This window comes from Malus domestica, chromosome 05 (assembly GCF_042453785.1).
Source record: "Malus domestica chromosome 05, GDT2T_hap1".
In the NCBI taxonomy this organism is placed as follows: domain Eukaryota; kingdom Viridiplantae; phylum Streptophyta; class Magnoliopsida; order Rosales; family Rosaceae; genus Malus; species Malus domestica.
This window is the reverse complement of record NC_091665.1, coordinates 35,199,077-35,341,711: the sequence shown is the minus strand read 5'-3', so window position 1 is coordinate 35,341,711 and position 142,635 is coordinate 35,199,077. Positions and strand designations below refer to the sequence as shown.

At 39.6% G+C, this 142,635-nt stretch overlaps 11 protein-coding genes, 2 long non-coding RNA genes and 4 pseudogenes across 19 annotated transcripts; 11 read left to right on the top strand and 6 right to left on the bottom strand.

The window, feature by feature from the left end:
• Positions 1-13,914: 13,914 nt before the first annotated feature.
• Positions 13,915-17,955, bottom strand: LOC103435399 (pentatricopeptide repeat-containing protein At3g20730). Its single transcript, XM_008373787.4, has 4 exons — positions 17,097-17,955; positions 15,559-16,816; positions 15,095-15,367; positions 13,915-14,970 (listed from the first exon to the last, which is right to left on the bottom strand). Exons 1-2 carry the CDS (start codon positions 17,767-17,769, stop codon positions 15,723-15,725), a joined length of 1,767 nt encoding a protein of 588 aa, XP_008372009.2. The 5' UTR covers positions 17,770-17,955; the 3' UTR covers positions 13,915-14,970; positions 15,095-15,367; positions 15,559-15,722.
• A 2,286-nt stretch (positions 17,956-20,241) lies between these two features.
• LOC114824951 (G-type lectin S-receptor-like serine/threonine-protein kinase At1g67520) lies at positions 20,242-21,537 on the top strand. Its single transcript, XM_029102814.2, has one exon. It carries the CDS (start codon positions 20,242-20,244, stop codon positions 21,535-21,537), a length of 1,296 nt encoding a protein of 431 aa, XP_028958647.1.
• Positions 21,538-22,204: 667 nt separating this feature from the next.
• On the top strand, positions 22,205-24,551 carry LOC103435547 (cysteine-rich receptor-like protein kinase 34). The gene is made up of 6 exons (XM_029102815.2): positions 22,205-22,404; positions 22,493-22,677; positions 23,028-23,238; positions 23,344-23,578; positions 23,701-23,851; positions 24,066-24,551. The coding sequence occupies exons 1-6, from the start codon at positions 22,347-22,349 to the stop codon at positions 24,288-24,290; spliced, it is 1,065 nt and encodes a 354-aa protein (XP_028958648.1). The 5' UTR covers positions 22,205-22,346; the 3' UTR covers positions 24,291-24,551.
• Positions 24,552-29,755: 5,204 nt separating this feature from the next.
• LOC103403865 (G-type lectin S-receptor-like serine/threonine-protein kinase At1g67520) lies at positions 29,756-32,621 on the top strand (annotated as a pseudogene).
• Positions 32,622-34,787: 2,166 nt separating this feature from the next.
• LOC108172278 (uncharacterized) lies at positions 34,788-36,002 on the bottom strand (annotated as a pseudogene).
• LOC114825156 (uncharacterized) lies at positions 35,939-37,648 on the bottom strand. Its single transcript, XM_029103533.1, has 3 exons — positions 37,590-37,648; positions 37,332-37,482; positions 35,939-36,163 (listed from the first exon to the last, which is right to left on the bottom strand). The coding sequence occupies exons 1-3, from the start codon at positions 37,646-37,648 to the stop codon at positions 35,939-35,941; spliced, it is 435 nt and encodes a 144-aa protein (XP_028959366.1).
• A 24,499-nt stretch (positions 37,649-62,147) lies between these two features.
• Positions 62,148-65,489, top strand: LOC103435550 (G-type lectin S-receptor-like serine/threonine-protein kinase At1g67520; annotated as a pseudogene).
• Positions 65,490-68,297: 2,808 nt separating this feature from the next.
• LOC103427970 (G-type lectin S-receptor-like serine/threonine-protein kinase At1g67520) lies at positions 68,298-71,623 on the top strand. 2 transcript variants are annotated; one of them, XM_070822643.1, is made up of 7 exons: positions 68,298-69,616; positions 69,717-69,815; positions 69,916-70,088; positions 70,169-70,379; positions 70,488-70,725; positions 70,848-70,995; positions 71,175-71,623. In XM_070822643.1, the coding sequence occupies exons 1-7, from the start codon at positions 68,386-68,388 to the stop codon at positions 71,481-71,483; spliced, it is 2,409 nt and encodes an 802-aa protein (XP_070678744.1). In that variant the 5' UTR covers positions 68,298-68,385; the 3' UTR covers positions 71,484-71,623. The 2 variants fall into 2 exon arrangements, with proteins under 2 accessions (XP_070678744.1, XP_028959365.2); XM_029103532.2 differs by having other exon boundaries at positions 69,708-69,815.
• A 1,165-nt stretch (positions 71,624-72,788) lies between these two features.
• On the bottom strand, positions 72,789-73,820 carry LOC108173348 (uncharacterized mitochondrial protein AtMg00810-like). The gene is made up of 2 exons (XM_017332239.2): positions 73,734-73,820; positions 72,789-73,613 (listed from the first exon to the last, which is right to left on the bottom strand). Exons 1-2 carry the CDS (start codon positions 73,818-73,820, stop codon positions 72,789-72,791), a joined length of 912 nt encoding a protein of 303 aa, XP_017187728.2.
• Positions 73,821-76,966: 3,146 nt separating this feature from the next.
• Positions 76,967-78,330, top strand: LOC139196235 (G-type lectin S-receptor-like serine/threonine-protein kinase CES101). Its single transcript, XM_070821908.1, has 2 exons — positions 76,967-76,978; positions 77,455-78,330. The coding sequence occupies exons 1-2, from the start codon at positions 76,967-76,969 to the stop codon at positions 78,328-78,330; spliced, it is 888 nt and encodes a 295-aa protein (XP_070678009.1).
• Positions 78,331-78,991: 661 nt separating this feature from the next.
• Positions 78,992-88,598, top strand: LOC103447893 (G-type lectin S-receptor-like serine/threonine-protein kinase CES101). Of its 2 annotated transcripts, none has more exons than XM_070822641.1 (8): positions 78,992-79,204; positions 79,292-79,389; positions 86,732-86,819; positions 87,090-87,188; positions 87,502-87,713; positions 87,779-87,989; positions 88,099-88,333; positions 88,540-88,598. In XM_070822641.1, exons 3-8 carry the CDS (start codon positions 86,762-86,764, stop codon positions 88,565-88,567), a joined length of 843 nt encoding a protein of 280 aa, XP_070678742.1. In that variant the 5' UTR covers positions 78,992-79,204; positions 79,292-79,389; positions 86,732-86,761; the 3' UTR covers positions 88,568-88,598. The 2 variants fall into 2 exon arrangements, with proteins under 2 accessions (XP_070678742.1, XP_070678743.1); XM_070822642.1 differs by having other exon boundaries at positions 88,448-88,593.
• On the bottom strand, positions 83,392-86,724 carry LOC139196234 (uncharacterized; annotated as a pseudogene).
• Positions 88,599-88,609: 11 nt separating the features above from the next.
• Positions 88,610-89,959, top strand: LOC114824947 (uncharacterized). Its single transcript, XR_011581534.1, has 2 exons — positions 88,610-88,995; positions 89,096-89,959. It is a non-coding gene; the product is annotated as an uncharacterized lncRNA (long non-coding RNA).
• Positions 89,960-90,463: 504 nt separating this feature from the next.
• LOC114824949 (uncharacterized) lies at positions 90,464-91,167 on the bottom strand. The gene is made up of 2 exons (XR_003773567.2): positions 90,944-91,167; positions 90,464-90,788 (listed from the first exon to the last, which is right to left on the bottom strand). It is a non-coding gene; the product is annotated as an uncharacterized lncRNA (long non-coding RNA).
• A 1,343-nt stretch (positions 91,168-92,510) lies between these two features.
• LOC108169710 (phosphoenolpyruvate carboxylase, housekeeping isozyme) lies at positions 92,511-95,119 on the top strand. Its single transcript, XM_029103531.1, has 2 exons — positions 92,511-92,652; positions 95,022-95,119. Exons 1-2 carry the CDS (start codon positions 92,511-92,513, stop codon positions 95,117-95,119), a joined length of 240 nt encoding a protein of 79 aa, XP_028959364.1.
• Positions 95,120-96,553: 1,434 nt separating this feature from the next.
• LOC139196526 (G-type lectin S-receptor-like serine/threonine-protein kinase CES101) lies at positions 96,554-99,370 on the top strand. Its single transcript, XM_070822640.1, has 4 exons — positions 96,554-97,712; positions 97,820-98,025; positions 98,150-98,360; positions 98,486-99,370. Exon 1 carries the CDS (start codon positions 96,567-96,569, stop codon positions 97,509-97,511), a length of 945 nt encoding a protein of 314 aa, XP_070678741.1. The 5' UTR covers positions 96,554-96,566; the 3' UTR covers positions 97,512-97,712; positions 97,820-98,025; positions 98,150-98,360; positions 98,486-99,370.
• A 32,287-nt stretch (positions 99,371-131,657) lies between these two features.
• LOC103453262 (receptor-like serine/threonine-protein kinase SD1-7) lies at positions 131,658-137,928 on the top strand. 5 transcript variants are annotated; one of them, XM_070822635.1, is made up of 13 exons: positions 131,658-131,899; positions 132,001-132,069; positions 132,693-132,752; positions 133,431-133,500; positions 134,286-134,366; positions 134,553-135,614; positions 135,793-135,894; positions 136,002-136,162; positions 136,282-136,492; positions 136,618-136,855; positions 136,961-137,108; positions 137,189-137,509; positions 137,677-137,928. In XM_070822635.1, the coding sequence occupies exons 5-12, from the start codon at positions 134,351-134,353 to the stop codon at positions 137,501-137,503; spliced, it is 2,253 nt and encodes a 750-aa protein (XP_070678736.1). In that variant the 5' UTR covers positions 131,658-131,899; positions 132,001-132,069; positions 132,693-132,752; positions 133,431-133,500; positions 134,286-134,350; the 3' UTR covers positions 137,504-137,509; positions 137,677-137,928. The 5 variants fall into 5 exon arrangements, with proteins under 5 accessions (XP_070678736.1, XP_070678737.1, XP_070678738.1 ...); XM_070822637.1 differs by having other exon boundaries at positions 131,659-131,899; positions 135,796-135,894; XM_070822636.1 differs by lacking the exon at positions 133,431-133,500.
• Positions 137,929-142,635: the final 4,707 nt, after the last annotated feature.

Here is a 142,635-nt window from a genome sequence, read left to right as displayed (position 1 = left end):
TCTAAAATTCACCAATTTTTGTAGAAATGTACAACTTAATGAGCGAAACATTTTTCATACCTGAGCTGAAGCCTAGTTTGGGCGGGAAATGGCTGGAAAATCCCTCGAAGCATCATAAACCCCGAAAATAGTGAACCTCGATCCAACGGCAAAACGACCTCCAACACCTTGATCTTGGCTTAGGTTTTGTTCCTGGGGTTTAGAGAAGTTGTTTAATGGTGGTAGTTGACGTCATAACTCACAGAAATGGCGAATCACTGCCGTGGTGCTCCGAAGAAGATGAAGTTCGTTCGTAAAAAAATCACGATTAACATCCGTCAAGTTTGTGTGGAAATTAAAGAAGGAAGGTTGGTGAGTCTAGTGGTGGTGGTGGGTGACTCCAACTCACCAGAAAACAGACAGAAACGGTGACAGAAGAAGCCGCTAGAAACCGGGTCAAAGGGATTTGGCCCTTGTTGGCTATTTCTCCCATTCTCTCATTTCCCTCATTTCTTTTTTTTTCCTAATTTGGCCGTTTTCCCCTTCCTTTCTCTCCTTTATCTTTTCTCATTTCCATCACAGCCACACACGTGGCTTCATCCCAGCCGTTCCTGCTTCAACAAATCTGGAGCCTTCTAGATTTAGTAGTTAAATGACCATTTTGCCCTTGTCTTTGTTCGTTAATAACTCATTTGTTATAACTCCAAATTACGTTCCATTTGCGCCCACGCATTCGTATTGATACATACTATCCAAATATGCAAATAAATCTAGAAATTTATGGAAAGATCAAATACGTCCCTGAAAAATTCCGTTTAGTTCATTAAGGGCATTTCCATCATTTTACTTGTTGGAAAATATATACGCCACAAATACAAACGCATCAAAACTACGAATAAGAATACAAAATATGAGATACGTAATTTTAAATTGTGAAATCCGGGGACGGGATTGCATAGAGCATCTCCAATGGGAGTCCTTACTTAGGGACTCCCACCACCACCTTTGAGGACTCATTGTTGAGTTTTAGAGGAATATTCGAGTCACTAAAATAATATTGTCTACAATAAGAATTCCTTATAGTATAATCCCAAAATATAGGGACTAAAATATTAAAAAATTATTATTCATTTCATTGAAATATTGTAACCATTGATAAAAATAAAAAATTATCTCTACCTTTGATTTTTCAGGAATTAAAAAAAAAAAAAAAGAAAGGCAAATGAGAAGTTACCCCACTTTAATGGGTTTAAAAAACAAGGGAATAAAACATATAGAGCAGCATCATTCCCACTCAAAATTAATATGAAGTCCACTATTTAGGTCCTTATATATAGTCCTCATATTTGAGAATTCTTTTGAGGTATCCGGCAAGTCCCTATGTATTGAGATACTTTGAGGACTTAAATTCCGGAGCAACATCGTAGGCCTTGCATTGCCATGAAAGCCATAAGAGTTGCATGGTGGTGAATTGAGGGAGAAACAGAGAGAGTTGTGGGGAAATGATGTCGATGGAGGGCAAAGGGAAAATAAGTGGTGGGTGTGAGAGAGAAAGAGGGTGGGGTGTGGGCAAGCCCAACCAAGCCTCGAAGCCCAATTGCCACAAGAGTCCCAAATCAAACCCAAACACATGCCAGGGTACGAGTTCAAGGAAGGAATATGTTCATGACCATGTCATGCTATAGTAATTAAGTCGGATATTTATATAAATCACGCTATGCCCATGCCTATTTGTCATGCTAAGACAAGCCTAAGTCACATGCTCGGGGCTTGTCAAGTGAATTGTGGTGTCAATGGTTATGGGAGTTTATTAAGCCTATGTGGAGTCAAGATTATGGAGGACTTTGGGTTGCTTAAGTGCCTAAAGATCCAAGCATGTAACCCTTGTAGCCCACATAGGCAAAGCATTGAGAGATAACATGCTTAGTTCACCCATTTTCCTAGTAAGCTAACCAATCCAATTAGAAAGGAACCCAAGTCTAACCCTAGACTCACGTGAAATCCCCAACAAAGTAGGCATTTAATGAAGAGAGAGGCTGACTTTGCCTTCCTAGCTCATGCAGAAGTTCAACGCGCGAAAACCATGAGAGACGCTACCAAAAGTGGTGTATGTGGAAAGTTGACATGGGAAAGCAGCACCTTGGGAAACAGACATGATGTTGGGTTTACAAGTTAGCAGCAATTAGCCATCTTGCACCAAAATAGAGGGTATCAAAAGAACTAGGGAGAAAAAGGATAAAGAAACAAGCCATAACTAGAGATTCCTTGGGAATGAATCATTCAACTACAAGTATAGGTTAAGAACTTTAGAGAGAGGATCCCAATCCCCCATCATAACATAGACAACCAAAGAAACCGATAAGGCATCACTCTACAACCTTAGTATTTTCCTTGACCTACTTCTTAGTATTCCAGCCATCGTAAGTCTTGTACCACTCTAGGAAGCCCATATTATCCAACAGAAAACACCATACAATCACCCAAGCTATCTCTTTTTAATGCTAAACTGATGAACTTCAAGCTTCCACACCACGCTTCTCTTGATCAAGTCATTATTTTGCCTAATTATGTTATCTAGCCGGAATATTTCCTAAGATGAGCTAATTCTTTTGAGATATTCTAGGACTTGGTACAAAATCGAACCAAGGGAGACAAAAGGACGTTTTCAAAGCCTAAGTCCACCTTGACCTAAAAGTCCCCCAACACAAGGATGCCTTGGAGTCGCATATAGGCAAAGGATATGTTACAATATCACTAGGAGAAGCACTGTAGAGGTTATGTGGATATAACATAAACAAGTTAATAGCAGGAACTGAACTGGATGAATTGTCGTTGGAAGATATCATGCTACATACAATAAGGGGGATCTCCCACTTTATCACGATTTTGAATTGTTTAGGTCGATAATATTCTGGGATGTGTGGGGAAGTATCTCTCAGTCTGGAATTATACATTTGTGTTGAGGTATTATACACAAATTTTTTGACTTTCAATCCCTGCTCGAGCATTCCTTGCTTGTCTTTCCCTAAACTTAATTGTTTTCAATGTTGAATAAGAAATTAAATTATTTTCTCTCTATATATTTGACACTCTATAGTGATTAATTGACAAGGATATCCCCATAAATAAATTGTCATGCAAGGCACGAATCAATAAACGAGCCTTAACATATTGCACATTCTCAATGAATTTAGAAGAACTTTTTATTGGGCCACAATCTTTGTCCCTTTTTTTTTATAATCAAAGGTGAAAGGTAACATTCATTTCTTACCAACACAACAAAATACAACCAAAGGCTCATTTACAAGGAAAATACAAAGCAAAATATGAACCTCCAAAACAGTACAAGAAAAAGGTCAATCCAACAGCAGGATTGGAGCCCAAAACAGCAAAACACACAACTAAAAAACCTAGCAGCCACCGATATCCTATTTCACCGCCAGAGCACCAGTCATCCAGCATGAACCAGCACCTCATGAATTCACCAGAGATCAAGGCACATAAAGCCCCCAAAGTGAAGATAGAGAAAGCTCCATCATCCTCCAACACCCACAAAAAAAATCTAACAGGTTCGAGATCGACAAACGCCTATACGAAACTAAGGAAGCACTCACGAGCAACATCGCCGACATGAGCGAGCAGGGGCCATCAAAGGTGGTGGTGTGAACACCCCAGCCGAAACTCTACACACCCTCCCTTAGATTCGCGATAAAACGTGGCGCATGTGGGTCAAGAGGTATGGATCCAATGGAAGAAGGGGAAAATGATGTAGGATGGAGGACACGGAGGGAAGGGAAATCCAAAAAGGAAACGAAGAAAATGAATTGCACATGGAAGTGAACAAACAACGTGGAGAATGGGAGAGGCAAAGTTGGAATTGGGTGCTTTCTAATCTAGAACGAAGGGGTTGAGGTTTGGGATCGGAGAAACTTTGGCAGAAGAATAGGAGGAAAATCGGGTTAACAAGCACAAAAAGAAAAGAAACCGAAAGGGGACCGGGGTTGCCACCAACTCTCAGAAGGAGAGAGACTCTCAGTAGGAGAGAAGGCCAAGCTTTATTTTGTCCGTTTATTAATCTGGCCATCCATGCATGCATCACATAATGGGACACATAGTAATCAAATTCGCAACTACAATTGCAGCCTCTAATCCTTGAAATGTTTGACGCAATCTGTTCTGCAAAACCTAAACAAACAACAGTTAATACCTCATTGGCCTAATTAGAAGATTCAAAGCTAGAGAACTTGCTTCTGTACCGTGTGAAAAACAAAGGGAAACTTTATTCCCCTTAATTATAGCTTAACAAAGGTAACATTTTCAGCTGCATTATAAAATTATCATATATACTAAAAAAGCCGTGAACTTGAAATTTATAATTTCACAAGCATATAAACCAAATTAAATTGAAAGAAAGGGAAAAAAGAAAGAAAGATATACCATTCCATGTGCATTGGGAGGGTGTGCTGGAACGATAACATGTATTAACAATTTAGATCCGTTAATCGTGAATTAGATCAGTTAGTCTAACTTGGAATTATAAAATTTTCAGCCGCGGTATAAAGTTATCATATATAATGAAAAAACTATACCCCTGCATGTCCAACTGTTGCTACAGCGGCAACATGTATTAACAATTTAGATCCGTTAATCGTGAATTAGATCAGTTAGTCGAACTTGGAATTATAAACTTTTCAGCCACACTATAAAATTATCATATATAATGAAAAAGTCGTGAACTTGGAGTTTATAATTTCACAAGTATATAAACCAAATTAAATTGAAGAAAAGGCAGAAATAGATATACCCTTGCATGTTCTGCATGTTCAGCAGGAATGCTAATCTGTATCAATGATTTAGATCCGTTAGCCGTCAGTTAGATCAATTAGTCGAACTTGAAATTATAAAATTTTCAGTCGTAGTATAAAATTATCATATATAATGAAAAGGCCATGAACTAAGAAATTATAATTTCACAAGTATATAAACCACATTAAATTGAAGAAAAGGTAGAAAATAGATATACTCTTGTAAGTAAAGAACTGGGGCGGTGTGTTGGAGCGATAAACTGTGTCAATGATTTAAATTTGTTAGTCATGAGTTAAATCAGTTAGTCGAATTTGAAATATAAAATTTCCAACTGTGGTATAGAATTACTATATATGATGAAAAAGTAGTGAACTTGGAATTTATGTTTTCACAAGTACATCAACCAAATTAAATTGAAGAAAGGGCAGAAATAGATATACCCTTGCATATTATGCATGTTCAGCATGAGTGCTAATCTTTATCAATGATTTAGATTCGTTAGTTAGTCGAACTTGAAATTATAAAATTTTCAGCCGCAATGTAAAATTATCATGTATAATGAAAAGGCCGTGAACTAAGAAATCATAGTTTCACAAGTATATAAACAAAATTAAATTGAAGAAAAGGTAGAAAATGGATATACTCTTGCAAGTAAAGAGCTGGGTAGGTGTGTTTGAGCGATAACCTGTATCAACGATTTAGATTTGTTAGTCATGAGTTAAATCAGTTAGTCGAATTTGAAATATAAAATTTCCGATTGTGGTATATAATATATATATGATGAAAAAGCCGTGAACTTGGAATTTGTATTTTCACAAGTACATCAACCAAATTAAATTGAAGAAAAGGCAGAAATAGATATACCTTTTCATGTTCAGCATGTTCAGCATAAGTGCTAATCTGTATCAATGATTTAGATTCGTTAGTCATCAGTTAGATCAGTTAGTCGAACTTGAAATTATAAAATTTTCAGCCATAGTGTAAAATTTTCATTTATAATGAATAGGTCGTGAACTAAGAAATTATAATTTCACAAGTATATAAACCAAATTAAATGGAAGAAAGGGTAGAAAATAAATATACTCTTGTAAGTAAAGAACTGGGGCGATGTGTTGGAGCGATAACATGTATCAATGATTTAGATCTATTAGTCATGAGTTAAATCAGTTAGTTGAACTTGAAAGTATAAAATTTCCAACTGCGGTATAGAATTACTATATATGATGAAAAAGCCGTGAACTTGGAATTTATATTTTCACAAGTACATCAACCAAATTAAATTGAAGAAAAGGTAGAAATAGAGATACCCTTGCATGTTTTGCATGTTTAGCACGAGTGCTAATTTGTATCAATGATTTAGATTCGGTAGTCATCAGTTAGATCAGTTAGTCGAACTTGAAATTATAAAATTTTCAGCTGCAGTGTAAAAGTATCATGTATAATGAAAAGGCTGTGAACTAAGAAATTATAATTTCACAAGTATATAAACCAAATTAAATGGAAGAAAAGGTAGAAAATAAATATACTCCTGTAAGTAAAGAACTGGGGCGATGTGTTGGAGTGATAACCTGTATCAATGATTTAGATATATTAGTCATGAGTTAAATCAGTTAGTTGAACTTGAAAGTATAAAATTTCCAACCGCGGTATAGAATTACTATATATGATGAAAAAGCCGTGAACTTGGAATTTATATTTTCACAAGTACATCAACCAAATTAAATTGAAGAAAAGGTAGAAATAGATATACCATTGCATGTTCTGCATGTTCAACATGAGTGCTAATCTGTATCAATGATTTGGATTCGTTAGTCATCAGTTAGATCAGTTAGTCGAACTTGAAATTATAAAATTTTCAACCACAGTGTAAAATTACCATGTATAATGACAATGCTGTGAACTAAGAAATTATAATTTCACAAGTATATAAACCAAATTAAATGGAAGAAAAGGTAGAAAATAAATATACTCTTGTAAGTAAAGAACTGGGGCGATGTGTTGGAGCGATAACCTATATCAATGATTTAGATCTATTAGTCATGAGTTAAATCAGTTAGTCGAACTTGAAAGTATAAAATTTCTAACCGCGGTATAGAATTACTGTATATGATGAAAAAGCCGTGAACTTGGAATTTGTATTTTCACAAGTATATCAACCAAATTAAATTGAAGAAAAGGCAGAAATAGATATACCCTTGCATGTTCTGCATGTTTAGCAAGAGTGCTAATTTGTATCAATGATTTAGATTCGTTAGTCATCAGTTAGATTAGTTAGTCGAACTTGAAATTATAAAATTTTCAACCGCAGTGTAAAATTATCATGTATAATGAAAAGGTCGTGAACTAAGAAATTATAATTTCACAAGTATATAAACCAAATTAAATGGAAGAAAAGGTAGAAAATAAATATACTCTTGTAAGTAAAGAACTGGGGCGATGTGTTGGAGTGACAACCTGTATCAATGATTTAGATCTATTAGTCATGAATTAAATCAGTTAGTCGACCATGAAAGTATAAAATTTCTAACCGCGGTATAGAATTACTGTATATGATGAAAAAGCCGTGAACTTGGAATTTGTATTTTCACAAGTATATCAACCAAATTAAATTGAAGAAAAGGCAGAAATAGATATACCCTTGCATGTTCTGCATGTTCAGCAGGAGTGCTAATTTGTATCAATGATTTAGATTCATTAGTCATCAGTTAGATTAGTTAGTCGAACTTGAAATTATAAAATTTTCAATCGCAGTGTAAAATTATCATGTATAATGAAAAGGCCGTGAACTAAGAAATTATGAGTGAGGACTAAGATCATCTCCAACCGAATGAAGGCTAGAGGGCTCGTTTTAGCCCTTTGGCCGTCCAAAATATTAATATTTTAATGAACAGTACAAGACCATATTTGCCTCCATCTCTAACCGAGGGCTAAAGGGCCATAGACTCGTTTTAGCCCTGTCACAAAGAACAGTTTCCAACCGAGGGCCAAAGGACCATAGGGCGAAACATAATTTATTATTTAAATTTAAAAACTACAACAACTTAACTTTAAAAAGGGTGAAAATTATGTGAGAAATGGTGTAGGAATGACTTAGGTATTTATAGGAAAAAAAAAGGGAAATTTGTTTTTAAATTTTTTAAAAAAAATTTGGCCATAAAAAAAGGACAATATTGTCGGTTATATCGGACAGTAAAGAGGACAATACTGTCGGATATATTCGACCGAAAAGATATAAATAATGATAAATCCAGCACGGCCTGGGGCTGGCTGGATAGGTGGATTGGGCCAGCCGGTTGGCCCTTTGGCCTTTTTTTGTCTAGTGACGCCCACAAGCCATTTGGCATAGCCCTCGATTGGAGACAATTTTCGGCCCTCTGGCCCACTGGACCCTTCGGTTAGAGATGGTCTAAGCTACACAAAGGCTTGACAACTAGCACGGGTGGCCTTCTGCAAACTTCTTTTATCGGTGAATGTATTAATAAACTTCTTGTTAAGCCAAGCACACCATCTTATTAGAGCAAGTCCATCTTATTAGAGCAAGTCCAGCGAGGGTGATGGCCCAATGGATCAGGGACCATTTAATTGCAATTGCCTCCCTCCCTTGCTCTAGCCCATGTGGGCGAATGGGCTCGGGGGAGGCGAGAATCCACAGCTTGAGAACCTGAGGCGACCTGATGCAAGGCTGACGTCATCCACATTATAAAATTAATAAAAAATGTAAAATATTAATAAAAATGTAAAAAATTAATAAAAAAATGTAAAAAAAAAAAAAGTAAATTTTTTTAAAATGTAAAAAATAAATAAAAATTCTGAAAAAATTAAAAATTAAAAAAAAAAAGATTTAATTTTTCTATAAATATGTTATCATTATCTTTCAACTTCCACCACAATTTTATATTTTCTCAAATACTTTGGGTTGTAATTTCTTATTTAATGACACGTGGTACAACGAGACCGATTAAAAAACCTATCCGAAATTACAAATAAAAATATTTTTTATTATTTTATAAAATAAAAAATACTAATATTTTATTGCCTATTGCCATGGCTATTCAGTTAGATCATCTCCAACTGAAGGCTGGCCAGATGGCTAGTTTTAGCTCTCTGACCATCCAAAAAATTAATATTTTAATGAACAGTACATGGCCATATTTGCCTCAATCTCCAACCGAGGGCCAAAGGGCCATAGGGTTCGTTTTAACCATGTCACAAAAAACCGTCTATAATCGAGGGTCAAACATAATTTATTATTTTAAAACTACAACTTAAATTCAAATACAATGGCTAAGTGACGTCAGCTAGCCGTTGGATTTGAATTTTTTTTGCTATAAATAGGGTGGATATTGGGCTATAATTCACACAACTTTGAATTCAATCTATTTAAAAAATGTTGTTAATTTTTTTTTAAAAATGTTGTTTAAGTTTCATGTTGTTAAATGTTTTTTTATGTTGGTTAATGTTATTTAATGTTGTTTCATGTTACTTAATTTAATTTAATGTTGTATAATGGCTTAGGAAGTTATAGGAGAAAAATAGAATTTAGAAAAATATGAAACAAATTTTGTAAAATAGAAGTTATTGGAAAAAAATGGAATTTAAAAAAAATATGAAACAAATTTTGTAAAATAGAAGTTATAGGAACAAAAATAGAATTTTAAAAAAATATATGAAACAAATTTTGTAAAATAGAAGTCATAGAAAAAAATAGAATTTAAAAATAGAAGTTATAGGAAAAAAAAATTGTAAATAAAAAAAATATAAAAAAACTGTAAAAAAAAAAAATTCAAAAATAACGACTAGTTGATGTTAGCTAGCCGTTGCATTTGAAAATTTGGCTTAGCAATCTTGTCGGTTATATTCGACAGGAATGCTCACATTTTTTGCCAACCCAGGGTTGGTTGGTTGGTTGGATTGGGCTAGCCCTTTGGCCCTTTCAGATTTCGTAGGGCCCACTAGCCATTTGGCCTAGCCCTCTGTTAGAGACGGTTTTCGGCCCTTTGGACCCTTCAGTTGGAGATGGCCTTAAAAGTGGAGATGCAAAAGACAATTATTATTCATTAAAGGCAGTTGTTGTTCACTGGAGGTTATTCAATAGGAAGTTGCCCTAAGGGGCCTTGATACGCTGGACTTGCTCTTAGCATGCCACCTGACGCTTTGAGCCATTATTTTGGCACAAAAATAGCCAAATAATTCACAGGACTGATTAAAATGAAATTGTCAACCACAAAAGTAGCCCACCAAATGTACAATTGAATTATGTGGCCTGAATGCAATGATTAAATCGACAACTAAGAAACCATGGATGGCAATGTATGATCTTCATGAGCTGAGGTGTTGTAATGCCCAAAAACCACTTAGAACATTTAGAGCTCGTTTAGATGTGCTTTTAAAATGTCTGAAAGCACTTTTGGTGAAAAAGTTTTTATAACCAATCCTTATTAAAAATGTAAGTAAATCCTGGAAAAACACTTATGGTGCATTTGTTGCACCGGACTATCTCGGACTGGACTAGCTTCAGGGGCTAAGCTGGACTGGCTTAGAATAGACTAAGCTAGACTGGCTTAGAATAGACTAAGCTGGACTGATTTAGTGAAGCGTTTGGTGTTGTGTCGGATTAAAAAGCAGGACTCATATATTATATTATTAAATTTTATATTTACAATATTTTATCATTAATTTAATCTATATATACTAATATTTTATTATTAAATTATCATTTTCCTTTCTAAAACCATTTATTTTGGTCAAGCTTTTAATCATCTTCCTCTCTCATTTTTTTGGTCCGTCCACTGCATCCCTCCCTTCTCCATTTTCCGTCCAAATCCCTCTCTCTTCCCTCTGCCTCTTTTCCTATCCAACTCCCTGGGTGATAATCTGATTTTGGATGGTCTCGGATTCGAAGATTTTGCAAATCTCTCTTCCTCTTCACTGCAAATCTTTCTCTGCCTCTTTTATTCCTCTCACAAAATCCTTTGCAAATCTTAAAATCAAACCAAAGAGCAAGAATGAAAATGAAAATTTAGGAGTTGGAGGTGGGTTGCATGCATGGCTCGAAGGTGGGAGATGGGGTTGAATCTGCTTTCGATTTTTTTTGGGTTTTTGGCTTTTTTGGCTTTTCTGGGTCTCTGACTTGGAGATCTTATGGACAGACGAGAGGGAGGTGGGGAGAAAGACAGTGGGAGGGTAAGTTCTCAGGCGTGGGGTGAGGCAAAGTGAGGGGAAACGGGGAAACAGGACTAGCAATCCCCTCATTTTCGGGGGCTCTCGCTAAGCCCAGCTAACGAAGGATTTAGTCGGCACGAGTCCAACTTAATCCCACTAAACTCAATCCCGACTTGCACCAAACACAAAATAATAATCTTACCCAAATAGTACAGTCCAGTCCAGTGAAACTTAAGGTGGCCAAACAAACACGCCTTTAAAGTGCTTTTGGAATCTAAAAACATTTTCTCTACAAGTGCTTTCAGTCATTTTAAAAGCACATCCAAACGAGTCCTTAGTTTGGACTAAAGATGGTTAAGGTCAGTACTCTGCAAAGCAAGGCGTTGCATGGACATCTTGGATATGTCAGTGTCACTACAACCCCAGTTCTTCAGAACTTCTGCAGTTGGGTTGGTCCTCAATGCCTTCTCCTACACTTCCTTCCTGAGCTTGGCAAATAGTCGAATAAGCGTCTGGTGCAAAAAGTGAACGACTTGTTGGGTAAGAACTTTCGGAAAAATGATGAAATAATTCGGAGCTTAAATTGCTTAACTAAAGAACCAAATCTAGATTGCATGTCAATAGAGGTACAATATTGGATTTCAATTCACTGAGACTGTACTCTATGAACTCTAGACAAAAACTAACATATTGTATTCGCAGAAAGACCTGTTAGGGGACTTTTAGGTTAAGGTAGACTTGGATTTTAATAAGTCTTCTTGTCTCCCTTGGTTCAGTTTCATACCAAGTCTTGGAATATCTCGAAAGAAGTAGCACGTCTTAGGAAATATCCTAGTTGGATCAATGACTCAAAGATAACATGATTAAGGCAAATAATGGCTTGATCAAGAGAAGCGTGATGTGAAAGCTAGAAGTTTATCAGTTTAGCATGTTGAGAGAGAGCATGGTTGCACAAAGTTCTCTGTTGGATAATCTGAGTTTCCTAGGGTGGAAGCAAGGCTTACGATGGCTGGAATACTTAAAGGGAGGTGAGAATGCTAAGGTTGCGGAATGATGTTTGTGGGTTTCTTTGGTTCTCTGTGTGAAGTTGGAAGATTGGGGCTCTTTTTTGAAAGTTCTTGGCCTATATTTGTAGTTGAATGGTTCATTCCCAATGAATATCTAGTTAGGGCTTGTTTCTCCATTCCCTTTCTCCCTAGTTCTCATGTTACCCTTTATTTTGGTGTAAGAAGGCTAGATCGTAGAACCTGCACCGTGTCTTTTTCCTGAGGTGCGGGTTTCCCGGGTTAGCTTTCCATATGCGTTACTTTTGGTAACTAGCCTCATGGATTTCGTGTGTTGGACTTCTGCATCAGCTAGGAAGGGAAAGTCTGCTTCTCGCTTCATTAAATGCATGTCTGTTTGCGCTTTCACGTGACTCTAAGGGTCAGGGCTTGGTTCTTCCCTAACTAAGTTGGTTAGCTTACTAGTGAGATGAGGAACTAGTCTGGTTCTCTCTCAAACTTACCTACATGGAATACAAATGTTATGTGCTTGAAATTTTTAGCTCCCAAGCAATCCAAAGACTTCCATAATCTTGACTCCATGTAGGCCTAATGAACTTCTATAACCATCCATACTACAATTCACTTGATAAGCCTCATGCATGTGACTTGGGCTTATCTTAGCATGAATAGTGATTGGCGTGATAAAACTTGGCATGATAAACATGCACGAGTTCTCACGAGCATGGTGTGATTTACACAAATATGTGGCTTGATTAACGAAGCATGGCATGATTACGAACATACCTCCTTCTTGATTCCGCACCTTTTGCATTTATTTGAGCTTGACTTGAGGCTTGTATGACAATTGGGCTTCGAGACTTGATTGGGCTTGCACGTGACATTTTTTAGCCTCAACATTAGCCCACTTGATTATTTGGGCTGTGAATGACCTTGAGCGGGCTAAACAATCAAACCCATACCCAAGGCATTTTCGAACGTGGCCTTCCTAATGGGGCTTTTCCCTTTCCCGCGTGATTGCTGGTGACATTGTGATGATGCACTTCCTTATGATTTTCTTCTTGCTTTTCACGTGCATCATGGGATTGGCTCATAGCCCGGCTTGATTGCTTGTTGGTGCATGTTTGAGTAAGATTAGTTTTGATACATCGTTTGGTTTGGAAATCGTAATTGTTAATTTGTTAATTTTTATGTGAAGATCATCCATACACAAAATCATTTTAATTGAAAATCGTTTAATCATCTATACGTATAAAATAAATCAACTGTATAAGTATCAAATAACATATCCATGAACAACCATCTATTTATTTGACACACTTGGGTTGCTAAGGGATTTCAATTCAAATGATTTTTTTTAGCATAGATGATCTTCAAATTAAGGATAAGGATTTGGACGATTTCAATTATAAAATTTATACGATGAAGATACGTTATTAACAAAGAGTGGGATAATGTGCATTCCCCCAAAGAGATGCAAGTATTGTCCTTTATTTCTTATTTTATCCTACGAATTAGTTTGAGAAAGTAATTTTTCCCCTCCACTGGCAGAGCACACAGGGGCGAGTGTATACGATTGGCCTAGAGTAGACTCACTACTGTTACACACGATATTGGTCACGACTCACGGTTGTCATTCGAGTAAGATGCTTGACAAAATACCTCGTGACAGTCACGTTAGGTCTCCAAATCAATTGGCAAAAGTGGTGTGTGAGTTTTATCTTACCGCCTAATGAAAAACTCAATACCGTCCCCCCCTCCTTCGCTGGCGAAATGATTTTCATGATCAAGAGAGTGAGATCATTTATCTTCACATTCAATTGAGTTTAGATGAAAGGAAATCTTTCGTAACGTCGTACTGATAATTTGACATTGTCCATGTGAATCAGATACCCCGAAACTCTGCCTCAAACTATATGTAGTGAACGTGACTTTTCGGTAATTCGTAGAAAGAAATATGATAGAACAACAGAACCTAGCACAAAATTATAGAAGAGGTTCATCAATATTTAACAGTAGAACTGAAATCTACACGATCGAAGTCTCTTTCCCTTCCTATCTTCTCCCACAGATAAGAAATTGAAAGATCGAAAAAGCAACGATGCTATAAGACTAGTCACACTCATATCAGTTTTATGTAAAGAAGAAAGCTGCATTTTCTCCTTGCAGCTTCACCTGCCACCCTTTGGTGAGTAGCATGGATAGCAAAGCCGCCTTGTGCTTTTCGCTTAGAAATCCCCTCTTCGAGCCTCTCCTGCGTCTGTTTGTTTGAGACAAGTAGTGATTCCTAACCACATTGGGGGGTTGAACCACCCTTCTCAATCTTCCAACCAAGAACCGCCCTTCTTTATTATCGAGTTCATTACTGTTGTGTTCTCTCTTCACTGCGGCAGTAGAGGTCAGTACCAGCCCCAAGAATGCAAACTGCAACCATTGACCCTAAACAACCAGAAGAAAGCAGCAGACACTCATAGAACAACGCAGTAGACACAAATCTTTTAATTTAGAACGACAATCAACTCATGTGTTATAATAGACTCGTGTCTGGGTTGTATTTCTTTTGAAACTGTAATAGATGGACTGAGACTAACTCAACTTCTTCAGTAAATGTTACATTTGAGCCGACACGCATCTTACAAGCTAGGAGAAATGCTAAGGACAGTCACTCACGTTTACGTGAAAGACTCCCAACCGTTGATGCCTTGTAGACTACAAATGAATCCAAGACTAAGCTAGATATCAAATCCAGATCCTCTTATTTTTTGTATAGCCATACTTGTCTTTCATTCTTCATACAATAATGATTCAATTGCCAAATATGGTAGCAAATTAAAGAAAAAGAATTATATATTTGCATGAGGAAGTATTTTCATTTTTCAACTTCCACTCTTTTCTCAAGTTTAGAAAGTTGAGACACTATGAGATACCACTGTGATTCCGAGACATTGTTTTAGCAGTTGGAATATTTTTACAGCAGCAAACTTATCTCTTCTAGTCTATTAATCCAGGTAACTCTTCCCTGCAACAAAAACTCTTACTCGTAAGTTCTTCAGTTCTATGTATGCGTCAAATTTTGAAGATTCAATATTCAGAAGACAACATAAAAACACGAATGTGAAGTTAAGAAGGGTGGGATTGCTTACCAGAAAGGTATGAATCGCATGATGCCACAGGTTATAATGAGATTATAGCAAGCAATTCCTCCCACTGCTTTGTGGCGCAACAAAAGATGAATTTTCTGAGCATAGCATTCTGAAAAGGCTTAGTTCCTCTTAAGATAATGGACTAATAATAGTACATTAACCTGGGGAAGCCATCCTATTGGGCTATCTCCACTCTGACCATATCGACTGGAACCTTGATTTCACTTATTATTGTTTCGTGGATTAAACTTTACCCCAATGACTCCTCTATGCCTGTCAAATATTTTCCAAAAGCAAAGTGACACTTCAAGAATTAATGTATATATTAACATGTCAAATCTCATTCTTCATGGATGTAGGTGAGGTGAGGCTCTACTATATTAATATTTTAAATTGTTTTGAACACAAAACCAAGAAGAAAGGCACAAATATAAAAGTACACAATTTTTAGGAAGGTAAAATACCTGAGTGTTCAGAAGCAATATGTGAAACAGGTCTGCATCCCGAAAGTAGAACGAGATGAATTAGATACTCTTGGAGCATAAACAAAAACATCTGCATGAGCAAGATGGTAATGGTATTTGCTCCTCTCCAAGGATGAACAACGAATTTAGCTAGTTCTACTGTCTTAAGTTGGCTGCAAAAGCACAGTTTTATTTGTTGTGGAAACTAAAACGCTCTGTGCTGGTTCTTTTTTCAAACTTCTCCTCTCTATCAAATTTCGCGTTTCCAAAGCATTGTCCCATGCACCAGATGCAGCATATATGCTTCCTAGGACAACAAAGTTAACTGAATTCTTTGGATCCATATCACGAAGATGCATTGCCGCCACTTCTCCAAGTGAGCTATTACCATGGACGCTACACCCCCCAAGAATGGCTCCCCAGAGTGAGGAATTAGGCTTTATGTTCATGTCACACATCAACTTGTAAGCTTCGTCTAACAAACCTGCGCGTGCATAAAGGTCTACCATGCAAGAAAAATGCTCAACTCGAGGCAAGATGTTGTACTTTTTAAGCATAGTATTAAAGCATTCCCATCCTTCAACTGTCAGTCCAGCATGGCTACAAGCAAAGAGAAGAGACAGGAACGTGATATCATTAGGTTCCAATCCCTCATATTCCATCATTTTATATAAAGCAATCGCCTTATGTCCCAAGCCATTCCTTCCATATCCAGAAATCAGCGATGTCCATGAAATAACATTCTTTTCCTTCATCTCATCAAAAGCATGGTTAGCATCTTCAATTTCTCCGCATTTTGCATACATGTCAACAAGAGCATTTCCCACGGCCACATCATGACAAGGTTGGTGTTTAAAAGTAAGGACATGAATTTGTCTTCCCAAGATCAATGAAGAAATATTCGCGCATATATTAAGCATGGAGCATAATATCATACCATCCAGTGCCATGCGCATAAGATTCACTTCTTTAAGGAGAGCTAGCACATCTCTGCTGTAGTTACCTTCTCGTGCATATCCACTTATCAATGCCGTGCATGATATAATGTCCTTTTTTATCATGCTCTTGTATATCTGATGAGCTCTCTTTACCCTTCCACATTTTGCATATGCATTGATTAGCGATCCACTTATAGCCTCGTGTGATCCAAAATCCAGTTGCATGATGAATCCATGTATTTGACTCACCTTCATGCTACCACTATCTCCAGTTAAGGCTCTCAACACACTTACAAAGCTGAAGCAATCAGGGATCATGCCTGAGTTAAATGATTGCATACGAAAATTAGACATAAATATTAAGAGGAAAAGTAAAGGTATTGATACATATATGGTACAAAAATCTTAAGATACGATGACAGAAGATACAAAGACTTTAGTTTGACATTGCTTCTCAATCAGAAACCTCCAGCCGGAAACCAATTTTGCCTTTGTGGCAAGTAAACATTACTCAAAAATATGAAACAAACAAAAAGAAAAGAACACAACTAATAAGAATAGAAAAAAACTGTAACTTTAATCACAAAAATAAACATTCACCTTCCTTCATCATCGAATGAAACATACGCAATGAGTCATCAGCAAAACCCTGAACACCATAGCCGCCAATCATAGCATTCCACGAAACCAAGTCCCTCACCTTCATTTCCTCAAACAAATAACGTGCATCCTCTATCTTCCCACACTTAGAATAAAAATCAACCAACGCACTCTGCACAAACAAGTTCTCAGCAAACCTCCCTTTCACAATACACCCTTGTATCTGCTGCCCTACTTCCAAACACCTCAAACCCGTACACGCCCTCAACGCGCTCCCATACCCAAACTGATTAGCTCTAAAACCTGCCTGACGCATACTCAGAAACACCATTAAACCATCCTTATAACACCCACCTTTAACATACCCAGAAATCATAGCAGTCCAAGACACGACATTTCTCTCACGCATTCTATCAAACACATTGCGGGCACTAACCATGCGACCAAAGTTGCAGTAAAAGATTATCAGCTTAGTATATAAATTCAAATTTGAACCAAACCCATTTGTAATTACATGGCTGTGAACCAAAAGACCGGCCCTTTCTGCTCGTTCGTCGATGCACAGCTGCAAGATATTCATATACAGTGAATAATAAGAGTTTATTTGGGTTGGGTTGGAGAGGAGTCTGAGAGCTTGTTGAAGTTGGCCCCTTTTGCACAAGGCTTGCATCATGTGTGACAGTGTGAGCTTGTGGAGTACTATGGAGTGGGGTGCGTCATTATTTGAAAGTTCGTTTTGTACGGAATTATGATCAGAATTTTTGGCGCTACTTTTAACGGATTTATGAACAGATATTTTTGCCGCTTCTTTTAACGGGGTTATTCAGAAAGTACCAGCCCTTAGTTTCTAGTGTAGTTCAGATAAATGGACTTTTAATTCCAAATTTAAAATAAAATTAGCATATCTTCCAGGGATGGTTGACCGATGTCTTAGACTATAGTCTTATTAGTTTGAATATTTTGATTGAAGGACAAATTTTTTTTATGTATTATTTAAGAACTTTATTAATTTCCAGCATAGTAAAATAGTGTAGAAATTCGACGATAATCAATTAGAATTTTAAACCAATTCATAAAAATACATGTGTATTTACTTAATATTTGATTTTGAAGTATTTAAAAAGTAGGATTTTGATGAATTTGGAAGGTTTTTTTAGTGTATTTTAGGTTTTAGGAAATTAGACATCATCTCTAAGATTTGAACCAATTCACCCAAATGTGGTGAGTCCTTCCAAAGCTATAGAACTCCATTAAAACTCCAAGGATTTATAACTTGTATAAAATCCTTTGAAATATCAATTTAATATACCCTCTAAATATTTAGGCGAAATCTCACATAAATTATTATTGGATAATATGGATAATGCACATATCTCATCTTTTATGAATATTGTATATTCACCGAATAAATTCCTTAACGAAATCTTCAATTTATTAATTAATCTTTATTTGAAGATCATTTCTCAAATAAGTATTTGAATCATGTACTGTTTAGTCATCAAAGCATATCAAATAAATGAACGGTTCTTTCATGAATATGTTACTTGGTACTTGCACTGTCGATTATTTTATACATTTAGATGACTAAATGATAGCCGATTCGAATGATTTTTTGTAGACATAATCTTCAAATAATGATTAAGAAATTTAACGATTTTGGTCCACTATAAAATTTACAATAAATATATATTATTTATAAATGGTGGGATATGTCCATTTCCCCACAGGGGAATACGAGTATTTATCCATTAATTATTACTCATTAACATATTAATATGGCTAAAGCTAATTGTTTGTTGCTCACTCCTCACTGCAAGACAGGGCAGTTAACAATGTAGATACAAACAAGCAGACAATAAAAATCCTGCAGCTTGAGCTACGCTTAGTCCGTATATATCATGGCACGTACTAGGCTGCATGTGATGTTGTTTCTCTTGGCATCTATGGACGGGTAGTTGACTTGGTCCCGTCCTAGCCGGCTCTTGGTTTTCATCGGTAATATTGGAGTAAACTGCGTACAAGGTGACTTTGCGCGCAGAATATTAATGCCAAAAAGTCATCCATATTAATTCCCTTCGACCCCCTTCTTCATCTGTTTCCCTTAGCCTTCATCTGTTTATCCAGTTTCCAATTTAGAGCATTTAGTTTCCAGCTTGAGGATTTTTGGTAAATTTTCATATATTTAATCTGCATGTCAAAACGATAGGTTTATTCTTCCCGGCCCTTTGATTTTCTTTGTATTTCACATTATTCATTGATTGCTGCAGTCTATTCATGCCAGCAGCTTTGGACTTATGTACTCATCATGCTGCAAGACGGCAGGGGCACACGCAAACCAGGTAAATCTGCATATTACTCAAGCTACTTATTAGTTAATTAACGGTCTGCAAACCGGAAGTTCAGCTTCGGTTTCAGAAAAAGCTGCACACTCGATGCCTGCATTACCAACCCAAATACACCTATATCTTAAAAATTTACAGTTACAGGCCTAGTTGCAATTCGGCACAAGAAAAAAAAAATCAACTAAATTATGTTATTTATGCGTGCAACATATAATCATTCACTTTTTTTTCTCGTGAAACGGTTGCAATTTCTTGACCTTCTTAAATATTATGTAAGGACTTTTCAGACGTCGAAATATATCTGTCCAGAGTTTGGTGGCATATTGCAACAGAATATGAATTGATGTGGAAATGCGATTCAATTTTCTTTTGACGCTGCCATCTTTGACATCATCTATATTGGATAACAAGGTATTGCATAATAAAACAATGAAAATTGCCCGGAAAGTATCCATTTGTTTCTAAGAAGCGGACGAGTGCGAGTGCGTATGAAGAAAGAAACCAATTGACTAAGGAATGAATTGAAAAACAAATTAAGACCCATGACACGGATGGGTGTATTGTGTATTGATAAATATAAATGAGTCAAAGTCTTTCTCTTTCTGTAATATTTAAACAAAAGAGAGAATTCTCCATGTAATTGCAAGAAGTTCATTTATTTCTCAAGCATTGCCGGCCTCTTATTGTTAATTTGTTTATTTTTGTGAACAGAAAACTACTAAAAAGAGAGGCAGCCACAGAGGGAGAAATACAAGTTTTCAAGATCATCCGAATAAATTAAAGTAACCTTGTGGTCATTATTCATGGCTACAGGTTCACTGATCAAGTACGCAATTATCTTGGTTTGTTTTGCATCCTTGTGGACTTGTCATGATGCAATAGACACGCTGAAACCAGGGGACACTCTCAACTCCACAAGTTCTCTACTTTCGGCATCTGGGACTTTCACTTTGAATTTCATTGAAAAGGTTATCGGTGGTTCCGATAACAGCTTCATTGCCATCCTCCGTGTTAAAAGCGGTGCAAACAAAGCATGGATTGCCAACCGAGACACACCTATTTTATCCTCTTCATCTCCACTTCTTACCTTGGACTCCAATAACACATTGAAAATTACTCATCAAAATGGAGACCCTTTCGTTCTTTTCTCCGCTCCCCAAACTAATGACCCTAATACTAGTGTCGCGGCTACCCTTTTGGATTCCGGCAATTTTGTCCTACAAGAGGTCAATTCTGTTAGCGGATCAACGATCCGTGTTTTCTGGCAAAGCTTTGATCATCCAGTAGACACATTCTTACCAGGCATGAAATTGGGCATTGACCGTAGAAATGGGTACAATTGGTCACTTTTGTCATGGGGAACTCGTGACAACCCTGTGTCGTCAGGGCCTTACAGCCTTGAATGGGACACCGATGCACACCAATTGAAGATCAAGCGAAGCGGGACTGTTTATTGGACTAGTGGCGTGTTTGCAGATGGCAGATTCGAATTTATTTTGCCTGATGTATCCAAAAAAAGGTACAATTTTAGCATTGTTTCGAATCAAGACGAAGACTACCTCACGTATGCTAGTCTAGACGATCCTACTGATCCTGAGCCAGAATGGGTGCTATACACCAGGGGGGCACTTTATGAGTACGGTGCATCAGTTGACATCATACAAGCACAGAACTGTGACGGCTATAACATAGTCGGAGGGTGCGTGAGAAGGGACCGGTGTATTGGGGAAGTTGGTGATGATTTTCAGCAGAAAAAGGGTTACTTCAATATCGTTAACTCTAGCGCTTCGAGACCCCCCAACTGGCCTGGTACTGGTAGTGAGGATTGTAAGGTTACTTGTTGGCAAAATTGTGACTGCCTTGGATTCGACTTTCCATCTGGTAGTCCGACTACTGGTGCAGGATGCCGATTTTGGAGCGTGGACTGTGAATTCCTTGAAGACTTCACTGCAAATACTAGTTTTGTTTTGCCAGCAACGCAACCACACCCACCAGATTCACCACCTCCGGGAAAGAATCGTAAGTCTAGCTATGTTCTAATCTTACTATATATTGAAAATAACAAACATCAACTAGAGAGAAATCAAACGATCCCCTAATTCACCTCAATGAATTGCGGGCCAAATGTTTTACTTAGTGCCAAAATCTTGCCTGACCCTTGTCCTATGACATTGTTCCGTCTCATAAAGATTTTGAGTAAATCCTAAAATGTTGACCAAATTTGCCCCATGAATTGGTCATTTCGTAGGGTAAACGACTGTTAGCCAACTAATTTGTTTCCGTCGGGCAATTTCGTTCGGTAACCCCAATTTTCTGGTAGTGGTGTATATAAAAAAAAAGGTAAATTAGATAAAAGTGCTCAACTATTGGTTGAACCATAATCTCATACTTTATGTTTTAAACATTGTAATATCATACCTTAATTTATAAATTCGTTGCAATATCAAACCACTAATAAATTTTCTATCAATTTAATTGTTCAAACAGGCAATGAGCCCACACACTCATCCAACTAGATTGATAAATTAATTAAATATTAAAAAAATTAGCAATTTTATTAAAAAATTGAGAATTTTTTGGTAACAACAAAATTAAAATAACGAAGAGGATCCCACCACTAAGCTTAGCAACTTCTTCTCCATCACCACCGTGCATTCTCCTTCTCCCACACCAGACGCCACCTCACCTTCATAACTCCGGTGAAGGCCTTTTCTTCTCTGGGAAACGGATTGTCTCTGCTGGCAATTGACTATTTCTGAAATTTGTCTCCCTCTACCGATGAAGCTAAGCAATCTTCTTTGAATTTTGTCAGTTAAGTAGCTAATTATTAAATTAATTGTTACTATCATTAGATGCAACACAGAAGTGGTTCTGGATTGGTATTTCCATTGCTGCTGCTTTACTGGTAATGGGGTTTTGCATCTTGGGCTATCGCCTGAGAAGAACGGGATTTATGGTTTTAGCAGGTAATTTTGAGCATAATGTGCATTTATTGGACAGTATTTCACAATCATTCTCCTCAGTTTGAAATTTTTACTTAACTAATTTAAATAGGCGAGAAGGCGACAAAGATTCAAAGACGATTGGGTAGATTCATCAAAGCTACGAGACCTACCGATCAGGCAATTATACTAAACCCTGATTTGCATGCATTTACCCATGAATCGGTCTTGGCTGCCACAAGCAACTTCTCTGAAGCAAACAAGCTCGGACAAGGAGGCTTTGGAACAGTTTATAAGGTAATATTTCAAATAATAATAATATTATTATAGGGGAGTAGTTTTCATAAACAGTCAGGAGTAATGAACTCCATTCCTTCTTCTTCTTGAGATTTTTTTTTTTTTAATTTTTCATTACAAATTAGAACAATTAGATCATTATTCAAACAACAACAGACACTCCTCCCTTCCATTTTTTTTGTCTCTTTATATTTTTTTATTCATTCAACCCAAGGGATGCTGAAAGAGAGTGCAAAAATCATTTCCCAATATGAAGTGTGCATGTTTGAGCAGCCGGCACACAAATGTCCTAGTTCTTTTTTTTTTTCTTTTAGGACTATGTGAAAAATATTTGTGGGTTATGATTTCAGGGAAAATTGGCGACGGGACAAGAAGTAGCCGTGAAGAGGCTTTCAAAGTTTTCTGGACAAGGCACAGATGAGTTTAAGAATGAATTAATACTCATCTATCAACTCCAACATACAAACCTTGTTCAGCTCTTTGGATTTTGCATTCACGAAGAGGAGAGGATGCTGATATACGAGTACATGCCCAACAAAAGCTTGGACTACTTTTTATTTGGTGGGAAATTAACACTAATTTATAATGTTAGCTCTTGATGATTTCATCATCTGTTCAGTATAAAGCATAAAAAAACATTCTCACTTGACTCCCTATGTTGGACAGATTCCACCAGAGATCGGCAACTAGATTGGAAAGAGCGCTTCACCATAATTGAAGGAATCACTCAAGGAATGGTTTACTTGCACAAATACTCGAGGAAGACAGTGATTCATAGAGATTTGAAAGCCGGTAATATACTACTTGACCAAAATATGAACCCCAAAATTTCAGATTTTGGTATGGCAAAGATTTTCACGGAGGATCTGGGAGCTAATACTATGAGGATTGCTGGGACACGGTGAGTATTTAAACAATACACGTACACTTCATTTCACACAATTTTCTTTCAATTGAGAAACATGCATGTACGTATACGGAGATTTACTAACCATATATATTCTCCTTTCCCATTCGTTACAGTGGTTATATGCCCCCCGAGTACGTCATGGGAGGAAACTTCTCTGTAAAATCTGATGTCTACAGCTACGGAGTGTTACTGCTTGAAATTATAAGCGGCAGGAAAAACAATAGCTTGTACAATGAAGATCGTGCGCTCAACTTAGTAGGACATGTATGTCAAACAAATCACTGCAGTTACGGTCATTTGAGTAACGTTATTTAGTACACAAAATTAACACTCTAATACATGCAGGTCTCATATACAAGGGCAAGGCCCACCTCTAGTAGAGGATTTATCAGCGTGTCTAAATAGAATTATTTTTAAGTTTTTTTTCATTTTCTACGGTTTGATCGATATTCAAGGATTTTAATGTTTGCTTCATCAGGCATGGGAGTTATGGAGAGCAGGTAGAGGGGAAGAACTACGGGACCCAACACTAGTCGAAACATCCATTAGAGGTCAATTGTTAAGATGTATCCAAGTCGGTCTACTATGCGTGGAGGAAAACGCAGCCCATCGGCCGTACATGTCAGAGGTGATACAAATGTTAACAAATCAAAGCATGGAGTTACGTGAACCAAAAAAACCAGCATTTTATTACACAGATTGATATAGCTTGAAGGGGACCGCCGTTGGTATCAATGAATGGGTTGGCGGATTCTGATTTTGGTCACGTTGAAGCCTGAAGGTGTTTGGTCATGTTTGTTCCTCACCAATACTGCAACAAAACTTTGTGTTGGATGGGAAGAAAAAATTAAGCTGTAATTCTATGGGTGGTTTTCTTTTTTCTCTAAAAGAGACCAAATACTGTAATAAATCTTATATGGCATGTGATTTCGATGTTTCATATATTCAAGTGGTGCTTTTTCTAGTTTTTGCAATTTTGTTTTTGAAGAAAAGTCGATAATCTGTAGTATGAATATCTTGATTAGCATTGCCAATTTCTTTTGATTCTTTTAAGTTCACCAATATATCAACCAAATATGCGTTCTCCTTCGTTACAGATATGCAATACATGCACATTGATCCATATCACATTCCAAAAGAAACATGCACATCTAGGCGTAGCATATATAAGGTTAACTGAATCAACTATCAAATCATCAAACCTTGAGCTAACCTGGTTGCACAGCTCAAAAAATGAGAATAGAACCAGTAATAGCATTATGGGTGTGTGAACACGGAAATTCTTGCGACCAACGAGACAAGAACACGTGTACAAAATAATATTTTTGTATTGATTTTAGGGTTACAATCTCTTTTACAATTTGATCATCTGATTCGATCTTCGTAAGGTGTAGATTTGTGGATGTACTGTTGATCCAAGGGTCGTCGAGGCTTGATCTTAGATGAACGGTTGGAAGTTTCTTCAAGGACCGTTGGGGTTTGATCTTGAAGTGAACTCTACATACTTCATTCTACATACTTCTCAAGCACATTGAAGTGAACTCTACACAGTTCAACCGTAAATCACTCTATTTTTTCAAAGAAACTAACTTAAGCATTGAAGGTTCATTGGCTAAATACCCCCCTCCCCCCTTCTTGGCACGTGGTTTTGACCTTTAAAAAAAAAATATTTTATTTTATAGGTACAATTTCAAAAACGGCGATATTTTGCTACCACATGGATCATATTTGTTGTGCCTCACCACTACTACAACAAAGCTTGTTTTTGGATGGCAAGAAAATACAACTGTAATTTTATGGGTGGTTTTCTTTTTCTTATAATAAATCTTATATCTTATGTAATTTCGAAGTTTTATATGAAATTAGCGACAATATATTGTGTACAAATAAGTCGTAGAAATAACAATGCTGGAGTGAGGTCAATTTTATGTTTTCAACGGAAAAAAAACTTAATTTCTCTTAGTATGAGCAAGAGAATAGGAAAACAAAGTTTTCAAGCACTTGAATTTAGCCCCGCCGGGGGGGGGGGGGGGAATAGTCAATATTGCTACCATTCATGCTGGCCTTTTGCATCATGTGGGAGTTTTTGACTGTCTCCCTACCTCAGTCACATTTGTTGCAGATGATTAGTGGTGAAACAGCATTGGTGCTGAGCAGAATCGGTAGACTTGATGAATATGACGCAAAAATGTCAAGAACTGAAAAGACTACATCTTGCCAAGATTTTGATTCCTACAGAATTATAAGAGATGTTTTTAATATTTATAAAGATCTAATCTTAATCAATCTTTTGATTACAAGCGATCTTCTTCTCTAATATACACGAGGAGAAGGCGAAAGATTTGCATCCGAAACATAATGAATTGAAGAAGAATGCCCAAACAACCAAGACAATTCACTACTTGTTAACCTTAATCATATCATCTTAAACCTTAATTATAAATAAATAAAGTAATCAAAGTCCTTATCCTGCTCTAAAAACCCTAACACAAATGTCAAGAACGCTATATCATGAAAAAGACTACATCTTGCCAAAATTTTAATTCCTCCAAATTATAAGAGATGTTTTTAATATTTATAAAGATCTAATTGACACGGCTTGATCTCGATGTCCTCGGGACATCGGGTTGGTCACATGCTGGCCAACACCCGAAGGGTGACGAAAGCCATTTAATCAATGTCAATGCTAAGAACATGTAAAACATACATACAAATTGGGACTATTCGTGCACTAGAAAGTAAAACACAAAACTAAAGTTCAACTGCCAACAATGAATTAACAAGATAATGCAGGACACATTCAGAACATACATCTAATACAGAGTACAAGCGAAAATTTAAGATAGAGAAGTACTATTATAGTAGATGCCGAAGCAAAGAGAATATAGCACAATATCACTGGTAGGGAAATGCCTCGTAACTCGGATCGTATTCCTTGTTCCTATGTCCTAAAGGGGGTGCAAAACAAAAATGAGTAGACCAAGTTGATATAGATATAATAAAAAAGTTATCAACATACTAACCCCCAAGTTTTATTAAAACTCAAATAACATGATAAAAAAAATAGGGTTTCTGAAACCTAGCATGTCATGCAATGTCTCAAAACATATCCCATATATAGTAATCGCTAGTGAATGTCCAATCTCACTCCAGGCCCCATGCCAGCTCCCCGTCCCTATGCCAATTGCCAGAGGAAAATCACATTCAGGTCCCGTGCCAGCTTCCTATGTCTCTCAGCCCGTAGCTAGAGATTATTTCTTCAGGCCCTATGCCAACATCGTAACCTCGCCTGTGACGGAATCTATCCCTCGCCCCATAGCGGAATAGGGACTACTAGATAAGTACAAAACCATTGAACATACATATATTTGAAAAACAACTTCATAGTATAAAATCATCCATCATTTATACTATAAAGAGGTGTTTGAAAAATGTTCTAAATATTATATCGTCATCCATCAGATATTCTATAAAGAACACGAGTTATAAAAAAAATAGTAATAATTCAAACCAGCCTCAATAAGCATGTTATCTCATAAAACATAATCATTAAATCTTTCTTTTCTTGTATGCAATACTACTGTTAAAACATGTATTTTTAGAAAGGGTTCACTCACCGTACACCAATAGTGCTAAGTTGTGCCTAAAGGAATAATGGAACTGCCACTATTAATTGCACCTAAGCACATAAAGAGTACAATTAATAAAACTATACTCAAACGATTAAATTTGGGAAAACAAACTTAAAAAGGGATCCAGGACATCGATATTAGCCTAGGAAGGGTCATGAACGAAACCCGAAAAAGTCAACGTTAACCGGGTCAACGATCATACCGAGTTCGGGTCAACGGGTCAAATCAGGTCAACTTGGTCAGACCGGTTTAGGGTTGGATTCGGGTTGGGCTTAGGTTTTAGGGTTTTGGGTCTTGGGCCCAATAGGTTGAGCTGGTCCTCTATGGGTTAGGGTTTTAAAGGGTAACGGGCCGGAGGCCCAATTTGGATGGCTCTAAGGCCTGCCTTTCTCTGGATTCTAAAGGGCTGAAAGCCCTGGGTTGCACACACACGGGCCTGGGTTTGAAAGTCTGGCCCAACAAAGGTTTTGGGTTTTTAGAAAATAAATAAATAAATAAAAAGAAAAGGGTTTGGGGTTTATGGCTCACGGGCCCAAACCCAAGTTCCACACACGGCCCGAAGGCCTGAAAGGCAAGGGTTTGGGCTTGGGTGTAGGCCCCAAAGGCTTGGGTTCTTGTTCCTTGCCGGAGAAGGAGGCCGGAGCTTCCTAGCTCCGGTCGACGCCACAATTAACGTGCGATCTAGGTATGAAAACAAAGTACAAGACGGAAGGAAGGGGTTTATACCTATGATTCGCCGTGAAGAGGATCGGGGGTGACCAGAAACTGGGCTCAAGCATCACGACTCGCCAAGGGTTCTCTATGCTCCAGTGCTTCACCGAGTTTCACTGAGAGGTGAGGGAGAGTGAGAGGGAGACAACGAGAGTGGTGGTGATGCTGCGCCGTCGCCGGGGGGTTCGATTGGGTCTCGGGTGTGCGTGGGTGGGTGGCGTGGGTTCAATCGGGAAAGGAGAGTCCAAGAGAGAGAGTTAAAGAGAGAGAAGAGTGAACTGAGAGACTGAGAGAGAGGGAGAGAGAGAGAGCTAATCATGGTGGTGTTGCCGTCGTTATCGTCCTGTGGGTGATTGCATGGGTGTGTGGATGTGTAAGCTACCCTCGCTCGGGGAGGGTTGGGTGCAGCTAGAGGAAGAAGGAAAGAACTGTGAGGGAGAGAGAGATGAGTCTACAGGAAAAAGGGAATAGGGAACACAAATTAGGGGGTGGGCTCTTGGCTCACCAAGATCCAAAAACAATATTTTTTTTTTAAATAAAAACCCAAAATTTGGTAAAATTACAAGCCAAAATTGGAGTTTTACACTAATTCTAATTAGTCTTTTGATTATAAGCGACCTTCTACACTAATATACATGAAGGAAAAGATTTGCATTCGTAGTGCAATGAATTGAAAAAAAGTTCTAAATACCAGAATGATCCACTACTTCTTACCCAAATAATCTTAAACCTTAATAATAAATAAATAAAGTAATCATAATCCTTCTTTATCCTACCAAACAAACCCTAACACACAAAATATCACAAATAGCCTAACACAATAATATAACAGTCAACTAATCTCGTCTAATCCGTCTCTACAAAAAAAAATAAATAAATAAATAATTTGGTCAAACTTTCATTGTCCCCTCAAGCTTTCAGGCGATGCTTGTTTGTGCTATTTTCTATTTACATACAATATTTGACATTGTTTTCACGTAGGAAGGTGTTACGCAGTTTTCAGTCGTTTGATTTGATTTATACATTGGACTTGTGTGTGGGTTGGACTAAAGATTGAATAACGATGCAGTCTTAAGTCATCTTATGATTAAAAATAATATTTTTTATTACTCGACGTCAATTATGTGAAGAAAAAGAAAAGGACGTATGATTTTATTATGTATGATTAAGAAATGCTATATCTTTTATTAGAAACTTGACTAGGTTTTCATTTAATATTTCAGAAATTTGGATTTTCCCCCTAAATGAAGTAACGAACCTCGTAAGCATTGTATAGGTAGTTTCATTTGTGACTCGTTAGTCATTACCTACCATTACCCAGTACCAGGAAACAACAATGTTTTATTTTTCTAATCTTCCCGTCTTTTCAAACAATGTCACTATATCCTACGGCCGTCCTGGTGAATTGAGTTTGACATACTTTTGACTTCTTCATTAGTGTAAACTTTTTATACATGGTACTTTATTAGCACCAGGCAAATTTGAGTGCAAAAGATTTAGACTCGTAACTACGTACATGCCTTAGCTATTTGATACTAGATATTTCTCTTTTTCCAATGTCTGCATCTTAAAAATTGATATGCTCTATTATTAATGCTATTTTGTATCCTACGCTACTTTAATTAATAACTAATTCAAAAATTATTTTTGTAACAGTGAGTAATAACCTCCTTATAATAATAAAATTGATTTGGTCCAAAATTACCATAAAAAGGTTTTATTGTACCTTGTCAGATGTCACCAACATTGACACACCCAACTCCTATTTCTTTCACCTAAATCAGGTCGTTTTCTAGTTACTGTACTGATGTACTTGTGGTCATCCATGGCAGCTACAGGTTTGACGATCAACTCAATATTCTTGATCATTTTTGCATGCTCGTGTAGTTGTCATGATGCAAGGGACACACTGAAACCAGGGGACACTCTCAATTCCTCAAGTTTGTTAGTGTCTGCATCTGGGAAGTTCAGTTTGGGTTTCTATGTGTATAACAACGGGTCGACAAACACCAGCTATCTAGCAGTCCAGGGCAGCAGCAATCAAGGTCTAAACAGAGCGTGGATTGGCAACAGAGACACACCTATTCCATACGCTTCATCCCCAGTTCCCACCGTAGACACCAATAACACTTTGAAAATTACTTACCAAGGTGGAGACCCTATTGTTCTTTACTCCCCTACCAGTAGTACTAGTTCTGTTGAGGCTACCATTTTGGATTCTGGCAATTTTGTACTACAAGAAGTGAGTTCGGTCAATGGATCAACCAACGGGGTTTTGTGGCAGAGTTTTGATCATCCTACGGACACGTTTATACCAGGCATGAAATTGGGTGTTGATCTTACAAATGGGAAAAATTGGTCTCTTTTATCTTGGGCTACAAGCTACAATCCTGCACCAGGGCTTTTCAGCCTCGATTGGGACCCAAAGGAACACGAATTGAGAATCAAGCAAGGTGGAGTGGTTTATTGGACTAGTGGGGTGTTTGAAGATGGGAAATTTAATTTATTTTCCCTGATGTGTCCAAGCAGAGGTACAATTTTAGCATAGTTTCAAACGCAAACGAAGACTACCTCACTTACACTGCTGCAGGTGATCCAAGTGATCTAGCACCAGAATGGGTCCTATATGGCAGGGGAGCACTTTATGAGTATGGTGCAAAGGTTGATATTGCAGAAGCACAAACTGTGATGGCTATAACATGGTTGGAGGGTGCGGGAGAAGACCAAGGAATTATACGGCAAAACTTGGTGATGAGTTTGTTGACAGAAGCGGTCACTTCAACATTAGCCATTCGAGTAATACTTCAGAACCCCCCAACTGGTTTGGTACTGGTACTGAGGATTGTAAGGCCACTTGTTGGCAAAATTGTGAGTGCCTTGGTTTCGACCTTCCATATGGTAACCAGACTACTGGTGCGGGATGTCGATTTTGGCGTGTAGGCACTCAGTTCATTGATGACCCTATCGGATTCACTCCTGCAAGAAGTGGTTTTGTTTTGTCAGGATCTACACCATGAAAAACCCAAAAAAAATGGCAAGTCTAGTTATATACTAATATCTTAGCTTACAAAGAAATTCACTACAAATTTCTTTCGCCTTATATAAAACTAAATATGTACTTAATTAATTGTTACATTGTACATGCAGGACGTAAGTGGTTATGGATTAGCATTGCTATTGCTGCTGCTCTACTGGTAATGGTGTTTTGCATCTTGACCTATCTAAGAACAACAAAAATATTTTCGGGTATGTTCTTTAATCCTAAAGTGCACTTGTTAGACAGAATTTCAGATGCTTGACAACTCCCAGATTGAAATTTGACTTCCAACACTAAACTAAATAAGTGGGATACAGAACCAATCGTTTAGTTTCACGGAAAACATGATTTAAGCGTATTTACTTATGAAACCGTCTTGGCTGCCACTTCCAACTTCTCAGAAGAAAACAAGCTCGGACAAGGGGATTTGGACCTGTTTATAAGGTAAGGCATTGGAATAATGAATTGTGGAGTGTCTTCTATTCTTTATGAAACATTTGAGAATATTATGGAAAACCAATTCAGGGAAAATTGGAAACGGAAGAAGACATAGCTGTGAAGAAACTTCAAAGTGTTCCGGACAAGGAACTTCAGAGTTTAAGAATGAATTGATACTCATACATGAACTCCGACATACAAACCTTGTTAAGCTCTTCGGATTTTGCATTCATGAGGTAGAGAGGATGTTGATATATGAGTACATGCCAAACAAAAGCTTGGACCACTTTTTATATGGTTGGGAATCAACATTACTTTACGTACTTTATTTTATTTGTTCAGTTTGTAATTTGTGTGTCAAAATATTCTTACTTAACTTTCTCTATACTGCACAGATCCAATCAGAGGTGCGCTCCTAGATTGGAAGAAGCGTCTCAATATAATTGAAGGAATCACTCAAGGATTGCTTTACTTGCACAAATATGCGGGAACGAAAGTGATCCATAGAGATTTGAAAGCTAGTAACATACTGCTTGACAAAAATTTTAACCCCAAAATTGAGGATTTTGGGATGGCAAGGATTTTCACGCAGGAACTGGAAGCAAATACTAGTAAGATTGTCGGAACATTGTAAGAAAAATTTCATATAAACATACAAATACTCTTATCACATGTTTCTTTCGGTTAAGGAACACACGCATTTACATAAATGAAATGTGCTAAAGAATTTTCTTTCCTCTTTTGGTACAGTGGTTATATGCCCCCCGAGTATGTCATGGCAGGACTCTTTTCTGTAAAATCTGATGTATACGGTTATGGAGTGTTAATGCTTGAAATTATAAGCGGAAGGAAAAACAACAGCTTACACAATGAAGATCGCGTGCTAAACTTAGTAGGACATGTATGTCAAACAAATCACTGCAGTTACCAATAAGTTTCTCTCATCTTTCGACGTATGATATTCATTGACTTTAATCAATGTTTTCTTCAGGCATGGGAGCTATGGAAAGAAGGAAGAGGGATAGAGCTAATGGATCCAACCCTAGCCGAAACATGTATTAGTGATCAATTGTTAAGATGCGTCCAAATCGGTCTACTATGCGTAGAGGAAAATGCAGCCCATCGACCAACCATGTCAGAGGTGATATCCATGTTGACAAATGAAAGCATGAAGTTACCTGTACCAACAAAGCCAGCATTTTATTACACAGAGTGAAATGCGGTCTCTACTGATATAGCAGTAAAAGGGGACGTTGAATGTATTGATCATTTTCAGTTATGGCTGACCATCAAATTGGATTTAAATAATTGCTAAGCTTGTTGTTATGAATAAATACAAAAATAGTTCAGATATAACCAAGGGAAGAACAAAAAAAATATTTTCCTTACAGGTTTATTCCTTTCATCGCATATGATCCCTTAAACATGATGTTTGAATTAGACGGAATTTCACAATGTCTATGTCAAGTGTTGTTCGGGCTCTTATTTTGCAGTTTTGTTTTTTTCTAAAAAAAAAGCAATATTAGGAGAAGGGGAAATCAAACTCAGGACATGGGGAACAAGAATAAATGCTCTTAGTTGTGACTCATATAGGCGAATCCGTGGAAGGTCACCTTAACTGTATATATTGGATAGATTAACCATCAACCTGTTTTATTAAGACATCTCCGACATAGTTGTCTCACCATCCAAATCTGTTTTATTAAGATTGATCTAATTCAGTTTCAAAGTTTACCTTAGGGCGATCCTTGCTTATTTTCATGCCCTATTTTTTTAAACAGAAAAAGGGAATTGTTAGTACATATGTTAACATTCAGCGTCTGAATATAAAAAAACAAAAAAGAAAAAAAAAAGATAAGGTTACACTAGTCCAAAAGGTTATAGTTAATCACACAAGTGACATTGTATTACTGTCACAAAGTTAATGTTTACGTTGTGGACGTGATTACTTTACCAAATCCCTACTATTATTAAGCAAAGGGGTTGAGTTTGGTGAAACAAGACTTCGATACTTTGAATTGTCCGCTAAATCCAAAGTCATACACGGAAACCACAAGAAGAAATAGAGTTTCCGCTCTTTCAGCTGAGCGAATGGAACAAAGTCCCAACTACCGAACTCTTCCCGCTGAGCCCCCTCCTTGGTTAAGGGCACGGTGGAGAGGTTTAAGAATATATAGCAATCAACAATTTATTATACGTCTTTTTTTTATACAAGCTTGACAACCCTCCTCGCAACAATGAATTGGATTGAGAGACATGGTCAACTGGTACTTCTTCAAACATTGCCATCAATCTCATTGCCTTCAACCAATAGGCTTTCAGATGATTCTCTTTAACTTTGAAACTTTCTTCAATCTAAGACTGCACTAGAAGTGAATCACCCAACCACTTACAACATGGGGAGCTTTCGTATCCCTTATTGCGAATTTGAGACCTATCAATAGTGCTGAATACTAGGCCATAGTACCTGCTGTTGTGTCAGGTGCTGGTTTGCTTGCGCACCTGAACCAACCCTACAAACAAGGACGAATACCTCTCATCTGTTTTTTGTAGAGAGGGCCATAGGTTCAATTCTTGTCATCTTGTGTGGTGATAGAAAAAAAATGTCCAAGAAATTACACAATGTATTAAAAGCGTGAGGCGTGGGCGAGGCGTCCGAGGCGAAGCCCAGCCTAGGCGTGAGGCGAAGCCTCACGGGATTTAATTTTTATTTTATATATATGTTTTATATATTATACATATGATTGTATAAAAATAATAGTATGTAAAATAAACATCCATTCTCAATTTTTCATTCAAATCCATAGTCATTCAAAAGATAATATCATCCAAATTCACCATTCAAAGGTAATATCATCCAAATTCATCATTCAAAAGGTAATACAAACAAAGAAAATAATCATTCATCCAAATCCTCTTCATAGAAATCAAAATACAAACAAAGATATCAATCAATCATCCAAATCCTCTTCATCTAAATAAAAGGCATCATCCTCTTCATTGCCAACTCTAGATGACCTTGTAGGGTATGTCATCAATTCATCAAAAGATTCTTCCGAATCATACTCCACATTTCTTCGACTTGAGGATTCTTCATTACCTTGTTTTCTTTTATATGTAATAGGATCCCGAGGTTGAGTAGGCTCACGAGGAGGAGTAGGCTCACGAGGAGGAGGAGGAGGAGGAGAAGACTCTCTAGGCTCTCGAATGTATGGGCCACCTTCATAAACCGGGGGTGGCACATTCCTTATGGCCTCAACATTATACAATAACTTATCCTCAAGCCATGTAGGATCTTCGGAAAGAACGGGATCTTCTATCTCCGTTATCCATTCATCATCGGAGGTAATTTCTTCTACAACAATAGGATCATACTTCTCCCTCATTTTCTTACTTCTCTGTTGTACCTCATTTTCTTACTTCTCTGTTGTAAAGCCAAATTATACTTGACATAGGCTAAAGCATTAAGCCTTTTGTGTTCAAGCCTATTCCTTCTTTTTGTATGAATCTACAAATAAATCAATTCTATTACTCAAGTTTAATCGTTTTAAGTAAAAATGACACTTAAGATACTAATAATATATTTACTTACCATTGAAAATGTGCTCCAATTCCTCTCACATCCCGACGCACTACAAGTAAGGCTTAGAACTCGAACAACAAACTTCTTTAACTCTGGTGTTTTATGCCCAAAGCACTCCCACCAAGCCGCTAAAAAAATAATATTAGTAAGGTAAGTAATTTAAGGGTTAATGATAAAAAGATATTAACAATTGACTAATTAAATCTTACTTGGTGTTCGCTTTTTCCTAGTTTGCATAGCCATAGAATCCGCAAATGGACCACGCTTATCATTATATAAATCCAATTGACAATCGGCCTCTTCACGTTCTTTCCCTTTCCCAAGCATCCGATCCATGCAAGCAAACAACCCATTTACCACTTCATCAGTAGCTAAGAAACCATCCTCATATCGAAATTGTGGGTTCAAGTAATAGCCTGCCGTATGTAGTGGTTGATGAAGTTGTTCGTCCCATCCACGATCTATTTTTCTCCAAATAGGCATATATTTTTTCTCCACTTTGTTAAGATTGCTCGCAATTTTCTCTTTTGCAGCATCCATCAACTCATATATAAAACCCATGGGAGGTCTCTCCTCCGAATCAACCTCTCTCAAAACACAAACAAGAGGAAGAACACCCTTAATGCAATAGGAAACTCGACCCCAAAACTCACGATCATGTAACACATGATGCTTAGCCAACTTTGCTTCATGGGATTTTGCATAGGTACTTTCCGACCATTCTTAAGAGGCAAACAAAGCAACAAGATTGTCTTTTTGCTTTTGTAAGCTTTGTAGTGTAAGGAAAGAAGTGGAAAACCTAGTGACCGCCAGACGAAGAATTTCCGAATTGTTGGTGTATTTTCTCATCAAAGCTAGTACCCATTGATGCCCATATAGATACTTTGAAATACACCTAGCACGTTTGAGTGTGTCATCAAACCATGTCATCTTAGAAATATCTTCTAGCATTAATCAATGCAATGAGCCGCACATGGAGTCCACCACACATTCTCTTTCCTCTCCATAAGTTTTGACCCGGCATTCTTGTAGTTTGAAGCATTGTCGGATATAACTTGAACCACATTATCCTCCCCAACTTCTTGAATAACATCATCCAAATAGGCATACAACAAATCTCCATTCTTAATAGAGGCCGATGCATCAATTGATTTCAAGAACAAGTACCTTGCGGGCTATTGACAAGAAAGTTGATTAAACACCTACTTTTGCCATCCGACCATCCATCCGACATAATAGTGCATCCATATCTCTTCCAAGCCTTTTGATGTTCTTTCATCAGAGTTTGTACATCCTCAACTTCTTCTTTGAGCATCCAAGTTCTATATTCATGGCTTGTAGGAGCATTAAAGCCGGGGCCAAAATTGGATACCAATTTTATTGCATTAACATAATGTTCATTGTTTGCCACATTGAATGGAATGACACTAGTGTAGAACCATCTCGCAAGTGCTCGGGATGCCTGTCGTTTTTCCTCTTTTTTGAAAGGTGTATTCAATGTGGCTTGACAAGCTTTCGATGTAACATACCTATCAAATGGTCCTCTTGACCTAGGTGGTAGAAAAGAACCAGTTTGTTGTGAATATGTGGCACTCCCACTCCCACTACTTACATATGTTGTCCCTCTTGTACCCATATCGACACTTTCACTTTCTTCTCCCCCACCACGACACAACTCATGGCTAGCTTTCCTCTTTTCTTTAATTGCCATAACATTAGCATAACATTCTTCCTTCACATTGGGTGGGACTTTTTTACAATTTATCATTCCTCCCGAACTTACACCACCCAAGTGATGTTTGAATCTAAAAATTGAACTCGTGCATTTGTGGTTACAAAAAACACAATAGAAGTGCTTGGTGACAGGATCCAAATCTTTTGTCCATTGCCAAGCAAAATCTTTCTTAGAAGAAGAAGCCATATTCTTCAATGCCCTAAACAATAAACATACGATGCATGCATACAGTTAATGAACCAACAATTTATGTATTTATAATTTTATATACCATGGGCCATGGCAGATTATCACATAAACACACATGGCAGATTATCACATAAACAACACAGATTACCAAATAAAAAACAAAAACAAAAAAAGGCAGCACATGGGTGCATTGCACGCAGAGACTTCCCAAAAAAGAAAGCAGAGGCAGAGACTTCCCAGAAAACAGAAAACAGAGGCAGAGACTTCCCAGAAAATAGAGGCAAAGACTTCACCAAAAAACTAAATCCCTAAACAGAGGCAGAGACTTCCCCAGGAAACTAAATCCCTAAATCCCTAAATCCCTAAATCCCCAATTTTTATGCTTCTGTGACTTCAATTTCAAAAACCCAAACCCTAACCTTTGCGATCTTGCTGACGGCGCTGGGGTGACGGCGGCTGGATGATGGCAGTGTCGGTGCTGCTCCAAGTGGCAGCGTGGCGACGTTGCTGCTCCTAGCGGCGGGCGGCGTGGTTCTGGTGCCCGGGAGAAGAAGAAGAATGCGAAGAAGACTAAAGAAAATTGAAGGTATGTATGAATAACAGGTATAAAGCTAAAAATCCTTACCCAAACGGCATCGTTTTGGGTTTGGATGGCTTTTTAAAAAAAAAAAAAAAACCAGGGCGCCTGGACGCCTTGAGGCGCGCCTTCGCCGCCTCGGTGTCTCCGGCAAAGCATTTCGCCTACTCTATCAAAACTGAGGCGTTTGTCTCGCCGCCCAGCCTCAAGGGCGCCATAGGCGCGCCCTGAGGCGAGTTCTTTAAAACATTGAAATTACATGGTTAAGGTATTGGGCCGAATGTCCTTTTTCAGATTAATAAGGTGTTTTATGACACGCTCTGATCCCGATGTCCTCGGGACATCGGGATGGTCACGTGCTGGCCGACACCCGAAGGGTGACGAAAACCATTTAATTTAAGTAAAAGCTCATAAATAAGCTAAAACAGGCAGCAGGAACTAGCAACACAATACTAAAGTTCACTCCTAATTTATAAAATTATGGTCAAACACATAATGTCAGAGCATACGTCTATTACAGAGTACAAACATAATTTAAGATAGAGATGTGCTATATTACAATAGATGTCGAAGCAGAGAAAATATAACACTGAATCACTGGTAGGGAAATGGCTCGTAGCTTAAATCATAATCCTCATTTGTAGGTCCTAAAGGGGGCGCAAAACAAACATGAGTGGACCAAGTTGATATAGATATAATAAAACAGTTATCAACATTCTAAACCTTAGTTTTATGAAAACACATATATAATGAAAAACATAGGTTTTCCGAAACCTAGCATGATGTGCAGTGTCTCAAATTCATAACTTGTATAAGTAATAACACTAGTGAATTGTCCGATAACCCCCAGGCCCCATGCCGGCTCCCCATCTCTGAGCAGACAGTCAGAGGAAAATACACTTCAGGCCCCATGTCGGCTCCTCGTCCTTGTGCTAAATAGCCAGAGGAAATACACTCCAGGCCCTATGCCAACACCAAACCGTCACCTGGGATGGACCGGAATCTATCCCTACGTCCCGTCGCGGAAAGGACCACTAGGTAAGTACAAAACCATTGAACATATATATATTGAAAAGCAATTTCATAGATAAAGTCATCTATCATCTATACTATAAAGAGGTGTTTGAAACATGTTCTAAATATCATATCGTCATCCATCGGATATTCTATAAGAACACGGGTTATAGGAAAAATAGTAATAATTCAAACTAGCCTCACTAAGCATATTATCTCATAAAGTACTTCATAAAATGTAAGTATTAAATCATGCTTTTTATGTACGCATTTCTATTATTAAAATATGTTTTTGAAAGGGTCCACTCACCGTACACCGATGGTGCAAAGCTGTACCAAAAAGGTATAACGTAATCATCGTTAATAATTGCACCTATTCACATAAAGGAGTACATTTAGTCAAACTCTATTCAAACGATTGAATTTAGGAAAACGAACTTAAAAAACGGGTCCAGGACGTCAAAATTAGCCTAGGAGAGGTCCTAGACGAAACCTCGAAAAGTCAACTCAAAAAGTCAACGTTGACCGGTCAAAATCAAAGTCAACTCTGACAGTTGACCGAGTCAACACTAACATTGACCGAGTCAACAGTTAGAGTCAACTGGTTAAAGGTCAAAGTCAGACTTGGGCTTGAATTGGGTTGGGCCGAAAGGGCCTTAAGGGTTTTGGGTTTAGACTAAGGCTAATGGGATTTGGGAAAGGGCTGAAAGCCCATTTCTAATTGGCCCTAAGGCCTTACTTCCTAAAACAGAAAATAATAAAACCTAGAAAGGTTTTGGGTTGGGTCAACGGACCTCAAGCCCTAAACTTAACGGCCCGAAGGCCTTTGGTCCTAAAACAATTAAAACTAAAAACAAAAGAAAATCAATTGGGTTAGGGGGATTGGGCTAGGCTCACCACACGAGCCTAAGGCCCGCTTGCCTTGGAACTGGCCTGCACGGCCTGGTCTCGCTGGGAATGAACATCGGAGCTTCTACAACTCCGGCCGACTGCAAACAGGGGTTTTAGACCTCGATCTAGGTACCAAACGAAAGCATAAGACGATGAGAGTGTTTTTATACCTTCCTTTTGCCTTGAACCAGTTGGAGATGGCCGGAACTTCCCTCAATACTCCCGAGGTTGCCGGAGATGGGTGTAATTACCCCCGCGTTGATTTCGTCCTAAAACCTCCACAATCACGCATAAAACTCAATTAAAACTCAATCTCACAAGATTCAAGGACGAAAAAGGGAAGATTTGAGACTTACCTAACTGGGAAATAGAAAAATTCCCTAGAGTTCCTTTCCAGGTTTCGCCGAGTTGCAGAAACAAGAGGGAGAGAGAACAGGACGAGGTTGATGATGGTGATGGGTGTCTTCCTTGAGCAGGTGCGATGGTGTACGTGTGTGTGTGGGTTCACATTGCAAAGAAGAGAGAGAGAGAGTGAGGGTTTCGAGAGAGAAGGGGAGACAGGAAAGACATAAAAAAAGAAGAAGAAGATGGGTTCAGGAGGGGACAGAGAGAGAAGAATGAGAAATTGCTTGGGGTGCTGCCACGTGGCAGCATGAGGAAGAAAAGAATCCAATGCTTAGATCCTGATAGGGTAGTCAAAATATGACCAAAAAGATATATTCATAACATTTTGGGGTAATTACATAGATATATTTTATAAATGGGGGTGGGTGTTACATTTTATGGGTCCTAAAAAAACAAAACTTCTAGTAGGCCAACTCCCTTTCAAGCTTTAATCGACCTGAATCAAATCTAGATGCCTCCCTAGATGGTTCTCCTTTTATCTGTCCGATCAGGCAGCCAATTCGATGCCACTAAAACTTCATGCCATTGAAGAATGGTCCGAAAGCAATTAGAAAGCAGGCTAGACAAACATCATCAGCCTAGCCTTGGAGAAATTTTTCATTTTGCCTAGAAAACGGGAGGTACACGGTACACCACGTGTCATTATATAAGTGGAGGAAAGTTTTTTTTTTTTAAGTTGTTAAGTTTTTAAGATAAGTATCTTAGGACTTATATAGTGACATGTGGTGTACCATTTCGTGTTCTAGGTACACTGAAAAACTCTCATAGCTCTAATGCATTGGTTCTGTCTCATTCATTCAGCAACATTGACCTCATTTGTGGCTTGATTCTCATAGTTTTTTGACAGGAAGGGAAAGTCCCACTGACATCTTGAGCTTTATAACTACCAGTATGGACTTTTTAGGTTCTAAATACTAGGATCTACAAGATTCAACTTTGATCTGCCCATGAACCTTGGTTCACGCTCTACGTACCTTATTCTTTCAAACTTTCTCGAGTCACCCTAGCATAACGGCTAAGAGACTTGGTTAACTTCGATTAATTCCATGACTTTCCATCATTCTTGTGTTGTGGGATATAAGTCATCAGTTCTTTCCTCTGCTTGATAGTTTATTATCGAGGATCACTGAACTTGGCTTACTTCTTACTGAATGTTGTACTTGGGGGCTACTTAAGGCACTTTAGGGCACACCAGATTGAGGTTGTTAGATGTTGCTTAGTGCTGCTATAACCTAAAAACTAAAAAGCTTTGCCTCGAACTTTAGCCCATTTGAGTTGGCCATGAAGTAATAGCCTCTAACACCTTACACCATTGTGGTAGGAGGGGCTTGCCTATTAATGTACTATGCCAAGAGGTGGCAAGAGATCAACGATCTAGCTCAAACCTACTTCGATGAAGCAGCAAAGCGTATGAAGCGAGCGATGACCCTTGTTGGAGATAACTCCAAATGCCAAATCATGTTTCAACAGTAGTTAGTATATTGTTCCATGGAGCTAAGGTAAAAAATATGGAAGAAACATGTGTTTTCATGTTTCACGACTATCGCCTAGTCAATTCTATTCCACTTAATCCCTGTTTCATGGCCACATGTCTTTCCGACTAAGAAATGGGAAACCTTTCTCTGTTTTCTTATTACATAAATTCAATTTTCATTTCATCCGGGAAAGGCTTTCATCTTTTTCTCAACAATATCTTTGTCATTTGATCCAATAACGTTATGTTATATAGGAACAACTTTGATAAATACAGATAATCTCGAGCAGATTTTACTTTAGTAGAGACTTGGTTTGGTATCTTTAATGGCGGGGGATAGATTATGTTTCAGAAGAAAGGGGATTTTCACATAATGACGGTCAAGTACCAGTCGAGGAATATAGATATAAGAAAAAATTTGGCCAATCCGCAGGTAAGTTGGAGAAAGAGCTTGATGAGCCCCTCCAAAAGTATAGTTTCGGTGCAACCACATATATCCTACAGATAAGTTTTATTTTTTTAATAAGTCGATACCCGATGTTTCGACCAAGGAACAAACATCCTTTCCTTTCCCTGGTTTGTTAAACATATTAGGGGGATCTAGCTTTATCTTGAAGAGGAAACGAGTCCTCATTTTGATCTGTGCGAGGGGTTGTTTCAATCAGTTATAGGGGTGGTCAGTGACAGTAGGTAATTCCAGTTTTAGCTCCTAGCTCTAGAAAAGCAAACTTCAATGTTTTGGGTATCCTCTTGTAAGTCCTCAAACACCCAAAATGATCACCAGCAGGCACTGAAAGTGTGCAACTCGTCCAATAATTTCTTTCTCCAATCGTTTTATTTTTCCTTCAGAAATTTGGGCTATAAGAGCACAATGCAAAGCTTCCTGTAAAGTTGTAAGAATCTGAAGAAATCGTGAGTGTGTTTGGGATAAAACTTGAACTTTGGGTTAAGAAGAGGTTAGCTCAAAAGGAGGTTTAGAAGAAGGAAAAGTCCAAAGCCCAGCCGAAGTCCAGAAGCAAGAAGGGGCTTGTTTCCCGACCAAGTGTAGCTCATTTAAACTACTTGCTCACCTACCTAGGGGTCAAGTGGTGTAGACCAGCCAACTAATCAGCCCAAAAGTACTTTACAATGGCAGTACAAGTAAAAAGTTGATGAGTCAGTGCCTTTCAGATGCATTCGGGCAAAATCAACACTGCAGACAGCCAAGCCAAATTGTCTATAAAAGGAGGAAGAAAAATCAGAGACAAGGACACTCAATCAAACAAACAAATACAAGCACAAACTCTGCTCAAACCAGATTTGCCCTCACGAAGCTTTAGTCAGCCCCCAATCTTCATCCTTTTCGGGATCAACTTTCACCAGAAATCCTTTGTAAAAGCTTTACTACCTTGTTTAAATCTTGTTGTAGTATCGATCACCTCATATAGATTCATCTTCCAATCTCCCCTTCTAGCATTCGAACACTTTGTAAATCACAAAGATAGGAAGTTGCAAGACGATCAGCCTTGCCTGACAAGGTGAAACCTTGCCCGACCTCCTTTGTTGTTGTCTTTCATTCATAGATCTAGTACTATGATGTATGTTTCCAATCTGCATCCAAGTTATTGCTAGCCAGTTTATGATTAAAAGACTTCGAAGTTCTAACCATTCGGGCAGACAAGATTGACCAATTAAAAGTCCTTGGTCTCAAGGCATAAAAAGAACTTTATGTGGACTTAACCCATCCACGACAATCTTTGATCACTAGAAGTCCAAAGTTACTTGGGGTGCAAGTAATTGGCTTATTCTCTAGTTTTACTTCTGTTATATCATAATTCCCACAGAACGCTTGAGTATAGAATTAACTCTGATAGGAAGCCTCAAGGCCTATACCTAAGGCCCAACAAAGGCACCTATTTGACTTCATTCTGCTCTGCGGGCTAGGGTAATTAACGTATAACGGGAATGATACGTATGCAATAATGAAACAACCAAGATGTGTTCAAGTATTCGGTTAGTTTTGACGGAAAGCCTCAAGGCCTACACCTAAGGCCTCACAAAGGCACATTTCATAACTAATTGGGTCGCTCGGGCATATATATATATACACCATAAAACTTGACATCGGTTTTACATCTGTCATGCTAAAGATGACAGTGGCACGCCTGGATTCTTAAAGTTAATTTTGATTGTGAGCCTCAAAGCCTACACCTAAGGCCCCACAAAGGCATCTTTTAGAATTAACTCTGTCATTCTCTTACAGCCCGCCAATAAGCAGAAGCCCGATAGACGATATCAACCGGCTCCAACCTCTTGGGGAGCTGTGTGCTCATTGGCCAGGGAACCTCCTCAATGGATATTCCTCCAGACGAACATAGTTTTGGCACGCCCAGTGGGACGCAGTTGTGTTAATCTTGCATGTCAAAGAAGAAAAGCCATAAACCTTGCAGAAAGAGTACGAATGACAATTCATCTCAACCTTTGCTACAAATGATAGAGCAATCAGGAAATTCTTCTCAACCTTCTCCATCAGGACATGTGGTCCTGGAAAACCTAACTTCATCTGGAAGAGCTGAAGGAAAAGGAACTAATGAAGAATTGTAGGCTACTATGATACAAGTGTTGAAGAGCATGGAAAAAATCTCTTTAGAAACTAAGGGGGAAGTAAGTAGACTGTGTACCTTAACAGGGAATCTACAGAGAAGACTAGATCTGGAGTTTTCTACTCCAAAATGTGCTCAAGGAAGTGGGATGAGCCAGGTTACCATCAGAAGTGAACCAGTTATTCCTCTATTTCCGTTATTGGAAGAAGAAAAAGATAAGGGAAAGGAAAAAGAAGTACCTAAAGAAAGCCAGCCCATGATTGAACCGGTTCTAGAAAAAGCCTCAGCTTTCCATTATTATCATTTAATAATAGGAAGCAGAATGAACAAGAAATGACGAGGTATGTGATGCCTATAATAACCGAAGAACTCAGCGGAAAAGAAGGCTTTGTCACCTCAGATAAGCATCTTCCTTATAGGCCACCTCATTTGGCTAATAAGGGAGGATGAGCTAACTGGAGAAAGCCCGAGTCAAAAAAGGGAGCAGGAGCGGGAAATGACCAAAGCCCAAAGAATGAAGCTACTCTTATCTTCCATAATAATAATATAGCTACTTAACAACTGAATGAAGAGTTGGCTGAGTTGAGGAGGACAGTGGCTCAAAATTTTCAACCACAAGCTCGTCCTATATTCAGGGTTACCTATCAAAAACCTTATCCTGAATATATCGATGAGCAGAACCCATTTCCTATCAACTTCAAAATGCCTACATTCCCAATATTCACGAGAGAAGATGGAAGTGTGTCCTTTAGAGATCATATTTTCAAATTCTCCAATCATTGTGTGGCATATGAAGACAACCCGAACTACAAATTGAGGTTGTTTGGAAATTCATTGGCGGGGCTAGCATCTCAATGGTACTCTCTATTACCCCTTAACTCTATTGCCAATTGGGGGCAGATGGAGATAGCCTTCCATGAACAGTTTTACAAAATAGAACCATAAATGATTATCAATGACCTAGTTGAAGTTAAGCAATACGACCATGAGACCATAGAAGATTTCATGATGAGGTTCAGAAAAACAAGAATGAGATGCCAATTCCCTGTCAACCCAGCTCAGCTTATATCAATTACTCAGAGGGCTTTAAGATTACCTTTGAGCAAAAAGGTTCTATGATACACAATTTAATGAGTTACATGAGTTGGTAATCGCCGCCACAAAGTATGAAAGGTTGCTGTTAGAAGAACAACAGGTGAAGCACAATTCCAAGACTCCTCATTTTTACAAAAACAAAGCTGCAATTCATCATGTGAAAGTGGAAAAAGCAGGGCCAGAACATGAAGATAGTCATGATAGAGAGGAGATTGATGTTTGTGCTGTTGAAATGACTACACCTTCTAAACCATTAATGGTGAAAGGGTTGGTCCAACCTATCAAAGATAAAAAAATCGTGATGAATGATTGAGGATTTGTCCCTATGAAACCGCCCAAATACCATAGTTATTCATTTGACTTGGCAAAAGCTCTGGAGATCTACGAAGAGTTGGTGCGGGCAAGAATAATTTTGCCCGACAGTACTAAGAAGATGCCTAAGCCAGAAGAATTAAGAGGGAATAAGTATTGCAAGTTGCATTATACCTTTAACCATTCTATAACCAATTGTGTCCAGTTCAGAGATTGGATACAATACCTTATAGTGAAGGGCAAGCTGTTGCTTGACAAGCCCCAAACTAGTATGTATGTTGATACAAACCCATTCCCAGAAGCCCCTATCAATATGATCAACCTGGGTTGGATAGAAAAGCTAAGATCATCATTTGTTAAGAAAGAAGAGGGAAATAGATCCTATGTTCCCCCAACACTTCTATGTCAATAATATCAGAAAGAGGACTAGTTGATCAAGATTAGGTTTTGAAATTGGTATTGGTAAGGGAAGTAGAAAAGAAACAAAAAAGAAAATAAAAGGGGGGGGGGGGGGCAGGGAGCTGCCCGAAGATATAACATAGGACATGTCCCTGAGCAAGACAAGCAGATGCAAAACACATGTTCATTCGAGTCTAACAAGTTTACATCTTTACTCAGAGTAATTATTCGGGAATGATAAGTCTGCATGATTGTAAAAATTCTACCAGGTTAGGCTAGAACAATGTTGCTATTAGCAAGTTGAGATTTAGTATATTCGAGCTCTACATTTGACTTCTTCACTTCTTCAATCTGATGTTTAAGGGTGCCAAGAAGGGTTGTTTGCTCAGCCTTGAGAACGCTAAGTTGTTCTTCCAACTTCTGGATTTTAGAAGTTACCACGCCAATCCTTTTTTTTGTCAGCAAGCCCTCATCCATTAACCGCTCGACTTGTGCAGAAGTACTTGATTCCTTCTCCTTGAAGCATTTTACATGATTGGCTTGTCTTTCAGCTCTCTGATGTTGATCCTTGAGAGCCCTCAATTTCTCAAAGAAAGAAAAAAAAGGAATCATGTTGAGTTTTGGATAATCGGCCAGCCTTGAAAAGCTCTATCGTAACCTTCTCTATAGCATGAAGAGCCTTAAGGTTGAATGAAGATGAGAAGTCTTTCTTCACCCAATCTTGGAAAGCTCTACGTTGTTCTTGAAAGCCAGAAGGTTCAGAAGAACGCTTTGAAGATTTTAGCCTTGTTTCAACTTGCCCGAATTCTTTAAAAAGTTCGGGCAAATCAGCAGTTGTTGAAAATAAAGGGGGAGGGGTTCATACTCCAGTATCTTCTAAGGGAGTAGTAATCGCTGATAAGGCGACTTCAGTCCCGGTCCTCTCAATTCCAGGAAGGGAAATCCATGTATCTCCAGAAGTTGAAGAAGGCCAGGGGAACTCCGTTTTATACACCACACGTGGAGGAAACTTGCCCGAAGATTCTCCTATGGCCTACTGCGAGAACCAAAGAAGACTAGATTAAGGCAAGAAAAATAGTTAAACAGTTTAAAGTAGAAATGAACTATGGGAAGAAGCAACATGCCTGAATGGGCCCTGGGGTTTTAAAAGAAAGAGTATCAGCTCCTGTTTGAGGGGGAGAATCACTATCACCAACAGGGGAAGAAAAAGCTGTGCCTGAACCTTCACCCATGACCTAAGAGCATCCAGGAAATATGGCAATTATTAATAAACATGTATGAAAAGAGAACAGAAAGAAAATATATCCATACCTGAGTGAGGGGAGAAGAATGAAGTTCATCGGTGGTATCTATTGGGCAAGGTGACACTTGCACAATAGCTACCCTTGGGGCATAGGGATTTCAGGGGCTACGGGTTCTTCAAGTGTTACCATTGGTGGTTGTCGTGCTTCGTGTATTAGAGATGGCTGGAGGAATTGTAAATGGAAATTTAGTACGGGCATAGTGTTTGGAAATTCAATGTTCAAATAAGTGCTCACCAAATTGCTGTCTTCATTTATAAAATGCAACATAACTCATATTGCTGGATCAAATTGAGAAGATGAAGTTACATCCAGAACAGAATGAGAAATAGAAGACTTTGGAGGCGAACCTTGGCTGGGCAAGGGGCAGATACACCAACCTGGATAAAAAAAGGAAGAAAGAAGTTCGGTCATTTGTTTCAGAGACCTTAAGCAGAAGAATCTTTTATTCACTTACGGCCTGATTAAGCAAATACCTCACTCTCCTTGAGGATGGCCTTCTGTAGATCTTCAGCTTTTTGGTGCATTTCAGTTCCCAGTGGATCCTCCCTGGGTGTGATAGTTGGTTTTTCAGAAATATGAGGCCTTGATTTCAAAGAGAGAAGTATGAAGATAATCAGTTAAGCAAGGGGGCAGTCTAATTGAAGAAAAGCAAAAACTTACTTGAAGACTTCTGCTTTGTTATGCCTGCCTTAGAAACTGGAGCTGAGGAAGCTAAAGACTTAGAAGCTTGAACAGTCCTTGCTCTCTTACTCCTTCTGGTGAGAGTTGGCCGTTTAGGTTTGTGTGGTGATACAAGTTCAAATTATGAGGTCTCGACCACAATTACTTTTCTCTGCTTAGACGCTTTGATGTTTACTTCGGGTACTTCTTCAGCATCTGAATCTCTAAATGATTTTGAAACATCTTCGCCTACTCCAGCTTCTCGCCTTTGAGCTTCTACTGCAGTTCCATGAAGAACTGCTGCATCAGCTGAATCCTCTTCTGATTTAATGGATGCCGTTTCAACATTTACTTAAGCTGCATGATCAAGGAAAATAAGACTAAATAACTTTAACCTCAAAGGAAGGCATGATCAGGACAGGGAGAGAAATACCTATAAGAAGTAACCGGTTCTTCTGCTGAATCATTTCCTTCCAGTTTTCAAGCTCACCCGAACTTGGGTATGACTTAAGACAAAGTTGACAAAAGAAACGGTCGTGAATTTCTCGCAAATCTCCTCTATATTTCTTGGTCCATTTGGCTTCCTACCAGGTGGAGAAGAGTGAAGTATATTCGAAGTTAAGAACTATGGACTTTTGGGCAGCCTAATTCATAATTTCAAGACTTCGTCGGGCAGCTCGAAAGGTCACCTCTGAAGGGGATGGTAACCGGAAAGAAGTACCACAATGGACATAGTAAAAAAAGGGGATAGGAATGGCTTGCCTAAAGCCTAATTGCCTACTACAAAAATTAGAGTGATACATTTCCAATCCTCGATCATAACGGTTACCACGAACTTCCCAGGCTATGTTTCTTTGTTGAATACAACTGATGAATTTCTCCCTACAAAATGAGGTGGCATCTACTCTGGAGCATCTTGGAATGCTTGATCAGAGAACCAGGGATATCTCCTCAAAACTGAAGCGCCTCATTCCAGGTATGATCGGGTTCTGTAAATCTTGAAGAAATAAAAACAGGCAAAAGTAGAGTGATCTGTGGGAGTAGCTTCAACTAGGATTCGGGCAGGAGCTACACCTTCTGGGAATTCTAAATTACTGGCCCGAAATTCTGGGAAATACCATTGGAGCCATATTTGGATCATTCATATGGGTCCGTTCAGATTAGTTTCAAATGGTTCACCTTGAGTCATTTCAAAAAGGAGATGATAAAGATGAGAAAGAAGAAATGGACCTGTGGCTACATCATCAAAGTTATGAAGGGCTTCTACTAAGGGGATCCATTCAACCTTCACCCCTTTAGATTTATTTGGGAAGACATGCTTGTTGAGCCAGTATAGGAGGAAATACATATGTTCCTGGTCTTTGTTAGCAGAAGATGAATCATCACCTGAATTCTCCTTGACAAAAGGGATAAATCCCTTGAAGGAAGTCCCGTAAGTCTTAAAAGTTGCAGAGTTATATTCCAATTGAAGAAAAGAGGCGGATGAACTAGAGCTTTCATCGATTGAAGAAGAAGAGGGAACCCAGTCTTGGGTGACATCTACAATCCTGCCCGATGGTTTTAGCCTGAAAACTTGGGCCATATGTAGAATAGTCAGAGATATGGGACCCATGAGAAAATCAAAAGTATTCGTGCCCAAATTCCAGAAAAAAAAAGAAGTAGCAAGTTGTTCGGGCTTGGGAACAATGGTAGTTTTTGAAAGCATTAGTAGTTTGTAAATACCATTGTTCATCCATTTTTTCTTGAAAATTGGCTCTAGTTCATCAATCCACTGAGTCCAAGATGGGTCGTTCATTAGGGGAAAACCATGACGGTATGATGACCACTTAGCTGAAGAGATGCCTGACTTAGCCAAGAAAGGGTTAGGGGTAAACCAGTTACTCCTAGGCATATTATTTATAATCACAGTAGGGATGTGAGAAATCCATGCAGGACCCAACGATTATACCTCATGAGCTTCAAAGAAAAGTTCAAAACATAAACCTGCCTGAGGGCGATGCAATCCGTTGAGTAAATGGCGTAACGTAGCGATGCCTTCACCAGATTCGTATGATAGCTAGGCTTGACCGGATCCTGAAGCCATTTAATAAGTTCGAAAGAAACATGATGAGAAGATGACAAGGGTAGAAGCTATGGAACAAAGAGCCAACGAGAGTTTGAAGTTTGAAAAAATAGAGTATCTGGACGAAGGGATACAAGTTCCGAGAGCAGGTGTATAGGCATGTGGCTATTCAATCAATATTGGCGCCTGGAATTCCAGCCTGAATATTAATTGAAGGGGGCACTGTTTGGGATAAAACTTGAACTTTGGGTTAAGAAGAGGTTAGCCCAAAAGAAAGCCCAAAAGGAGGTTCAGAGGAAGGAAAAGTCCAAGGCCCAGCCGAAGTCCAGAAGCAAGAAGGGGCTTGTTTCCCGACCAGGTGCAACTCATTTAAACTACCTGCTCACCTACCTAGGGGTCAAGTGGTGTAGACCAGCCAGCTAATCAACCCAAAAGTACTTTACAATGGCAGTACAAGTAAAAAGTTGATGAGTCAGTGCCCTTCAGATGCATTCGGGCAAAATCAACACTACAGACAGCCAAGCTAAATCGTCTATAAAAGGAGGAAGAAAAATCAGAGACAAAGACACTTAATCAAACAAACAAATACAAGCATAAACTCTGCTCAAACCAGATTTTCTCTCATGAAGCTTTAGTCAGCCCCCAGTCTTCATCCCTTTCGGGATCAACTTTCACCAGAAATCCTTTGTAAAAGCTCAGCTACCTTGTTTAAATCTTGCTGTAGTATCGATCACCTAATATAGATTCATCTTCCAATCTCCCCTTCTAGCATTCGAACACTCTGTAAATCACAAAGAGAGGAAGTTGCAAGACGATCAGCCTTACCCGACAAAGTGAAACCTTGCCCGACCTCCTTTGTTGTTGTCTTTCATTCATAGATCTAGTACTATGATGTATGTTTCCATCTGCATCCAAGTTATTGCTAGCTAGTTTATGATTAAAAGACTTCGAAGTTCTAACCATTCGGGCAGACAAGATTGACCAATTAAAAGTCCTTGGTCTCAAGGCATAAAAATAACTTTATGTGGACTTAACCCATCAATGACAATCTTTGATCACTAGAAGTCTGAAGTTACTTGGGGCGCAAGTAATTGGCTTATTCTCTAGTTTTACTTCGGTTATATCATAATTCCCACAGAACGCTTGAGTATAGAATTAACTCTGATAGGAAGCCTTAATGCCCATACCTAAGGCCCGACAAAGGCACCTATTTGACTTCATTCTGCTCTGCGGGTTCGGGTAATTAACGTATAACGGGAGTGATACGTATGCAATAATGAAACAACCAAGATGTGTTCAAGTATTTGGTTAGTTTTGACGGAAAGCCTCAAGGCCTACACCTAAGGCCCCACAAAGGCACCTTTCATAACTAACTGGGTTGCTCGGGCATATATATATATATATACACCATAAAACTTAACATCGGTTTTACATCTGTCATGCTAAAGATGACAGTGGCACGCTTAGATTCTTAAAGTTAATTTTGATTGTGAGCCTCAAGGCCTACACCTAAGGCTCTACAAAGGCACCTTTTAGAATTAACTTTGTCCTTCTCTTACAGCCCGCCAATAAGCAGAAGCCTGACAGACGATATCAACCGGCGCCAACCTCTCGGGGAACTGTGTGCTCGTTGGCCAGGGAACCTCCTCACTGGATATTCCTCCAGACGAACAGAGTGATCTATCAATTAACGGAATATTTTCTACTTCTGATTTTGCTTTCAGTTTTTTTTTTTTTCTTTTAATGAAGTTTCTCGTCTTCCTTTAACCCTGAGTACCCTATCGATTTCCCTTTCTGTTTTTTATCTGCCATTTTCTCTAATTTTGTTGATCAAGATGTGCTCTATAGTTTCTCTATTTTCCGGTGTATTTAAAATTCACTAAATCCAACCTCAAATGTTTGTCGTATTCATTTCAAAAATAGACGCCAAGTGCAGAGCTTCGATTGAAGAGTTTGACAACCAATGCCGTACATGATGAATAAGTAGGTCCACGTCGGGGAATTTCTTCTACTTTTGGTTCCTTTTTTTTTTTTACCGCGTTTCATAAGTGGAATTTGTTCTCTTCATTTTCTAGTTCTGTTGAATTTATATTCTATTCATGTATTTCTTTTCTTTCGCAAGTTGATGTGCCAAACAATTAGAGGGCTCCCATTTTCGTTGTCAGTAATTGGCAGATTGGATCATTTGGTTTCTATTTCTGTTGGGTTCTTAATGTGGATGACTTGGTTTTGCTTATAACATATTCGTCATGTCAATGGTATATGACCATATGGAGTTACAGTGGTTTTGCCACTCTTTAATTCCCTCGACTTCCTTACCTAACAGTTCAATTGTTTGGCGTTAATTTTAATTACACTGCACAAGGTTTTTTCTTAGACAACGTTTGCTTGATTTTGATTGGGTTTTCTGTTTGATTTTTTTAATAGAAACCAAATGATTTCTTAAAAAAAAATTAGCTTTTCTGTTTGTACGTCACATTAGGGTTGATCAAGTGCAACAATGTTTTCTTAGACAACCTCGTTGCTTATTTGAATTTTTTATGGACAGATGATTCAAATAAACAAGGAGGTTGATAGCTTTATATTGTAACATACTACTCTTTATCATTTGGATTAAGGTGTAAATATATGTTGTACTATGATCAAAGTATAGAATACTGTTTGTTAAATGATGGTAAGTGTCCCATCTTCTTACAGCTTATGTGGTATTGTTGGAAATTTGAGTAGTTTGAGTAGAAATTTCTTTGTCTCACATTGGCCATTCCCAAAAGATTTTATCACTTTATAAGACTTTGTCCTTTATAGAAAGTGATTGGAATAATAGGCCTGGAGATTAAAATTGGGCTCACCCTTGGGTTGGGCTTTGGGGTATACTAATTAATATATAATTAAATTAATTAATTATTTTCTGAATTAATTAATTAATTTTAATTTCGAATTTAAATTAATTAATTATTTTTACCAACAGACTCATCTTTTCAGATGAAGTCTGAAGTGTGAAAATGCAGAAACAAAAACACGCTTTTCAGCAGATGCATCCCTTTCTTATACCTGTTGCAAACAGGTATAATCACATTATTTATACATCCATCTGCATGGCATTTAGAACACAGAAAAAATCATAAATCTTCTCCTGCAATCATAAACATCCTTTCTAAGAGAACCACATTAATATTCGCCAGAAGTCAATTTTCCGGTGCTGGAATTTCTGACTTAGATCGTTAAATCCTGGTGAAGCAGACGTCCGTAGAACTACAAGCACTGAGTAGGGGCGAAATTTCCGTTTCAAGGACATTGCGGTACGCAAGCCTCGATCTTTTGTTACTCTGCTTAATTAATATTTCATCTTGTTGAGTCTCTGGAATATATTTATTCGTATTTATTATTAGCATATTTATTTTATTGCGGATTGTAGACATATATCCAACAGCTATGACTTCTTACATTTTTCTATATACTTTGACATATAGGGACTTACCCACAAAAGAATTAGGTTATACTGTTTACAATTTACAACATTGTTATTGAAATATTGTGTGCTCTGACTATTGATGTTGCACTTTTTGTGGTGGGACGTGAATATTGTAAGTTGCGGTAAAATACAACATTACAAAATCACAGAGGAGATATTCTAGTAAAACGTTTTTTAAAATCATCAAAGAAGAACAACGAATGAAGTATGGTCTTCCATCGTTTAATTAGAAATTAAGGTATCGATTACAACTGGGAATGACTGGATGTTTACTAGTAAATTTGAAATGATTGGATAATTAGTCAACATGAATTGAAAATAAAAAATGGACGCGTGGTGCGATTATATACAATCAAGAGCTAATTTTTTTATCAGAAAGTTGACCTTGCATTTCATTAGGTATTTAAAAAAAAAAAAAAAAGCAGCACAGCATTGTCTCAGACTTACAGGTGGCAAGTCTATGAGAAATGTAATCCCGTAAATGTTTAATTAATTGAATGAATCTTACATTTGAGTTATATATAAATTTGCCAATAAATGATTAATAACAAACCAAGCCTATCTAATCACACATAGGACAACAATTAGTTACAAGCAGATAACGATAGAATAGTAACTAGACTATGACAAGGCCGACTGTGTTGCTGAGTTGGACTGATAAGTATTAGTTGTTTTTAAAATCACCTATTAGATTGGTAATGAGTACCTATTAAAATCTATTTAATTTGATTTCACTCTACACTATCATCATCATTACCAATCTCACATATTATAGTGATATCAAATTAAACGTGTTTTAACGAAAAACTCATTAACAACTCAATGAGTTGATTTGTCACCTCTCTCAGATTCATCACCTACAAGTATGATTTTTCCCTTCTAGTGTCTCCTTTCCCTTATAACAATACCCTATCATATTAGCCGTCCAGGCGTTTTACTCGTTCATTTTAGTACTACAGTCTAGTGATATTCCTTTTCACTTGTAAATAAGAAGTTTTAGGTTCGATTATTGCCAAAAATAAATTTGAACCACATTATTGTTAGCTCATTGTGAGGCTAAGCACACATTCACTCGTTTAATGTAGATAATATCATTTGTTAAAAAAAATATACATTAATTTCACAATTCATTTTGATAAAAGTCATGCTTGTATTTAGAGATTGAGTTTGTTCTTAACATTGATATGAGAAAACTCCCCCAAAATAAAAATAAAATAAGAAATTTCAAAAATTGTCTCAAATCTTAAAACGCTTATTTGACGCATAAAACATCGTTATCTGGCTAAAAATACCTCATATGGAAGCTCAAAGTTGTTTGGGAGCATATGCTCATATCAACTTTACACGGGACACACAAAAGAAGTACTTTGATCCTATTAGACGGGGGAGGGTGAAGAAGCTAGGACAGAAGGGTAGAGTTCAAGAGAGCAAAATGCGTTTAGGAATGTGGAATATAGGAACCTTAATGGGAAAATCTATGGAAGTAGTGGAAGTTATGGTGAGGAGAAGGATAAATATTATGTGCCTACAAGAAACTAAGTGGGTTGGTCGTAAGGCAAAGGATCTAGAAAACTCAGGGTTTAAACTTTGGTATTCGAGCACAAATAGAACGAGAAACGGTGTTGGCATCATCGTGGACAAGACCTTGACACAAGATGTTGTAGATGTCAAGAGGGTAGGAGATAGAATCATGGCAATCAAGATTGTAATAGGACAAGAACTTATCAATGTGATTAGTGCGTACGCACCTCAGGTAGGGTTGGATACGAGTTCGAAGGAGAAATTTTGGGAAGACCTTGGAGACTTGGTGCAAGGAATTGCTCAGACGGAGAAGATATTTATATGAGGAGATTTAAATGGACACGTGGGCAGGGAGACAGGCAACTATGGAGGTTTTCATGGTGGCCATGGTTTTGGGGAGAGAAACGAGGATGGGGAAGCTATCTTGGATTTTGCAATGGCATATGATCTCTTCTTAGCCAACACATTCTTTAAGAAGAGAGAAGAACATGTGATCACCTACAAGAGTGGGTCGTCAAAAACACAAATAGATTTTCTTCTAATGAGGAAAGGGGATCGTATAACTTGTAAGGATTGCAAAGTTATACCAGGAGAGAGCGTGGCTAATCAACATCACTTGTTGGTGATGGATGTACATATCAAAAGAGTGAGAAAAAAGAACAAGACTTGGAAGTGCCCAAGGACTAGATGGTGGAATCTAAAAGAAGAAAAACAAGCCATTTTCAAAGAGAAAGTAATCACCCAGTGTGTGTGGGATAGAGAGGGGGAAGCTAGCCAAATGTGGGATTCCATGGCTAGTTGTATCCGAAAAGTAGCAAAAGAGGTATTAGGAGAGTCCAAGGGCTTTGCCCCACACCAAAAGGAATCTTGGTGGTGGAATGAGGAGGTACAAACAAAGGTGAAGGCTAAGAAGGAATGTTGTAAAGCCTTATACAAGGATAGGACCGATGAAAATGGTGAAAGGTATAGAAAAGCGAAGCAAGAGGCGAAGAAAGCTGTGAGAGAAGCTAAGTTAGTGGCTTATGACGATATGTATAAGCGACTAGATACCAAAGAAGGAGAGTTGGATATCTATAAACTAGCTAAAGCAAGGGAAAAGAAGACAAGTGACCTAAACCAAGTGAGGTGCATCAAGGATGAGGATGGAAAGGTTCTTGCTACAGAGAACGCGGTTAAAGACAGATGGAGAGGTTATTTTCATAATCTTTTCAATGAAGGACATGAAAGGAATGCTTCTTTAGGGGAGTTGAGTAACTCAGAATAGTGTAGAAACTACTCTTTTTATCGTCGAATCCGGAAGGAAGAAGTGGTTGTAGTTTTGAAGAAGATGAAGCATAGAAAAGCAGTAGGCCCAGACGATATACCAATCGAAGTGTGGAAAGTTTTGGGAGAGACAGGTATAACATGGCTCACTGACCTTTTCAATAGGATTTTGAAAACGAAGAAGATGCCAAATGAGTGGCGAACGAGCACTTTGGTGCCTATCTACAAGAATAAGGGCGACGTACAAAATTGCATGAACTATAGGGGTATTAAACTAATGAGTCATACAATGAAGCTCTGGGAGAGAGTCATTGAGCATAGATTGAGGCAAGAGACACGGGTTTCGGACAACCAATTCGGGTTCATGCCAGGGCGCTCAACCATGGAGGCAATCTATCTCTTACGAAGATTGATGGAAAGATATAGAGATGGGAAAAAGGATTTACACATGGTCTTTATAGATTTGGAAAAAAGCGTATAATAGGGTCCTAAGAGACATTATTTGGAGGATTCTAGAGAAGAAAGGAGTACGAGTAGCATATATCCAACCTATAAAGGATATGTATGTAGGAGCAAAGACTGCCGTAAGAACTCATGAAGGACAAACCAAAAGCTTTCCCATAACTGTAGGATTACATCAAGGCTCATCCTTAAGTCTTTACCTTTTTGCGTTGGTAATGGATGAGTTAACAGGACATATTCAAGATGATATTCCTTGGTGTATGCTTTTCGCAGATGATATAGTGTTGATAGATGAAACTCAGGAAGGGGTAAATGCAAAGCTTAACCTTTGGAGAAAAGTGTTGGAATCTAAAGGTCTTCGCCTAAGCCGATCAAAGACAGAATATATGGAGTGCAAGTTCAGTGCAAATGGAGGCCAAAACGAGTTAGGGGTGAGGATCGGAGATCAAGAAATACCAAAGAACGACCATTTTCGTTACCTAGGATCTATCTTGCAAAATAACGGAGAATTAGATGGAGATCTCAACCATAGAATACAAGCTGGATGGATGAAGTGGAAGAGTGCATCCGGCGTGTTGTGTGACCGCCGTATGCCACTGAAGCTCAAGGAAAATTTTTATAGGACGGTAATAAGGCTGGCAATGCTGTATGGCACATAATGTTGGGCGGTGAAGCATCAACACGTACACAAAATGGGTGTAGCGGAGATGAGGATGCTTCGTTGGATGTGTGGGCACACGAGAAAGGATAAGATTAGGAATGAGGATATCCGGGGTAAAGTAGGAGTAACGGAAATTGAAGGAAAGATGAGAGAAAATCGGTTACGGTGGTTTGGACATGTGCAAAGAAGGCCTACTGACGCTCCGATTAGAAGATGCGACTATGGGACAGAGGTTTAGGGCCGAAGGGGTAGAGAAAGACCTAGGAAAACTTTGGAAGAGACTCTAAGAAAAGACTTAGAGTACTTGGATCTAACGGAGGACATGACACATGACCGAGCACAATGGCACTCTAAGATTCATATAGCCGATCCTACTTAGTGACTTGGATTTTCTAAGTCTTCAACCGAGAAGTTTTCCTCCCTCGGGAAATTAAGGGAACACTACCTTAACCTACATGCTCCACTCACAAAGCTTCAACATACAAGCTTCAACAAAAGAAAATTCAAAGAACTTAGCGAAGAAGGCTTTGGTGTATTTACCACAATACATTGAAATGAAGGAAAGCTTATTTATTGATATCCCCGATAAGTTACAAATATGTACATATACATGAGTCAAAATAAACAAACATGAGGGAGCCTTCACAAAGGTTGCTTAGGAGAAGTCTCAGCAGTCGGTTAAGCCCCAGAAAGAGAAGGCACCGGAGGGGGATCATTTAGAGCCTCAGTACTGGACAGAACCTTAGAAGGAGGAGGCATCAAAGGTTGATCATTTAAAACTTCATTACGCGGTACAGCCCCAGAAGACGAAGGCAATAAATGCCTTTGGAACAAACCCACAAATCTCTGATAATCAAGTAAAACCTGACCATCAGATTCCTTTATCTGGTCAAGCTTCCTCTTCATGTTTGTAGCATAGTCATGTGCGAGCCGGTGCAACTGTTTATTCTCATGCTTGAGCCCTCTAATCTCCTGTTTGAGACTCATCACTTCAGCCGCCAATGATTCAACTTGGCGGGTTCGAGCAAATAGGCGTTGGGCCATATTAGACACAGAACCTGCACACTGAACACTGAACACTGAGAGCCAGAGAATCCTTAACAGCCAACTCATCAGACCGTTTGGAAAGTAGTCTGTTATCTTTGGGAGTGAGAAGGTTCCTGGCCACCATCGCAGCGGTCATATCATTCTTCATCACGGAATCCCCAACGGTAAGAGGACCAGTAGGGGAGACGAAGGATGGGCGCCATATGTTGTCTGGAGAAGGCGTGGCTGCCTCTTCAACAAGGTTCAAGTCAAAACGACGGTCGGAGGGGCCAGACATTTTCAAAGGTGTTGAAGAGAGAAGAGGTCGGACAAATCAAGATCTTAGAAGTGCAAGAATGGAGCTTCTACTGGTGGAGATTCAAGTGTGCTTTGGAACTTAATGCCAGCCTCTATAAAAATCTACACTCGACGAAGCTTCAAAAATCGAAGAGGCGCCTGCTCAGAAATCGAAGAGCGTTTGCTTTCTCAAAAGCTGGGCTGCTCAGAGACCACGAGGGTCGATCTCAGAAATCGAAGAGGCGTTTGCTTTCTCAAAAGCTGGGCTGCTCAAAGACAACGAAGGCCGATCTCAAAAATCGAAGAGGCGCTTGCTTTCTCAAAAGCTGGGCTGCTCAGAGACCACGAGGGCCGATCTCAGAAATCGAAGAGGCACCTACTTTCCCAGCTTTGTCAGCACCTGTCACACGCACACTCAGCTTTGCAGAAATTATGGGCATTCTGTCGAAGATTTCTAGTGAAGTAGAAAGCACATGAATCTTACTGTTCAATCACCCACTTCCCACACACAACATTAGCTCATGGGTACCACATATAACTTTGCCAAAGTTCTCTGACAAAGTTGAGACACGTGAAGTTTGCAGCTCCCACTACATCGCTCTGACCAAGAAGGGTAAAAGAATAGCAAAGAAACAGCACTAACAAAGTTTAGACACATAAAATTTGAAGGTCTAGATACCATATTATTACCCACAAGGGTAAAGGAACAGTACCACTGCTGGATAATTGGAAAGTCCCTGTGTGTCAATCTCTGTGCTTCGTGGCAAGGTAGACTAGCAAACATGCCCAACCTTTACTCACATTCGAGAAAACTCCCAACAAGATTGCTTGCTCCAAAATCGAAGAGGCACTGCCCTCCGAATCTCGAGAGCCAGACTCCCAACATGATTACTTTCTCAAAAATCGAAAAGACACCGCTATCCGAATCTCGAGAGCCAGACCCCCAGCAGGATTGCTTTCTTAAAAATTGAAGAGGCATCGTTCTCCGAATCTCGAGAGCCAGATCCTCGACAGGATTGCTTGTTCGAAAACCGAAGAGGCACCACTTTCCCAACTTCAAAAGCCGGATCTCTTTGGATAAAGCTTGTCTGTAATCTTCACACGCAACATCAGCTTTCCAGATACCACAGACCACTTTTTCAAAGTGCTCTGACAGAGTTAAAACATGTGAAGCTGGCAGCTCCCACTACCATGCTATAACCAAGCAGGGTAAAGGAATAACATTACTACTTGTTGTTAGGGAGACTCCTATTTATGTCGACTTCTATCCCCAACGGACAGGCAGACCTGCAAAAATGCTCAACCCTTCCTCATATCTGAGAGGGCACTCCCAACGAAGCCTTTCGAAATATTCAGCTTTCTTTCCCCTGATAATACCTCTGCAAACAAGCTATACTAGAGCAAGAATATCTCATATCATCAGGGTTAAAAGCAAGAGTATCCCATATCATGCTTTTTCCCTGTCTTTTCCTTTGGCCTTGTTCTTACCTGCAAGACAAGGAGAAAGAGAGCAATCAGTCAGCACTTGGAATCAAGCTTCCAGTCAGGAACTGACTGCCTGGAACCCCTTACCTGATTACTTACCTGGCATTGCTATCGAGTACTCATCTTCAACATCTTATGCTTCCAGGGAAGATACCGCATCTGCCTGAGGAACAGATAGGGCAAGTGAGAAGGATACAAGGAAGCATGTGGAGACAAGCGTAACAGCACACGTGCTGATACATCCACTACTCTGTCAAAAGCAAAAGTATCTCATATCAGCAGGGTCGAACGTACTCTAGATTTGATAGACTTGTTTTGACCCTCAAATTCTTCAGTCGGCCTTATACTCTGGAGGAAACCAGAAAACCTTCTAGCCCAGTTCAAGAATAAGCCTGTGGAAAGTTACTTCTTCAAAAGCAAAAGTATCCCATATCATCTCTTCTCATTTTTCTTCTCTTTATCCTTCATGCTGCCTGCAAGATAGGGAGAATGTGAACAATCAGCTGGAACTCGAAATCAAAGTTCTGATCTGGGACTGATTGCTTGGAGCTCTGATAGCTTACCTTGTCTGTCACCTCTTTCAGCAGATCCCTTAGCTCGGCGACTTAGGGGACTCCTACTACATGGTTTGTATCGCGCTTGACCAAGCCTGAAACTACAAGTAAGCTTCAAGTGAAATTGATACATTACCTTGTGCATCTCCACCAATTAAAGATACCACCCCTGGATGGAGGAAGAGTACTTCTAGAGGAGATGCCACATCTACCTATGAGACAGATAAGGCAAGTCAAGACGATACCACACTCTAGTACTTAGAAGTTTCGTGACTACGAGATCATTCTCCCACAATATTTCCTAATGTCATTTGTACTAAATCATTCACTTGTACTCACTAAAGGAGAGTTTGAACCTATGTACTTGTGTAAACCCTTCACAATTAATGAGAACTCCTCTATTCCGTGGACGTAGCCAATCTGGGTGAACCACGTACATCTTGTGTTTGCTTTCCTATCTCTATCCATTTATATACTTATCCACACTAATGACCGGAACAATCTAGCGAAGATCACAAAAAACGATCGTTTTCGCTACCTAGGATCTATCTTGCAAGAGAACGGAGAATTAGATGGAGATCTCAACCATAGAATACAAGCTGGATGGATGAAGTGTAAGAGTGAATCCAGCGTGTTGTGTGACCGTCGTAGGCCACTGAAGCTTAAGGGAAAATTTTATAGGACGGCAATAAGGCCAGCGATGTTGTATGGCACAGAATGTTGGGCGGTGAAGCATCAACATGTACACAAAATGGGTGTAGCGGAGATGAGGATGCTTCGTGGGATGTGTGGGCACACGAGAAATGATAAGATTGGGAATGAGGATATCCGAGGTAAAGTAGGAGTAGCCGAAATTGAAGGAAAGATAAGAGAATATCGGTTACGGTGGTTTGGACATGTGCAAAGAAGGCCTAGGGGTAGAGGTTCAGGGCCGAAGGGGTAGAGGAAGACCTAGGAAAATTTTGGAAGAGACCCTAAGAAAAGACTTAGAGTACTTGGATCTAACGGAGGACATGACACAAAACCAAGCGCAATGGCGTTCTATGATTCATATAGCCGACCCCACTTAGTGGGAAAAGGCTTTGTTGTTGTTGTTGTTGTTGGTGACTCGAGCTAGGATCAAGCAAATTGGAAAATAGAGAGTGAACTTTGTAAGCTATAAAAGTAGTTGTCTTCAGCGAGAAAATTAGTGCAAGACTAAAGAGCAATGAGAGCCCATGCACACATTTTAAATCCTTGGAATAATCCTACCTTCAAGAAGTGGCGTTGCACCTCTTCACCAGAAAATTCTTATTCTCCAACATTATTAAGTACAAATTAATTGTTTATTTCTTTATATTTAAATAACCCTTAATCAAGGTACGAGGAAATTGAATTTATTAGCATTTCGAATCAGAGTTTTCCCACAGTTACGCCTCAAATCAGGTGCTAAAAACATATATTATGAAGAAAGAAAAGCAACCGAGAGATGAAGGAAAGAGACAGTCAGATTCTTCCATGTGCAAACAAATAAACTTTCTCCCCAAGAAACACAGATGGAAGAGATATATGGTGTATCCAGACATATAAAAACAGTTAGTCGAACTCTATCTCTAATTTTTAAATAAAATAAATGAAAAAAAGTCTTCCTGTATAGTTGTCACAACTTTGTTTAACTTGTAATTAATCTACCCCCTACCCTTGATCAAGTATAATGTATTAATATCCGCCAAGTTTTCGTGTTCATCAGCCAAAAGTTTGAGCAAGTTCTGCCTTGTGATCACTCATGGCTACAAGTTTGATGATCAGAAACTCAATTTTCTTCATCATTTTTGCATGCTTGTGGAGTCTTCATGATGCAAAGGACACACTGAAGCCTGGGGACACTCTCAACTCCTCGAGCACCTTAGTGTCTGCGTCCGGGAAGTTTGTTTTGAAATTCGTGGTACAAACCATCGATGGTTCGAACACCAGCTATATAGCAATCCTGCGCGACAAGCAAGGTGCAAACAAAGCATGGATTGGGAACAGAAACTCTCCTATTCCGTACCCTTCTTCTCCACTTCTCACCTTTGACTTGAGCAACACGTTGAGAATTACAAACCAAGGTGGAAACCCTATTGTGATTTACTCTCCTCCGAAAAATATTAGTACTAATGCTTTTGAGGCTATCCTTCTGGATTCCGGCAATTTTGTGATACGGGAAGCAAGCTCAGTCAACGGATCAACCAACGGGGTTTTGTGGCAGAGTTTTGATTATCCCACAGACACATTTTTACCAGGCATGAAATTGGGGGTTGACCGCAGAAGTGGCAAGAATTGGTCACTTTGGTCTTGGGCAACAAGCTACAATCCTGCACCAGGGCTTTTGAGCCTCGATTGGGACCCAAATGGGAAACAGTTGAGAATCAAGCAGGGTGGGGTGGTTAATTGGACTAGCGGGGTCTTTGATGATGGTTCCATTTATTTTTCCTGATGTGTCCAAGCAGAGGTACAATTTTAGCATCATTTCGAACGAAGACGAAGACTACCTCACTTACAATGCTGTAGGTGACCCAAGTGATCCAGAGCCGGAATGGGTGCTATACAGCAGGGGGACACTTTTTGAATATGGTGCACAAGTTGCGATCACAAAGGCACAGGACTGTGACAGATATAACACAGTTGGAGGGTGCGTTAGAACGGACCAGCCAAGCAACTGTACGGGGAAATTTGGTGATGAATTCGTGCAAAAGAATGGATACTTCAAGATCAAAGACTCTAGTAATACTTCAAGAGCCACCAGCTGGTACGTTGTCAGTAGTGTTGATTGTAAGGTTCTTTGTTGGCAAAATTGTGTCTGCCTTGGTTTCGACACTCCAGCAGATAATCAGTCTAGTGGACCTGGATGCCGATTTTGGAGTGTAGATTGTGAGTTTATTGCAAATAGCACTGGATCAGGTAATACAAGTGGTGTTTTTGTTTTGTCAAGCCTAACAACGCCTGCAAATTCACCACCTGCTAAGAAAAATGGTACGTCCAATTTGATATCTAAACTTCACACAAGGCAATTAGCTAACTAATCGTATTATATATAACTGAATTCGTAGCTAATTAATTGTAGTTAATTCAGGACGTAAGTGGTTGTGGGTTGTCATTGCAATCCCTACTGCACTACTATTAACGATGTTTTGCATATTCGGTTATCTACTAAGAAGACGAATGCTTTCAGGTATGTTCTTTAAGCCTAATCTACACTTGTTAGACAGAATTTCAGATGTTTGATTGTTGTACTAAATTGAAAGTTTGACTTTCTACACTAATTTAAATAGGTGGGGACAGAGCACGGAAACAGAACACATGGCTTTGCTTCTTGAAATTTGATAAACTTACCGATGAACCTGATCAAGAAAACATGGGAAAACATGATTTAAGCGTGTTTACGTATGAATCTGTTCTGGCTGCCACTTCCAACTTCTCGGAGGAAAACAAGCTCGGAGAAGGGGGATTTGGACCTGTTTATAAGGTAAGGCCTTCAATGACTAGATTGTAGTGTCTTCGATTTCTTTTGGAAACAACTGAGAAAATTATGGATAATCAATTCAGGGAAAACTGGTGACGGGACGAGAAATAGCTGTGAAGAGGCTTTCAAAAAGTTCTGGACAAGGAAATTCGGAGTTTAAGAATGAATTGATACTCATACATGAACTCCAACACACAAACCTTGTTCAGCTCTTTGGATTTTGCATTCATGAAGACGAAAGGATGTTGATATACGAATACATGCCAAACAAAAGCTTAGACTACTTTATTTTTGGTTTGGAATCAATACTACTTTAGTCTTAGTACTTGATTTTTTTTGTTTAATTTGTGAGTATAAAAATATATTGAGTATTGTTACTTAACTCTCTTTACATTGTGACAGATTCAATCAGAGGTATGCTACTTGATTGGAAGAAGCGTTTCGGTATAATAGAAGGAATCACTCAAGGATTGCTTTACTTGCACAGATACTCGAGAACGAGAGTAATTCATAGAGATTTGAAAGCTAGTAATATACTACTCGACGAAAACATGAACCCTAAAATTGCAGATTTTGGCTTGGCAAGGATATTTATCCACACTGAATTGGAAGCAAATACTAGTAGGATTGTCGGGACACTGTAAGTAAATGTGTATAAATTCTTAGTTGTCATGGCTTCTGCTTTTGGTTGTTAAGCATGTATTTTTGTAGATGTGTAGTTCTGTACTAATTGATGACTTTTTTCTTTTCCATTTTTTCCAGTGGTTATATGCCTCCTGAGACCATTGAAGGAATAGTTTCTGTAAAAACCGATGTCTACAGTTTCGGGGTGTTAATACTGGAAATCATAAGCGGCAGGAAAAACAACCGCTTCTGCAATGATGATGGCTTACTCAATTTAGTAGGATATGTAAGTAACCTTTTCTATATTCTTGTTTTTAAGGTTGAGCTGTGCTAGGGATGGCCACCCAAGCGCGTCGTTGATGGTTCGTGGGACCTCACTTCCATCAACGGTGGTTGTGAATGACTGTCAGTAGCATTTCATTATTGTGATATCCTAGCTAAATGATCATGTTAACATTTTTTCAGGCCTGGGAGTTATGGAAAGAAAATAAAGAGCTAGAACTAATGGATCCAACTCTAGGCGACTCCTGTAACGGGAATCAACTGTTAAGATGCATCCATGTCGGTCTACTGTGCGTGGATGAAAACGCAGCCGATCGACCCACCATGTCGGATGTGATATCGATGTTGACAAACGAAAGCATGGAGTTGCCTAAACCAAAAAAGCCGGCATATTACGCACAAGGAAATGTGGACTTCACTGGTATACGTGAAACGGGAGAGCAAACTGGATCGATAAATGTTTTATCTAATTCCGACATTGGTGGACGTTGAGAAATCAATCAACAATCCTGTAATAAAACATAGTTCCCATTGATAAAGTAGTTCTGGTAACGAAAACAAAAATCATCGATTATAATATATTTTGCTGAGTTCTAGTTGAAACTAGATTTTGTACCTGCACGTTGTTGCGGGATTGAAAACTATACGAAAGATTATGCAATTTCAATCTTCAGAAATAATGTTTGAGTAAAAAGTTGAGTTCCCAATGCCAATGCAAATTATACACAACCTCATCATGAGTGAAACAAATTGAAATATCAAAAGTGAAACCTATTTCGTCTATTAAAAATATTACGAAGTTCTTTGGATACGAAAAAACACAAATTGCTTCCTATCCAAAAACATTAATGGGAAATGTTTACTGCAACACTAAAAGTTGTCCTCTGCTATGTTGGTCATTAAGGATGCATCCCGGGCAAGGGAAAAAAAATTGAAATAAATTTATAGACAGTAAAATTACATCATGAACAAAATAAGGATAATGTGTGTTTACCTAGTGTTTTTGTGTGCATAAAGAAGTTGATTATGTGTGAAATGGAGATGACCTTCTCTAACAATTCTATAGGACACGATCAAACTTTTGTGCGTTTCTAACTTGCCTTGCAACCAAGTTTCTACAAAAATAGATTGAATTCAAGAAAGTAATTAAATTTTTTTTTTATGACGAAAAAATAAGTTACACCTAGTCAGAGGGGACATAAATCTTACCCCTAAAAAAGAAGAGCCAATAAAAAGGAATACACGAAAAAGAAGGGGGGACATAAACCTTACCTTTCTAGAAACAAAAAACGAGAATGATACAAAGAAAAGAGGGGGGGGGGGAACATGAAACCTAACCCCTCTAAAACCAAACCTAAAGGTCTAAACCTGCAAAACAAGTAAACCAACCCCATAAAGTTAGGAGAAAAAAAAAAAAGTGGGTCAAACCTGGATGCCAACATGCACATTAATTTGAGAAGTTGTAACCAGGCAAGCCAACATAGTCTGAAAAGAGAGTAGCACGAACTGCCATCGGAGGAGAATCATGTCAAGTTAAAGATGAAGAAGACAATCCCATGTTAGCAAAATTGTCTGCAACAAGATTTCCTTCGCAATATATGTGAGATGCGTAAAAAGTCATTTTCTGAATGTGATCCAAACAAATAGACCATTGCGTATGAAGAGGCTAAGGAGAATCAAAATCAGACGATTGAAAAGTAGAAAAATATTAAAAAATTAAGAGTGGAGGAAGTAATTTTTTTGTTTGTTTTCAAAGTGAAAAAAGTAATTTAAGATATATGAATATAATCTTTTTTATTTGGGTAAATCACCAAAATTGTCCCTGAGATTTGCATAACTCATCACTTTGGTCTCTAAGATTCCAAATCGATAAAAGTAGTCCTTGAGATTATCCACCATCCATCATTTGGTCATTCCGTTAAAAACTCCGTTAAGTGTCGCAGAGCTTTTGGATGGAAGTTTGGGCAATTTTCAAAGCTTCATAACTCAATCGTTGTTTAACTAAATCGACCCATAATATATCAAAATGAAGATAGAAAAGTGTAGAATAAGATTATACTTATTTCGAAGCTCAATGGTTGCAGGAGATGGCCAGAAAATAGCCTCAAAGTTGACTGGTCCAAATGAAAACTTGAAAACTCGCCGGAAACTGGGTAAACTTTAAACGTTCATAACTTCTTCAATACTCAACAAAATCTAGTGATTCAAACACTACAATCATACTTCTCGATGAAACAAAGAGAATGGTACCTTTTTCGACGGCTAAATCACCGTTTGTTGGCCGAAAAATGGCTCGAAAGTGGCTAACTCGAGACCAAGACAGCCACTTTCGAGCCATTTTCCGGCCAAAATACGGTGATTTATCCATCTAAAAACGTACCATTCTCTTTGTCTCGTCGAGAAGTATGATTTTCGTTTTTGAATCACGTGATTTCGTTGAGTATTGAAGAAGTTATGAACGTTTAAAGTTTACCCAATTTCCGGCGAGTTTTCAAGTTTTCACTCGGATCAGTCAACTTTGAGGCTATTTTCCGGCCACCTCCGGTAACCATTGGGCTTCTAAATAGGTATATTCTTATTCTACACTTTCCTATCTTCATTTTGATATATTATGGGTCGAATTTGGTTGAGAAACGATTGAGTTATGAAGTTTTGAAAATTGCCTAAACTTCCGGCCAAGAGCTCCGGGACACTTAACGGAGTTTTTAACATAATGACCAAAATGATGGATGTTGGCCAATCTCAGGGACCACTTTTATTGATTTGGAATTTTAGAGACTAAAGTGATGAGTTATGCAAATCTCAGATACCATTTTGGCGATTTAGCCTTTTTATTTTTAGGTCTGGCAACAATTTTATTGGGCATGGTGCTCCTTTATCTTGGGAAAATTAATAGTTTGATTTGGTGACTCGAGCTAGGATCAAGCAAATTGGAAAATAGAGAGTGAACTTTGTAAGCTATAAAAGTAGTTGACTTCAGCGAGAAAATTAGTGCAAGACTAAAGAGCAATGAGCCCATGCACACATTTTAAATCCTTGGAATAATCCTACCTTCAAGAAGTGGCGTTGCACCTCTTCACCAGAAAATTCTTATTCTCCAACATTATTAAGTACAAATTATGTATTTATTTCTTTATATTTAAATAACCCTTAATCTGGTACGAGGAAATTGAATTTATTAGCATTTCGAATCAGAGTTTTCCCACAGTTACGCCTCAAATCAGGTGCTAAAAACATATAATATGAAGAAAGAAAAAAGCAACCGAGAGATGAAGGAAAGAGACTGAGTCCGATTCTTCCATGTGCAAACAAATAAACTTTCTCCCCAAGAAACACAGATGGAAGGGATATATGGTGTGTGTGCAGACATATAAAAACAGTTAGTCAAACTCTATCTCTAATTTTAAATAAAATAAATGGAAAAAAAGTCTTCCTGTGAAGTTGTCACAACTTTGTTTAACTTATAATTAATCTACTCCCTACCCTTGATCAAGTATAATGTAATAATATCAGCCAAGTTTTCGTGTTCGTCAGCCAAAAGTTTGAGCAAGTTCTGCCTTGTGATCACTCATGGTGACAAGTTTGATGATCAGAAACTCAATTTTCTTCCTCATTTTTGCATGCTTGTGGAGTCTTCATGATGGAAAGGACACGATGAAGCCTGGGGACACTCTCAACTCCTCGAGCTCCTTAGTGTCTGCGTCCGGGAAGTTTAATTTGAGCTTCGTTGTACAAACCATGGATTCGAACACCAGCTATATAGCGATCCTACGCAACAACCAACTCCCAAACAAAGCATGGATTGGGAACAGAAACTCTCCTATTCCGTACCCTTCTTCTCCACTTCTCACCTTTGACTTGAGCAACACTTTGAGAATTACATACCAAGGTGGAAACCCTATTGTGATTTACTCTCCTCCGAAAAATATTAGTAGTACTAATGCTTTTGAGGCTATCCTTTTGGATTCTGGCAATTTTGTGATACGGGAAGCGAGCTCAGTCAACGGATCAACCAACGGAGTTTTGTGGCAGAGTTTTGATTATCCCACAGACACATTTTTACCAGGCATGAAATTGGGGGTTGACCGCAGAAGTGGCAAGAATTGGTCACTTTTATCTTGGGCAACAAGCTTCAACCCTGCACCAGGGCCTTTGACCCTCGATTGGGACCCAAATGGGAAACAATTGAGAATCAAGCAGGGTGGGGTGGTTTATTGGACTAGCGGGGTCTTTGATGGTGGAAAATTTCCATTTATTTTTCCTGAAGTGTCCGAGCAGAGGTACAATTTTAGCATCATTTCGAACGAATATGAAGACTACCTCACTTACAGTTCTGTAGGTGACCCAAGTGATCCAGAGCCGGAATGGGTGCTATATAGCAGGGGGACACTTTTTGAATATGGAGCACAAGTTGCGATCACAAATGCACAGTACTGTGACGGATATAATGCAGTTGGAGGGTGCGTGAGAAGGGACCGGCCAAGCAATTGTACGGGAAAATTTGGTGATGAATTTGTGCAAAAGAATGGATACTTGAAGATCAAAGACTCTAGTAATACTTCAAGAGCCACCAGCTGGCACGTTGTGAGTAGTGTTGATTGTAAAGTTCTTTGCTGGCAAAATTGCAGCTGCCTTGGTTTCGACACTCCAGCAGATAATCAGTCTAGTGGTCCTGGATGCCGATTTTGGAGTGTAGATTGTGAGTTCGTTGAAAATCGTACTGGATCAGGTAATACAAGTAGTGTTTTTGTTTTGTCAAGCCTAACAACGCTTGCAAATTCACCACCTGCTAAGAAAAATGGTACGTCCAATTTGATACCTAAACTTCATACAGGACAATTAGCTAACTAATCCTATTATATATAACTGAATTCGAAGCTAATTAATTGCAGTTAATTCAGGACGTAAGTGGTTATGGGTTGTCATTGCAATCCCTACTGCACTACTATTGACGATGTTTTGCATATTCGGTTATCTACTAAGAAGACGAATGCTTTCAGGTATGTTCTTTAAGCCTAATCTACACTTGTTAGACAGAATTTCAGATGTTTGATTGTTGTACTAAATTGAAAGTTTGACTTTCTACACTAATTTAAATAGGTGGGGACAGAGCAGGGAAGCAGAACACATGGCTTTTCTTTGATGAACCTCATCAAGAAAACATGGGAAAACATGATTTAAGCATATTTACGTATGAATCTATTCTGACTGCCACTTCCAACTTCTCGGAGGAAAACAAGCTCGGAGAAGGGGGATTTGGACCTGTTTATAAGGTAAGGCCTTCAATGACTAGATTGTAGTGTCTTCTATTTCTTTTGGAAACAACTGAGAAAATTATGGATAACCAATTCAGGGAAAATTGGAGACGGGACGAGAAATAGCTGTGAAGAGGCTTTCAAAAAGTTCGGGACAAGGAAATATGGGGTTTAAGAATGAATTGATACTCATACATGAACTCCAACACACAAACCTTGTTCAGCTCTTTGGATTTTGCAGTCATGAAGACGAGAGGATGTTGATATACGAATACATGCCAAACAAAAGCTTAGACTACTTTATTTTTGGTTTGGAATCAATACTAATTTAGTCTTAGTACTTGATTTTATTTGTTTAATTTGTGAGTGTAAAAACATATTGAGTATTGTTACTTAACTCTCTTTACATTGTGACAGATTCAATCAGAGGTAGGCTACTCGATTGGAAGAAGCGTTTCGGTATAATAGAAGGAATCACTCAAGGATTGCTTTACTTGCACAGATACTCGAGAACGAGAGTAATTCATAGAGATTTGAAAGCTAGTAATATACTACTCGACGAAAACATGAACCCTAAAATTGCAGATTTTGGCTTGGCAAGTATATTTACCCACACTGAATTGGAAGCAAATACTAGTAGGATTGTCGGGACACTGTAAGTAAATGTGTATAAATTCTTAGTTGTCATGGCTTCTGCTTTTGGTTGTTAAGCATGTATTTTTGTAGATGTGTAGTTCTGTACTAATTGATGACTTTTTTCTTTTCCATTTTTTCCAGTGGTTATATGCCTCCTGAGACCATTGAAGGAATAGTTTCTGTAAAAACCGATGTCTACAGTTTCGGGGTGTTAATACTGGAAATCATAAGCGGCAGGAAAAACAACCGCTTCTGCAATGATGATGGCTTACTCAATTTAGTAGGATATGTAAGTAACCTTTTCTATATTCTTGTTTTTAAGGTTGAGCTGTGCTAGGGATGGCCACCCAAGCGCGTCGTTGATGGTTCGTGGGACCTCACTTCCATCAACGGTGGTTGTGAATGACTGTCAGTAGCATTTCATTATTGTGATATCCTAGCTAAATGATCATGTTAACATTTTTTCAGGCCTGGGAGTTATGGAAAGAAAATAAAGAGCTAGAACTAATGGATCCAACTCTAGGCGACTCCTATAACGGGAATCAACTGTTAAGATGCATCCATGTCGGTCTACTGTGCGTGGATGAAAACGCAGCCGATCGACCCACCATGTCGGATGTGATATCGATGTTGACAAACGAAAGCATGGAGTTGCCGAAACCAAAAAAGCCGGCATATTACGCACAAGGAAATGTGGACTTTACTGGTATACGTGAAACGGGAGAGCAAACTGGATCGATAAATGTTTTGTCTCATTCCGACATTGGTGGGCGTTGAGAAATCAATCAACAATCCTGTAATAAAACATTGTTCCCATTGATAAAGTAGATATGGTAACGAAAACAAAAATCATCGATTAAGTGGAATATTGTATAATATATTTTGCTGATTTCTAGTTGAAATGTTATGCCCATAAATTTGGCTGATTTTTTTAACTCAATTGTCATGCATGTTAGCTATCCCACCTCGGGGGAAGAAAAAATAATGAGATTAAATGTGATTATCTCATTATAATTAGTATCGAAGTCTTTGTAATAAAACTTCACACCTGATAAATAAGACAAATGGTAATTATTAAGTTGAAGACACTATTGGTATCGTTAGCTAGAAAGGGGGCCCCCGCCCGTCGACCTTAAAAATTCAACTATGCACGCCATGTCAATTTCTGCCAAGTTTCCATGATCATCATCTGCAGAAATTGAATTAGGACCGCTGGCTGTTGGAATTTTGACAAGGAGGAGAAGAAGAAAAACTATAAATTTTGAAACTAAGAGGTTGGCGTCAAAGAGTTCACCGTAAAACCAATGGCAATATGAGAGTATATCAACTTACTTATAAGTTTATACAAAGTCTTTCCTCCCATCATTGTCGGATTCATTCTCAACATTAGGAACAAAACCTTTTGCTTTGCACGTATACATTCTTTCTCTTTTACTTTGTAATGTCCATTGTCCCATCAATGTGTTGAGATATATCTTCAACCTTATCTTGCACGGTTCTTTTCCGTGGTGGAGATTAGTCTTCTCTTTTAGTCGGTGAATATTGTAAAACTTAGAGCACTAGGGTTTTCAGCTTTTGATTGCACACCCATATAACGATGGGTCACAGTGTATTTATACAATACTTTCAGATTACAAGTAGGGTTTTGAATACCCTATTTACACGGATAACTTTGAATTCAAAAATACAAAATCACAACAGCTTATCTTTGAATTATTCAAAACTGAAACCGGACCTAGCAATCTTATCCTATGAAGAGTTTGTTGCAGAGCTTAGTTTGGGATAAGATTGACTCGGTCTAACATCCCCCCACAAGCTGATAGGTCGAGCAACGACGGGAAGCTTGGAAACTAACAAGTTGAAGCGTGAAGAGGAAAGACCCTTGGTGAACAAATCGGCAATCTGGTCTTGGGAGCAAATAAAATGAACCAAAAGCTATCCACGGACCACCTTTTCGCGTACATAATGGTAGTCCACTTCCAAGTGTTTCGTCCGTGCATGGAAAACTGGATTGGAAGCCAAAGCAATGGACGAAACATTATCACACCATATCTGCGGCCGTGGAAGATAGAGATGGAGATCTCAAAATAAACTTCCTAACCATGACAACTCAGCGGCAGTATAAGCAAGCTGCCTATACTCAGCCTCTGTGCTAGATCTTGAGACAGTCTTCTGTTTCTTTGAACTCCAGGAAATCAAATTCGTGCCCAAATAGATACAGAAGCCACCAGTTGAATGACGTGTGTCCGGATTTCCCGCATAATCAGCATCAGAGAAAGCATTTAATCGAACATCACCAGGTTTGTAGACAAGACCGTGATCATGTGTGGCCTTTAAATACCGCAAAATCCTCTTAACCGCCGTCCAATGTGTAGTTCGAGGCATATGCATGAACTGGCAAACCTGGTTCACAGCATAAGAAAGATCGGGTATGGTGATTGTCAAGTATTGTAACGCTCCAATAACCGTTCGATATTGTTCGGGATTAGAATAAGGTTCAACAACATACTGACTAAGCTTTTGTCCCGCAGGTACATGAGTGGATACTGGTTTGACAGCAGTAAACTTGGTGCGCTCCAGCAGATCCAACGCATACTTGGACTGTGTAAGATGCATATTCTCCCCAGAATAAGTAACCTCGACACCCAAAAAATAACTTAAAGGACCTAAGTCCTTCATAGAAAACAAAGTGCCAAGCTTCTCTATCAACCATTGCATTTGTTTATCATTATTGCCTGTAAGAAGAATGTCATCCACATAGATAAGTAAGATCAAGTAAACGCCTCGTTGATTAAACACGAACAATGAATAATCACATAATGATTCTTCAAACCCAAGTTGAAGCAGATAATCCGAGAATCTTCGAAACAAGGCTCTGGGAGCCTGTTTTAATCCATACAAACTTCTCTGCAATTTACACACATAATTGGGATACTGCTGATCAAGAAAACCTAGCAGTTGTTTCATGTACACATCCTCATCCAAATAGCCATGCAAGAATGCATTCTGTACATCCAACTGTCACACCGTCCACTTTTTCGACACTGCAAGACTCAAAACAAGCCGAATGGTGCTGTGTTTCACGACTGGACTAAATGTTTCATTATAATCCATTTCGAATTGCTGATGGTAACCATTAGCCACAAGTCGAGCCTTGTGACATTCGAGAGAACCATCTGCACGTCTCTTTATTTTAAACACCTATTTGTTTGGCAGCAGGTTCATTCAATGACAATAAGGAACAAGCACGTTCCACACCTTTGCAAAGCACTGAACTCTTGTGCCATTGCTGCCCTCCATTCTGGATATTTAATAGCCTGACTAAAACAAGACGGCTCAACAAACTTGGAGTCAGCGATTGCATGCAAAGCGTATTTTGGATTTGGCTTTTGAATCCCAGATTTTGACCTTGTTGTTATTGAGTGGGGGAGAGTAGTCTCTCGTATGGAAGATGATGTGGTAGATAAATTTGATGAATGAGAAGGATTCTGAGAACTTTGCACGGATGGAATGTGAACCAAGTCTTGCTCATTGGTGGGACCTAATGTTGAACTAGGTTGAGGTGTCCTATTTAAACAAGGGATGGTAATGATAGGTGGAGGAGGAGTAAGGTCCAAATTTGAAACAGTTTGCTGGGGAGTAAAAGTTGGCGTGATATGTGGCTGATCACTAGACACCAAGTTTGACTCAGGCTGGTGGTTGAGGCTAGGGTGAGATTCGACAAGATTTGGTGAAGATATGGAAGGTACCAAGATTGATGAGGGTGTTGTGGTTAAAATCAAGTCAGGGGTCAAAGGTGTACCTGTGATAGTGACGTCGTCATTGGGAGATGCAAGTTCCTTGAATGGAAAGGAATCCTCATCAAATAAAACATGGCGAGACACGTAAATGCGTCTCGTGGATAAGTCCAAGCACTTGTATCCTTCATGATTCAGTGAATATCCAAAGAAAACACATGGTTTGGACTTTGGTTGAAGTTTATGCCGTGTATAAGGAGTCAACAGTGGAAAACATTTTGAACCAAACACTTTAAATGCCTCATATTTTGGATTCTTTTGAAACAATTTTTCATAGGGAGACACGTTAGATAAAACCTTTGTTGGAAGCCTGTTTATAATATAAACAGTTGTGGAACATGCATTGAACCAAAATTTTTAAGGCATATGAGCATGAGAAAGCATTGTAACACTTGTTTCAACTATATGACGATGCTTTCGTTCGGCAATTCCATTTTGTTCAGGATGTTTTGGACACGAAAAACGTTGGGAAATCCCATGTGTAGCAAGAAAAGTTTTGAAATCGCGACTCATGTATTCACCACCTTCATCACATTGAAGAGCTTTAATAGATTTGTTAAACATTTTTTCAACATGTGTTTTAAATGGCACAAAAATTCCAAACACTTCAGATTTATTTTTCATGGGAAAGATCCACAAATATCGTGAGTAGTCATCCACAAACAACAAGTAATAACGAAAACCTTCATTAGAAATAATAGGTGAACTCCAAACATCAGAATGCAAAATTTCTAATGGACAATAAGACACGGACACAAACTTGCTAAAGGGAAGTTTAGTGCTTTTGCCTAATGGACAAGAGTCACAAAACGTTACAGTACTTGTACCAGATAATGGTACTTGGTTATTTGTAATAAAAAATTTAATAATTGACTAAGCAGGATGACCAAGACATAAATGCCATTTCTGAGGTGAGACTCTAACACCGACACACACTGAAATAGGATAGTTGGACAATCCACCACCACCAGGAAATGGATACAATCCATTCTCACATCTCCCGCGGAAAAGTGTCTTCCGGGTTTTGAGGTCCTTAACAAGGAAGAAATAAGGAAATATTAGTATGTAGCAATGGTTATCTAGGGTGAATCTGTGTGCCGAAATGATATTAGTGGATGCGGATGGACAATGTAAAATGTCATGGAGGTTAAATGAGCAAGACTTAGTTGAAATTTGATTCGAACCAGAATGTGCAATGGAAAGTTGAGAACCATTACCTACTCCACCAATGTTGTCATTACCAGTGTATTCTTTTGGATTTGCAAGATTCTGAAGGTCTGGGGTGACATGAGCATTGGCACCCGTGTCAAGAAGCCAATTTCCATTATTAGGCATCACTTGAGAATACGCCATGGCAGCAAGACGATTGGTGGGGATGCGTCCTTCATAAGCTGTATTCATCCGCTGGTAACAGTCCAGAGCCGGATGGCCAGGTTTGCCACAAATTTGGCATTTGATGCGTTCTCCAGAAAGGTTGCACCGGTCACCAGTACTTGCAGATGCACCACCACATTGATTGTTGTTGTTGCGAGGAATACCAACTCGTTGATTGCCATTGTTGATGGCACCACCACGATTGAACGGAGAGCCTCCATGTCCATTGCCACGAGAGCGACCACCATGGCCTCGTGACGCTACAAAAGCATTGATCGGAGCAGTTTCAGTCAACACAGCTTGCTCCGTCATCCGTCTCTCCGTTGTCAGCAGAAGAGCTTCAAGTGTTGGATAAGTGATTGGAGTATCACAAGCTTGTGCTGCATTCACAGTCATCTCGAATGCAGGACCAAGATTATTTAAAATAATTTGAACCAGTTCATCATCACTTACTGGTTGTCCGGCCAGAGCAAGGTTGTCGGCGATCGCATTCATACGATCCAAGTAGTCAGCTACAGAGAGGTCACCTTTCTTCGTCTACAGCAGTTCTGTACGCAGAAACAATATACGATTCTGGGAAGTTGATGCATACTACTGTTCCAATGCTTCCCAGGTTGCACGGCACGTGCGTTTGCTTGCTACTGTCGACAAAACAGAAGCAGTGAGAGAGCTGTTGATCCAACTGAGAATCATCTGATCATGTTGAATCCAAGTCATGTAGGCTGGGTTAACGTCAGTGGTGCCAGCCAGAGTCTTAGGAGGACACACAATGGAGCCATCAACGTAACCCATCAGGTCACGGCTCTTGAGAACATGCAAAATCTGAGCGAGCCAAAGCGGATAATTCGAGCGGTCAAGTTTGATATTAACCACACTAGTCATAGAGGTGATGGAGGAATGAGCAGTGGGTAGGGGGAAGGATTGATGTGAGTGGTGGAGTTAGTGTTGTTGGTGTTGTTGGTGGCAGCCATGGAAGCGACAATGGGTGGAAAAAAAATTGGATCGTTTGTCATTAGACTGTAGGGCTCAATACCATGTAAAACTTAGAGCACTAGGGTTTTCAGCTTTTGATTGCACACCCATATAACGATGGGTCGCAGTGTATTTATACAATACTTTCAGATTACAAGTAGGGTTTTGAATACCCTATTTACACGGATAACTTTGAATTCAAAAATACAAAATCACAACAACTTATCTTTGAATTATTCAAAACTGAAACCGGACCTAGCAATCTTATCCTATGAAGAGTTTGTTGCAGAGCTTAGTTTGGGATAAGATTGACTCGGTCTAACAAATATTACTTGCACAGCCATGCTTTGACGAATGTGGCTTTATCATAAAACCCCAACAACATTAATACATCAATATATTTTAACACCAGCCTCGTGCTCGTTGATCATGGCTATCATCAACTTAGTTTTCCTGATCATTTTTGCATGCCTGTGGAGTTCCCATGATGGAAGAGACACGCTGAAACAAGGTGATACTCTCAATTCCTCAAGTTCCTTGGTCTCTGCATGGGGCAATTTCACTTTGTCTTTTATTGTAAATAACATAGATGGTTCCAACTGTAGCTTTCTAGCTATCATCACGGAGATTCTGCAACTGCAAATGGAGCATGGATTGGCAACCGAGACTCGCCTGTTTTATACCCTTCATCCCCACTACTTACATTGGACTTCAACAATACATTGAAGATTTCCCAAACAGATGAAGATCAAGATCCTATTGTGGTTTGTTCGGCTCCACATACTAGTAATAGTAATACTAGTGTTGTGGCTACCCTTTTGGATTCTGGCAATCTTGTCGTACTACAACAGGTGAATTCTGTGGACGGATCGATGAACCGGGTATTTCTGCGGCAAAGTTTTGATTATCCCATTGATACCTTTCTTCCTGGTATGAAATTAGGTGTGAACCATAGGAACGGCCACATTTGGTCTCTTTCATCATGGTTGGGTATCTTCATCCCAGCTCCTGGGCCTTTCACCCTTGATTGGGACCCCAACCAAGGGCATCTGAAACTGAGGCGAAAAGGGGTTATTTTTTGGACTAGCGGAGTCTTAAAATCAGATGGGAGATTTGAATATATATTATCCGATGATTCCATGATGAAATATAGATTTAGCTTTGTTTCAAATGAAAATGAAGACTACGTTACTTACACTGCTGCAGAAGGTGGCTCTCCACAAGAGTTGGTGTTGTACCCCTTTGGGTCACTGTATGAGTATCGTGTACAACTTGATGTTGCACAAGCAGAAAAATGTGATGGCTATAACACTGAGGGAGGGTGCGTGAAAAAGGACCGCCCGAGTGAATGTATGAAAGAATTTGGTGGTGAATTTGAGCTCAAAAATGGTTCTTTTGAACCAAGCAATATCACTAATACATCACGAGACCCCTACTGGTTTGGTAGTAGTAATACTGATTGTAAGGCTACTTGTTGGTAAAACTGTGACTGCCTTGGATTCGACTTCCCAATATCTGATAATCACACTGGATGCCGATTTTGGATTGTAGACTGTCAGTTCGTTGAAAACATCACCGGCTCGGGTACTACAAATGGTAGTTTTGTTTTGCCAAGAAAATCAAGCACGCCAATAAAACCTTCATCACAAAATTTTATCCGTGACTCTAAACTCTAGCTACGCACATATGTTCATTCTTCTCAACATACATGTCATGTAGAAAAAAATGAAAAACTTCAACTACAAATTTAACGACTCCTTCTGTTTAAGATGCCGGTTGTTCGGTAATCATATTCGTTTGTTTGTAGTTTTTTGTTTTCATTTTTTTTTTTGCTAGTAATTTATTTGTTTAATTCAATTAGCTAGACTTGTTTAACTTACAAATCAACAAGCTGATGTATGTGTATGTATTATTATTAGGTTTTTTTTTATATTTGAGCTCATACTATGTAACACCCAACCCCATTTATTAAAATATATTTATGTAATTACCCCAAAATGTTATGAATCTATCTATTTGGTCCTATTTTGACTACCAATCCGGATCTAAAACTTTGGATTCCTTTTCTTTCTCAAGCTGCCACATGGCAGCACCCCAATTATCCCCTCACTTCTCTCTGTCCTCCCCCCCCCCCCCCCGAGCGGGAGACCCCCTCTCTTTCTTCTCTATATCTCTGCACTCTCCCTTCTCTCTCGAAACCCTCACTCCCTCATATCTCTCTCCTTCTCTTCACCGAATTCGCCCAGTGACACCACGCACAGAGACACACTCGTGCTCGAGGAAGACCATCGTCATCATTCCTCATCCTTCTCTCTCTCCCTCTTTCCGGTGCTGCGAACACAGAAAACCAGAAAGGTAAGCCTCAATTCTTCCCTTTTTCATCCTAGAATCTTGTGAGATGTGGTTTAATTGAGTTTATTTCGTGATTTTGGGAGGTTTTAGGATGAAATCAAGGCGGGTGTAGGCACACCCATTTCTGGCAAACCGTGGGCGTCGAGGGACTTTCTGGCCATCTCTGGTCGTTCCAAGGCGAAAGGAAGGTATAAAAACACTCCCCTCGTATTGTACTTCGTTTTGGTACCTAGATCGGAGTCTAGGGTTGTGGTTGGTGGTCGGCCGGAGCTCTAGAAGCTCCGGTGTTCTCTGGTGCGCCAGGCCGTGCAAGCCGGTTCCAAGTCAAGCGGTCCTTAGGCCCGTGTGGTGAGGCTAGCCCAAAACCTTAACCCATTTCCTTTTTAATTTTAGTTTTATTTGTTTTAGGACCCAAAAGGCCTTCGGGCCATTATGTTTAGGGCTTGAGGCCCGTGACCCAACCCAAAACCTTTTTAGGTTTTAATAAATTTCTGTTTTAGGAATTAAGGCCTTAGGGCCAATTAGAAAGTGGGCTTTCAACCCTTTCCCAAACCCTTTAGCCTTAGTTTAAACCCAAAACCCTTAAGGCCCATTCGGCACAACCCAATCCAAGCCTAGTCCAACTTTAACCAGTTGACTCTAACTGTTGACTAGGTCAACAGTCAGCATTGACTTGGTCAACTGTCAGAGTTGACTTTGATTTTGACCAGTCAACGGTCAACGTTGACTTTTTGAGTTGACTTTTCGGGGTTTCGTCCAGAACCTCTCTCAGGCTAATTTCGATGTCCTGAACCCGTTTTTGAAGTCCGTTTTCCCAAATTCAATTGTTGAATAGAGTTTGACTAAAGGTACTCCTTTATGTGAATAGGTACAATTATTAACGGTGATTCCGTTATACCTTTTTGGTACAACTTTACACCATCAGTGTACGGTGAGTGGACCCCTTCAAAAGCATGTTTTAATCATAGAAATACATAAATGAAAAGCATGATTTAACAAGGGGTGTGATATCCACACATCCCATTTTACTTCTCACACACCTTTTTAATTTTCGGTCGTCGGATCGGATGAATTGAAGAAGATCAACAGACAGAAATTATCAAAGGGTGTGTGAGAAGTAAAATGGGGTGTGTGGATAACACACCCTGTTGGAGCGGAAAAATTCGGTTCCTCAAATCCTCCAATCCTCCAACAAGTAATCTTGAACACATCTTGAACACGTTGAGAAGCCTTGGACACTATCTTCGCTTGTCAACAATGAGAGTGAGGGGACCTGCAAGGAAACACTCCGACGCTCAAGTCAGTCGTTGTTCAAAATAATTACAAGACATTGTAAAGCCATCTAATCCCCCATTCCTCAGATTCTAGTTCCTTTATAGGCATAAAATACTTGGGCTCCAAGTCCCACTTTCCTTCTATTTCTCCATGTTCCATCTTCCATGATCAAGCCCCTTTATTCTAGCTCCACTCCCCCAAATTTAGGAAGTGGCTGCTTGCTTTAGCCTTATTTTTTGCACCCACAGATGCCCCCTTTTTTCTCTGCAAATGTATGTCATCTTAGTTTGTAGAGGAAAAATACTCCTTTTGCAAAAAATCATGTGACTTGAAATTTCATTACGAGTTTAGCCTTCGGCTACAATCATAGTTTAGCCTTTAGTTGCTATTACAAAGTCATATATTATCCTTCAGATGCGATCAATTGGTCATAATTTAGCCTTCGGTTACGATCCCATGATCATAATTTAACCTTCGTTCTTGGATTTCAATTTAAATTCGGTCTTAACCCATTTGATCTTGGTTTATCGATCTTAGTTCGGTCTTAACCCATTCGATCTTGGGCTTTTGATCTTAATTCTGTCTTAATCCATTTGATATTGGGTTCTCGATCTTAATTCGGTCTTAACCCATTTGATATTGGGTTCTCGATCTTAACTCGGTCTTAACCCATTCGATCTTGGGTTCTCGATCTTAATTCGTCTTAATCCATTTGATATTAAGTTCCCGATCTTAATTTGGTCTTAACCCATTTGATATTGGGTTCTCGATCTTAGTTCGGTCTTAACCCATTTGATATTGGGTTTTCGATCTTAGTTCGGTCTTAACCCATTTGATATTGGGTTTTCAATCTTAATTCGGTCTTAACCCACTTGGTTTTGGGTTTTCGATCTTAGTTCGGTCTTAACCCATTTGATATTGGGTTTTCAATCTTAATTCGGTCTTAAATCTTAATTCGGTCTTAAATCTTAATTCGGTCTTAACCCATTCAGTTTTGGGTTTTCGATCTTAGTTCGGTCTTAACCCATTAATTCAATCTTGGGTTTTCGATCTTAATTCGGTCTTAACCCATTCGATCTTGGGTTTCGATCTTAATTCTGGTAGTACACTCATGCCCCCAGAATTGTTCAAATGCATTGGTTTTCGCTCTCTGACAACAACTAAGCAAAATTTCAAGAGTAGCATTGCCTAGTTTGACACACCATATAAAAGTTGATGAACATCCAATCATAGGAAAAAAAAGAAAAATTCTAAACTTTCTTACTTGTTTTCGCTGGAGTAATAGCTAACCCCAATCTTCATTTTACCCTTAATGAAATTAAGTGGTTCTCGTTTCCGATAGAGGTCGAAGTCTGAACATGCTCCTGGCCTGGAAGCCCTTATCGCCACAAAACCTGCCATTATCATGATACGAACATCTTCATCTAATCGGTTCGTTCATGCTCTGATGAGTTCACTTATCTAGACAATGAATAGCATGAATTTCAAATCTTGATCCGCAACCAAGTGATGTTCAAATACTGTATCGCCATCGCACATGGCTTTCCTAGTAGCGTGGAACGCACACCTACATAGGTGTTTACTTCCTTGGTGGGCACAATACAAACACTCGTATCTGCTAAGAGCTCCTGATCACGTTAAAATCTTTATGGGTAAGTCTTTATCCAACATGTACAAAATCAAGAACACACAAGGCTCTGATCGAGATCAAACAATTAAACATATATTCACGGTGACCAAAGTATTTAGATAATGAGTGAAACATGACTCTTTAACTTTCTACTAAATCACAATCTGATTTTGATGTAGATTGGGAAATCAACATGTAGTTTGAATGAATCACTTCCTTGTAATACGTGATGTCTTCCCTTGATTATACAGGGCCTGTAGCAATTCCTTTTAGGTGCCCATATGTGTATTAGCAATATACCATGGTAACAAATGCCCTGTTCAACTAGACAAAAAGAGTCAAATATTTTGGTGATAAATGCATTAAGGCTGAACACTTTATGTATTTGATAGGTGGTGCTTCCACGCCCCCAACCCAATTTAATTGGTGCGCTGTCTAATTTTCCTCTTCCTTTCAGTTTCTCTTTCGGCCATTCTGGCTTCTTTGTTCTCTTTATAAATCAAAACATTTCATGATTAATACAGTTGCAGCAATATTTAGATAAACCTTTATGAAAGTTTTAAGCCATGCATGTCCCCAATTCTCCAGGACCTTCACCAATTTAAAGATTTAAAACTCAATAAATGAATTTTCAACTGAACCTAATATCTCTGCACATATTCCATATGTTACTATTGGATAAACTTCCGATTTAATGATTTTTCAACCGAAATTTTCTTAAAATTTCAAAACGTGAATGATTTATGATTCTAACAAATTAACAACTGCTTATCATACTGCACTACGGCAATAAAATATACGATGATTATACCATTTTGCTATATCATATGTATTACGCTAAAAATGCATTTCATGCAATAATTCGTAGAATAATAAAAACAGAAAGAATAGAAATCTTCCCCTTTTGGGTTTAGCTCATGCTTCCTGCACCAATTAGTGTTCAATGGCCTAGCCTCCTTATTTGCCCATGTACATTTTTGGTATGCAGCAAAACTTCGTTCTCCTTCTTTTCCTTCCAAATAGTGACTGTGAATTGCATTGATCTTAATTTATAATTGAAAAGAGTGAAGGAATTCTTATCTTTTAGGCAATTTCTTTGCCTTTGTTGCCGACGCCATAGAAAAGTTAAGAGTGTGTTAAAGCCCTTCAATATTTTCCAAAACTTTTTCATCTTGCATGCATTCTTTGTCCTCGTGGTGTTAGGAGTTTTTTGGAAATCGTAGATTCATCAGCAGCTGCTAAGTTTCAAATAAGAACCCAATCACCACTCTACAACAATATATAGTTAGACTGCTTCCAGAATCAGTTTTTTTGTGACTTCTTTAGGCAATCCCATAACGTTGTCAACCCTATCAGTATCACTGCTTCTACAAATAGAAAAATCAATGGATGTTGCAGCATCAAACCGCCAGCAACATTGAGCGTAATTTTCTCCTCTATTAGGCAATCGATCACCTCATCTGGTATGACATAAAGACAAACCTCTGCTCTGCGCCAACCACTGTTTCTTTTTCAGGTTTTTAAGGTTGGTTACCAGTACAGATCCTATAACTGCTGCTTGACCACTAGAATATCCTTGATAAAATTCCATGCTTCTTCCTTGCAAGATGGTTTCTCACTTATTATCCCTGCATGCACCACCACCGTGTCTGCAGTAATCAACAGTGTAGCAGGAGCATCCCCATTCAATTGGTCTCTCACTTTTGGAGCCTTGAAATAATAGCATCTGCTTTGGCCTCAGCTAGAACCATGACCAATGCTTTAGGCTTATCCATCCTTATACTTTTTTTTCATCAGTATCTGCAGTCATGACAGTGAAATGGTATCCCATCTCCGCCAGTATTGTCCGGCGCGCCGCCAATGTCGATCCGAGTATTATCTGAAATGACATCTCCTTTGAGTTTCTCATTTGTAGGTATTTGACGATCAGGTCTGATCGCTTCATCGTAAGACAACGTGTGTAAAGCTGGTTGGTCCAACGTTGAACCCTGAATCACTTCTTTTTCGAACGGTACACGATGTGCCCCAAATTCTCGGTCGGTTAGTCTCACTTCCAACAGCCACATGCATTTCCTCTTTTTCCTTCACTTTCATTCCCAATATAGCCGTTAAAAGCATCATGGTACATAGTTCAGTTCAGCCAAATAAGAACTCGACGCAAATGAAAAGAGTTAGGAAATTGCATAATAAACATTTAAATCTGAATGCACAAAAACCCAACGAAATCATGTATGCATGTAAACATTGTGAATAATCTATTATATATCCTGCGAAAATCATTATGGATCAGATGAGAGGATTCTTATCTTGCTCTTGAGAGAAGCGAGAGTGTGGCCACTAGTTTTTAGTGAACGTTTTACTTAATAATTCGCAACTGAATGTCTTTCCTTTGCTTCATTTTCTACCATTCCTGCTAATTAGATCGTGCCCCCCACTTTGACTGTTTCCATTGAATGCCTTTCGAAGCCTTGGAATCATGCCACACCGTAGCTTAAACAACATCTGTGGAGCAGCCGTTGAATAAGGACACTCGTACCCTCCCGAAGTTGGTTGGTGGCTGCCTCAAGACATACCCCATATGTCCACTAGTAGAGGTATATATGAGAAAAAGTAGGAGTGCTTCTCTGCTTGATGTCTCAGCCCGTGCCCCCAAGGTATATAGCTGGGATGGATAATATTTCGTTAGCTTCTCAATTTGACTTTTCGTTCAATTCCCAGAGACGGCGCCAACTGTTGGAGCGGAAAAATTCGGTTCCTCCAATCCTCCAACAAGTAATGTTGAACACATCTTGAACATGTTGAGAAGCCTTGGACACTATCTTCGCTTGTCAACAATGAGAGCGAGGGGACCTGCAAGGAAACACTCCGACGCTCAAGTCAGTCGTTGTTCAAAATAATTGCAAGACATTGTAAAGCCATCTAATCCCCCCTTCCTTAGATTCTAGTTCCTTTATAGGCATAAAATACTTGGGCTCCAAGTCCCACTTTCCTTCTATTTCTCCATGTTCCATCTTCCATGATCAAGCCCCTTTATTCTAGCTCCACTCCCCCAAATTTAGGAAGTTGCTGCTTGCTTCAGCCTTATTTTTTGCACCCACAGATGCCCCATTTTTTCTCTGCAAATGTATGTCATCTTAGTTTAAAAAAGGTCGTACCCAGTGCACAAGGCTCCTGCTTTACGCAGGGTCTGGGAGAGGTGAATGTCGGCTAGCCTTACCCTCATGTATGTCATCTTAGTTTGTAGAGGAAAAATACTCCTTTTGCAAAAAATCATGTGACTTGAAATTTCATTACAAGTTTAGCCTCATAGTTTAGCCTTTGGTTGCGATCACAAAGTCATATATTATCCTTCAGATGCGATCAATTGGTCATAATTTAGCCTTGGTTACGATCCCATGATCATAATTTAACCTTCGTTCTTGGATTTTGATTTAAATTCGGTCTTAACCCATTTGATCTTGGTTTCTCGATCTTAGTTCGGTCTTAACCCATTCGATCTTGGGCTTTCGATCTTAATTCGGTCTTAATCCATTTGATATTGGGTTCTCGATCTTAATTCGGTCTTAACCTATTTGATATTGGGTTCTCGATCTTAACTCGGTCTTAACCCATTCGATCTTGGGTTCTCGATCTTAATTCGACGTCCTGAACCCGTTTTTGAAGTTCGTTTTCCCAAATTCAATCGTTTGAATAGAGTTTGACTAAAGGTACTCCTTTATGTGAATAGGTGCAATTATTAACGGTGATTCCGTTATACTTTTTTGGTACAGCTTTGCACCATTAGTGTACGGTGAGTGGACCCCTTCAAAAGCATGTTTTAATAATAGAAATGCATACATGAAAAGCATGATTTAACAAGGGGTGTGATATCCACACATCCCATTTTACTTGTCATACACCTTTTTAATTTTCAGCCGTCGGACCGGATGAATTGAAGAAGATCAACGGACAGAAATTATCAAGGGATGTGTGAGAAGTAAAATGGGGTGTTTGGATAGCACACCCCTTTAACAATTATGTTTTATGAAGTACTTTGTGAAATAACATGCTTACTGAGGCTAGATTAAATTACTATTATTTTTTATATAACCCATGTTCTTGTAGAATATCCGATGGATGATGATATGATATTTAGAATATGTTTAGAACACCTCTTTATAGTATAGATGATGGATGACTTTATAATATGAAGTTGTTTTTCAATATAGATATATTCAATGGTTCTGTACTTACCTAGTGGTCCTTTCTGCTACGGGACGTAGGGATAGATTCTGGTCCGTCCCGGGCTACGGTTTGGTGTTGGCATAGGGCCTGGAGGGTGTTTCCTCTGGCTATTTAGCACAGAGACGGGGAGCTGGCATGGGGCCTCAAGTGTATTTTCCTCTGACTGTCTACTCAGAAATGGGGAGCTGGCATGGGGCCTGGAGGTTATCGGATAAATCACTAGTGTTTATTACTTATACAAGTTATGAATTTGAGATACTACACATCATGTTAGGTTTCGGAAAACCTATGTTTTTCACTATATTTGTGTTTTCATAAACTTGGGGGTTAATATGTTGATAATTGTTTTATTATACTTATATCAAATTGGTCCACTCATTTTTGTTTTGCACCCCCTTCAGGACCTACGAACGAGGATTACGATTTAAGTTATGAGACATTTCCCTACCAATGATTCAGTGCTATATTTCCTGTGCTTCGACATCTATTGTAATATAGCACATCTCTATCTTAAATTCTGTTTGTACTCTGTAATAGACGTATGCTCTGAACTTATGTGTATGACCATAATTTTATTAATTAGCAGTTTTAGCTTATTTATGAGCTTTTACTTAATTAAATGGCTTTTGTCATCCTTCGGGTGTCGGCCAGTACGTGACCATCCCGATGTCCCGAGGACATCGAGATCGGGGCGTGTAATACTAGATTCAAGAATATGTATATATGGAGGAACATGGCTAATTAATATTCTGCATGCAGCACGTAAGCTATGGATTGTCATTGCTATTCCCACTGCTCTACTTGTAGCGTTGAGTTGCATCTTGTATCAACTAAAAAGAAGAAAATTTTCACTTTCAGGTAATTAAATTCTGAAGCGTAATAACACGTTCTTGTTTGACAGAGTTTCACATATCTGCAAGAAAAATTGACGATGGCCACTGACATTAGTTGTACAGAATTTGGTTGGTAAAAGTTCTATCAGTTTCTAATGCGGTTGGTAAAAGGCCTATGACTGGCTAAGAGATTGTTAGTCACTGATATGTCATTTACCCCGTTGTTCTGTACAACTATAGAGTCGATGACTATTGTTAAGTTTTCTTGTAGTGCCTTTAACGAGCATTTTCCTAAATTGAAATGTTAACTTAATTTCTACCCTAAACTAAACATGTAGATGATAACGGGAGAAAGATTCAGAATGAATCAGAATCGCTTTACTTCATGAGATCTAACAGACGTGGTGATCATGGTGGTGGGTTTCGAAATTATGGAAAGATGGGGAATTCTGAATTAAGTGTATTTTGCTACGCATCTGTCTTGGCTGCCACTTGCAACTTCTCTGAAGAAAACAAGCTCGGGCAAGGGGGCTTTGCGCCTGTTTATAAGGTAACACTTTAACTAGTACAAAGTGTATTTTCGGTTTATATCAACTGATAAATATATTGTTTCAGGGAAAATTGGTGACGGGAAGAGAGATGGCAGTAAAGAGGCTTTCAAAATGTTCAGGACAAGGAACATTGGAGTTTAAAAATGAATTAATGCTCATATCTGAACTCCAACATACGAACCTTGTTCAGCTCTTGGGATTTTGCATTCATGGTGAAGAGAGGATGCTGATATATGAGTACATGCCAAACAAAAGTTTGGACAACTTTTTATTTGGTAACTGGGAACTAATTAGAACTACATTAATTTAGCATTTGATTTCCTTTGCTTGAACTGTTTATTTATTGATATATTCTTAGTTAGCGTACTCTATATTAATGGACAGATTCTACCAGAGCTCTACTAGATTGGAAGAAGCGTTTCAGTATAATTGAAGGAATTGCTCAAGGATTGCTTTACTTGCACGAATACTCGAGATTGAGAGTAATTCATAGAGATTTGAAAACTAGTAACATACTGCTCGATGAAAATATTAACCCCAAAATATCAGATTTTGGTATAGCCAGGATATTCACCGATAATGAATTGGAAGCAAATACTGGTAGGATTGTTGGGACGCGGTAAGGATGCAATGCTTGCATTCATTTTATCACATGTTTGCTTTTGGATACATGTAATGCAATTTTATAGATGTGTACAATATATATACACCTTTCCTTCTTCACTTGGTGCAGTGATTACATGTCTCCAGAATAGGCCACGAAGGGAATATTTTCAATAAAATCTGATGTCTTCAGTTTTGGGGTGTTAATGCTCGAAATCACAGGTGGCAGGAAAAACAACAGCTTCTATAGTGATGAGCGTGTGCTAAATTTAGTAGAATATGGCTGGTTGTCTGTGTTGATAAGAACTTCAGTGCGGACTTTGCTGACATATGGCTGGTTGAGTAGCATGTATCCAGTACCAGCTTTCAAAGCCATTAACCATGGGTGTGCATGCTGGAGCATTTAACCACAAGGTTAGGAAAAAAGCCGGTCCGCCGCCATCATCTGATGTTCATAACTAAAGGGATCGGAGTCGTCGAACGCCGTCGCGCCATACCCTCCCCCTCCTACTCCCCCAAGCCCACCCTCCAATTCCCCTTCAACCCCCAAAAGCCTTCCCTCACCCACCGCGACACCCGCATATGCCCCCTCGCCGCCGTCGAAGCCCCAGAAAATATCGAAAACCTCCGCCTCAAGAGGACGGTCATCTCCGACGAAAGCCTCGAGCTTCTTTTCAGGTAATTGCCCAATTTCAAGTCTCTGCCAAATTCTTGTGATGGACCTAATTTTATGAATCGAATTCGAAAATTTTGGATTTTGAATTTGATTATGATTTAGGATTTTGGAGATTTGACGAAGGGAAGGGGTAGGCCTGCGATTCGACGGGAAGGGATGGGCCTACGAACAGACGGGGACGGAGGAGTCGTTGCATCAATGAGGATGGGTCTCTCGACAAGAGAGATAGCGCCGATGGATCTAATCTGGAAGAAGAGGTGGTCGGCGGGAGTTCGTGCTTGCGTTCGAGACGGCAATGTGGAGAGGGAAGGGATGATGGGTTTTGGCCGTGCGGTAGAGGTGGGTCGAATTGGGAGGTGGGTTCTGGTCGGCGATTGAAATGGAACCCGGCCGGGATCTGTACTGGTCCGCCGAAATGACACGGTTGAAGACGGAGGAGTTGGAGGGTGAGCTGCAGTTGATGAGCTAGTTGTCTGAGGGAGTGAAGGAGGCTGTGAAGTGGAGGAGAGAGAGGAGGGTCAGAGAGAGAGAGTGTAGATTAATAGCGTTGACGGTTGGGAGAGGGAATTGAGGGTGGGTGTGAGGAGAGGGTGTGCAGAAGAGCAATTCGACCGGATTGGGCAAAATGCCCAGCACTCAGTCCAAAAAACAGCCCAGCACCCCGTCCATTATCTCCAGCCCGCCCGCACAACAGCCTGGGGCACAGCCCATGCTGGTCTCTACGCCAGCTCAAAACTGACTGACCAAGAAGCTGGGCAAGTGGCCACGTGCCAACTCTTTGACTCTTGGATTTGAATATTTTTCAAATCCAATGGTCCAGATTAATTAATTATATTAAAAATTATTAAAAATTATAAAAAATACAGAAAAATTATTAAAAAATACATAAAATTAAAAAAAATACATAAAATTTTTAAAAATGTTATTTTTTTCTATAAATAATAAAGTTTGTGGTTGAAGAATAAAGTGTATTTGATGAGTTTATGTAATTTCATTTTAGTGTGTTTTTTTATACAGTTTATTTGATGAGTTTATTTAATTTTATTTTAGTGTGTTTTTTTTAAAGTTTATTTGATGAGTATGTAATTTTATTTTAGTGTGTATTTTTTTTAAGTGTATTTGAAATTTTATCCGAAATAAACTTAAAAAAAAAACACCAAATAAATGCGTCTGGGTGCCAGCGCATTTTTTTTAGGGATGGAGATGCTTTGGCCTATTACTGTTCACTCCAGTCTATTACTGTTTACTTGAGTGAATAAATGCGTTGTGTGCTAGCGCAAAATCCTTAGAGGTGGACTTACTTAAAGAGAGAAGGGAAGGAGGGGGTTGGAGGTTGTGGTAGGGGACAGCCCATAAACTTTTTTTTTTTTTTAACTTTAAATTTATTTATTTTTAAATATTTTTGTAGGGCTCTATGACATGTGGTTCTTAGTCACTGTCTATGTAACTGTCACGTCTCTAGTTAACGGCTGATTTAATAACAAGTTTAACATATATATGAAAGTGTTCTTAAATTAAGATTTTATGTATCATTCTAGGATAAAAAAAACTTTATATATTAAATGTTGAAAATATTTTTTTTTTAATTAACTGAAATTAACTCAAATTAAAATAATGAAGAGGGTCGCACCACTGAGCACCCATTCCCATCACCAATTTGCATTCTCACTCCCACACCAGACGCCACCCTCACGTCCATAACCCCGGCGATGTCCTCTTCATCTCTGGCCATCGAATCCGCCGGCGATTGATTATTACAGAAACTTTTTTCTCCCTCTAGAGCCCGGAAATTTCACTGATCCAAATAAACCGAAACCACCTTCATTCCCAACTCAAAGAAAACCCATTCATATGGCATTTGAAAAATTCAGCAGGAAAAACCCTAATCGACGAACGAAATCCCAAAATTTGAAGCTACCACGAATCGGAATCAGGAATAGAGAGACTCACCAGGCCGCCACAGCCGCCGAGGGAGATGTTGAAGTATTGGTCGTCCGTCATGGTTTCTCACAGTCGAGGCCTAGATACTTTCTATATATAATCACTCCCACCCTTTCATTTGGATCTCACACCTTTCTCTCTCTGTGGTTTCACTTATCCCACTTTTCGTCTTCATCTTCTTGCTGAAAATCCAAACATCCCCAGATTCAGGTAGCCCATATTATTTGTTTATTATCAACAACAAAATACTCCATCATTCTTATCTGGGTCATCTCCACATTACACGTGGTTTTTGCCCACAATGACCGAGCTAGAAATTTTTTACCGGGTGGGTTAGCTTAAAGATTTAAATATTTATAAACAAAGAAAAATTTTCACCGTATCAGCTAGCTTAAGAAAATTTTCATAAGTAAGCCAAAAATTTTCGTTATTCAAACAAATTCAAACTTGTATATGTACAAGAAGCGATGAAAACAAGATGTGAGAAAAAAAACAGATGGTTTGTAAACTGTATTATATAATTAAACCGAGAGAATTCGAATTAATAACTAAATATATGATGGGCTACATTAAAAAATCAGTAAAAATTACATGTAAAATTTTATTCTCTACCGAAAGCTACCTGGGCTACAGCCCAGGGTAGCCCTTAATGTGGCTCATTCCACCATTTTTCAGGCTCTAGTTTTGTGGGTCCTGATCAGAATCTTGCGCCATTGTGTTTTGATTCAATCCGAGATTTCAAGCTCATATGTTCAAATTTTCATTTTTTGGGTTTTTATTATTTTTTAAGTTTTGAATTTTTTTTATATGGAAAACTTTGGGTGCGATCCTTAACTATGAATATTGTTTTATTGAAACCTTATTGATTTTTAATTTTTGATCAAAGTCTCTGAAATTAATGTGATAATTTATTTCTATGTACGTTACTATATTTTTTAAATTAAAAATTAGAAATTTTAGTTGTTTATATAAATGAGATTTTAAATAAAAAATCATAATTTGTGGGATTAAAAATATTAAAATATAAATATATTATTGTGTTTGTGTGTGTGTGTGTGTATAAACATGGGTACATTTATCAAAATTAACCAAAAAAATAATTGTATCAAAACATGGGTATAATCTTCAGAATCACCAAAAAAGAAAGAAAAAAAAAGATATATGTTTAATAACATTAGTAAATTTCTTTGATTAAACTTGATATGGATACATTTTAAAATCAAAGAAAAAAGAATGTACCCATATAAGTTTAAAAATGGATTAGAAAAAAATTGAATAGATTTTATATAAAAAAAAAATGGTACATTTCACATATAACAAATTGGTATATTTAAGAATGAGTACATTTTAAGATTAAAAAGTTTTGCATGAATGGGTACATATAATTAGCATGGGTACATATAATTATTATTAAAATAATTAATGATGTTATTAATACAAGGACCTTGATCAAAAATTGAAAATGAATAAGATTTTAATCAATGGAATAACAAAATGGAGGATGAGAACCTAATTTCTCATTTTATAATTTTTGTGGTGGGTTAGTTGTCCATAGAGTGAGGATCTGTGGGGAGTAATGGCTAACAGGAGTTTGGAGATGGCGTCCATTGAGGTGCAACTTCGGCTTCTGCTTCCAGCCAAAGTGAACGAGGATGACAAGTTGGTCGAATACGATGCTTTGCTTTTGGATCGGTTTTTGGATATTCTCCAAGATTTATATTGTTACACACACCCCTAATTTAAATTGTATTTTCACTAAGTTTGAGGTTATCTTGCTTTTAAAATGGTTTTTAGGTCTTAAATGGTGTGCCCAAAGGGCCCACCCCCTGTTTTGTCCCCTGGTTCCCTTTCCCTTTCTTTTATTTTTTTTCTTCTTTCTTCTGAAAAGTCTTCCTCTCTCTCTCTTCTCCTTCACTCTCCCTTACACTCTCTCGGCTCTCTCTATCTCAGCCCCTCCGAGGGCTTTTCTTACCAACAAACCACACCACCACAACAACAAAACATCATCAACATCACCCTTGTGTTCTAAAAAACGAAGAAATGACACCCCAAACCCCTCTCTTCCATTCAGGCGGTACTGTTCATCATCTTCCCCGACGAGTTTCTTGATTTTTCAACGTTGGTAAGCTTCTAAAAACCCTGGGGATGTGTTTTAGGGTTAGATTGAAGCTTGTTTTAAGTTGTGTATACGTTTGAATCACAGAAAATAGTTCGGGAAAGCTTTTCCAAATTTTCCAGCGAGCACCGCCACTTTCCAGGCAATTTTAGGCCAAAATACGGTAAGTTGGCCGGTTTACAAGGCATCAATATCTTCGTCTCGCTGAGTACTACAACTTTCCTTTTTGTTTCACCAATTTCGTCGAGTATTGAAGAAGTTATACTCATTTGAATCTTACCTAGTTTCTGGCGACCTCCGAGGCTTTCAAGGCATTTTTTGGTCAAACCACGGCTAGTTAGACGTCATGTGAGGTACCATTTTCTTCTTCTCTTTGAGAACTACAACTTTTGTTTTGAATCACTCGATTTCGTTGATTTTTGACAAAGTTATGGCTGTTTAAGGTTGTTGTAGTTTTCTGGCCGAATCTGGCCTTCTCTTTCTTTTGAATTCTGCAACCCAAAAATCCCAAGGCCTTTGGGCCTTTCCTGCCGAGCCCACCCAAAACCCATTTCAGTTTTTATTATTTATTTTATTTATTGTTTTAATGTTAAAGGCCCTTTGGGCCATTCCTTAAGTCTTAGGCCCTTGGCATTAAGCCCACTCTTTAAAACCCCAACCTATTTATGTTAAAGTCCTAAACCTTTTTAGTTTAAAAACCTAAACTCAACCCACCTAAAAGTTTAAGCCTCAACCCTTTAACCATTCCAACCCTAAACCCTACCCGGGTCAAACCTTTTTATGGAATATTCCATCAGAGAATATTCCGTCAGGGAATATCATCTGGAGTATTCTGTTGACTTTTATGAAATTTATTCGGGACCCTTCTTAAAGTAATTCGACGTTTTGAATCTGTTTCCGACATCCGTTTTCCCAAATTCAATTGCTATTATATAGTTTTATTAATTGGACCCTTTATGTGCTTAAGGGTAATATTTGTGACGTTTTCGTGGTAGCTAGTTTGCGTGGCTTTTCGGCGGCTAAGTATCTGTGAGTGGACCCTTTCTAATATGCATGTTTTGATAGTAGAAATGCATACATGAAAAGCATGATTTAACAATTATGTTTTATGAGATGCTTTGAGATAATATGCTTACTGAGGTTAGTTTGAATTATTACTATTTTTCCTGTAACCCATGTTCTTATAGAATATCCGATGGATGACGATATGATATTTAGAACATGTTTCAAACACCTCTTTATAGTATAGATGATGGATGACTTTATACTATGAAGTTGCTTTACAATATATATATATATATTCAGTGGTTTTGTACTTACCTAGTGGTCATTTCCACTACGGGATGTAGGGATAGATTCCGGTCCGTCCTAGTCGACGGTTTGGTGTTGGCATAGGGCCTGAAATGTATTTTCCTCTGAATGTTTGCTCAGAGACGGGGAGCCGGCATGGGGCTTGGGGATTATCGGACAATTCACTAGTGATTATTATATATATAAGTTATGATTTTGGGACATTGCACGACATGCTAGGTTTCGGAAAACCTATGTTTATCATGATATATGTGTTTTCATAAAACTTGAGGGTTAGTACGTTGATAACTGTTTTATTATATATATATATATATCAACTTGGTCCACTCATGTTTGTTTTGCGCCCCTTTCAGGACTTAGAATCGAGGCATACAATCCCGACGTCCAGGCACTTCCGCATCGGCATCTTCGAGTCCTCTCGGTGTAGGATTCATCCTTTGTTTCATTCAATTTTATATTATTTTTTTAGTGTTCTAGTTAATTGTATGCTCTAAACACGTTCCTTAAATGCACTTTATTTATTCTCTTATATTTATAAGTCTTATCTATCCCTTGTTTTCAGCTTTTGCACTCAATAAATGGCTTTCGTCACCCTCGGGTGTCGGCCAACACGTGCCCATCCTGGTATTCGGGGAATATCAGGATCGGGGCGTGTCGTACATTGGGAGGATCTCAGGGAAACGGTGAGGGTGGCAGGAGATGAAGAGGACTTTGCCGGAGTTATGAAGGTGAGGGCAGGGCCGGCCCTAAGTATTTAGGGGCTTGTGCAAAATTTAGAGGGAGACCCTTCATTTTTTTTAATGCTATATTTTTTTTCAATTTTTTCATCTATAAACCTAAAATATTACAAGTTACTACAATAAAAATAAGTTGTTTGATTGGTTAGGTGTTTTTCCTTACCTTCAAAGGCAAAAACTTTTGGATGCGTTTTTGTTATCTCCTTTTTAAGTTTACAAATTTGCAAAAATTTATAATAGCAAAACAATATCACAGGGATTCGAAGCACAAGGTATATAAGGAAAAAGAGCTAAACCGCTAGCGCTAGAACCACATATATGATTGTCTTTTGCATCTAATCTATTTATATGTATAAGTATACATGTAATGAAAATTTGGGGCCTTCTGAATCGGGGGCCTTGTGCGGTGACACCTATTGCACGCCCTCAAGGCCAGCTCTGGATGAGGGTGGCGTCTTGTGTGGAAGTGAGAATGCACGATGGTGATGGGAATGGGTGTTTAGTGGTGGGACCCTCTTAATTATTTTAATTTTTCTGTTACAAGAAAAAATCTTAATTTTTTAATTTTTAATTAATTTATCAACCCAATTGTATGAGTTAGTGGGCTCGCTGTCTGTTATATGAGCATTTAAAAGTCAAATTGATAGAGTATTTAATGAAGGTTTGACATTGCAGCGAATTAATAAGTTAAGGTATGACATTGCAATGTTTAAAACATGAGGTGTGAGATTGTGGTTCGACTCATAGTTGAAGTAGTTTTATGTAATTTATCCAAAAAAATATTAGGAAGATCATGTTCTTAATGATTTAAAGAAAGAATCCAATCAAGAACAATCGGTCTACAAAATATGGTTTAAATAGGTAGTTTCTCGAATATCACCCTTACATGTAGCCAAAACCTCGAAGAAATAATACAATAAAAGTTTAACAACTTAATTGAAATTATTTCAGTAGATGGTGCCTTGTCGAATTCGGACCTTGGTGCGCGTTAGGGGTATCAATCATGCTTGGTGTGACCCGGCTAAATATACCTGTCAAGTACAGTACTCTGGTTTATTTATGACTACCTGATATTATTGTTTTTTCATTCTTCCACAAATGTGTTAATTCCATCTCTTTCAAAGAAGAGATCAACCCGTGTACTGATGAAGAAAGAAACCAACGAGAAAGTAGAGAGGCACAAGTAGGTGGGTATTGTGACTTGCGCAGAAAGAAAGGAGAAGGTCATTGTTCTAAATGCAAGTTATATTCTAACCAAAATTAATAGAAAATCATTGCCGTCCGAAATATTAAATCAGTAAGTCAAAAGTCTTTCTTTGAATTTTGAATGAAAACGGGAAGTCTTCCGGTAATTGTAAAAAAAAATTATGTAGTTCCAAAGTGTTTACTAAACTCACACACCTCTTAATTGTGTTTTTTTGAAGCCAAGTTTTTCATTGTCTTTTGGTCATTCATGGCTACATGTGTGATGATGAAGAACTCAATTTTCTTGATCATTTTTGCATGCTTGTGGACTTGTCATGATGCAAGGGACACATTGGCACCGGGGGACACTCTTGATTCCTCGAGTTCCTTAGAATCTGCATCGGCAAAGTTCACCTTGTCTTTCGTTGATCAACGGAATTCCAACTTCAAATATTTAGCCATCCGTCGCAATAAATACAACCCAAACAAAGCTTGGATTGGCAACAGAAACAGACCTATTTCATCATCTTCATCTCCACTTCTTACCTTGGATTCTAATTACACATTGAAGATTACTCAAACGGGTGAAGACCCAATTGTCATTTGCTCTGCTCCACAAACTAGTAATAGTACTAGTAGCGGTGTTGTGGCTACCCTTTTGGATTCCGGCAATCTTGAATTACAAGAAATGAATGGATCGAGGGTTTTTTGGCAAAGTTTTGATTATCCAGGAGACACATTTTTACCGGGTATGAAGTTAGGTGTCAACCATAGTGATGGCCACATCTGGTCACTTGTATCATATGTAGATACCTACAACCCGGCTCTGGGGCCTTTCAGTCTTGTTTGGGACCCGAATGAACATGAACTAAAAATCAATAAAAGCGGGGTGGTTTATTGGACTAGTGGAGTCTTGAGATCAGATGGAACATTTGAATTTATTTTGCCTAATGTGTCCAAGCAGAGGTACAATTTTAGCATTGTATCTAACGAAAATTATGGCTACCTCACTTACACTGCTGTAGGTGATCAGAGTCTTCAACCAGAATGGGTGCTATACAGCAGTGGGATACTTCAGGAATATGAAGGACAGATGAATATTGTACAAGCACAGAACTGTGATGGCTATGACACCGATGGAGGGTGCGTCCGAAGGTTCCAATCAACGAAATCCTCTGGCACAAAAATTGGTAATCATACAAGTCCAATTTCATACCACCTGATATAGATTCATCCAAAAATTGAAGACAATTAATGCATACATGCATACATGTGCGTGTGTGTTACACTGATTGCATATGTTGGTAGCTAATTGTTTATGATGCAGCAGATAAATGGGTTTGGATTGGCACTTCTATAGCTGCTGCTCTAGTGCTTTGCACCGCGTACTATCTACTCCGACGAAGAAGATCAGCCCTTCCATCAGCTGGTATATTTCTTTAAATCATGTGCACCAGTAAGACAGGATTATTATTCACATCTTTGACTATTGTTGTCTCCATTGAAACTTTAATTTCTGATAATTGATCTGTAAAGGTGAGAACCGGACAGAGATTGAGAACGAAATGCTTATCTTCATGAAATCTAATTGACCTACTGATGATGTTAATGGTCTCCGAAATGATGGAAATATAGGACATCATGATTTAAGCGTTTTTAGCTATTCATCCATCTTGGCTGCCACAAGCAACTTTGCTGAAGAAAACAAGCTAGGAGAAGGAGGGTTTGGACCGGTTTATAAGGTAACATTTAAAAAAAACAAAAATTTCTGTTTCTAATTCAAATGCTGTAGGAAAAAAAAAAAAAGGAATTAGCTTCATTTGCCTAAAGATGACAGCAAAAACATGATATGGATTATCAATTCAGGGGAAATTGGCGATGGGACAAGAAATAGCTGTGAAGAGGCTTTCGAAATGTTCAGGGCAAGGAACATCAGAATTCAAGAATGAACTGATACTTATATATGAACTCCAACATACAAACCTGGTTCAGCTTTTCGGATTTTGCATTCATGGCGAAGAGATGATGTTGATATATGAGTATCTGCAGAACAAAAGTTTGGACCACTTTTTATTTGGTGAGGAACCAAGATACTTGATTTCATTTGTTAAATTTGATATCTGTCTTTTATTTTACTGTCAAAGTTCATAGATTACTACTATTAATTAATATTAGTCCTACTTAACTCTACATATTGGACAGATCCAATCAGAGGTCTACTACTAGATTGGAAGAAGCGTTTTAGCATTCTCGAAGGAATTGCTTAAGGGTTGCTTTACCTGCACAAATACTCAAGAAAGAAAGTAATTCATAGAGATTTAAAAGCTAGTAACATACTGTTTGGATTAAAACTTGATTTTTGGCCCAAGGATGGAGTCGACCCAAAAGGAGGCCTGGAGGAATAGAAGATCAAGGCCCGGCTGAAACTTAGGAAAGCAGGAAAGGGCATTTTCTGACTTGATACAATTCATAAGGGCCACTTGCCTACCTACCCAAGGACCAAGTGGTGTAGACTGATCAGACTGCACAGCCCATAAAGTACTTTATGGTGGCATTACATGTAATAAAGCTGATGAGTCATCACCCTCAGACCGCATTCGGGCAAAGCTGTCGCTACAGGAGCCAAACCGAGTCGTCTATAAAAGGAGGAAGAGAAGACAGGAATAAAGACACTCAATCAAACAAACAAAAGCACAAACTCTGCTCAAAAAGCCAGATTTGCCTTTCAAAACGAAGCTGTAGTCAGCCCAAGCCTTCATCCCATTCGGAACAAGCCTTCATCCCTCGCGGGATAATCTTTTCTCCCAACCTCTGTAATAGCTCTGCTACCTTGTTCGAACTTGTTGTAGTATCGATTCACCTTTTGTATTCTCCTTTCCCCCTCTCCCCCTCTAAGCTTTCAGACCTTTGACAAAACTACAAAGATAGGGACCTGCAAGACGATCAGCCTTAATTGATAAGGTTTAATCTTGCCCGACCTGCTTTGCTCTGTCTTTGTCTTGTCTTTCTTTAAAATCTAGCAATATGTTGTATACTTCCAGTTATATGCAAGTTGTTTCTAGCAAAATCACGATGACAAAGCTTTCTCAGTACTTGGATCCGATTTGAATATATCTTCAGTGTTTAAATCAGATCCAAGTCCTAAGCCCTCGGGCATGTAAATCTGATTAGTTTAAAAGTCCTTGGCCTCAAGGCATAAAAAAGAACTTTATGTGGACTCAACCCATCCACGACAATCCTTGATAAACGAGAAGTCCGAAGTTACTTGGGGCGCAAGTAATCGACCTACCTCTTGGTTTTGTTTCTATTATATCATGATTTCCATAGAACGCTTGAGCATGAAATGGATTCTGATGGAAAGCCTCAAGGCCTACACCTAAGGCCCCACAAAGGCATCCATTTGGATTCATTCCGTTCTGCGATCTAAAGAGTCTAAGTATAAGAATGAACTCTGATGGGAAGCCTCAAGGCCTACACCTAAGGCCCCACAAAGGCACCTATTTGGGTTCATTCTACTTCTTGGATTCGGGTAATCAGAAGTATAATAGTTAGAAAACTCCTACAATCGCAAGAATAAATATGATGTGTTCGAGCACTGGTTTAGTTATTTATGGGAAGCCTCAAGGCCTAAACCTAAGGCCCCACAAAGGCACCTGTTATAACTAACACGGTTTCTTGGATACATACATATATACAACTAAAGCACGACAACCATTCTACATCTGCCATGCTAAAGATGGCAGTGGCACGCCTGAGCACTTAAATGTTAACCTTGATTGTGAGCCTCAAAGCCTACACCTAAGGCCCCACAAAGGCACCTCTCAAAGTTAATGCTGTCCTTCTCTTTCAGCCTTGCCCGAAGAGCCTTGCCTGAAGAGTCTTGCCCGACGAGACTTGCCCGACAAGTCTTGCCCGACAAAGCCCGACCGCGAAGTAGAAGCCCGACAGCAGGCTCAACCGGTGCCGACCTCCCAGGGGAGCTGTGTGCTCGTTGGCCAGGAAAGCATCCCCGACGGAAATTCCTGCCACGAACATAGTTTTGGCACTCCCGGTGGGATCTCTAATCAGAAGATAGAGAAACAGATATGCCAGAAGACTTATAGACCACGTTGTTTCAAATGCTGCAACGATTGGAGAAAGCCTCCACAGGCTCTAGAAGTGATATAGATGTGGTTCCTCCCAAAGGAAAAAGACGTAAAAACAGCCAGCCAGACGAGATGGTCGTAATCAACCCTGCATTTCCCTTCTTAGAGGCCCCTATAAATATGCTCAATATGACATGGGCGGAGAAAGGAAAAGGGAAGATTACAAGGGAAGAAGAAGAAAGACTGGCCGAAAAACCTACAGAGAGAATAATCAAACTGCCTGAGTATCCAAAGGCTGCCATAATCAAGGGGATGGTTATGTGTAGTAAATGCCAGTGTGAATGTGAGCTCGAGATTCCCTCGGCTGGAGTCCTCATTGATCACGAGTTAATCAGGAGGAAAGAAGAAGATACAAGAAGAGAAGCCCGCGAAAAGATTAAGCAGGCAACAAAGAAGGATACTTCCCGAAGTGTTTTTCAACGCTTAGGAGGTGATTCCCAACCCAAGGCTTTGTCAGAAGTGTTTCGAAACCATGAAGCTTCTGACGAGGCAGAAAAAATGGAGGCTAAAATCCAGAGAGGTGCAGATCATCTTCAGAATGGCCAGATGGGGGGGGAAGTCAAGAGAACTGATGGGATAGCTAATCCCGGCAGAAAAGGGAATCCTGCACATCTTGGGCGAAAATGGTATATAGTCGGAAAGGATGGACAACCCACCAAACCGATGGGAGCCTCAATGGTCAGGAGGGTTCAAAGGCAGCACAAAGCCTACATGAATTCTTTGAAGACCCCCACTACCTCTGAAGCCTCAAAAAATCAAAAGTTGGAAAGAGCAACATCTGGAGGTAGTAGCCAGCTCCGTTGGCGAAGTAAAAAGGAGGTAGAGAAAGCCAATAGCAAAGCAGAGGGTGTGGGGGATCATGTGCCGCAGAGCCAACATCCTGGGAAGTATAGGATATTGAGAAGAGCTCAAGAAGATCTGATCATGGTATCAACTCCTGGGTGGAAGCCGGAGCCTATTCACATGGGAACTGTTGCATCTGAAAGAAGACCACTTTCTCTGCCATTCGTGGATCCCTTTGGTGAAGTTCCAAAACAAACACTGTACGAGGGCATGGATCAACCACAACAGGAAGGGATACCAGAACCACTACTTCCAGCCGATGCGATGGCCTGGTTAGATGAATTCATGGACCAAATTGGGAGCAAGAAGGAGGATGTACTCGAGCCCAGTAATTTCCACATCAACATGGCGTATGTATTATCCGCCACGTTTGGTGCCAGACCTGATCAGCCTGCTACTATGGAGGGTGATTACTTAACAACGGAGCCAATGATGGCACAAGTCAATGTGGAGATAGCTGAAGAACAAGTCTCGGGCAAGGCTGAACCCTCAGAAGTATCCAAGGGTGGTCTTCTAAGGATTTACACAGACGAGATGGTGTTCAGCCGCCCGAGTATTTCGTTGGCCAACCATCTGAAGCCTATATATGTTTCAGCTCACTTGGAAGGTGTACCCTTCAAAAGAATTTTAATTGATGGAGGAGCAGCTGTTAACGTGTTACCGGCCAAGCAGATGAGAAAGATTGGGAGAGGTACGGAAGATCTTATTCCCACGGACCTTACGGTCTCTAGCTTCTCAGGTGCTATCACTAAGACTCATGGGATATTACCTTTGGAGGTGGACTTGGGATCCAAAAAGATAATGCTGGCATTCTTTGTGGTGGACTGCACCTCCACTTACGGAGCCTTACTCGGAAGAGATTGGATCCACCAAAGTTTAGCCATACATTCCACTCTTCATCAACAAGTAGCTGTATATCATGAGGCAGGTACTGAAGGACCAAGCTTTTGGGAAATAGTAGAGGCCGAATCACGGCCGTTCCTCCCCTCAGCCAATGTTGCGGAAGCAAGTTTCTACAATCCCAACGTAGGAATCTTGAAATGTTCAGGAGCTGATAAGAACGGCCGCCCTACCAAGGTGACGGCCCAAAAGCTTTTGGAACAAGGAATGCTCCTTACTAAGGAGGAGTGGGATAAACCTTGTCTCATACCAAATTCCCTACACCATCAATGACTGAACAAAAGAAGAAAGATCAGGTCATGGCAGTTAGATCCCTGATTAAAAGACTGCTGGTATATGGGAAGGGAAGAAGACAAGAAAGGGAGCAGGAATAGCAAGAATGGCAGGAAGAAGCTTCAACCAGCCAGCATGGAAATTGAGAGGAATCTTGCAAAGAGGAATTGGATAGGGCCATTCAAATGGCTGAATGCATATATGATCTAGACGAGCCAGACAACTTGCCCGAGAGCCAGAGTTGGTCGAATTTTTATGTGCAGAACCTGATAAGCCATCACCAGAAGTTCAGGATCCTTTGGAAGTTATTGATCTAGGCACGGAGGAGGATCCAAGACCAATACAAATCAGTGGTTTATTGGGAATTGTTGATCGGGCAATGATCATTTGTCTTTTGCAAGAATTCAAAGATTGTTTTGCTTGGCATTATGCCGAGATGCCAGGGTTAGATCCAGCCTTGGTGGAACATAGAATGCCCATCAAGGAAGGATATAAGCCTGTTAAGCAAGCACCACGGAGGATGTCGAAGGAGATAGAAGAAAAGGTCAAAGAAGAGATCGAAAGGCTGGTAAAAGCTGGCTTTATCAGACCGGCCAAATACGTGGAATGGCTAGCCAACATTGTACCCGTTTTAAAAGCTATAACAAAAGCAGTACGATGTTGTGTTGACTATAGAAACATTAATAGTGCTACGCCAAAAGATGAATATCCCATGCCCATGGCTAATTTATCCATAGATGCAGTAGCAAAGCATAAAGTTTTATCTTTTATGGATGGAAATGCCAGATATAATTAGATAAAGATGGCTCCAGATGATATTCATAAAACAGCTTTTAGGTGTCCTGGTCATGTGAGGGCATATGAGTATCTGGTCATGCCCTTCGGGCTCAAGAATGCTGGCGCAACATATCAAAGGGCAATGAATGCCATTTTTCATGATCTAATTGGCCAGAGCATAGAGGTATATATCGACGACATCGTGGTGAAATCTAAAACAGAAGAGCAGCATCTAGTAGATCTCAGGCAAGCATTGATAAGGATGCGGATCCACAAATTGAAGATGAATCCAAAGAAGTGCGTATTTGGAGTAAGAGCGGGCCACTTCTTGGGATTCTTGGTGCATCAGAGAGGTGTGGAAGTGGACAAGAACAAGTCTCGGGCAATATTGGAGTCACCTCCACCCACCAACAAAGTACAGCTTCAAAGGCTACTAGGCAAAATCAACTTCTTGAGGAGATTCATTGCCAATTTAGCGGGCAAAATCCAACCGCTAACTCCTCTACTAAGATTGAAAGATAAAGAGAATTTCGAGTGGGGGCCGACCCACCAGCAGGCATTTGACAGCATCAAGGCCTACCTAACTTCTCCACCAGTGTTGGTACCACCTCAAAGGGGAAAGCCATTGAAGCTGTATATTTCTGCTTCGGAAAAATCAATTGGGAGTTTGCTAGCCCAAAATAATGAAGGTGGAAATGAGCAGGCCGTATACTACCTCAGCAGAATTTTGACCGAGGTAGAAACAAGATATTTTCCGGTGGAGAGATTGTGTTTGGCTCTATATTTTACTGCCAACAAGCTAAGGCATTATATGTTACCTTGTCACGTGCACATCATCGCCAAAATAGATGTGATAAAGTATATGTTGTCAAAGCCTATGCTAGCAGGAAGAATTGGGAAGTGGATTCTAGCACTATCAAAATTCAGTTTTCAATATGTACCCCAAAGGGCAGTCAAAGGCCAGGCAATTGCTGACTTGCTGACCGAACATCAGGAACCTCAAAGTGAGGTAATCAATATCCCGGGAAGTTTGGAGGTTACTAGCGTTTGGATCCCACCAAGAAGTGATGTTTCGGGCAAAGAAGATTGGATCCAGCAAGAGATAAGAAGAGTAACGGGCCTCTGGATTACTCATTGGAAGTTGTATTTCGATGGATCCCACACTCAGAAGGCTGCATGGGCTGGGATTGTGATTATAAATCCTCAAGGGGTTTATCATTATTACTCATTCCTGCTCGATTACCAAGAAAATACTAATAATCGGGCAGAGTATGAGGCCTTGATTATTGGTCTAGAAATCCTGTTGGATTTGGGGGCAGCAGAAGTAGAAGTCTTTGGTGATTCAGAGTTGGTAATAAACCAGCTAAATGGCAAGTTCAAGTGCAGACATATCACTATGGCGGGGTACTATATGGCAGCAACACAATTGTTGAGTTTCTGTGAGTCTGAGATATCAGTTAATCATATTCCTAGGGGGTCTAACTTAGCAGCCAATGAAATGGCGCAACTAGCCTCAGGAGTGCCAATACAGGAAAGAAAGTATGGAATAGATGTCGAGATCCAAACAAGAAACCTTCCTTCCATCTTAGACAGGGGATTTAGTTTGGATGTAATGGTTCTAGAAACCAAGATGGAAGATTGGAGGGCACCCATCATTCATCATTTGAAGGATCCCTCTTCACCTACAAGTAAGAAGAATAGGCAGCAAGCAACCAAATATGTCTTATGGGCGAAGAACCTGCTAAGAAAAACCCCAGATGGATTACTACTAAAATGCTTAGGCCAAGAAGAATCCATGAGAGTGATGGCCGAAGTACATGAGGGAATATGTGGAGCACATTAAGCAGGGACAAAGATGAGATGGCTACTCAGAAGGTACGGTTATTTCTGGCCCGATATGGAAAAGGATTACAAGTCTTATGCCCGCGGTTGTGAAGAATGTCAGAGGCATGGACCTCTCCAACACGTGCCTTCAGTGCCTTTGAATCCAGTGGTCAAGCCTTGGCCGTTCCGAGGATGGGCGATGGACTTCATCAGGCAAATTTATCCAGCTTCTAGTAAAGGGCATACTTTTATAATTGTAGCAACGGATTACTTCACCAAGTGGGTGGAAGCATCAGCAGTAAAATCCATAACTTCCGCCGTAGTCAAGAATTTTATCGAGACCAAGATCCTGCACAGATATGGGGTGCCCGAGACTATAGTAACAGACCATGGGCCATCTTTTATTTCAAAAGAAGTCGAGGAGTTTGCAAGCAAGTACAAGATAAAGATGATCCAATCCAGTCCGTACTACCTTCAGTCAAATGGGCAGGCCGAAGCTAGCAACAAGATCCTGGTCAACATTATTAAAAGAATGGTGATAGATAGTCCAGAAAAATGGGACGAGATGCTGGGGAATACGTTGTAGGCATACAGGACTTCCAAAAGAGCGGGAACAGGCACAACTCCTTATGCCTTGACGTTCGGGCAAGATGCAGTGCTCCCCATGGAGATCAACGTTAGTTCCGTAAGAATTCAAAACCAATTTGGGTTACATAGTGCAGAATATATCGAAGCCATGTGTCAAGGTATTGAAGACCTGGATGCAGCCCGAATTGAAGCCTTGAACCAGATCAAGAAGGAAAGATAGCTGTTGCCCGAGCTTATAACAAGAAGGTGAAGGTAAAGTCTTTCAAAGAGGGAGATGTAGTATGGAAAACAGTCCTCCCGCTGGGAGCTCAGCTTCGGGGTTTTGGAAAGTGGAGCCCGACATGGGAAGGTCCTTTCATTATTAGTCGAGTTTTGAATAAAGGAGGATACTACCTAGCGGACCTCGAAGGAAATGGGCAGAAACATCCCATTAATGTTAGATTCTTAAAAAAATATTGTCCTACATTATGGGATGTTAGGGATTGTTACATTGAAGAGGGGGCAGAGTGAAACAGGCTTCGGGAGTCTCATATGCAGTGTTTTTGTTCATCAAACATTCAAAGAAGGCAGAAAGACAGAAATTGCTAAAATAGTATTTATTTCATGTCGACAAATTGATGAAATTTACAGAATTTCAATCCTATGTATTACATTTGATTCTCTCTGAATATGGTGGTGTCTTCAGCTGGTTTCCCGATGTCTTCAGGGATGGAACCCAATCGGGTGATCGGGTTGTGCGGCCAACATGCGCTTGGTAGAGGATCCTCCGACGGGGCTGTCACCATATGTGATGGTGAAGCCCGACTTATCGCCGCAGCTTGCGGGAAGACAAACCATCAAGAGGAAGCCGCCTAACCAAGGGTGTTGGAGATAGAGGGGTGGTTGACCAAGGGTGTTGGAGATAGCAGTCATCAGGTGAAACCTCATTTTCTCGCGAAAGGGGAGTTTTAGGAAACTCCACTCAAAACCTGAGGAACCCATTTCTCAGTTTCTAAGAGGAGACAAGAACGCTCAAGATGGATGGAAGTTGAAGGCCAGAGCTAAAGGGGATTTGGTAGTTTGATAGGAGAAGTCCCGAGCTAGATTTTATAGGGCCCAAAGGACAGTTCAAGGGTCGTGAGAAGAGCAAAGGGCACCGGAAGCATAAATTCCCAAGGACGGATATGCATGCATGCGGGTATTCAATCAATGTCGACGCCTGGGATTCCAACCTTCACATTAATTGAAGGGGGCACTGTTTGGATTAAAACTTGATTTTTGGCCCAAGGATGGAGTCGGCCCAAAAGGAGGCCTGGAGGAATAGAAGATCAAGGCCCGGCCGAAACTTAGGAAAACAGGAAAGGGCTTTTTCTGACTTGATACAATTCATAAGGGCCACTTGCCTACCTACCCAAGGACCAAGTGGTGTAGACTGATCAGACTGCACAGCCCATAAAGTACTTTATGGTGGCATTACATGTAATAAAGCTGATGAGTCATCACCCTCAGACCGCATTCAGGCAAAGCTGTCGCTACAGGAGCCAAACCGAGTCGTCTATAAAAGGAGGAAGAGAAGACAGGAATAAAGACACTCAATCAAACAAACAAAAGCACAAACTCTGCTAAAAAAGCCAGATTTGCCTTTCAAAACGAAGCTGTAGTCAGCCCAAGCCTTCATCCCATTCGGGACAAGCCTTCATCCCCCGCGGGATAATCTTTTCTCCCAACCTCTGTAATAGCTCTGCTACCTTGTTCGAACTTGTTGTAGTATTGATTCACCTTTTATATTCTCCTTTCCCCCTCTCCCCCTCTAAGCTTTCAGACCTTTGACAAAACTACAAAGATAGGGACCTGCAAGACGATCAGCCTTAATTGATAAGGTTTAATCTTGCCCGACCTGCTTTGCTCTGTCTTTGTCTTGTCTTTCTTTAAAATCTAGCAATATGTTGTATACTTCCAGTTATATGCAAGTTGTTTCTAGCAAAATCACGATGACAAAGTTTTCTCAGTACTTGGATCCGATTTGAATATATCTTCAGTATTTAAATCAGATCCAAGTCCTAAGCCTTCGGGCATGTAAAAAATGATTAGTTTAAAAGTCCTTGGCCTCAAGGCATAAAAAAGAACTTTATGTGGACTCAACCCATCCACGACAATCCTTGATAAACGAGAAGTCCGAAGTTACTTGGGGCGCAAGTAATCGACCTACCTCTTGGTTTTGTTTCTATTATATCATGATTTCCATAGAACGCTTGAGCATGGAATGGATTCTGATGGAAAGCCTCAAGGCCTACACCTAAGGCCCCACAAAGGCATCCATTTGGATTCATTCCGTTCTGCGATCTAAAGAGTCTAAGTATAAGAATGAACTCTGATGGGAAGCCTCAAGGCCTACACCTAAGGCCCCACAAAGGCACCTATTTGGGTTCATTCTACTTCTTGGATTCGGGTAATCAGAAGTATAATAGTTAGAAAACTCCTACAATCGCAAGAATAAATATGATGTGTTCGAGCACTGGTTTAGTTATTTATGGGAAGCCTCAAGGCCTAAACCTAAGGCCCCACAAAGGCACTTGTTATAACTAACACGGTTTCTTGGATACATACATATATACAACTAAAGCACGACAACCATTCTACATCTGCCATGCTAAAGATGGCAGTGGCACGCCTGAGCACTTAAATGTTAACCTTGATTGTGAGCCTCAAGGCCTACACCTAAGGCCCCACAAAGGCACCTCTCAAAGTTAATGTTGTCCTTCTCTTTCAGCCTTGCCCGAAGAGCCTTACCCGAAGAGTCTTGCCCGACGAGACTTGCCCGACAAGTCTTGCCCGAGAAAGCCCGACCGCGAAGTAGAAGCCTGACAGCAGCCTCAACCGGCGCCGACCTCCCAGGGGAGCTGTGTGCTCGTTGGCCAGGAAAGCATCCCCGGCGGAAATTCCTGCCACGAACACATACTACTTGATGAAAACATGAACCCAAAAATTTCAGATTTTGGTCTGGCAAGGATTTGCACCCAAAATGAATTGGAAGCAAACACTAGCAAGATTGTCGGGACACGGTAAGTATTTCGGCATCACATTGACATGGTCTTCCCCTTTTGATTGCTAAACACGCATTTTTGCAGATAAGTATACTTACTATTTTTTCTTTTTCCATTTGGTGCAGTGGTTACATGCCTCCAGAGTCCATGGAGGGAATGTGTTCAGAGCATACAACTAATTAGAAATAATAGGGAAGAATCACTATAAAAAGATATGAATAAGGGAATGATACCTACAATGAGAAGATTCAAGGATACCTATATCAACACGCCATGATGCCAGGATCATGTGCCTCGATCCTAACTCCTGAGGAGGCGCAAAAATTGAAAATGTGAGTGGACCAAAGTTTATATTAATAATACTAATAATAGGAAAACATTTTATTTATGAACATAATAACCCCTTGTTTTGAAAACATATATAATACTACATATAAATTTTATGAAAAACCCTAGCATGCCATGAAAATCCATTTAGAAGGTAGATATGTAAAATCCAATATTTGATAATGAAAATGTTGTCGCCCGAAGGCAAATCTGTAAATCTTGTCAGTGAAACTAAGGCTATCATAGTTGCCCGAAGGTAGTACTTGTCCATCACCCGAAGGTGAAGCTAAATAACTTGTCTATCACCCGAAGGTGAAGCTGTATGAAATAGCATAACATCCATACCGACACTAGCCATGGCTAGTGAAGTTATCTGACACTGCTTTTGACAGTGAACTGGGGGTATATAATATATCTCTTACTCCTCCTCATCATCTGTGACCTATGGCCATACACATCTATACCCGTGGTGTGCGGATGTGCCGTATGATAACCCACTAGATAAGTACCAAAAACATATCTCAAAACTCATATCAAACCCGGAGCTCACTAGCTCAAAGTCTCATCTCATAAATCCAAGATAAATTGTATTAATGAAATCCATAAAATAATTCATGTTCGTAAAACCGTAATATAAATCGTATTCGAAAACCATAGAAATCCATATATGCAAATCCAATAATTCAATACCTAATAAAACATAATTTCGATAAATCAAACTATTTCGTAAACCATAATTATAAAAGTCCATAAAGCATATTATAAATCATATTCAAATCATGAAATATGGAATGCATGCTAGGCTAATATTTTATAACAATATATAAGTTTAGAAGGGGTCCACTCACAAGTTTTCCATTGCCCGAAAGCTGCTCGAACCAACAAGCATGAGGTCAATTCCACCAATGCACCTAAACACAATTAAAGGTCGTTTAATAAAACTCTATGAAAATGTTAGAATTTTGGAAAAAGGACGGCGGATTCGGGTTTGGTACGTCGAAAAACCTAAGGAGGAACCTCAGGTTTTCCTGCATACATCGCCGCACGAGCCGCCACAGGACGGCGGCCAAAGGGCCATGCGCCGAAGCACGAGGTGGTCGGCAGGCCTGACTCGCCGAAGAATTCAACAATTCTAAAATTCCCAAATTTTACATGAATGAAGATCTCGATAAGAGAAACAACTTTCATACTTGGGTCGAAGTCCAATTTAGCTGGAAAACATCTCAAATCACCCTCGATCTGCCGAAGTGATTATCCTGGAGACACATTTTTACCGGGTATGAAGTTAGGTGTCAACCGCAGTGATGGCCACATCTGGGCACTTGTATCATATGTAGATACCTACAACCCGGCTCCGGGGCCGTTCAGTCTTGTTTGGGACCCGAATGAACATGAATTGAAAATCAATAAAGCAGAGCGTTTTATTGGACTAGTACTGGTGTTTAAGGACCAGTACCTCGAGATATCCACCCGACTGCCGAAAGACTCCTCCCTGTACGGCCTCGGAGAGAACTCTCAGCCGCACGGGATCAAGCTCTACCCGAACGATCCATACATCCTCTTCACCACTGACGTCTCGGCGATCAATCTCAACACTGATTTGTATGGGTCCCACCCAGTTTACATGGATCTCTGGAATGTGGGCAACGAGGCTTACGCGCACTCCGTTCTGCTGCTCAACAACAATGGCATGGATGTGTTCTACAGAGGGAATTCTCTCACCTACAAGGTCATTGGGGGTGGTTTCGACTTTTACTTCTTTGCTGCGCCGACTCCGTTGGGCGTTGTCGACCAGTACACGGCATTTATCGGCAGACCGGCCCCGATGGCCTAGTGGTCTCTTGGTATGTTCTGCTTCCTACCCTCTGCTTTGCCTTCATTAACTTACTCAGTTATTCCTAATTCTAGCTTTAGACTAAAAGCATTGGATGTGTATATTTTTTTAATTTTATTTAAGCGATATACTATATTTAGATGCAAAATAGCGCACCGTTTTAGTCAAACTGACCAAACCCAGATTAGCGGTTGTGTATTTGTTTAGAAAATAAATGTTTTTGTTAGCGTCCCAACTCCCAAATCTTTTGTGAATCTTTTTGTTCTATTTTGTTGTGAGTTTGTGAATGATTTTTTATGTCGTTTTAGTATATAATATGATGTGGTTAGTTCACCCATGAAAAAAGAATGTGGATGTTGTCTCTGGAATCCTGTCGTCATCTTCCTCGCATGCATGGCTCTGGCCTTTTCAATTGAAACCAAAACGTGTTTCAGGTGCCTAACACAACCTCTCACTACTCACTCACATCATTTGGTTTTTGTAATTTGAACTTTTCTTTCTGATAAATTTGTATGCTTTCTGGATTTTTTTTATGGCAGTTTTGGACATTTTCTTTTCTGAATTCGTGTGCTTCTCTGGGGTTTTTATGGCAGTTCTGAGGAAGAGCAAGAAAAAGGAAGAACCAATAATAGAAGATCTTCCCAAAGAGTAATACGATGATGTGAGTGCCTTTATCCTTTAACTTGGCCAAATGGGTGCTTAAGTTTCATGTTTTTCCGTGATTATGAGTAAATTTTTGCAATTTTGTTTTTGGGTTTTGCCAAATTCAATGTGGTATTTATGGGTTTGGTATTGATTTTCAGTTAACAATGACTTTGGGGAAATTGATCGAGTCTGCATTCAAAGTAACTTTTCATGCAGTTACATACTGATGAAATAGAATTCAATTTTTCCATTCCCTTCTTTTTTTAAATGCAGTTACATTTATATGATGATTTACGGCATATATTCATCTTTTAGTTTCTAATTCTTCATGCAGTCTAAGCCATGAAGGATTTGATCAACCCACAATTGATAACAAAGTGCGGTGGCACCAACGGTTTTGGACAAGGAACAAGTAAGTACCATTTTACTTCATTGTTCCAAAGTATTATGTAGATATTGCTTTAATATCTTGGCTTCTTGGCTGTATGTGGGGTGTCAAAGATAGGATTTAGGAGATTTGGTTTAGGGTTTGCAGAGAGAAAGAGGGGGGTGTCCGAGAGAAATGTGGGAGGATTTAGGCGAGGGATTTCAGGGATTTGTTTAGGGTTTCTTTTCTGCGATTTGCAGACAGGAGATGGGACAGAGGTGAGAGAGAGAGAGAGATGGGAGGAAAGCATTTCGTTTTCTATTTGCTTCCTTAAACCCGAGGGATTTCTGCGATTGCAGAGAGGGATTTTCTTATTATGAATGTTGTCTGTTCTTTTACAGGAAACTCTAGAAGCTGACATTAGGATGTTCATGAAGAAACTAACTTTGAAAACGACTCCAATGCCAATCTTCTATCAAGAGCCTCCACCTCCTAAGCTATCTCTCTCTTGTAGGGTAGAATAAATTGCTCTCCAAAGTTGATTTAATAACTCACTTAAGGTGGAGTTAAATAGGCTTTGAGAGAAATTTATTTCCCTTTCCTAGAAGGATCTAATTTCCTATTAAAGAGAGAATCAACATCAAAATAGGAAGCAGTCTTAAGTTTCCTAAAGCAAGAAGATCTCTACACCTGCTGCCCTTTTTTGCGAGCAGCCCAACAGGTGTGGGGGCATTTGTGGAGCCAAAAATATTCACTAGGCGACACGTGGACTTTTGGACAAAAGAGGACAAAAATACCCTCGAGGCATACCGGGTTTCCTACACGCGAGCAGTAGAGAATCATTTTTTCAACCAAGTCAAAAGTGCCCAAAATAGGTATAAACTTAAAACCTAATTTATTCATATATTTCCCATTTCATTATTTAGCTAATCAATTAGCTAAATAATATACTTATTCCTTTCATATTTCATAAAATCATAATAATTGACTAATTAAGGGATTAATTACCTAATCAATCCCTTAATTGTCAATTTGAAACATCCACTCAAACCTAAAAACACAAGAGGGCTGGCTATCCCATTGAAAAACCTAATCCATTACCTTTTTTCTACCTTTTCCCACCATTTCTTCCTTTTTATTAGCCAATTATACAAAAAACCACCAAAACATTCATTTTATGTTTAATAGCCAAATAAATTGGCTAATTAAACCTAAAAACCCTAGCCACCTCCTATCCCTATAAATATACTCCCATTCTCACCAAAAAGCTAATTCCAACACTTTGGCAAAAATCCCAAAATTCTCTAAACACTCTTTCTCTCTAAATTCTAACTTTGGCATCGGAGGTTCTTCGGCCAAAGCCCCCCCCATTCATCGTGGGCGCGTGAGGCTCTTGGTCTTAACCTAAGGTGTTAATTGTTTTGTAGGTGCAAAATCGTCCAAGATCGAGGAGGAAGAAATTTGCATCCACAAATTGGTGCTTTCATTGAGAGTTGAAATCCATACTCGTAGAAGACTCTTGCACAAAAAAGGTTTTTTCTTTATTTTCTAGTCCATTTGAATATTTTTCATACGTTCTTATTATTAGAATTTTTTACTTGCAAAGGTTCTTTGATAAAACGTATAAGCAAAATATAATGGCTAGAAATTTAGAAAATTCCACAAGTGAAAATTCTAATGTTCAAGAAATGGGATTGCGGAGATCCGTGAGGCTAAATGCGACAATAAGGGGAGCGGCATCATCATCACGAGCTTCCACCATGGGAACCACCGTGGTGGCTACTTCGGTAGCTACCCGCGGCGAGGTCCATGGTGCCTTCACCACGGCCACCATGGGAACCACCGCGGTGGCTACTTCGGTAGCCACTCGTGGCGAGGTCCATGGAGCCTTCACCACGACCCGGAGATCCGTAAGGCAAAATGCGACAATAAGGGGAGCGGCATCATCACCACGAGCTTCCACATGATGCCTTCACCACGGCCACCATGGGAACCACCGTGGTGGCTACAGGTCCATGATGCCTTCACCACGGCCACCATGGGAACCACCACGATGGCTACTTCGGTAGCCACTCGTGGCGAGGTCCATGGAGCCTTCACCACGGCCCGAGCCGTGCCATCCAAGGCTCACGGTACCAAGACCACGATCCAAGCCGTGCCATCCAAGTTCACGTGGACCCAAGCCCAAGCCTCGCATTCACATGCACCGCGCATTGAGCAGCCTGCTCCCGTCGAGCAACCCACTCCCGTGGCCCAGCCTGCTCCTGCCAAGCAGCCCACTCCCGTGGCCCAGCCTGCTCCTGCCAAGCAGCCTACTTCCGTGGCCCAGCCTGCTCCCGCCAAGCAACCTGCTCCTGCCAAGCAGCCTGCTTCCGTGGCCCAGCCTGCTCCCGCCAAGCAACCTGCTCCTGCCAAGCAGCCTGCTCTCGTGACCCAGCCTGCTCCCAACGAGCAGCCCACTCCCGACGAGCAGCCCACTCTTAAGGCCCACACTGCTCCCGTGGCTTTCCAAGCAGCCCAAGTCGGCCCAAAACTATCTCAACCATCTGGACCTACCATTGAGCCGGGGGCATTCTCACCACATTTTTTCGCTGATTTGACATTTCCCAACTCAAATCTCGCGCCCGGAGTCTACCACCCTTCCACTGCTCAAGGAGGCGCATTCCTTCCAAGCTCTTCCAATCCAAATGGCGAACAACACTTGTCTCGACAAGTCATAGAGTTGACGAGCACTCTTGCACAACAGACAACTTTGGTGAATCAACTTTTGCAACGCATCGGGATCCAACGTGCCCCGGATGAGGTATCCCGAAGTAGGACAATGGCAGACGAACCTTTCCAGCAGCATCCCAGCAAGCAGCCATTCGACCAGCCACGAGCTGAACGTTCAGGCAGTGTACATTCCCGATTGGGCCCCCGAGATAGCGTATACTCTCGTCTTAGCGCGCGGAGGAGCGTGTACTCTCGACTAGGCCCACGGATGAGCATACATTCACGGTTGGGGTCACACTCCGATAGTCAACATGAGCAACCTTCCAGACAAAATGTTCATTCGCGGCTAAGCCCACAAGGAGCATCATCCACCTCACATCAGAGTAGGCAGCACGACGGACGGAGAGAAGCAGTCACTCAATCCAGCTCAAGTTTAACCAGCAGCCTGCGAAGAACTCGCTCGCCTGCTAGGAATGCACCATATGCACTGCATCTGCGGCATAGACGAGCCAAACACATGGAAGAGCAGCCTAGACCAGCAAGTCATGGCTGGGGGCAGCCGAGAGCTGCACTACCCCAACAAAGGCAAATTCAGGAAGAAGTAGAGAGACTCTTGACCAAGCGATTGCATGATTTCCAACGCAACGAGGTCACCAACGAGGCACTACGACGGAACATGACCAACATAAGCAGGTCACCCTTCACGGACGAGATCGAGCAGGCAGAGCCTCCACGAGAGTTCAGCATGCCACATTTCACATCTTTCAAAGGGGATGAAGACCCGGAGAGACACTTAAAGCGCTACCGAAGCGCAATGATCCTTTATCGAAACAACGATGAGCTCATGTGCAAGATATTCGCCACTACTCTACAAGGCGAGGCGCAAGATTGGTTCTACACCCTGCCGCCACAATCCATCTGGGATTTCTACGAACTTTCTTTGGTTTTCACCAAAGAATATTCATCCTATCGCTCAATAAAAAAGAAGTCTGATCATTTGTTCAACGTCAAGAAGAACCCAAAGGAGTCGCTTCGCGACTATGTGAGGAGGTTCAAAGTAGAGAAGGCAAAAATAGTCGGATGCAACGACTCGATAGCTAGAGCAGCCTTCCAAAAAGGACTTCCAGCAGACCACCCGCTATTCGGAAAATTGATCATGAAAGAAGATCTAACTCTGGCAGACTCTTTTGCTTTGGCAGAGAAGTATGCACTTTGGGATGAGGCTCGCCAATGCACATTCAAGAACTTGAAGAAGTACCCGACATCACCTCCCTAGAAGCAGCGGAGGACTTATTCACATGTTTGACGTTATCTAAAGTAGCAATAAGCTCTACCATCATGCGAGAAGAGATGGGGGCCCGACTACCTGTATTCCACAGTTACCTGTATTCTACAGTTCAAAAGCTCTCATCGATGTTATTAAAAATTCAAAAGTTAACTTTGGCGATAGTTGTTGCAACCTAGAAACACAAATCTTACTTTCAAACGCATGCAATCATCTTAATGACGTACTATTCTGCCCAATCCAGACGCGCGACGATAAAGGCGTAGACCCTGGCGGATGTAAAGTTTTCTGACGAACGTAACACTGGAAAGATACACTTGAAAGCAAGTTTTGTCCTCGTCACCCTGAAGGATTCTACATAGGAGCAACATGTAACGGCAGTTGAGTACCATTTCTTGTTGCGCATCACACGGCCCTAGCCGACCTTTGCTCAATGATTCAACTCTAGAGTGGCCCAATACCCGCAGTTGAGCATCTCCTGTTGCGTATGACATGGCCCCATCTCCATAGCTCCCTACTGCGCCTTCACGCCGAGCCTAGGTGACGCAACAGAGCGGCCCAACGATGCCTCAGAAGTAGCCGAGCACACTCTAGCTGCGCCTACTCCACCCGATGGAGACTTCTGGCATTTGCATGTCGACGGCGCAGAAAAGCCTTCATCACTGCCGGCAGAGAAGGCTCCAAAAAGATGGATCCCATCTAGGAAGGTCCGTACAAGATCAGCAGAGTAGGGGGCAAGAGTAATTACACCCTCACCACCATGAAGCGGCAAAAAGATTGAAAAAAAAATGGATGGCCTACAATCTGAAGAAGTACCATGTGTGACCTCCCGCTACATCAAAACCCGAAGACTCAATAAGCTCGACGGGCACCACCTCACAAGCTGAGGACTATCCAGTTGTTATGCAGTTCCTACTTTACAGCTAAAGTTCTCGTTCGTTTCACTCGTTTTTCAATGAGGAATTTAGAAGTAATCACAACTTGGCTTGGCTGCATGCTTACAACAACTAATCACTCTTGCACTTCAAAAGAAGACTGCACCCTTCTTAGGGACTTATCGCAGGAATTGCGCCCCCCGAGGGACCAACCATGCTCTCCAGTGCGAGAGGGTAAACCAATTCTCCAACACCCATATGGGTCAGCTCTCCAAGACGGGAGGATAAACTTTACACTCCGAATATCCAGACGTGGATGAGCCTGGCTGCCCTAGTATAACTAGATGCACGATGGCTTGCGCCGGGATTCCTAGAAGTAGCCGCAATGGTCTTTTTCAAGGTTTAGCTAACTGAAGGATTTTGGGTCTCTTGGCCTAATCCGTGGGGAACCGGGCCCTAGAGACGGAGAGGGCACATTACGCAGTACATCCGATGGACGGCTGCCCTGGAATCCTAAAGCTGCTACCGAGTGCACTAAGGTAACCTACGGATTCCGGAAGATTGCCTACGGCTTGCCCTTCGAGCAGTAAAGCCGCACTAGACTTATACAACCGCACATTCTTGTGAAAGGTTAGACAAGCTAGCGCGCATATACGAAGTTTTATCCACTGCCGACATGCTACGTAGTCGATAAGCTTCACCTCTGCCAAGCGCGGAACAACCTACACCAAGTCCTAAAGTGTTGTGATACTTGCTACGCAACCTATGGAATTGAAGAAAGTCAAAGTTAACAGCCTAGTGGTTACGCGTAATGTGATACTTGCTCTGCTTCTGTAAGTAAGGCATCCGGCTGCCAACCCTATGGCTAACAACTTTGCAAAGTTCTACACCAACATCTACGGCTGCATAGGCTACGCGAGTTTGTCTGCTTATAAAAAAGTAGCATGCCTGCCACTGGTCTATCAAGTCTAAAGGTTAGGGCATGAACAAAAGAAGTGAAGATGAAGAAAAACGAAGGAAAACATGTTTATAAACAACTAGCAAAGGTTGAAGGAGTTCAAGCAGAACAAAAGCTACAAGGAAAAACAAAGAAAATCCTAAAGGCTACCTAAAATACTACACTACAGCAGCTTGGACATTCCACGACTACTCGGTCGCCACACCTTCAACAGCCGTAACGCTCTTAGCAGCGGCATCATCCGGCGCTTCACCCCCGGCTGCCCCAGTCTGGGCACTAACTTCTCCAACTACTTCACCAATGGAAGCCTTAAAAGTAAAAGCAAGCAAGTCTTCCGGAGAAATAGAGAAGCTCATCCACTCTCTTCTTAGCATAAGTAGCGAAACGAAGCTCAGAAATTGCAAGCTTAAGATCTTGAATCTGAGGCGAATCAATCTCAGCAGCAAAGGGAGCAGGCTTTGGCGCCACTTTAGCAGCAGAGTCCACCTTACCACTCTTCATAATAGCAAGTCTCTACAAAGGTGAACCAGACTTGGCTCCCAAAGAACGTCCTGGTACAGACTTCGGCACTGGGGGCATGATAAAACCTTTACGCTGAGTAATCTTATCCACAATTGTACTAGCCATTCTCAACATGGAAGACGCCACATGCTCAGATCTAGCAGCCTTACATTTCTTCCCATTGGAAAATCATGTCAATCACATACCTCTCGGTAGCAAGCGGACCCTCATGAGCAGCAGAAGAAGTCTTCAGTTTTTTCTTAACTGGCATCTCATGAGCAGGCGGGGAAGATCTCTTCTTTCCATCTTCATTCATAGTAAGCTCCACGACAGCGATCAGACGAGCCAATGCATCCGCCTTGATCCTCTTTACCTCCTCTTTCTGGAGCAACCCACCTTTCTTTCGGCAAAGAGGACTAAGCAGCCAACTACATTCATGGTACTCAGTAGGGGAGCTCAACCCAGCATTCCAACAGGCAGGAGGCCTGCATGCCCAACATTCCAGCAGCCCATGAGACCCGCAATCTCTTTATTTCTCTCAATCACCAGCCTGGCCCGAGTCAGGTCCAAGAGCCCAAAGGACATGAGCCATGCGGCTCGCCTAGCACTGCGCCCCAGCGCCACAATCCGCGACCCTAGTTGCACAAGCTGCCTTTTGGCTCAAGCCAAGCCAAGCTGCCCAAGCAGTGGTCCCTGCCACAACATCTCCTCGGCCCATGCCGAGCCAACTCCTGGCCCCTGCCAGCCGATGTGCCGCACCACCCCGACGACTGCCCCGCAATAGCACTATCCAAGAATAAGGCAAGAAAAATTAAATTTTTCTTACATCGGTGCGGCACGAAGAAGACGAAGAAAGCAACGAAAGACGGTCCTTTGCACGGGCAAGATGTAGAAGATTGCTAGAGGAGGGGGAACAAATATCCTCTAAGCTATCTCTCTCTTGTAGGGTAGAATAAATTGCTTTCCAAAGTTGATTTAATAACCCACTTAAGGTGGAGTTAAATAGGCTTTGAGAGAAATTTATTTCCCTTTCCTAGAAGGATCTAATTTCCTATTAAAGAGAGAATCAACATCAAAATAGGAAGCAGTCTTAAGTTTCCTAAAGCAAGAAGATCTCTACACCTGCTGCCCTTTTTTGCGAGCAGCCCAACAGGTGTGGGGGCATTTGTGGAGCCAAAAATATTCACTAGGCGACAGGTGGACTTTTGGACAAAAGAGGACAAAAATACCCTCGAGGCATACCGGGTTTCCTACACGCGAGCAGTAGAGAATCATTTTTTCAACCAAGTCAAAAGTGCCCAAAATAGGTATCAACTTAAAACCTAATTTATTCATATATTTCCCATTTCATTATTTAGCTAATCAATTAGCTAAATAATATACTTATTCCTTTCATATTTCATAAAATCATAATAATTGACTAATTAAGGGATTAATTACCTAATCAATCCCTTAATTGTCAATTTGAAACATCCACTCAAACCTAAAAACACAAGAGGGCCGGCTATCCCATTGAAAAACCTAATCCATTACCTTTTTTCTACCTTTTCCCACCATTTCTTCCTTTTTATTAGCCAATTATACAAAAAACCACCAAAACATTCATTTTATGTTTAATAGCCAAATAAATTGGCTAATTAAACCTAAAAACCCTAGCCACCTCCTATCCCTATAAATATACTCCCATTCTCACCAAAAAGCTAATTCCAACACTTTGGCAAAAATCCCAAAATTCTCTAAACACTCTTTCTCTCTAAATTCTAACTTTGGCATCGGAGGTTCTTCGGCCAAAGCCCCCCCCCCATTCATCGTGGGCGCGTGAGGCTCTTGGTCTTAACCTAAGGTGTTAATTGTTTTGTAGGTGCAAAATCGTCCAAGATCGAGGAGGAAGAAATTTGCATCCACAGCGGTGTCGCGCAAAGTTAGCCGTTCTTGGCTCACCGGAAAACCCCCTGATTGGGCTTTATCAGGAGGGAACTCATAATGTAGTAGATATTCCTCAATGCAAAGGTCCCAATCCTAATGACTTTATATTTGATATTTAATCCTTGGATTAGTGTTAAATTTTATATTTTTTTAGTTTAATTTGTGTTTTCTTTTCTGTTTTTGCAGCTCATCGTCCAAGTATAGTTGCTGCTGTGGAGCTGCTTAAACAGTGTCCCTTTTTGGTTATTAAAACTCAATGTTACCTGCTTTCATTTCCAGTTTTTGAGTCTTCTATTCTACATTTTTAATAAGACGCCGACGGTGCTGGTAGTGAGCGGATGGCTAACCTGGTTAGTCCGACCTAGAACTAGATTGTGTAATCTAGCTAGCCTTTCTATTTGTTTACTTTCTGCAATTATTCAACTTATGCTGCTATAATATTTGCTTCCTTCTGTTTTTTCCTCTACCATTTGGATCATGTGAATGACAACTTTCATGTATATTTCGAATAATGAGCAGTTTATTGTTGTTAATCTTTTGATCACTGTATATGTTGCTAATTTACCTTCTCAAACAACGTACATGTAAACATTGATATATAAACTTATTTATATGTTAATTGTATGGTTTCGTTACTTTTGAGTTTGGTTGAACAACAACATTTTCTACTTTCTAGAGTTCATCCTCTTTATTTTAGCCCAGGCCAACCCACTCCACTCTGTTCGAAGCTCTTCAACTTTTTTCACACAAATTACTTAAAAATTCCTGCTCTCAAACATCTTAGATCCCTCACTCACCCTTCTGGCATTGACGCCCCAAAGGTATATTTCTCTCATTGCTTTCAAAATTCAGTATATATATAGGGGCCAAGATTATGATGAGAAAGGACAGTAAATAGCTATCACTATGTGAATGTCTTATTTTCTTTCACTATGTAATAGCTATCAGTAACTTTTGTTTTTACTGTCTTATTGTATTTCCCATGTTGAGAGATAGAACTAAAAGGACAGTAAAATGCTCAAATAATGGAATACAGTCGGTGTCTGGTAATCTTTCTACTTTACCAAAGCCAATTGCAATTTGTTTTGGAACAAAGAAAGATGCTCTGTTAATCTAGGGATATGGCACCCCTTTGGTTTTTGGATAGGATTTGGTGCATTATCGAACAAGAACTTTTTTTCTTTAGAATTATCGAATAAGTGCTTATGTATGCTGTCTGCAGATGTTACAGTAACAATTGCAAATACAAGTTGAGAGGAAGATCCTATTCCTTTTGTGGTGGAGCTGGGGTTTGTTATCATATGCGGTGCTTTTTGTTGTATGACCATATGAAGCTGCAGATGCAAATATTTATTAAGGTAGCCTTCTTCACTATGAATAGATTCATACACGCATACTTATTCACACTTGCATACAGGCTTTGGGGTTGCTAAAATTTTCCCTTGGGTTTCATAGGTACATGATGATCCTTCTAACGCTCCAGTTTGATGATCCAACTCAATGGGTTAGTAATGCTGTTTATTTTCATGCGCATGTTTTCTAGAAGTTCATTCCTGTTTTGGGATGTTTGAATATATAGGCATTGTTTAAATTACAATATTTTATTAAGTTAAATTGTTTAAATTACTTTTATTTATAATTTTAGCCCTTGCACCACTTTGAGAGACTGTTGGTAGAGCTCATAGCAATTGATATAAGTCCCTTACTTCCGTAATAGGGTACTTGGATTGATTGCTGTTAGATCTCATAGCAATTGTTGTAAGTCCCTTACTTCCATAATACAGACACTTACATTTATGATCATTTTTGTGTTAAGACGATATAGTTATAACTTATAACCGTCTTACATAGATCAACGCATATGTATATCGAATTTACCTGCATTACTCGAACAATTTTCTTTTCAATTCGTGGAGGGAAATAATAAAATCCAATATCTGTGTAAAAGTTTAGTTTCCAACTTTCTAGCAGTGAAAATGTTGCCCTTTCTGCAGACTACACCCTTTCACACACTCACTTTGATATGGTTAAACATATCTATTCAAGATTTTGATCTCTGTGTGATTTGGCAATACTTTTCACCTAATATTCCTCTCTTTCTCTTTCATGAAGGCACTCATTGGATTAAAAAAAGGTTAATCAAATATAGCCGGAAAGGGAAGCCAAAACTTCGTCCATTTAATGGTGAGTAATTTCCTTAAGAGGAGAACAAGTTTGAATCACTTTTTTTGTAATTGTGTATATTATAGTTCTTTGAATGAAAATCCTAATTTGTACAAATTACAAGGTATGTTACCACCGTCCTTAATCTACATATATGCAATGTGCAAAATTACATCTATTCTCAAGAATGAACCTGTTTTGTTCCATCCTTCTGTTAAGGATTATAATTTATGTAAAATTTATAAGTTTTCTCTCTTTCAGGTTACTTTATGTTTCGAATTAGTTGGGTTTAGCATTCTTCACAAGCTTTGATAATTGTTTAATTTCTAAGTTTTGTTCCATGCATGGTTGATTTACAGTTTGACATTCTCGACGATGATGATGCTTGAGTTCAGGATTATGATTCACCCCGAACAAGGACGGATATGCTGTCTATGCCAACAAGGGGGTAAGGTGAGATATAGTTTTCGTTATGTCATTATAGTAGCTTGGCATTTTCCAAGGACTTTTAATTGCTGCTGCATTGTTGAATACATTAAGAATGATGCGGTAAACCGGAGAGGGAGTCATCAGCTTGTGGATGTGTTAACACATCCAATGTGTTGTAATCTTTTCGCTACTTAAACATGTTAAGACATCAATTCTACAAAGAATTGGTCTGCTACTTTACTTATGGTGTTGTTGGTTTACTCCAATGATAATACCTAGCTAGGATAGCCTTTCTTTATGTCTTAATTATTGATAGTGCTATCATCATGGCAGGCTATGTTGGAAGAAAAACTGTGTAGGCAAAGACATAAGAGTGATGGATTTTGGAATGAAATGCAGAGGATATCATTTTGTGCTGCTTAAGTAAAAGTTTCCTCTTCTGTTATATTTGTGTGTTGGATATTGTAGAAAATTAATATAAGTTCTATATTCATGATAACTGACTATATTCATGGTAATTGATTGATTAAGATTACTTATAAGGGGTATTGCCAAAATAGAGTTAATTCCTTGATATATTAGATGATTATTTCTCATTACAAGATGAACATATATATAGGGAAAGAAAGAAGATATAAGACCTAACTTTGCCTAACTTGCCTAACTTGCCTAACTTGCCTAATTTACATAAAGAAAGTTGACTAGCCTAACTTCACTAGCCATCCAATACTCATGGCTGCTTTCAGTTGACACTCCCCCTCAAGTTGGTGCGTAAATATCTTGAATGCCCAGCTTGCTGAGTGAAAGATGGAAAATCCTACTTGACACTGCCTTTGTTAAAATATCTGCTAGCTGGTCATCACTCTTCACATAAGGCAAGTTAATGGTACCATCAACCAACCTTTCTTTAATAAAGTGCCTATCCACTTCAACATGTTTAGTACGATCATGTTGAACTGGATTATGAGCAATGCTAATGGCAGCTTTGTTATCACAATAAAGTTTTGATGGCTTTGCAGAATTAAAACCTAATTCTCTCAACAAAGTCCTGAGCCATAACAATTCTTGCACACCATGTGCCATACCTCTAAATTCAGCTTCGGCACTGGATCTAGCCACTACATGTTGCTTCTTACTGCGCCAAGTAACTAGATTTCCTCCAACAAATGTAAAGTATCCAGAAGTCGATCTGCGATCAGTTACTGACCCAGCCCAATCTGCATCAGTGTACCTTTCAACTTCTTGATGTCCATGATTGGAAAACATCAAGCCTTTTCCAGGGGCAGACTTCAAATACCTGAGAATGCATTGTACAGCATCCATGTGGGCTTCACTTGGCCTGTGCATAAATTGACTCACTACACTTACAGCATAGGCTATGTCAGGTCGTGTATGAGACAAATAAATCAACCTCCCAACTAATCTTTGGTACCTTTCCTTGTTAGCCGGAACTTGATCATGATAGTCTCCCAATCTATGGTTTTGCTCAATTGGTGTGTCTGCAGGTTTACAAGCTAACATCCCAGTTTCAGTTAATAAGTTTATAACATATTTCTTTTGAGAAAGAAAAATGCCATGCTTTGATCTTGCAACTTCAATACCCAAGAAATATTTCAAAGTACCCAAGTCCGTCATTTCAAATTCCTTGGCTAGATACTTCTAAAGTTTTTGAATTTCCTCGACATCGTTACCTGTAACCATCATATCATCCACATAAACAATTAAGGATGTAAGTTTACCTCTATCATGCTTAAGAAATAAGGTATGGTCAGCTTGAGTTTGCTTGAACCCATAACTTCTCATTGATTGAGCGAACCTGCCAAACCATGCCCTTGGTGATTGTTTCAATCCATACAAGGACTTTCTTAACCTGCATACTTTGCCAATATCGTAAGTGGTAGTGAATCCTGGAGGAACATCCATGTATACCTCTTCATCCAAGTCTCCATGTAAAAATGCATTGTTTACATCAAACTGTCGTAGAGGCCACCCTAAATTTGCTGCCAATGACATAAGAACCCTGATAGTGTTGATCTTTGCTACCGGAGCAAATGTCTCCTGATAATCAATGCCATAGGTTTGAGTATAACCTTTGGCTACCAGTCTAGCCTTGTACCTTTCCACTGAACCATCAACTTTATGCTTTACTGTGAACACCCATCTACACCCAACAGGTTTCTTGCCTTCAGGAAGTGCAACCAGTTCCCAAGTGGAGTTTTTTCGAAGCGCTTCCATCTATTCAATCATAGCCTTTTTCCATTTTGGATCTTTAAGAGCATCCTGTAACTTATTAGGAACTGAGACTGATGACAATTGGCTTGCAAAAGATATATAAGAGTCTGACAAGCGATGATATGAAACAAAATTAGATATAGGATATTGAATACCCTTTGTAGAAGAATGACCATAACGAACATGGGGTATCCCTCGATTTTCTCGAATAGGATAACGAGAACCCTGAGACTCACGATGTGGTTCATTTGAATCATTTGGATCATCACTTAATGAAATCTCATGATTGGACTCATCAAATATAGTAGGCTGAAGAGAGGGAGAATGCGTGGTTACCTCAGGATAATTCGTACGAGTAGTAGCTGATTGGTCAGAAAGTTGGTCAATGTGGGGATTTGTTTGTGGGTGGTCTATCTCATCATCCATTTTTTCTTTATCTCCTTTTTTTCTTGTCCTCTCATACACCTTCAATATTTTTTCACCTTGTGCCTCATCATTAGGCAAATTTGCACCATCACCGACATCAGACAAGTGTTCATCTGAAAAATGCATACCACCAATGTCAAGCGGCAACTTCTCTTCCTCCTTACTCCATATCTCCCCCTGAAGAGAAGTGGCCAAATCTTCTTTTGAAAAAAATGCCTTGTGTTCCCGAAAGGTAACATCCATAGAGACAAAAAATTTCCCAGTGGGAGGATAGTAACATCGATACCCTTTCTGAGTAGCAGAATAGCCAATAAACACACATTTGATGGCTCTAGGACCCAACTTATCACGATTTTGCATGGGGACGTGAACGTAGCAAACACAACCAAACACTTTTGGAGGAATATGAAGGAGTGAAGGAAGAGAATGATATTGGGAAAGGGTCTGGATAGGTGTTTGAAATTGGAGAACACGTGATGGCATGCGATTGATAAGAAAAACAGCTGTGTGAATGGCATCACCCCAAAAACGTTTAGGAACGTGCATAGCAGAACATAAAGAGCGAGCCACATCCAAGAGATGATGATTTTTACGTTCTGCTATACCATTCTGTTGAGGAGTATGTGGACAAGATGTTTGATGAATGATACCGTGTTGTTGAAAAAATGTTCCAAGTCCATAATTCAAATATTCTTTCCCATTATCAGATCGAACAACTTGAATTTTAGCATGAAATTGGGTTTGAATCATTTGATGAAAGATTGGAAAAATAGACATAACCTCACTCTTATTTTTGAGTAAGTATACCCAAGAAACTCGAGTCCAGTCATCAATGAAAGAGACAAAGTATTTAGCACCAGTATAAGTAGGAATATGAAATGGTCCCCAAACATCAGAATGAATAAGAGAGAAAGGAACATTACTTTTATGGGAACTTAAAGGAAATGAGACACGATGATTTTTAGAAAGAATGCAATTTTCACAATGGAAATTAGAAACCTTGACTTTAGAAAATAAAGAAGGGAATAGATATTGCAGGTACTGAAAGGAAGGGTGTCCCAATCTTTTGTGCCATAACCAAATTTTTTCAGAAGCTTCAAATTGTTTGGCCTCCACTTGACAACTGTAACTTGTCTTCTCACAATCTGGTGGTAAGTCCAAGTAGTATAAACCTCCCCTCTCTCTACCATGACCAATCAATGCTTTCGTTCGAATATCCTGAAACCAACAATGGGTAGGAGAAAAGATGGCAAGACAGTTTAGTTGATTTGTAAGTTTACCAATGGAAAGCAAATTGTGAGAAAGATTAGGAACATGTAAAACAGATGAGAGAGATAAGCCTGGTGTTAATGAGATGGAGCCTGCTCCAAGCATTGGAGTAGAAATACCATTAGCAACTTTAACGGTATTTAAAGGTGGAGTAGTGTGAGAAACAAACCATGTAGAGTTATTGGTCATGTGGTCAGAAGCCCCTGAATCAATGATCCAAGGTTTATTGGGAGGAACAATTGTAGTGTTCAAGGCAAAACCAAAGTTACCTGCATCGACTAAGGAAGTAGAAGCAGTAGTAGGAGAAACTAAGTGAGCAGATTGATCCACCCGAGGTATGGAAGGCGTTGGTGTCAGGTGTGCTTGTGATCCACCAATGCCTTTCTTTTTATTTTCTTTCTTTTGAACCCACCAATCAGGATATCCATGCAGCTTGAAGCAAGTGTCTCTAGTATGTTTATCCTTGTCACAATAAGTACACTTCCTTGTATCAGTAGTTTTGGATCCACCTAATCGAGAATTGGAGACTCCACGGGGAAATTGAGACGGAGCAGCTACCATGGCGGATCCTTCCACTTGTGGGCCAACCAACATAATGGTTTGCCTACTTGCTTCAGCATTCACAAGAGCATAAGCAGCACGAACAGAAGGTAGAGTTGTTTGAGTCAAAACTTAACTGTGAACATGATCTAAATGAGGATCAAGACCAGCCAGAAAATCATACAATCTTTCTTTCGAAATTTCTGTCTCTCGGGTAGCAATATCATCAGCGCACTTCAATTTTCCAGGACGCAAGAAATCAATTTCTTGCCATGTTTGCTGAAGTTTACCATAATATGCAGATAAAGGTTCTCCATTCTGGTGAGTCACCAGTGCTTGACGGCGAAGTTCGTATAACTTTGATGCATCTTTTTCAATTGAGTAAGTTTGGGTAACAGCATCCCAAACATCTTTTGCAGTAGAGAGTCGGAGAAAAATGGCCCGTACATCTCCGGTCATGGAGTTGAGTAACCAAGATTGAACCATGGCATTCTCTTCCTCCCATATAACATACAATGCATCAGCTTCTGCTGGTGCCATTTTTGTTCCACTGACATAAGACCATTTACCTCTGCCAGTGATGTAGATGCAGACACTTTGGGACCATGAGGAATAGTTGGACCCATCCAACTTGTCTGGGGTGATATGTAGAGACATATCACTTTGAGTAACAGTAGCTGAAACAGTGGTCTTGGAGTCACCCATTATTACTGCCTCAAAGGTTATGGGTAAATTTGTTGGGTGATTCCAACGGGTATGGCTTATAAGGTATTGGGTAGTATATTTTTTTTTTTTGTGGAAAGATTTCTGGGTTTTGCAGAGATACTGCAAATGGGAAAAATATGGGAAAAGATGAAGCGGAATATGTATGGTTAACAAGCTGGATATGGGTAATAATGTTGGCAGATATGGCCAAATGAAAAAAGAGTAAGATTGGATTGGTATGAAAGTAGAAGACCTGCGGAATAGCAGGTCTTATTGGGTAGATGGCAGTAGTGCCAGTAAGTGAATCAGAATAGAAACTCTTTTTGGATCAGAATTGCTCTGATACCATGCCAAAATAGAGTTAATTCCTTGATATATTAGATGATTATTTCTCATTACAAGATGAACATATATATAGGGAAAGAAAGAAGACATAAGACCTAACTTTGCCTAACTTGCCTAACTTGCCTAACTTACCTAACTTGCCTAATTTACATAAAGAAAGTTGACTAGCCTAACTTCACTAGCCATCCAATACTCATGGCTGCTTTTAGTTGACAGGTATATATGCACAGAAGAGCTCAACATGAGGGTGCTATTGGTTTAGCTTGCCTAGATGTGTTGCATGTGCGGGGTTGTTCAAAAAAATAGGTTTTAAAGGATCCTTTGCAGATGCAGGATCTTCTGCTAAGTTAGGGAATTCCTATTATTAAATGATAACATTGCAATCCGAGTGTAATTCGTTTAGTTTAGTATTTTGTTTTTTGTGAAATGCTATTTACAATGTAATAATGTTTCTTTGAATTCAGTTGTTAAGGTTTCTTATTATATTTTCCCCCTTTTAGACATTTGCAGATTTGTCCGGAGTGTGTGAGTTGTTGCTTCAGCCAAAAACAGGTGCTCTCTCCATTTTTCATATCTTCCATACTCAAACCCTAGCCGCTCCCAGTAGTTTAATCCTAAGACGTAGATCATGAGACATCAAAATTTCGATTGATTTAGCTTTTGTCCTATGCCTTTTTTTGTAGGCACAATAGGGATTGTAGACTACAAAAACTTATAAGATATGAAGTATGCGGTAAGTCCTTTTACTTTCTCACTCCAGAGTCCAGACATTCATATTTTCTGTAACCTTCTACGGAGCATGGGTACTAGGTTGTTGAATATTGCTTTTTCAATATGTCGATGTGTCTAAAGCGTCTATAAGAATCTCAAACTTCATAAATAATTTCCATGCAGATCAAAAAGCTTGATGGCTCTGAGTTCCGAAATGCTTTTGACCGCCAATCTGTTCGGGTATGAATCTTACAAGTTGAAAATTTACTTTCTTTCCTCCCATATTTTTGTTTATCTTTTGCTCTGTTGGGTTTTTTTTCCAATAACTCAAAGGGCCGAAAGGTATTCCCTTTTCATATTCTTCTCTCCCGGTTTCTTTAGGGTTAATTTTAATTTTCTTATGCTATTTGCAGTGGTGCTGTTTAGGGTTTAGCTATTTTATTTCACAGATTCCTTTCAGACACAGTAAATTGTTACATTTTAAATTTGTATTTCATAGCGTGGTTGCTTGATTCTAATGTCGATTTGTTACAACAGAAGTGAACCTTTTTCTTTCAATAATTTAATCTGATGTAACTCTGTTTTTGTTCTCTCATGTCTAGGTTGGTCGAGGACATGGGGAGAAGAGCACTTTGGAAATGGGTATGAAGGGAAATAAACTTTCTGAACTGCATTGGCATCTATTGTTCTGGTTTTTCTTTGACAAGTTAACTTGCTCTCTCTTTGCAGTAAGGTGCACAAATATGGGAAAACCACGACAAGGGAAAGCTGGGATATTGTTGTGGATGAGGAGACCTATTACGAGTGAGTCTGGACTTGGTTCTGGTTCTGTCTGCATATATGTTGAAGCAGTCAAAAGGATTTCAAGGGAACCAAATATAAATAATTTAGATTACATCTTCTGGTTATTGCTCTTGCTGTAAAAGTAATTTTGATCTTTCACTTTTTGATGAAGGGCTGAGCCGCATTACGGGTGAGCAGATAAACCTTGCTTCATTCATATATATCCTTCTAAAAAAAAGAGGTGAATTGCCCTTATCTCAACACTGCTTCTATAAATTGCCCTTTGTACCAGTTTTTTGAAGATGACCCAGCGGCCCACTACTAATTACCATCAATAATGACCTTAACTTAAGCACGTGTGCAATTCAATAGGTATGGTTTTATACAAAATTAAGTCCTCAAGGCAATTAGTAGTCAAACTTTCTATATAAGAGGATTTAAACTTCAACAAGTTTCCGATGTGGCCATGTGGGACATGCTTCAACACACTTAATTGGTATAAAAGGAAAATACACTTTTTTGTGTGTTTTGAACAAAGGGCTGGTTTCTCCATAATCTAGACATCTTGGAGTCCAAGTACGAATCGTGCCGTCAGCTGCTTTGAAGTGGAAAAGCAGATGAACATGAACTGAGGATGAAGTCAAGTTTTGTTGTTATTATTAGGTTCTGTTTTGTCAAATGCTGTTTGTTATGGGATTCCTATATTTATTAACAGGGAAAAGCAGATGAACATGCACTGAGGAGCAAGAAAATGGACCCGGATGAAGTCACCAGCAGAAGGATTCGTAGGAGAATAGACAGCAGGGATGTCAATAGGGGAAGATATAACTGCGCGCGTAATGAGATAACTCAGGTCGGACATGCACACGTACGCACCTAGGGTGTGGCAAGGGCTAGGGGCATTTACAGCATTGTGCACAGCCTAATGCCTACTCGTCTCAAATTTGAAGAGGAGCTCATTAAGAACGTTTCTGGTGAAGCAAAGAAGGCGCAAAGGAAAAGGTTCAGGCTATGGTGTTTAGAAAAGCTTGAGGCATTGAGGAACCTCATTTGAACTAGAGCAATGGTTTTCTGAGTTGCATGTTTTTCCGTTTCCTGGTGTCGTCGTTTTGGTCTTAGTTTTTTAAGGAAGTTTGGGTTGTTGGACTGAAATAATGTTTTTCGGAGTTGCATGCTTTTTGGTTTCGTAGTGTTAAAATTTGGACTTGAATTTGATACTATGATTCTATGAACGTGCGTTCAATCTTGACTGACCTCCACATGACTTGGAGCTTACCCTACCTTTACCTCATCTCCACCTTCTCTGTAGTATCGGTCAAATATGGATCGAGCTGAGGTGGGCTTTACACACACCTGGGTCCAGATTCATCATCTAATGAGCCCATGGGTCCATTTGGTCGCGGTGGGCAATATCCAAGCGCCTCGTCTGTCAGGTCCATCTTAGGCTAATGAAATGGTTGGCCTGACCTGGGATCCAACCTGGTACAAAATGGCTGACTCGACCTGATGAGATGGGCCACACCTCAACGGGCTTCAAATGGTCGTCGAACCACACCTTAAACCCGAAATCAGATTCTCTCTGAATCTCGCAATCCAAAATCGACAAACCGAGATATCCAAACCGTTTAAGAGAGGGGAGAGAGAGAGATTCGAACCCCTTGTGTGATGTGGGTCAATAAGATAGGCTAATGAAGGCCGTATGATTTAAAATGAGTGGTTCGGGTCTCTGCGTCCGTTTGCGCCAGACTGTGACAACTCGGCCTGGGGTGTTTTACCCCAACGACGTAATCATACATTAAAAACTTCAGTTAGTATTTTGTTTTTTGTGAATACAGAAATGGAGACTGTAACACCTCACCCCCATTTTATTTAAAAATGGTTTTTAATTCTTAATTGGTGTGCCCAAGGGGCCCACCTTCTGTTTTTGTGTCCCCCATTCCCGTCACTCTTCCTTCTCTCTCTGTCCCTCCCCCGTGAACTCCCTTCTTTCTTCTTCTTCTTTTCTGTTTTCTTTTCTTCCTTCTTCTGTATGTCTCTCGGCTCTCTCTCTTCCCCTGGACTCACTAGGACCGAGTCACCATCGAAGAGAGGCTCGCAACGAACCCTGGACCCTGCCCTGCGAGTTCGACGACACGGAGTAAGCTCCGGCGAGCACCGCCCCTTTCGAGGCCATTTCCGGCCAAACCACGACGAGTTGGCCGGCGTGCAAGGTATCAATCTCTTCGTCTCGTCGAGTAGTATAACTTTCCTTTTTGTTTCACTCAATTTCGTTGAGTATTGGAAAAGTTATACTCATTTGAATCTTACCCAGTTTCCGGCGAGTCCGACGGCTTTCAAGGCGTTTTCCGGCCAAACCACGGCGAATTAGACATCGTGTGAGGTATCATTCTCTTCGTCTCTTCAAGGGCTATAACTTTCGTTTTTGTCTCGCTTGATTTCGTTGAGTATTGTTAAAGTTATGGCCGTTTAAAGTGGGATGGTTTTCCGGCCGAATTTCCGGCCTTCTCTCCCATTGGATCCGGCGATCCACCAAAACCCAAGGCTTTGGGCCTTCCCTGCCTAGCCCAGCCTGTTTTTATTCTATTTAATTATTTATTTTCAGCAGCCCAAAGGGCCTTGGGCCGGTTTTGAGTGAAAGGGCTTAAAGCCCGGTCCTTGTGTGAGGCCTTAAGGCCTTTGTGGTTTGTGTGTGTGTGTGTGTTTAAGTGCATGCGTACGTGTGTGTATATGCATGCTTGCATGCATGTGCATGCCGTGCGTGTGTGTGTTTGTGTGGTGCGTGTGTGTGTTTGGGCTTAGGCCCAAACCACCCATTTTCACCCTAAACCCTTTATAACCCAAATCCTTTAAAACCCTAAACCCATTCAATTCCAAATTCCCTATTTTATTTAATTCAAACCCTTCTTAGGGTAATTCGACGTTCTGGATCCGTTTCCAATGTCCGTTTTCTCAAATTCAATTTCTATTATATAGTTTTATTTATTGTACCATTTATGTGCTTAGGGGCAATTATTGTGACGTTTCCGTCTTCGCTAGTGGCGCAGCATTTGGCAACTAAGTACTGTGAGTGGACCCCTTCTAAAATGCATGTTTTATAGTAGAAATGCATACATGAAAAGCATGATTTGATGATTACGTTTTATGAAACGTTTTGTGACATAACATGCTTACTGAGGCTAGTTTGAATTATTACTATTTTTCCTATAACCCGTGTTCTTATAGAATATCTGATGGATGACGATATGATATTTAGAACATGTTTCAAACACCTCTTTATAGTATAGATGATGGATGACTTTATACTATGAAGTTGTTTTTCAATATATATATGTTCAATGGTTTTGTATTTACCTAGTGGTCCTTTCCGCTACGGGACGTAGGGATAGATTCTGGTCCGTCCCGGGCGACGGTTTGGTGTTGGCATAGGGCCTGAAGTGTGTTTCCTCTGGCTATTTAGCACAGGGACGGGGAGCCGGCATGGGGCCTGAAGTGTATTTTCCTCTGACTGTCTGCTCAGAGACGGGGAGCCGGCATGGGGCCTGGGGGTTATCGGACAATTCACTAGTGATTATTATGTATGAGTTATGATTTGAGACATTGCACGGCATGCTAGGTTTCGGAAAACCTATGTTTATCATTATATATGTGTTTTCATAAAACTTGGGGGTTAGTACGTTGATAACTGTTTTGTTATATATATATCAAATTGGTCCACTCATGTTTGTTTTGCGCCCCCTTCAGGGCATAGAATCGAGGCATACAATCCCGACGTCAAGGCACTTCCACATCGGCATCTTTGAGTCTTCTTGGTGTAGGACCCATTCTGTTATTCATTCAATTTTTATATATTATTTCTTTTAGTATTCTAGTTAGTTGTATGCTCTGAACACGTTCCTTAAAGGCATATTCTTTATTCTTTTATATTTATAAGTCTTATCTATCCCTTGTTGTCAGCATTTGCACTCAATAAATGGCTTTCGTCACCCTTCGGGTGTCGGCCAGCACGTGACCATCCCTTTGTCCCTAGGACATCGGGATCGGGGCGTGTCAGAGACATAGTCGTCTTTGTTTTTGTGATGATGTAAGTCTCTTAATACTTGACATAAAGGCCTAGTCGTCTTTGTTTGGTTCTGGAGGTCTGTTTTCAAATTTTCTTTGTGGGTCCCATTGTTGAATTTTGATTGTTGGACTTGAATGGCCGACACATGCCACGTGAGTCATGCTCGTATTTACTTGTCCTTTTGGTTTGGAACATTCATATATATTATATATTATATTTTGGAACCTAGAATCCCCAGTGTAGTGATAAATATTATTAATTATTTAAGTTACAAGTCCTTTGCTGATTTGGAACACTTATAAGTGCTCAAGTAAGTAGAATCATAAAACGGACGAGGGATGAGAGTAGGATGAAAAGAGATTTGAGAGAGACAAGTTAGCGGGCCATTAATAATTACATCAATATTGATCCAACTTGCAACATTACACAGAGTTGGGAGAGACAATAAGTTCTATCACCAAAAATATCGTGTCATTATATATAGAACTATTCATTATATTATTTTTTTCAAAGTGAAATTCTTGTGATATGTGTAGGTTCGGAGAATTTATTCTGTAGGCCCGGAGATATTGTTGTGTGTGACGTAGCGAGGTCTGAGGTCATGTCGTGGCAGATAGGTAAGACTGACTTCAAAAAATGGTGTAGACGCCTTTAATTCCAGGCAAAAACTTAGAAAATGACTGGCACATTGGCACATGGTGCACACACATTTACTTGAAGATATAACAAGGACCAATGCTTTACTAAGAAATATAGCTAATCAATCAAGCCAAGTTGAAAAATGGGTGCTTTTGCAATGGCAGTGGCTCTTTCTGTGGAGATGCTTTTGTTCTCCTCTTTGTTTTTGCTACCAATTTCTGTGATTTCCCAAAATAATGGAAGAGTAGCAGTTGGGAGTTCTCTAACTGCAACTACAGGCGACTCCTCATCATGGCTTTCTCCATCCGGTGATTTCGCGTTTGGATTTTCGCCCCTCGGAAACAATGATCGTTTCTTGCTTTCGATATGGTATGCGAAAATCCCAGACAAAACCGTAGTTTGGTATGCATATGACGGTAACAACCCCATGGTTGCACCTGGGGGATCAGTTCTGAACTTGACTGCCAACAGTGGACTAGTTCTTAACAATCCTCAGGGTGGAGAGATATGGAAATCCGAAATAACCTTGGGGACTGTTGCGAACGGGGTCATGAATGACACCGGAAACTTTGTCCTTCAACACCAAAACTCGGGGAGCTTGTGGGAGACCTTCAGCAGTCCTACAGACACCGTTTTGCCTGGACAGACAATTGAGAGAAACGGGACGCTTTCGTGTAGACAATCGGAGACTAACTACACAAAAGGGCGGTTCCAGCTGAGCTTGCAAGGTGATGGAAACCTCGTGCTCATTTCCGTCACAACAGATAATGCCAACATCCCTTACTTCTCCACGAAGACCACCTCAGGGAACGTGCCAGGTAGTCAAGGCAAACGATTGGTGTTCAGCAGCTCAGGGGACATGTTTGTTCTAAGAGAAAATGATGGAAGAGTTCCTCTTAAGGGGACAGAGGGAGTGTCGGTGAGGGACAACTACATAAGGGCAACTCTTGATTTTGATGGGATTTTCGCTTTATATTCTCACCCGAAAAACTTCACGGGAAATGCAAGTTGGATTAGTCCTCTGGTGTATATGCCGGATGATATTTGCCTACGACTGGGCGTTGGTGTTTGCGGTTACAACAGTACCTGTATGCTCAAACCAGATAAAAGGCCAACCTGCGAATGCCCAAAAGGGTTTTCTTTTCTTGATCCGAAGGATATATACCGAGGCTGCAAACCCGATTTGAGCCGGAAATCTGTGACACGCGTGGAATCAGTATTATTAGGTACCTCTATCTTTGTTATTGTTGTCTTAAGTTCTGCTCTCTGTCTCGAATTTTTCTTCGTTTTCCGGAAGAAACCTGCAAGACCTAGTTCATCCAAAAATTGAAGACAATTAATGCGTACATGTGCGTGTGTGTTACACTTATTGCATATGTTGCTAGCTAATTGTTTATGATGCAGCAGATAAATGGGTTTGGATTGGCATTTCTATAGCTGCTGCTCTAGTGCTTTGCACCGCGTACTATCTACTCCGACGAAGAAGATCAGCCCTTGCATCAGCTGGTATATTTCTTTAAATCATGTGCACCAGTAAGACAGGATTATTAATCACATCTTTGACAATTGTTGTCTCCATTGAAACTTTAATTTCTTATAATTGATCTGTATAGGTGAGAACTGGCCAGAGATTGAGAACGAAATGCTTATCTTCATGAAATCTAAGCGACATCATGATTTTAGCGTTTTTAGCTATTCATCCATCGTGGCTGCCACAAGAAACTTCGCTGAAGAAAACAAGCTAGGACAAGGAGGGTTTGGACCGGTTTATAAGGTAACATTTTGAAAAAAAAATATTTCTGCTTCTAATTCAAAAGCTGTAAGAAAAAAAATGGAATTAGCTTCATTTGCCTAAAGATGACAGCAAAAACATGATATGGATTATCAATTCAGGGGAAATTGGCGACGGGACAAGAAATAGCTGTGAAGAGGCTTTCGAAATGTTCAGGGCAAGGAACATCAGAATTCAAGAATGAACTGATACTTATATATGAACTCAAACATACAAACCTGGTTCACCTTTTCGGATTTTGCATTCATGGTGAAGAAATGATGTTGATATATGAGTATCTGCAGAACAAAAGTTTGGACCACTTTTTATTTGGTGAGGAACCAAGATACTTGATTTCATTTGTTAAATTTACTATCTGATTTTTATTTTACTGTCAAAGTTCATAGAGTACTACTATTAATTAATATTAGTCCTACTTAACTCTACATATTGGACAGATCCAATCAGAGGTCTACTACTAGATTGGAAGAAGCGTTTTAGCATTCTCGAAGGAATTGCTCAAGGGTTGCTTTATCTGCACAAATACTCAAGAAAGAAAGTAATTCATAGAGATGTAAAAGCTAGTAACATACTACTTGATGAAAACATGAACCCAAAAATTTCAGATTTTGGTATGGCAAGGATTTTCACCCAAAATGAATTGGAAGCAAACACTAGAAAGGTTGTGGGGACACTGTAAGTATTTCTGCATCACATTGACGTGGTCCTCCCCTTTTGACTGCTAAACACGCATTTTTCCAGATAAGTATACTGACTAATTTTCTTTTTCATTTCGTGCAGTGGTTACATGCCTCCAGAGTCCGTGGGGGGAATTATTTCTGTAAAGTCTGATGTCTACAGTTTCGGGGTATTGATGCTTGAAATCATAAGTGGAAGGAAAAACAACAGCTTTTACAATGACGATCGCGCACTCAATTTAGTAGGATATGTATGACAAACAAATCTCTCTCTTAAAATTTATAATCATATTTTTCTTCTTTAGAATGAAATGCAATCCTTGTTCTTCAGGCATGGGAGTTATGGAAAAAAGGTGCAGGGCTAGAATTAACGGATCCAACATTAGGAAATTCGTTTATTAAAGAGCAACTGTTAAGATGCATCCATGTCGGTCTGCTTTGCGTAGAAGAAAATGCAGCAGATCGCCCTACCATGTCAGATGTCATATCTATGTTGACAAATGAAAGCTTTCGATTAGCATCACCAACAAAGCCAGCATTTTTTGTTGGAAGGAGGACGGTGGAGGCTGGTATAAGTGGGAATCAGCAACTTGAAACTGTTGCTTCAGCAAACTACATGTCCAGTTCAGATTTTGAAGCGCGTTAATTAAAGGTAAAAATCATATTTGTAGTGCCTCAACTAAGTGTTTTGCATCTGCTTAATTGAAAAGACTGTACTTTACTCGACTAATTAGCATCAGTCAAACCACTTTCGCAAATTGGTATGTGTCCTGGGAAGAAGTCAATAAATTAACGGCGACGCTGTTTTTGTAAATGTAGGAGGTTATGCATCAACTGGAGTTGGCTGATGGCTTTTGGCACCTTTCAAGATACTTGAGAAGTTTTAGAGTTTAATTTACAGAGGGTGCTTGCTTCTGTAGTCCCTATATAAAATAAAATTAAAATAAAACTAGATGCTCATTTATTACCTTTGAATTAAGGATATGTGATGATGATGATCCATGAAGTACTGTGATATATAAAATAGTATGTCTTTCATTCAATTGAAAATTTTCGTATTGTTTGATGGAACGAGAAGGCTTTTGATAAGCATATGTTAGAAACACTCAAAACGTTTATGAGTTAAACAATTATCCATGGAACGTATATTATATATAGCCCAACATACGGTCTCTAAAGTTTTAAGTAATACATCCTTGCATCACTGTTTAACTCATAAAACCTCACCTCTCCATCCAAGTCTCTCGCCCCTCCCCATCCCATACTCAATCTTGAAACTTCTCCATCCAAAACTAGTGTATATTAATTGCATTACCATAGTCGAAGTTGTCCCTAGCTATGAAAAAAAATTACCATGTAAATTAGGATTTGTTTTTATTTTATGTTTTATGTAAAATTGGGGAGTAAAATTACTTGAGCTACAACCACTTTGCGAGTTATACATCAACCGTTCGATTTCTCTAATATTATAAAGAATATATCTTAAACGCTTATCATTTGTTAAAAATACTGAATTCCTAGAATTTTGTTTGAGTCATAGTTTCCAAGAATTTGTTCGAGTGAATCTTCCTAGTATAGAAACTAGATTGTTTTTACCTTTCCTCTTGAAATGATGTCGTATCACATGACCTTATTGGTTTTTTATATATATTTTTTAGGGTGTGTTTGATCCAGGAAGTCTGTCATCAAACCAAACTCAATATTCGATCAAAAATCTAGGATGCTTCCGCTGCAATTTCACTCTCCATATTCCAAAAAAGTCTTCTTTTTCATGTTATACAAAAAAAAAAGTCTTGCATATGACAGATGCGTGATATGTTGTAAGAAAAATAAAATTGGATGATGTGATTTACGTGGGAAAGAGGTTGTGAATCTAGTCACCGTTGTCAGCATACAAATGGGTGATCAAGTCTTCCGGTAAATTTTGGGGTGTGCTATCCACACACCCCTTTTTACTTCTCACACATCCCTTGTTAATTTCTGTCCGTTGATCTTCTTCAACTCATCCGATTTGACGGTCGAAAATCAAAAATGTGTGAGAGAAGTAAAAAGGGGTGTGTGGATATCACACCCCTAAATTTTTAGTAAAACTTGTAATTATTTTTTTTTGGTCAAAAAATAGATTTTATTAGATTATAAGTTAGATTAACTACCGACGAGGTTCGAACTCACACCGTCATGCAAAAGCTTAACACCTTTCCACCATTGTAATAAATGGTCACTTGTGTAAAACTTGTAATTATTACTTTATTCCCTTTTTTTTTAATTTATAAATGCCTTGTACAAAGATTGTAACGGTTTAACTAAGACGCGTTGCTTGATTAAATTCTTAATCATGTTCTGGTGATGGATTTCATGTCTTTCTTCCTCATCATATGGAGAAATTAAACTTCATGTTATGGTCATTAATTAATCATGGCAATAATCAACTTAATCATTTTTGCATGCTGACTGTGGACCTGTCACAATGCTGCAAGTGCAAGGGACACACTGAAACCAGCAGGAGACACTCTCAACTCCTCAAGTTCTTTGGTCTCTGCATCGGAGAAGTTCAGTTTCAGTTCCTGTGTACACGACGACAGTTCCAAAAGCACCAGCTACGTATCTATCCAGAGCAACAAGGCCGATGGCAACATTGCTTGGATTTGCAACCGTAAAGCCCCTATTTTGTACGCACTCTTGCCTTGGACAGGAATAAAACCTTGAAAATTATGCGGGGGGGATCCTAATCCAATTGCGTTTTTCTCAGCTCCACAAACTACTAGGTCTACCAACATAAGTACAGTATTGCTACTGTTGTGGCTATCCTTTTGGATTCGGGAAATTTTGTACAAGAAGAAGTGAACGTAAAGCTTTGATTACCAGTTGACACCTTTTTACCGGGCATGAAATTGGGTGTCAACCGTACAAACGGCCATGTTTCGTCGATTTCATCATGGGAAACTAAAGCCAACCGTGCGCCGGGGCCTTTCACGCTTGATTGGGACCCTCACCAATTGAAGATTAAGAAAGGAGAGGTGATTTTTTTGGACTAGTGGTGTATCCACAAGTAGTACTAATACATTTGGGTATATTTTGCCCAAGGAGTCCAAGCTGAGGTATAATTTTAGCATTGTTTCAAATGAGAATGAAGACTCCTTGACTTGCACTGCTCTAGATCTCGATCAAGATTCAGAATGGGTGCTGAACAGCCTGGGGAGACTTGGCAACCGAGACTTTGAAATTGCACATGCTAAGATTTCTATAGCGGAGCCATGAATTATTTGGTGGCATGCTAAGCTAAAATTATTAGTACAAAATCAAATGGTTAAAATTTTTTGTTGCTTGCATAAAGTTACACAATAATAAGCCTAAAAGCAACAATTTGAAGTAAGAAATTTAACTCTAAATGAATCAAGTTTCAACTAGATTTAACAAAGAAAACCTTTAAAGTTGCAACTTACAATATAAATAAACATACATCGTCAATCCTGTCATAACAACATAACAAATAAAAAGAAAAATACCTATTCAAGTTGTGCCCTTCAATCCTTAATGGAATTGAAATCCTTTGTTATTTCATCTGAATCAATCTTTTCGGCAAGCTCTTTTTAAAATGTAGACAACCATTGAATCTGCTAGAAATTCACTCTCTATCTTTGACATGCCCCAACCCCGATATCCCAACATACCAGGGTAGGCACGTGCTAGCCCACGCCCAAGGGTGACGAAACCATTTTAAACATGCAAACAATTACAAGATAAGTAGTTATAACGATTATACCAAAGCAGGAATGTGTTTAGAGCATACAACTAATTAGAAATAATAGGGAAGAATCACTATAAAAAGATATGAATAAGGGAATGATATCTACACTGGGAAGATTCAAGGATACCTATATCAACATGCCATGATGCCGGGATCATGTGCCTCGATCCTAACTCCTGTGGAGGCGCAAAAACTGAAAATGTGAGTGGACCAAAGTTTATATTAATAATACTAATAATAGGAAAACATTTTATTTATGAACATAATAACCCCTTGTTTTGAAAACATATATAATACTACATATAGGCTTTATGAAAAACCCTAGCATGCCATGAAAATCCATTTAGAAGGTAGATATGTAAAATCCAATGCTTGATAATGAAAATGCCGTCGCCCGAAGGCAAATTTGTAAATCTTGTCAGTGAAGTACTCAACAAAGGCTATCATAGTTGGCCGAAGGTAGTACATGTCCATCACCCCGAAGGTGAAGCTAAATAACCTGTCTATCACCCGAAGGTGAAGCTGTATGAAATAGCATAACATCCATACCGACACTAGCCATGGCTAGTGAAGTTATCTGACACTACTTTCGACAGTGAACTGGGGGTATATAATATATCATATCTTACTCCTCCTCATCATCTGTGTCCTATGGCCATACAATTCTATACCCGTGGTGTGCGGATGTGCCGTATGATAACCCACTAGATAAGTACCAAAAACATATCTCAAAACTTATATCAAACCCGGAGCTCACTAGCTCAAATTCTCATCTCATAAATCCAAGATAAATTGTATTCATGAAATCCATAAAATAATTCATGTTCGTAAAACCGTAATATAAATCGTATTTGAAAACCATAGAAATCCATATATGCAAATCCAATAATTCAATACCTAATAAAACGTAATTTCGATAAATCAAACTATTTCGTAAACCATAATTATAAAAGTCCATAAAGCATATTATAAATCATATTCAAATCATGAAATATGGAATGCATGCTAGGCTAATATTTTATAACAATATATAAGTTTAGAAGGGGTCCACTCACAAGTTTTCCATTGCCCGAAAGCCGCTCGAACCATCAAGAATGAGGTCACCTCCACCGATGCACCTAAACACAATTAAAGGTCGTTTAATAAAACTCTATGAAAACGTTAGAATTTTGAAAAAAGGACGGCGGATTCGGGTTTGGTACATTGAAAAACCTAAGGAGGAACCTTAGGTTTTCCTGCATACATCACCGCACGAGTCGCCACGGGACAGCGGCCAAAGGGCCATGCGCCGAAACACGTGGCGGCTGGTAGCCCTGACTCGCCGGAGAATTCAACAATTCTAAAATTCCCAAATTTTACATGAATGAAGATCTCGATAAGAGGAACAACTTTCATACTTGGGTCGAAGTCCAATTCAGCTAGAAAACACCTCAAATCACCCTCGATCGGCTGAAGTGATTATCCTGGATACACATTTTTACCGGGTATGAAGTTAGGTGTCAACCGCAATGATGGCCACGTGGGCACTTATATCATATGTAGATACCTACAACCCGGCTCTGGGGCCGTTCAGTCTTGTTTGGGACCCGAATGAACATGAATTGAAAATCAATAAAAGCGGAGTGGTTTATTGGACTAGTACTGGTGTTTAAGGACTAGACCTCAAGATATCCACCCGAGTGCCGAAATACTCCTCCTTGTACGGCCTCGAAGAGAACTCTCAGCCGCACGGGATCAAGCTCTACCCGAACGATAAATACATCCTCTTCACCACTAACTTCTCAGCGATCAATCTCAACACTGATTTGTACGGGTCCCACCCAGTTTACATGGATCTCCGGAATGTGGGCAACGAGGCTTACGCGCACTCCGTTTTGCTGCTCAACAGCAATGGCATGGATGTGTTCTACAGAGGGACTTCTCTCACCTACAAGGTCATTGAGGGTGGTTTCGACTTTTACTTCTTTTCTGCGCCAACTCCGTTGGGCGTTGTCAACCAGTACACAGCGTTCATCGGCAGACCGGCCCCG

Bases quoted from the DNA above. Each gene is read 5' to 3' on its own strand.
- LOC103435399 (XM_008373787.4), bottom strand. From the start codon at position 17,769: ATGATGCAAGCCTTGTGCAAAAGGGGCCAACTTCAACAAGCTCTCAGA. The intron at 16,817-17,096 runs GTGAATGTTTAT...CATTTAACTCAG, and splicing joins TCATTCGATGATGAAGGAAG to GCATGATCCCTGATTGCTTC.
- LOC114825156 (XM_029103533.1), bottom strand. From the start codon at position 37,648: ATGCTTTGCCGGAGACACCGAGGCGGCGAAGGCGCGCCTCAAGGCGTC. The intron at 37,483-37,589 runs GTTTTTTTTTTT...AATTTTCTTTAG, and splicing joins CAAGGCGTCCAGGCGCCCTG to TCTTCTTCGCATTCTTCTTC. The intron at 36,164-37,331 runs GTTAGGGTTTGG...TCTTGTCAATAG, and splicing joins CCGTCAGCAAGATCGCAAAG to CCCGCAAGGTACTTGTTCTT.
- LOC103453262 (XM_017336644.3), top strand. From the start codon at position 134,531: ATGGGTGCTTTTGCAATGGCAGTGGCTCTTTCTGTGGAGATGCTTTTG. The intron at 135,895-136,001 runs GTATATTTCTTT...TGATCTGTATAG, and splicing joins ATCAGCCCTTGCATCAGCTG to GTGAGAACTGGCCAGAGATT. The intron at 136,856-136,960 runs GTAAGTATTTCT...CATTTCGTGCAG, and splicing joins AGAAAGGTTGTGGGGACACT to TGGTTACATGCCTCCAGAGT.
- LOC103435547 (XM_029102815.2), top strand. From the start codon at position 22,347: ATGGGGTTTTGCATCTTGGGCTATCGCCTGAGAAGAACGGGATTTATG. The intron at 22,678-23,027 runs GTAATATTTCAA...TTATGATTTCAG, and splicing joins GCTTTGGAACAGTTTATAAG to GGAAAATTGGCGACGGGACA. The intron at 23,579-23,700 runs GTGAGTATTTAA...CATTCGTTACAG, and splicing joins ATGAGGATTGCTGGGACACG to TGGTTATATGCCCCCCGAGT.
- LOC103447893 (XM_070822641.1), top strand. From the start codon at position 86,762: ATGAGACATTTCCCTACCAATGATTCAGTGCTATATTTCCTGTGCTTC. The intron at 87,990-88,098 runs GTAACTGGGAAC...ATTAATGGACAG, and splicing joins TTTGGACAACTTTTTATTTG to ATTCTACCAGAGCTCTACTA. The intron at 88,334-88,539 runs GTAAGGATGCAA...TCGAAATCACAG, and splicing joins GGTAGGATTGTTGGGACGCG to GTGGCAGGAAAAACAACAGC.
- LOC139196526 (XM_070822640.1), top strand. From the start codon at position 96,567: ATGATGAAGAACTCAATTTTCTTGATCATTTTTGCATGCTTGTGGACT.
- LOC108169710 (XM_029103531.1), top strand. From the start codon at position 92,511: ATGGCTAACAGGAGTTTGGAGATGGCGTCCATTGAGGTGCAACTTCGG. The intron at 92,653-95,021 runs ATTGTTACACAC...GGCGTGTCGTAC, and splicing joins GGATATTCTCCAAGATTTAT to ATTGGGAGGATCTCAGGGAA.
- LOC114824951 (XM_029102814.2), top strand. From the start codon at position 20,242: ATGGCTACAGGTTCACTGATCAAGTACGCAATTATCTTGGTTTGTTTT.
- LOC108173348 (XM_017332239.2), bottom strand. From the start codon at position 73,820: ATGGATTATAATGAAACATTTAGTCCAGTCGTGAAACACAGCACCATT. The intron at 73,614-73,733 runs GTGTGACAGTTG...TGTAAATTGCAG, and splicing joins CAGTGTCGAAAAAGTGGACG to AGAAGTTTGTATGGATTAAA.
- LOC103427970 (XM_029103532.2), top strand. From the start codon at position 68,386: ATGGTGACAAGTTTGATGATCAGAAACTCAATTTTCTTCCTCATTTTT. The intron at 69,816-69,915 runs GTATGTTCTTTA...TAATTTAAATAG, and splicing joins AAGAAGACGAATGCTTTCAG to GTGGGGACAGAGCAGGGAAG. The intron at 70,726-70,847 runs GTAAGTAAATGT...CATTTTTTCCAG, and splicing joins AGTAGGATTGTCGGGACACT to TGGTTATATGCCTCCTGAGA.